This window comes from Trifolium pratense, linkage group LG5 (assembly GCF_020283565.1).
Source record: "Trifolium pratense cultivar HEN17-A07 linkage group LG5, ARS_RC_1.1, whole genome shotgun sequence".
Classification (NCBI taxonomy): Eukaryota; Viridiplantae; Streptophyta; class Magnoliopsida; order Fabales; family Fabaceae; genus Trifolium; species Trifolium pratense.
In genome coordinates this window covers 23804220-23948398 of record NC_060063.1, presented here as the reverse complement: position 1 = coordinate 23948398, position 144179 = coordinate 23804220, and the positions used below count along the sequence as shown (strand labels likewise).

Genomic DNA, 144179 nt, shown 5'->3' with positions numbered 1-144179 from the left:
CCTATGGTACTATGACAATTCAGATTTCAGGAACTTATTAACTTCTACTGAGAAAATTAGGAGTCTCAATATAAATTCTAAACTAATCTAAATTTAAATATTCATCATCACTTGAACTTCGCACAAGGTGGAAAACATTTGAACCATAACCTCCCATCTTTAACTCACTAACTCTTTCACCACAGAGTCTGAAAGTAAATCCAAATGCCGTAAAGCTTCAGCAAATTCACAACCAGCATCTCCAACTAATTAGATAAAACGTCGCTCAAATATTTACACACGTCACCAATTTGTGAATCAGGATGATTGGAGCTGCTAATCAGGAACTTCTTTACGGTTGCACGAAGATCATCAGAACTAAGCATAGTGCTAATTATGTTTACTTTTGCACCATCTAATGGTATACGAAGTTTGGTGCTAGGATCCCACCTAAATTTAGCTTGCAATCCAAGAATACAGTTTGATATATAATTGTTATAACCAACTGCGTCGTTTTTAAAATCGTTATGCTTGAAAAGAATAAGGATACAATAGCCGAAAATTACAAGGATAGATGACCAGTCCAGTTGACTAGCATTTGAAATATGCATCTTGTATTCTTTAGCCTGGCTTGGTAATTTCACGAAACGAGCCCTGACGCCGATTTCATTCAGTGATTTCTCCACAGAGGTTCTCAATCCAGGAACCACTGAGCATAGCATAGATCCCACATAAACGCATAGCGCCTTGTTACTTAGAGAATAATTAGCAACCGAAAAATAAGCCAGCCGGAAAGCAATGCCAGTGTGGTCTCCTTCGTCTGGTATATAGAAATCATAATCAAAAAGGATTCCAATCTTTTTAATTTCAAATTGCATATTTGTAGCTATGGGATTGTTGAGGTTTTGAATTGACAGTTTTGTTTCATCAGTGTCAGTGAGGGTAGTATTGCCTTTGTTGGCGGAATTCATCATTTTGATAGTGACAAATTATTTTTTCTGATACAATAGTGTTAGTGAAGGTTTGATTTAGGTTCTGTTTTAAACTAAACAAATAAGAGAACACATTATATAATAAAAGTGCACTGTAGTGATAGAGCATTCCAATACTTTGTATAAATTCCTTCTTGGAAAGCAACAATTGAGACTTGAGAGCAAAATATTAAATGAAATCTTAGAGTTCCTAAAATTAGCATTTGAATCCCATCAAATATTGGGAAGGAAAAAAGGATACATAAATTCACCTGATCTTCTCTTTCTTGTAACGCGGTTGAAATTGAAAATTAATTGGATATTTAATTTTTCGGTAGGTGTGTGTGGGTGTGCAATAATACTTGAAGCACAAAAATCCTAGTTCAACTATAGAAATGTAAAAACTGATAGTATTAAACGTCTATAAACCAAAAATAATAAGGAGAATGTTAACTTGTGCCCTTAAGGCACATGTTAAGGAAGAAAAATAGAAATTATTAAATGTTAATTTGTGTATTTTGACTTTTGAAGCATTAAATTTCTTGTATTATTAAATGTTGAATTTCTATTTTCGTATATCTTAACATGTGCCCTAAAGGCACATGTTAACAAGACCCAAATAATAATAATAGTTGAACCGACCATATTTAAATATTTTCACCCAAAAGTTGTCGGCCGCAGAACAGGGGTGGATCCAAATATTTTTTTTGAACAAGCGGGCGGATCCAAATATTTAATAATGGTGTGGCCAAATATCGAAGAAATTATACACTAAATTATATTGAAAATAAGAAATAATATTATTTTCGATGAAAGTTGTCTATTATCCATTTCTTGAAAATGAATTAAAATAACATTATTGCTTATTTGTTTCCAGTTGCAGAGGTACATTAACATATTGGGATGGGCCGCAACAATCATAGGGTGCACCATTTTACCACTGAGTCACACGAAATCTTTTGATTAAATTTAACGATAATATGTATATACTCCCTCCGTCCCAAATTATAAGGGAAAATAAAAAAATCACACTTATTAAGAAAAAGTAAAATATGAGAATTTGAAGTATGTTTTTGTGGGTTTTCCTTGGAATAAGTTGCATAGGAAGATGTAAAAACAATTTTTATTAGTTGTTGTTTATTGAGAAAATGAGAGAGAGAAGAAATTAAATGCAATTTGCATTTAATTTTATGAAAATAAGGAAAAAAAACATTCTTGAAAATGATTTTTTCTCTTATAATTTGGGACAAAAAAAATGAGCTTTTTTTCCTTATAATTTGGGACGAAGGGAGTATATCATATTAGAGGAGTGCTAGGGTCACACTCTCTAACAGACTCCTCTAACGCACTCCAATAATATTTAGCCGCGTCATCCATTATTTTAAACATCTTACCTTCTGTTCGGCTGTACAAGTTGTTGGACTACAAATTTTATATTTTTTTAAGAGTCATGCTAACTAGTGTTTTGGGGGCACTAGTGCCTTGGGGGCACTAGTTAAGGATAAAAAAAAAAGCAATTTTTGCATTGAAAATCACATTTTTTATACTTTACAAAGGACACTAGTTAGCATTTTTTTTTTAAATTAAAAAAATTAAACTGCAGATGTCGTTCTCCACAAACTCCATGACTCTTTCTTCTTCTCCTCTGTCAATGTTCATGGCCGATTATGATACACCCCATCTTGTTGTCTCTATTAGCAATGAGTTGAGCTCCACATTTGGTGTTATTCTATATGGATTCCGTATTTTTGTTGAGAGATTTTTCAGATCTCATTTCTTTTTTCTTTTTCTCTTTTATGAATATTTGTGTTTCCATGGAGTATCAACAACTTCAATTATCATGATGCCTTTTGATGCAGATGGTACACGAAGAAGCAATCTTGGGTGGGAATTTGAGTATTGAAGATGAAGGGTTGAAATCCAATTAAATAAATAAATAAATCAAAAATGGTTATAGTGTTACAAAATAGAACTGGCCGGTTACAGGTAAATGAATGAACAAAGTGTATGACATGGCGAACTATTACTGGAGTGTGTTTTTTTTTTTTGAACAAGTATTACTGGAGTGTGTTAGAGAGTGTGACTTTAGCACTCGTCTACCTATTAAAAATGAAAGTTCAACTTTGGCCAAGGCCATAGTCGGCCCTCAATGTAGGTTCGCCCCTACCGCAGACCCTATACATATTTTCAAATTGAAAATTTCAATGGAGTTTATACGAGTTTTAGGTTTTGTGGCTCACAAATCTCGGGTGAAAATATTTAAACATGGTCAGGTGTGATTTTGAAAATTTAAACATGTCGTTAGAGCTAGGAATGAACAGAGCCAACTCGAACATAGTTTGAGACTCAATTCGATAATTAATTCGTTGAACTCGATTCATGAACCCAAATGAGCTGAACTTGAGCTAAAATTAAGGTTCGTAACTAAATGAGTTGAACTTAAACTCTATACAGTTCGAATTGTTTGATACATAAGCTAACTCGATTATATATATATATATATATATATATATATAAAAGCCAACATCTTACAATATTAATAGAGTAAGTAGTACTATGTTGGTGGCTTGAGTGGACTTTATCCATTTTTTGTGGAGCATTTTTTAGAGGCAAGCTCTAGTTACCGAGCCTGCCGGAGTATTGAGTATCATAAGTTGGAACTATCGAGGTCTGGGTAATTTGTGTGTAGTTCCCGTTGGATAATAAAGTACTACTCTGTCCCAAAATATAAGGGAAAATTGGTCAAAGAAAGTTGATGTATTTGGTTAAAAATTTGGACTAGATACATCAACTTTAGTTGACCAATTTTCCCTTATATTTTGGGACGGAGAGAGTATTGGTTTAAGCTATTGAGTCTTTATACTAGTAAGTTAGAGTCTATTAGATTTTATTATACTCCCTCCGTCCCAAATTATAAGGGAAAATAAAAAAATCACACTTATTAAGAAAAAGTAAAACATGAGAATTTGAAGTATGTTTTTGTGGGTTTTCCTTGGAATAAGTTGCATAGGAAGATGTAAAAACAATTTTTATTGGTTGTTGTTTATTGAGAAAATGAGAGAGAGAATAAATTAAATGCAATTTGCATTTAATTTTATGAAAATAAGGAAAAAAACATTCTTGGAAATGATTTTTCTCTTATAATTTGAGACAAAAAAAATGGGCATTTTTCCCTTATAATTTGGGACGGAGGGAGTATATATTTTCTTATAATTTTTTGTAATGTTAATTTGTAGCATTGTTCATTCTATTGAAACGCTAGCCACCTTTTATCTAATACTATGTTTACAAATTTGCTTATTAATGAAATTGATTTTTTTTTTGTTCTTGTAAAAAAAAAAAGGAGATAAGACTCAGAAGAGGCATGGGAGGTATGCAAACATTAATTTTAGAAGATGAATCAACTTCATACGATTTTTCATTGTCTGATGGTTCCTAAGAGTTGAAGACAAACTAATTTTACTATTATTTTAAGGCATAGACTCATAGAGCCAAGTAAAGTAAAAAGCTAGGTTACACGTTTACCAAAAAGAAACACAAAACTTATCATCTTGACCATTCATGTTATCAATTTTCATCAAATTAAATCCAACGGCCAACATTTTTCACAAAAGAAAAAATGTTTTCTCGACTTTAACTATTTTTCCTTTCACATACACCTGCGGCGCTAGATCTACAACAACTCATAAATGTGTATCAATTTCAGGGTGATTCTTCTATAACTTTGGGAGGTTTGATCTCCATTGTATGAGACCATACTTATCACACGTTTACCCCTTAGACCTAGTTTGATTCGTCCAAGTCGGTTCTTTTGCAGTCGATTTATGCAGATTCAAAGAGGTTCATGGGTGCTTGTCCACCTCTAATCAAAAGTACTTTGAAGCCTTGGAGAAGTAGTGATCTTGATCATCATATCATTCTCATGATAGTTTTAAATAGCAGTCACATTAACAATTCAATCAGGTTATGATCCGTGATATATTTTGGAGAATCACATTCAAATGTGGTCTTAATCGATGTTTCATAATTTTGACAAAATAAAAATTGTTTTGTCGTGGAATAGATTGCAATAGCATATAACTCTATTTAAAACATTGATGGATCCATGATATTGTAGAGAATCACAATCAAATGTGGTTTTATTGAATGTCATATGTTGTGTTTTCTGCAACATCAAAGTCATCAACATTACAATTATTTTTGTTACTACTATCTTCTTAATTACTTCTCATATTTTAAACATTAGTTATAGTCTTGATTTTATTTAAGTATTTATGTAAATGTAATAGAATATTTCATGGTTTTGTGCTCAGAGATAAGACAGTGGCGTCTCTTGACATTTATTTGAGTTTAGGCTGGAGCAAGAATCTTCTCTCTTCTTCAATTTGAAGTATTTTGAAGAAAAAATTCTTGTTGGAGATTGGTATGAGTGTGAGAAGTACCTCAATAGTTTTACCAAAAGTACTTTTAAGCCATTGACAAGTAAATACAACTGATGATATTCTTGTGAAGGATTTGAAAGTGTTTTCAACATTCACCGATGATTTCTCAAGCAAATAGCTCATCTTCTAATTGGTTAAAGTTATAGGTAATTATTTACTTTCTACGTTTTCTATGATGTTGTTAATTATGGATTAAAGATTTTAAAAGTTGATTGCATTTTAAATATAGATTTTCTTGGATTATAACCTTAATTAGGCCTCACATCTTAATTAATTTTGTAAACCTTTCAATTAAAATATTCAAAAAGATATGTGAAAAATTAAATCAAACCCGTGTAAAAAGTAAAGCAATTGAGATCATAACGATATGTTTCGCATCTTAATTATATTTGTAAATATCAATTAAAATATCTAGAAAACTTTGTTCTAGCAGGAGATGGTAATCTCTTAGGTGTGAAGAATCAATAAGTCTTCTAGTGCCCCTAACATTCTTCATACTTCAAATTTTGCACATAATCACCATATGCATACTACTACAAAAATTAGCTTTTATAGCGCACATTTAATAGCGCTTATTTAAAAGCGCTATTAAAACCTGAAACGGAGCCCATTTAACAGCGCTTATATGGAAAGCGCTATTAAAACATCAAACGCCGTGACAATATAATAGCGCTTTTCGAGAAAACGCCATTAAAGGTGCGCACGCGGATCACTATAATAGCACTTCTAAGGAAAGCGCTATTAAATCCGATACTATATAATAACGCTTTTGACACAAGCGCTATAGTAGTCAAAATTAATAAAAGAAATTTGTGGTTGCCGGGTGTCGAACCTTTGACCCCTTAGTTGTTGATTAATAAATTAAAAAATATATATAGCAAAAATAGAACAGTCCTTGCTATCCCTTACTTTCCTAATTCGTTTCTCATTATCTGTCGTTCCTCTTTGATCACTCACCGTCGAACCCTTGGTTCTTCTACTTTCCATCTCATCAAACCTCCATCTTTATCCTTATCAAGTTCCTTGGTTTCAACTTAGCACCTCACCTCCATCTCCGTCAATCCTAGTTCTTTCGTTTCGACCCAACACTCCATCATCGAACCCTAAATCTCGTGATTTCTCTCCCGACCCAGCAATTGAACCCTAATCCTCGTGATTATCAAACCCTAAATTCTTGCTTTCAACACCTCACGCCCTTCTTCTACTTATTTTAGGTTATTATAAGAAAGGCATACCTGAAAGGTTTTAGGGAAATACTTGTTGCTTTACAGGAGCTCAAGGTAATTTCAATTTTGCTCTGTATTAATTTCATGTTGCTTTTTTAGGTTTTTTTTTCTTGGTTTTTTTGTAAGATGCATAGTTTTTGTTTTAGACCATCCCACGGGGGCTGTATCTACCATTGGAGAACTTTCTAATGCGCAAAAGCTAAGATACCATTGGTAAGATGCATAGTTTTGTGTTGTTTTTTATGATTATAATATAATAATTGGTCATAAATTATATGTTTTTAAATCTTAATATTATGTGTATCCTTTTCATTGTGACATGCTTTAGGAATAGAGCCATTAGATACATGTGTTAAAAAATTAACGAGTTCTATATCACAATATATGGTTTGGTACTTATTTTTACAATTGAAATTGAATATATTTTGTGCATATGCTCCAGGTCTTGATCTATCATCCCAGTTGAATAATAATTGATTAAATTAATAAGGAATTATTAAGTGTAATCATTACTTGTTTTGGTCATTTTGGTTTTGTCCATCAGGTTCCAAAGCATATGAATCTGTGAGAAATATGCTACTCATGGTAATTACAAATCAAATGCTAAATTCACTTTTGTGGCAATGTTTAGAGTGGTTCAGTCTATTATACTTATCTTAGATAACTGAATTCTGAAGCTCAAATGCTTATCTTATTTGTCTTATGGAGATGCTATCTTTAGGAGTAGAGGGAGGATTTTGCTTCTATCATAGGGAGATAGATTTGTATTGGGGTGAAGTAGTTTTCTTCAAGTTTGCTTTTGTATATTGGGATATTTATTGACTGTGTTCTGGTTTAAGCATTCCATATGCCTTATTATTGAATATAGTTTTCTTTGCTTATTTAGATATTCCTTATACTCTGTGTGTTCTGGTTTAGAAATTCTTTGCTTATTTAATATAGCCGACATTGATCATTGCCTGAACCTTATTTACAAAATGCCTATAAGTGTTTCGTTATGGAACTGAAGTCAGGTATATCCATTTCCTTTCTAATTTTCGTTCGTGTTTCTTTCATTTTAGTTTAACATATTTTTAATCGAAATTGGAGGCCTTGAAGTTGTGATTTTGTGTGTGTGTGCGCGCGCGCGTGCCTGTGTTTGTATCTCATTGAAAATCAATTTTGCTCACCATTGAACTTACACATCTGCAGATTAAGGGAATTACCTATATCAGAGATTGGAAGGCTTGTATATGTAAAAAGAGTGGTAAAGAGGACAATAGTTTCGACCCGAGCTCCTCTAAGGGACTTTCAAGTGCCTAGAATGAGGTGGTGTATTTTATAAAGAATATAGAGAAAATTTACTGATAGGAAAAGGGTGAAAATATAGGAGACTTCCAATGAGATAGATGTGTTGATTCACTTGATCTTTTTTATTTTTTGATCATTTATGCTCATTCAAGCCAAACTATAGTTGTAGAAAGATAGCAAGATTTTAATGGTATCAATTTGTGATTCAGTTTGAGTGACTCATTTCGTATTTTGCTTTACAAATGCTAAATGATTGGTTACCGAAATAGAATTGAGGAGTAGTTGGGTAGGAAGATTCCACATTAGGAAATGTGAGAGATCAATGACTCCTAAAATTATAAAGAACCTTCAGTATATCTAGGGAAAACTTAGTATCTATATTCTACAGATATTTTTGCCAATCCATCTTTATAAGGTTAGACAGGGGCATGACATGTAATTATCATATTTACTTTTTTTTGTTTGTCAAAAAGAATAATAATTTCACTTTGTCAAATTTCTACATGATTTAGATCAAAGGTGCATCACTAGCGAAACTTTGCAGTTTGCTTTGAGTAGTAATGCTGGTTTGGTTTGTTGGTAATATTGTGGTGTGTAGTGGTGGATGATTATTAGGTGTTTGTTTTTGGGTGTAGCTCATGTTGGAAATGTTTGATTGATTTTCCGTTTTCTTCATTTTTTTTTCTCTAAATTCTTACATCTCTTTTTGGTTTTTCCCGTTTTTCATGCAGTTGTGTACATTGCTAGAAGTTGTTGCCACAAAAAGAGATCACTTGCATCCTCGTCGACGTCATCAAGTAAGTTCCCATACTCAATCTGTGCAATATTAAGTTTGTGAATTGTCTATTTGTAATATTCATGAGTTCATATAGTATGCCTATTGTCTTGACTAAGTAATAAAACTACCAATGTTTTGCCTATTGAGGGAAGAAAGAAGATGATGGTAGATCTTCTCTTCCTCGCCTTCCTTCTTTTTTTTTGTGGTATTTATTTACTTCATCTTACTTTTGGCTTATCGAAGAACTAATTGGCAAAGATTATTGTCAATGAGAGTTATTTATCAGTCAAAAACAACTCTTGGTCTAGTGGCTTAGGTATGTGAGTTGTTTATTTCTTTCTTTTACTAGTTGAATGAAACTATAGGCTAAATGTATATGTAACTTTTAATAGTTATTATCTTTCTAGTTTAGCATACTTGTTTTTTTTTTTTTTTTTTTTTTTTTTTTACTGAAAGTTGAATCACATAGGTAGGTTGAAATGGAAGTGTAGTCTGTTATAGGATTATAGGAATAACACTAATTGCACGTTGCAACTTTAGTTTAGAGACAATGTAATTTTGACTAGAGAAATGAATACCAATATGCCATACATAGTTCTGCTGACTATAATTAATTGAAGAACTCAAGTGTTGTTGGATTATTTTTTGTTGCTGAGTTGAGATACTATACTTCTGAACCAAGTTTGTTTAATTTTTTATTGGTGCGTTGCTCAACTGAAATACTACATGCCTTATGCTTCTGTCAAGATTAAATGTGTTTGGAAAAGTACTTTTTATTCTCTACTTTTTATTCTCTATAAAGTATTTGATGTTATGTTAGTTTTTATTCTCTAAGGATAAGTTGCATGAAGTGAAGGAGGAATGGAAAGATTATATGGTCACAAATATTGTTCCTGAGGCAAAAAGTTTAAGGTAGGAAACAAAAGTGGATAAGTTACATGAAGTGTGCAGTTGCTATTTTTATTTTTTAAATTTGTATTGTGTTTGTGCACAAAGCTGCTACAATTGTTTGTGTTGAGGTGAGTGGCTTCCAGCCTTCTCTTCTTTGCTATTGTGTTTGGTCTAGTCGCAGGACCTATTTTTTACTCTTTATATATAGTTTTGAGTGGTTGCTCTTATGGTGGTGTTATAATTGTGAGGTGTGCTTTATGCAAAACATAGGTTGGTGTTTTGTTTTAGTGTTAAACTGGTTGTGCTTTAAGTGAGTTAGGTGTCGTGGTCTTGGTTAACTTTTTCTTGCATCTTGATTTGCATATGATGTTATACTCATTTTCTCTTTAGTATAATATTAATTTGAAACAAAATTTGGATCAATCTCTCATGAACACAACATATTGACTATATTGAGTATATTTTTAATTTTTCAGCGACTTCTTGAAAACATGAGAGAGGAGCTGGCTTGGTTGTAAAATGGCAGAGGAATGCTTAGGTTAAATTTAATTTGTTTGCTGTGGTGTTCTGACGATCATCAACCGGTTGCAGGAAATGGACTGTTGGGAGCTTGTAGTAAATCAATTTTATTGTCTTGTGGTTGGTTGTTTTAATCTGATTAAGGTTGAGGATCATAAGGACCTTTGTATTAGCATAAGTTTGTTTTGTTGGTTAGATGTACTCAAATATTGTTTCAGACCAAATCTATTATATTTTTTCATGTTATATTGAAAAATTACTTTTTATTCTCTATAAATTTAGTTGATGTTATTTACTAGTTTTTAAATTTGAAATTAACTCTAGGTTTACATATTAAAAAATAACTCCAAGTTTACATATTAAAAAAAAAAGCTTCAGGTTGAATAATAAAAAAAAAACCTCCAGGTTTGAATTAAAAAAAAACGTAAGACTTACAATAGCGTTTCTTAATAAACCGCTGTAAAAGGTTTGGAAGAAAACATATTTACAATAGCGCTTTGCACGCGGGCGCTATAGAAGCTTTTGAACTTTATGACATATAATAGCGTTTTATTCACGGGCGCTATTAAAGCTGGAACCTTTAATAGCGCTTCTTCCTTAAACCGATATTAAATAATGTTGCCAAGGCGCCTTAATCACATATATTATAGCGTTTTATTACTTACAATAGCGTTTTCTGAAAGCGCTATAATAGGCAGCAGACATATAATAGCGCCAACATCTATAGCGCTTTTAAACGCTATAAAAGCTCAAAATAAGCGCTATAAAATGCATTTTTTGTAGTAGTGAAATCATGCAATAAAATGATATATCACTATTATCAACATTACTCCATCACCTTCTTCCACTTCTTATTCTTCTCTTTCGATCTATCCCTCCTTTTATTTTCAACCCTCAACCATCCCCAACCCCAACGTCTTCCTGTATCCCTCCTTTTATTTTCTTCCTTCTCAACAATATGGAAGTACCCCAAGACATTACTTTTGAGATATTTTCTTGGCTACCCGCAAAAAGCATTTGCAAGTTCAAATCAACATTTGCAAGTTCGGAAGAAGCGGTTTTCACAACAAAGCAGACTCAAAAATTGTTTTGGAGGGATGACACATGCTTATTCATTCAATCCAATGAAATAAGTCAAAGATACGTCACAAAAAGAGTAGAGTTACATTCTTTAACTAAACACCAACAATTTCCTGGTGTTCCTAACAATGTTTTGAGTTTCCTATCAAATACAATTAGTCTCATAGCTTCAAATAATGGTCTAGTTCTTTGTCACAACATTGATGATCCAGTTAAATTTTTCATATGCAACCCAATAACAAAATCTTGGTCTTCTATCCCAATACCAAAGTCATTTAAATACAAAATAATTTTGCCAATGCAAAATTCATGTTACATTGCTCTTTAGATGACTACAAAGTGTTTCTTTTTGAAATCACAATGGAATGGACGCCAACTTTTTATACATGCAATGTTTACCAAGGAAAGGAAGGGGTGTGGAAAACAATTGAGCGTGGTTTTGTACCCGGAGGAAGGGACATGAAATTTGGTATGCCTGTGGTTTTATACCCGAAGGAAGAGTCATATTTTTAATGCAGGCACATGTATCCTAAATTATAATTACTCCATAAAAATTTCCCCCACGTGCTCCGAGTGCAATAGAGAAAATGAAACCACTCTGCATGTTTTACGTGACTGCCCCAAAGCAATCCAAATTTGGATTAGGTTGGTCCCTTCCAATCAAATTACTAATTTCTTCTCCTTTAATTACAGGGATTGGATCTTCAAGAATATCAACAACCAGCTAAAAGGAATTCAAAAGAGGAAATGGACAACTACCTTTTTAGTGGCTTGTTGGCACATATGGACATGGAGGAACAAATCCATTTTTGAGGATGATTTTCAGCGTCCATCCAATCCAACCTACACTATCCTTAAAATGGTTGATGACATAGACAATTGTAACCACCATTCTATGAATATTAGCCATGGAAACACCGTTTTCATAGGCTGGAAAAAACCTCAAGAAGGGTGGGTTAAACTTAATTGTGACGGAGCATATAAGGATACTCTAGAGCTAGCTGGGTGCGGTGGTCTCTTGCGTGACTCTAATGGAAGATGGCTAACAGGGTACTCTCGCAAAATTGGAACTTGTGATGCTCTTAGTGCTGAGATGTGGGGGATGTACTTGGGTATGCAGCTCGCGTGGAGAAATGGTTTTCACCACCTTCAGGTGGAAAGTGACTCAAAAATCTTGGTAGACATGATAATGGGGAACGTCAAAATCAATGGTAAACCGCCTATTTTGGTGTGTCGCATTCAAGAGCTTTTGAAGTTGAATTGGCAGGTGCAGTTCAAACATACATGGCGGGAGAGAAATAGAAGTGCCGATTGGCTGGCTAATTTTAGCTTTTCTATAAATTCTTTCCAAATTCATGTAATGGAGACTCCTCCTAGTGGGATCTCAAATCTCCTTTTTGATGACATTTCTGAGGCTTGCATGCCTAGGAACATTCGTGTAACCATATAGTTTTATTTTTCTTTTTGGGCTTCGGCCCAAAAAGCCCAAAAAGGCCGGAGAGAGTATATGATATTATTTTGAATTTTTAGACCGAATTTTTTTAGACTTAATTGCATATTTGGTTCTTATCTTTATTTTAGGTTTCAAGTTGGCCATTTATGTTTTCAAAGTTTCAATTTGGTCTCTTTTATATATATATATATATATATATATATATATATATATATATATATATATATATATATATATATATATATATATATATATATTACTGATGTCAACTTAAGTTCGTTCTTTTTATTAAGTTTTGAGTTCTTTTCGTATAACTTTTTGTTAAATTTTGAGTTAATTTCGTCTAAAACATCCACGTAACACCCTACTAAGTTGTCGAGTTATGCAAATTCGTTAGCTACATGGACGATTTAAATCGAAATTTGACTAAAAGGACTAACTTAAATTTTTTTAAACTTAACAGACCAAATTAAAACGTAAAATAATCATAAGGGACCAAAAATGTAATTAAGCCATATTTTTTGTTTTGACTAGAGGTTTGACAAAAATTTGACACCCCTATATATTGAATAGATATTTGCTTAGAATCATACAAGCCTACAACAATCAATTTCACTTTAAGAAAATGAGAAAATTCATTTGTGTTGCTGTTTTTGCTTTTTTCTTAATGTTTTTAAGGTATTTAATCGATTTTCTAATTTTATATACTAGTTGAGTTCAATATATAGGGGTGTCACTTATGTTGACTTTTACTTATAAATAAGGCCGAAGGGAGCTGAGTACTAAATAAATTATTCATGAGACAAAATATTAATTACTACCGATTCATATGAAAGTAACGTTATGTTTTTTTTTTGAAGGAAAAAGTAACGTTATGCTTGGCTATTTAATTTTCGCTTTTCTTAATCTTGGGGGAGATTCGCGTGTTTCCTCCTCCTAAGTATCTCTCTTCCTTTTTATATTATGTTCTTAGAGGTTGACCTCTTTAACTTTTTATTTTAAAAATTAAAATAATAAATAAGTGGTGGATGTATAATAATGATCTAGCCAATATTAATACTCATGAGAAAATTGTTAGTAATGCAAATAAATAAATAACACGCTTATACATTGAACACAAATTTTCAAAAGAAAAAAAAAAGACCATACATGTCATGTTTTCTTTATTTAAATAGAAATATAACGATTTGAAACGGTAAACTCAATGATGTTCAAATTGGTACTGGTTCTACGAGCATAGCTTTAATGAATGATTTCATTTCTCCTTTAGGATCCGTGAAGTTGTCTTTATCTTTATAAACCACATCCATAAAACGTGAGAGATTTATAATACGCGTCAGAATAGGCATTGGAACTTGAGTTGGCCTAACACATTCGTTATTAATATCTTTCCAAGCATCATAAATTCTCCTTTGACCTTCTTGAAGGGCAGTTTCCCTAGAGACATTGTATTGCTTCATATAGCATTCCAAAAACGAGGGAATGTGATCTCTTTCATGTTCAAACTATAAGCAACAAATAATATTTCATGTAAGTATTGACGTCATTTGAATTTTTTAAGAGCAATATACATATTTGAAAATAATTGCTATATATATATCTACCTCGTTCGAAGCAATGTCATCCATTATTCTTGCCAAGACCATAGCCGCATTATCAATTTTTGGCTCATTTGAAATCCATTTGAAGATGTCCTCTGTTGCTATGTCTCCCATACCAATGTAACAAGTCGTTGTCATCAGTACATAGCCACCAGACTCGATTGCTAATCGAAAGTATTCTTCCAAAGTTGGTTGGTATTTTTTGTTTAACCATCTGGCTTCAGTTATATAACCTTGAATGAATTTTTTGAACTGCAACTCGAATACAATGTAATAGTTAATTTTATTTGATTTTAGGTACAAATTTCAGTATAGCTAGAATTTAATTTAATTTTACAAAGAATTTTTTTACTAAACTCAATCTTAAATAGTTTCTCCTTCGTTAAAAACCTTTGTGCTAAATTTTAAGAACATTATTATGAACGTATAAGAGAGAGATGTAAATCACTATTATTTTTTGAAGCATCAAAAAGTTAAATACGTGCAATTATATTTCAAGAAATAAAGAAAATCGAATTTCTAAACTTTTGTGAACTTTTATTCTTAAATTAATAATTGAAACTTAAATTTTATCAAATTAAAATGAAATATTTGTTTAATAATTATGTAATGTAACTCCTACCAATATAAAATAAAAAATATAACTTATTGTTTGTTAATTATAAGAATTTAATGATTAAAACAATTATTAGTAATGAATATTAATAAAAAGCAAAAGTTCTTTGAATCAAAAAAAAAAAGGAAAAGTTCTAAAGGGACTGAAACCACTTGATTCCAGAACTGGCCCCCGAACCAGATTAAAGTGGTGGTGAAAGTAAAAAAAAAATTGTAAAAGTTCTTACTTCTTTCTTGTAGTATTTCACGACATATAATCTTCCATCATTTTTCATTTGTTGCTCAATTCCTTCGTAAAAATCAAAGAATATCTTATAAAGAATCTGCATATAATCTGGAAGTTTATCTAAACAACTCATGTCCCACCTGAAAATCATTTTCATAACAATTAGATCAAAAGAAAACAAAAATATGCGTGTGTGTGTGTGTAAGTGAGTGAGTGAGATATGCTAACTCACCTTTCAATTGCCTCAGTAAAAAGTTCTAATTCATCGATTGTTCCATATGCATCATATGCATCATCAATTGCTGTCATTATCATGATTAATTTTGCCATAAGAACTCTTCCACTAGAATATTGAGGTTCAAAATATACCGCCAAACCCCAAACACAACATTCAACAATCCTATCTCGTACAAACGGTAGTTTATTACACACGTCCAAGTCTTTCCACCATCTATCATAAAGGCCAAAAACAACAGTATTTAATAACAAGGACTCGTCTAATAATGAAATCAAATTTAAAAATGTTTTTCTAGTTAATACAATTAAGAGTCCTTACTTGGAAACGTTGCCAAATTCAATTTGGTGTAGTCGTTGGAGCATATTAAAATCTAATTTTGCCAAGATGAGCAAATTTTCATTGTGTGAAGGATCTTGCTCATATATGGAACTATAACTCCGTGCCTCCAGCCTTGGCATATTCTTGTGAACAGTTTGCCTTAAGCTACGTTTGACTTGTATTGCAAGAGAATGACTCAGTTTGGCAACGGACTCAAGATGAGTGGTAGTGAAGGACAAGGCTTCTTCCAAAATGTCCTCTCCATGAACCATAAGATGTGTGGCTTCATACAAGCTTAACATCCCTTCAACATTTCCTATAAGTAGTCTTTCACTAAAATTTCCTTCTTCATCTTTGAATTTGTTGAATACATCTAGTTTTTTTTAATTTATCAATCAACAACAATTGAACAAATCGTTAATTATAAACCATAAGATTTTTGAAAATTAATTGTTGTAAACAAAAAACGTACAAAAGCGTAAGATATATTATTTAAGTTGTCGATCTCATTATTTTAAATATATAACTACTAATTAATACCGTACGTAACAAATATAAGATGAATTGAAGTAGAATATTATAAGATGAATTGAAGTAGAGCATACATGAAGTATATATTCTTAATTAATTTGATACAATTTGTACACGTTGGCTTGAGCAGGCCATATTAGAAACTCATGTTGGCTTTTCTTTGTTTTATTTTTGGTCAAGCCCACGTTGGCTTTTATACTTGATACTGAAAGTACATGATTATGTGCATACATACAAATTATATCATATAATCTTAATCAATTTGAAATTTCAAGACCATGCACGTTGGCTTGGAGTTGGAGCAGGCTATATTAGAAACTTCAATTCATTACTAATGAGCTATATGAGCACACCCTTAATTTTTATATAAAAATAAATTCAATAATTAGATTAGAAACACGTTAGATAGATGGGAGCAGGTCATATTAGAAACATCAATTCATCGTGAGGGATCTTTTATATTAACTAGAAATTTCGACCCGTGCACGCACGAGTCTGATTAGATGTAATATGTAATAATGGTAGAAAATTTTTAATATTAAACGGTATATGAAAAATTGGAGTAACAGTTCGCCGGATACTGATAGCAAAAATAAAAAAACTAAAAAAAATGTGACAAAAAATACATCATTGGTGTATTTGTCTTGACCGGTTATGATATTTAGATCTAATGGTCCTATTATACCATAAAAGAAACAATTACTAAATGAAGTGAATAAGAAAAAAATATAAGAAATAAAGGATGACAACAGTGCATCTCTCAAACAATGAATATCAAGATTTGTTTCAAAAGCCATAAAGACTCTATAGTCTAAATACAACCCTTTTCCCGTGTCACAATCAGAGCTGAACTTCACCAACGACTCGACATCGAATACCACAAAACCTGTGAATCTGGACCCCCAACGGTCCAGCACATAACACATAAAAGAGAGTTAGACAACATACTCAAAATACACAAGTGTAAGTAAACGATTCTGTCACAAGAGGGTTGAGTAATTGAAGGTTACCTAAGATGACAAAGAGGAAAATCTGGTGAATAAATGTGACCAAATTTAATTGTACTGAGTAGGTTTTCTGAGTCTTTATTAATTTCTACAAGCAACTCCGGATCACATTCTCCATGACAAGTCCAATACCAATAATTAGGTTTGAACCCTCTCTTAAGAATATGAAGTTTAACATCTTTGACGTGTTTGAAAGGGACGTTTTTGCAATTAGAACAAGGACATCTAATATTATCATTAAGTATGCCCTCTCGTTTTAATAATGTCTTTAAATCAGTCATGTGGCTATTGCTAAATATATATTTACCAATGTATTCTAACATGTTTAAATCTATTTCTTTAGAGGTCAACAATAAGTACAAATTAATTTTATAAAACACATGATAAAATTATGATGTAATAACAATTAATATAACAATAAAATATTATTCACATATACATACCTGTGGAGAGTTATGATCTTTTTCCACCTACGGTTAGCGTTTTGATCTTGAAATCAACACCTACAAATCATGATATAAATAACACTATTATTAATTAAAACTATCCTGGTCAGGATGGTGGAAATGCAATAGCCAGTAATATTTGGAGACTGCAACCTAGGTATAGTTTTGTATTAAAATTTAAAATACCTACATTTATCTTTACATACTTCATTACCTAGTAGGTCAGTACCGTTTAAAAACATATAAATTGAATTGTGACCGACAGTTCACAAATTGAAGCGAACTGAAGCGATTCGGTTTGGTTAAGTTTGTGAACTATCCGTCGCAATTCAATTCTTTTTTGTGTGGTTCAATTCAATCAGTTCACAAAGAAGAAGTTTAATTTGAAAAAATACAATTAGGTTTTCTATAAAGGTAGTTTTGGGTTGGAACCACAAAAACCAAACCTTTATATTAGTTCAGTATGGGATAACCGTTAACAAATCAATTCAGTTTTACCCAATTGTTATAACTGTTCATAAACAATAGCAATGAGAAATAGAATTACCTTTAATGGGCTGGCGGAGAATCCACGAGAGAAGAGGCTGATTTGGAACCGAGAGAGATAGAGAGAATCGTTGTGCAGCGGAGAAGAAGAGAAGGTCACGCGAGAGAGGTGAAGTGGTGGAAAAGAAAGGCTGGAACACTTGAAGGGTGTAGCAGAGAAGTGAAGAGTTTAGCAAAAGTTTGAAGGGTCTTGCAGAGAAGAGAAGTGAAGAAAGGCTTATATGCTTAAACGTGTTGTTAGCAAACAAAGTGAAACCTGTAACCTGTTGAGTAATAATATATGATTAATTTTTGGCAAATTCTATGGTACATGTGATAATTCTTAATGTACCGGTACATCAAGTAACTAAATTAATATGTAAATGAATATTTTTTAAAAGAAATCATTATTCTTATCATTTAAATGATTATAGTAACTAAATATTATTCATCAAAATTGTCAAAAATATTAAATTTGATATTTTTTGAATTTTTATTCATCATTATAGTCAATATTGAATTTTTTTTCTAAGAAAATAATAGAAAAATTAGTATCATGCTTATAAACAATATATTGTGTTTTTTCTTGTGATATTATTATTTTTAAAATATAATAATCGGTTATTAGTTTTTTAATTCATAAAAATAATCGTTAATTTATCAATTTATTGACTTGATGTACCGATACATTCAAATTATTCGAATGTACCTTAGAAGCTCCCTTAATTTTTATCTATTTTATAAAAGATAATTTAATTTGGCTTAAATATCTCAACTAAGTTTTGTTAGTTTTATTTCATGTTACCTTATGTTTATCTTTCTTTTTTTTTTTTTTCCATTTTGCATCTGTCAACAAACTATAAATAATTCAATTAAGTGTTTTGTGTCAATTATACTCTTAGTCAATTTGTTTTTTTCTTTTAAAAAAACTTTATTCTTTTTAATAAAACTAATTAATGTTATATATTTAAAAAAACTAAAGTTTGTTTTTTTTTTCTTTTCAAATTCTTTTAAAATAAAACTTTTATCTTTTGTCTCCGTGAGCTTAACTCAGTTCGTAGAGACATCGCACTATATATGTGGGAGCCCGGGTTCGAATCCGACACTCCACTTATTCACATATAAGGTGAATTTTCTAGCTAATAGGCTACTTGACAAAAAAAATCTTTTATCTTTTTTTCACAAAATAATTAATGTTGTATATTTAAAAAACAAAAGTTTGTTATTTTTTACATATAATAATAATTCCATGAAGAGTTAGAAGTCTATAAATAAGATGAGTAGTAATTGTTAAAAATTCGAAGGGCAAAGTAAAAGAAAAAAAATATAAGACTCCATGAACGTTCAAAAGGAAGAAAGAGTTGAAGACTCGTTGGAATTGCTAATGGGAGGTGATGAGGGAGAAATAGTTGAAGACTCGTTTGACAAGATACGCGAACAAGATGACAATGAAGAAGAAGTTTCATCAAGGGTATCCATTAATATTCAAAAGGAAGAAAGAGTAGAAGACTCATTGGAACTGCTGATGGAACAAATAGTTGAAGACTCATTTGACAAGATACAAGAATAAGATGACAATGAAGAAGTATCTTCCAAACATATTGAGATTCAACAAGAGATTAGAGAGTTGTTACATATCTGGCTTCCTAAATTTTATTGAAAATTTTGTTACTTTTTATTTTGAATTAACGTTTGTGTCTAGAACTTCATTAACTTAATTTTTTTATTCCTTTTTCCTCGTAGGCAACTCACTTTGATAGCAAATCTATGAATCACAAAAAAATTGTTATACTAATTATGCGAAAATCCATATTATAGTTAGATATTAAAAATCCTATTCATGTGAATAATTTGGACAAGCATAACTTAGAGGGCAAAAATCATAACCCCGGACTAACAGATTACATGACATATGATTAGGGTGAAAGTGATATCACTATTATCTTTCGCAGTTAATTAAAAACCATATCCTCTCTACATACTAACTAGTAACTACTATATTTCACAAGTAATTAACCAAAAACCAGTAAATCTAAAACCAAAATCCAGAAAGTATAAACAATTATCAACAAATAGAAACCTTACACAAAAAACATCAAAGTGCCTATTCAAATATGACTAAATCTTGTGGTTGAGATTGAGCGAAATATGACAAAATTGCAAGTAAAAATCAGAAAAATTAACATCAATATTAAACTTCTAACTGAGCCAAAAACAGAGGAGAAAATTGGTTTGGGATGAAAGACCAAGTTAGGGTTTTGGCACAATTTAGAAAAATCCCAATCTAAAGTTGAAAGAAAAGACTTACGAAATAAGAAGCTGAGGCTTGTTGGCATGGCTCCATGAGACATTGAGATGCGTGGAGACAAAAAGATGCATAAGGTACTTCCTTCACCGGCCGTTTTGGCCGGAGACAAAGAAAGCAAATTGAAGTTTCCTTTAGTAGTTGCGTTTGCCAGAGATATCGAGAGAACGAGCAGGGAGACTCCGCCGAAGAAAAGGAGTTCGAATGTGTGAGATATTGGTGTCGCGGATAAAGGGGGGTCGTGGAAGGAAGTTAATCGCTTATGGAGGAGCTCGCTGATAGACGTTGTTCACAGAGGGTGGATTTGAGAGTCTAGAACAGTGAGATCAGGGATTTAGGGTTTTTGGAGAAACAGCAATGGTGATTTAGATTTTAGGGATTTGAAGACATTAGAGGTTAGGGTATGGCAAATTTCTTGTAGTGAGATTGTGTATCGAAGGTGAAGAAGGTGTAGTGATGAATTGCAGTGATGAAATGCAGTGAAGAAGAAGAATTACTATTCGTATCGAATTTCCAATCTTTTAGTTGAATTACTATTTGTATTGTTTTTCTTTTAAAAGATTATGATTTTCTCTTAAAATATAAAAAGTTAAAAATTAGGATTTTTTTTTGGTAAAGAGGATTTGTTTTTTATGTTAAGGAGGTGAGTTCGATTCTCATATGCCACATTATAATTCAATTTATTATTAAAAATAAAGATAGTTCTTAGGTCAGTTAAGCGCCACCTGACTTAACAAAAGAGGTTTCTTAAGTCAGCTGACCGACTCCTGACTTAACAAGAAGGTTTTATAAATTAATGAATTTTATTTGAATTTAATATTATTTTTTTAATCTCTATTACGTCGGTTGATGAAAGAACCGACCTAAAAAAGTTTAACGTATTTACGGAGTTGCCACCGCACGTGTTCTTAAGTCAGGTGGCAACGCTAACCGACCTAAGAAGTTTTCTATAAAGTGTTTTTTCCACTAGTGTAAGATGTTTAAAATAATGGATGACGTGGCTAAATATTATTGGAGTGTGTTAGAGGAGTATGTTAGAGGGTGTGACCCTGACACTCTTCATATATACTATTAAGAAGAGTGCTAGGGTCACACTCTCTAACATACTCGTCTAACACACTCCGATAATATTTAGCCACGTCATCCATGGTTTTAAACATCTTACCTGCTAACCGACTGTACAAGTTGTTGAACAACAAATTTTATACTTTTTTAAATTAAAAAAATTAAACTGCAGATGTCGTTCTCCACAAACTCCATGGCTCTTTCTTCTTCTCCTCTGTCAATGTTCATGGCCGATTCTGATACACCCCATCTTGTTGTCTCTATTAGCAATGAGTTGAGCTCCATTTTTGGTGTTATTCTATATGGTTTCCGTATTTTTGTTGAGAGATTTTTTAGATCTCATTTCTTTTTTCTTTTTCTTTATTTCGAGTGGATTTTATGAGATTTTAAATCTGGATACATTTTGGATTGAACATAGTCTAATCTTGTAAAAGGAGAAGGGTTTATATTTTATAGAAGCTTTAATTTTGTTTGAATATTTGTGTTTCCATGGAGTATCAACAACTTCAATTATCATGATGCCTTTTGATGCAGATGGTACACGAAGAAGCAATCTTGGGTGGGAATTTGAGTATTGAAGATGAAGGGTTGAAATCCAATTAAATAAATAAATAAAAAATGGTTGTAGTGTTACAAAATAGAACCGGCCGGTTACAGGTAAATGAATGAACAAAGTGTATGACATGGCTAACTATTATTGTAGTGTGTTAAAGGGGTGTGTTAGAGGTTGTGACTTTAGCACTCCTCATGTATATATATACATATTTTTGTTAACTATTATGATAAATATATACATATTATCGTTAATTTTAATCAAAAGATTTCGTGTGCCTCAGTGGTAAAATGGTGCACCCTATGATTGTTGCGGCCCATCCCAATATGTTAATGTACCTCTGCAACTCGAAACAAATAAGCAATAATGTTATTTTAATTCATTTTCAAGAAATGGATAATAGACAATTTTCATCGAAAATAATATTATTTCTTATTTTCAATATAATTTAGTGTATAATTTCTTCGATATTTGGCCACACCATTATTAAATATCTGGATCTGCCCCTGTTCTGCGGCCGACAACTTTTGGGTGAAAATATTTAAATATGGTCGGTTCAACTATTACTATTATTTTTGGTTCATAGACGCTTAATACTAGCAATTTTGACATTTCTGTCGGTTGAACTAGGATTTTTGTGCTTCAACTGTTATTACTCACCCACACCTACCGAAAAATTAAATATCCAATTAATTTTCAATTTCAACCGCGTTACAAGAAACAGAAGATCAGGTGAATTTATGTATCCTTTTTTCCTTCCCAATATTTGATGGGATTCAAATGCTAATTTTAGGAACTCTAAGATTTCATTTAATATTTAGCTCTCAAGTCTCAATTGTTGCTTTCCAAGAAGGAATTTTTACAAAGTATTGGAATGCTCTATCACTACGGTGTACTTTTATTATATAATAATAGGGAGACTGAAAAGTTGGTTTTTGAAATAGGGGACCAAAACTTCAAAAAATTCAAAATAGAGGGATCAAAACTGCATATAAACCAAAACAAACGGACTACAAAGTGTGCTGCTACCTTTTTTTTTTATGGCAAAACAAATAGTAATGAAAATGAAAGTTTGTCAAAAAAACGAAAAAGAAAATTGCAAGAATTTAAAACGAGTTTACATGAGCAATGGACACTTATAATACATTTATTGTAACCTTATTATTGATTACATGAACCTTTTAATTTGTATTCCTTCCCAATACTATTTGATGGACTCCATACACCCACTTTCCAATGCTCTCCATTCAATTAAGCACAATTACCGGACCTTACACCACACTTATATATATTGGCTAGCATAAACCTAAACCTTTTAATCTTCCTATTATACTCTTGAGTTCAAGAAAATGAGTAACCATTATGATTCTACAAAAAAAAGAAAAATCAGTGACCCTGATGAACCAAATGCATTGATTCAAAGCATTGTCCCTTCAGCTCCTACAAATAATCTCAACCGTATACCAACAAATCATCCAAATATGCATTTTCAAATCAACAAGATGGGAAACATGACTGATTGTAGGTGTTGCGGTCGAAGATGCTATTTATAGTAAAGATAACAAGAACACATGTGCTCATGTTGGATCATTCTTATGCTTGGTGGTTCCTTCTTTCAAAAATTCCGTGGAGGCAGCGTTTAATGGAATCGGCATTAGGACTCGTTTCATAAGTTTACCATCCCAAGCTAATAAAAACAAGGCAAATGCTAAAAATTATATTAGTAAGAGCATACAAGTACAAATTATATATATGTATATTATAATAATGAAGTATATATTCTTAATTAATTTGATACAATTTGTACACGTTGGCTTGAGCAGGCCATATTAGAAACTCATGTTGGCTTTTCTTTGTTTTATTTTTGGTCAAGCCCACGTTGGCTTTTATACTTGATACTGAAAGTACATGATTATGTGCATACATACAAATTATATCATATAATCTTAATCAATTTGAAATTTCAAGACCATGCACGTTGGCTTGGAGTTGGAGCAGGCTATATTAGAAACTTCAATTCATTACTAATGAGCTATATGAGCACACCCTTAATTTTTATATAAAAATAAATTCAATAATTAGATTAGAAACACGTTAGATAGATGGGAGCAGGCCATATTAGAAACATCAATTCATCGTGAGGGATCTTTTATATTAACTAGAAGTTTCGACCCGTGCACGCACGAGTCTGATTAGATGTAATATGTAATAATGGTGGAAAATTTTTAATATTAAACGGTATATGAAAAATTGGAGTAGCAGTTACTGATGGCAAAAATAAAAGAGACCAAATTGAAACTTATTATAATAAGTACTTCTGTGAACAGTGTTTCAGCTTCAAACCCAATATCAGAAGTTATATCCTATAAAACTAATATTGAATGTACTCAAATAAGAATAAAACAAGGCAAGGACGGTGGATTTGTTGTGTGGTCTATCTGGACATCTCGGAATGATATTATCTTTGTCGGTGGGGCTTCAACGATTGATAATCTTGTGGATAGGGTGAAACCCTCATCTTGGAAATGGTTTCTTGGTAAAAACCTGATAGCCCCCAGCTCTTTCTACGAGTGGGAGGTTCAACCTCGCTTGTGCTGGTCCAATAAAGCGAGGTGCGGATGTGGTGCTTGGATGTTTCTGGCTCCTGGTGAGTGGTATCTCTTGGGGTGTTCGCTCTTAGTTGGCTTTTCTCATCACCTCTTTTTGGTGGCTAGTTTGAGTGGTTTTGGTGGTTTGTTGCTCTCCGGAGCCCTTTTTGGATGTTTCTTATGTATATTTCTATTTTATTTTTGAGTATTTTTTGTACTCTTGCTCTGTATTCATATATTAACACGTCACTAATAAATTTTAATATTATAACTATATCATAATCTTACAATGACAAATAATTTTAAAACGAGACTATTAGTCAAAAAAAATAATTAGAACGGGACTAATTTCGCACTATATACAATATTCATCCTATAATAAAAACAATATTGCGACAACGCCACAATCCGTGCATAATGCACGGGTATTATCCTAGTATCTCTTATATTCTAAGCTTACTCTGATACGCTAACTCTAAACCTGTAACGACCCAAATTTATTATTCACTATTAAAGTGTTTAATTATTTGGTGACGTGGTTTTTAAGTAAGATAATAACTTTAAGTTATTTATCGAGAGTTTTAGTTAACGCGCGAGTTAGTGAGAGTTAACGCGAGTTGGACCAAGTTAGTGGGCTTGAGGCCCAATGGGCCTTAGCACAAGGAGAGGGGGGCGCTATATGAAGCCCTTAGAGAGAGAAAGTGTCACATTTGTGACTTTGAAGAGGAGGAAGAGAGAAGGGAGAGCAAGAGGAGAGCTAGGGCAAGAGCTTGGAGGAGAGATTCGAGAAGCAATCGTTGAGCTTTCGTCGGATTAAGGTAAGAGAATAGATTTCATATTCGTGGGTGATACGAGGAAGGGGAGAATGTCGATTTCTCCTCACCCGAACTTCCTCCACCCCATTTTCGTTATAGTTGTGAATGGATTTTCTTAATGGAAATCGATTCTAAGGTTCATAACATGTTTAACATGCTTTTATCATGATGTATGAACGAATTTATTGGATAAAAACGAAGTTTATAGATGATTAAACTCAAGAACTTTGTGTTCTTAAGAGTTTTGAGTAAAAGTGTTAAATCTCTACTTTTTCGTAGTAAAAATGGTAGATCGGTGAAATGAACCATCCTTTTGTGTTTAGATATGTTTGTTGGACTTGAATACAAACTCATTTGGGGTTTATAACATGAAAAATGGGATTTTGGGGTGATTTGGAGTGAAAAACGTGAGTTTTGAACATTCCTGACAGTAGCTGTTCGCTACGTCTCGCTACGGCTCGCCAGGAGCCAGTGTCCCACTGGTGTGGTTCGCTGATGCTCGCTAGGCCTTCGCTCAGCGAACACGTTCGCTACGGCTCGCTACGACTCGCTAAGCCACCGTGACAGCACAACACTTTGCTGTTTTGAAATTTGAATGGCTTTGAGGGTTCTAACATGTTATATTATGTATGTTAATTGTTGTAATAGACACATATGCTTATAATATGGATAATGAACATATTGTATGAGATTAATTGAGTAATCTTAGAGAATAAATATGATTGTGATGATCATGAATATGTGTTACGAATATGACTTAATCTTATGCTTTTGTGATGATGTATGCAATTGGATTATGTGTGTGTATCTTGTTTTGGAAGATGATTATTGATGATGTTTGTTTAAATGTCAAAGAAGTATATTAAGGTGTTAATCAACTTAATAAAGAAGGATATTAGGATTTTGTTATTCTAATAAAGAAGGATATTAAGGTATAGTGTTATCTTAATAAAGAAGTAATGTTGGATAGTGTTCCACATTAGTAAATGAAGAGCTTAATGCTATTTATTGTGAGTGAATTCATGAAATACATACATGCATTCATGAATATATGTGATATTGGATATTCCAATAAAGAAGGATATCAGATTATATTTATCCGATAAAGAAGGATATTAGAGGTGAGATACTCTAATAAAGAAGATGGTACCACATGCATTAGATATGTCTAGGGGACATAGCATGAAGATTGTGGCATTAGATTACATTAGGATATATGTACATTATTTGATATTTGATATGTGACACATTTGTTTGGAATTTGTGATAATTGTCTATGTGTGTTAGACTTGATGTATGTGTTGATTGTCCGATGATTTTAAATGTAATTGGCTTCAATATCTTGTAAATTATGATTGATATTTGATTATAACTTTGTGTAGCTTATAATTAAATGAAGTTAATGATGTATGCTTATAAATGAAGTATGAGTACAATTAGGTTATAACTCCTAATTAGATGTGATTAATGAAGTATATGCATGAGTTAGACTATACATGATTTGTGATGAAGTGTTTAAGTATATCGTTTACTTACACTTGTGTATTTTGAGTATGTTCTCTAACTCTCTTTTATGTGTTATGTGCTGGACCGTTGGGGTCCAGATTCACAGGTTTTGTGGTATTCGATGTCTAGTCGTTGGTGAAGCTCAGCTCTGATTGTGACACGGGAAAATGGTTGTATTTAGACTATAGAGTCTTTATGGCTTTCGATATTTATTTGTAAAACTATACATTTTGATAAAGAGGATTATTTTGTATAAACACTATTTTTACTAATTAATTACATTAGTATCATTTTGAGGAAGAATGTAATACTCGAACCACAACTTTTATAATATCAAACATTACTTTTCTGTTGCGTATTTTGAAAAAGATTTTACTAAAGGTAAAAATATATAAATAATGGGTTTGGGTGTTACAATTGGTATCAGGGCCCCGTTGTCTTCGGACTGTGTGGGTTATGTTTCGATCAGAGCAGGTCTGTGCAGTCAGACCTAGTGAGTATTGTGTGTCAGTCGCATTTGTCTAACAATTTTGTTGTATTTGTTTTGTGAAATCACTTATGTTGTTCATTTAGGAACTATGAGTGGTGTGAATTGATTATTCGATCCATTCTTTTGTTGAGTAATGGTGTGAGTGCTATACTTCTATGTTTATAATAGTTGTATATGCTTAGAGTTTAACCTTTGTGTAGTTTAAACTTGATGGATTGATGCTTATTTGCTAATTGTTGACGATCCGGCATGATATAAAACTGCATGTGACGATCCGGCATGATATAAAACTGCATGTGGTAATGATTTGAAATAATTTTAAAAACTAATATTATTTCTTGAAGATTTTGTTGAAAATATAAAGTTATTTTCTTTTGAGCGAGTAAAAATTTATTTTTCATAAAGTGAGAAGAATAGGATGTTAGTGTATTCTAGTATGTGGTTGATATATGTTTTGTTTATAACATGTACTAGACTAATACTAGGAACTTGACTTACTATAAATTTTATGAGTAAAAACGTGAAGGTCTCACGATTCTATGTTTTGATTGTTGATGCATGATTCTAATTGTACTTTCAAGTATATAATGATGTTATATGCTTGATGTTTTGGATTTTGTGGATCAGTGAGTCGAGAAAACGAGAGTTTAGTGAGCGTAAGTTCAAAACCGTAGCAGAGCACCCAAATTTTTGGATGTGCTCGCTAGGCGAAGGATGAACCTCGCTGAGTCTCGCTAATTCTTGCTAAATTTTGTGAATGTTTTTGACTTGTCTCGCCGGGAGCTCGCTAGCTTTTTCTAAGCGAGGGAGCCATACAAGAATTTTATTTTGTTGATGTCTTATCCTAAGTTGATTGAATGTGAGATTTTTGTCTTCTTGTGTTTGTTAAGACTAGAATAAATGTGAATATGAATTGTTGCTATGCAATATTCATTTTTTTGTGTTGTTTTGATTTCCTAACTTTGAAAAGTGAAGGAAATATAGGTTACTTGGATGCTTGCATGATTTTGTGTAAGTGTTTAGGTATCGTGATTTAGGTTTTGCCCCTGTATGCGACATGCGTGTAAACGATGTCGATACTAGTTTCTTCTTAGAACGAATATGTTTAGAGAAAATAGAACCATTAAGTGCGAGCACCAGAAGTTCTAGTGGAAGAGTGTAGGTGGGTTTGAGATAAGTGGGGGAGAAGATTGCATCCCTCCGAGATGTTTCGAACGTGAGAAGATATGATGAGTAGAGATGTTCTTGAAGCGGAATATTCAGGAATTGGTGACGTTGTTTGAAGTGGAATGAATGGGAGCAACAAGTTGTCAGACCAAGTGTTTCGCCGTAGGGGCGTTAGTGAGATTGGTTAAGTGAGATGAAGAGTATTCGGAACGGTTGGAAATCGTGTGTTGCACTAAAAGTATGAAGGCATTATTTTTGGACCAAGGTTGAAGTACCTGTTTGATCGGAATGAGTCGAATATGTAGAAGAGGAAGTGATTAGGATTCTTGAGAGGTGATGATTTTGAAGTAAGTTGTCATCCAAGTGGATCGGATGTTGTAGCGGATACTTAAGTAAGAAGTTTTACGTGAGTCGTGCATATGGTAGTAGGTTGAATTGGTTGAACAATTCGGATTTCTAAGCCTAGTGTGCGAGGTGATTTTTAGAAGAGATTTGAGAAGCTTAGAGAAATAGACGTGAAGATTAGTGAACCGTTAGTGTTAATTAATCAAGGAAAAAGAAGTCAATTCTCAAATGAGATTAGAATGGAATTAAGAGACAGTGTGATAGGATAAGTATGATTGTTGGATCATTGGAAGTAAGGATTGTATGAATAATCGAGTTTATTCAAAGATGGAAGTAGGATAACGATTCGAAGCCAAAAGATAAGAGTGAGTAAGTATTTGCTAAGGAATTTGGATTTATGGAATAGGAAAGTCAGTAGAGACTAGTTTTGTCAGATGCATCGTGAATGTTGGTGTAGTATGATCATAATTGGTAATAATGAAGTAAAGGATTTTAAATTGTTTCATCATGGATGATGGAACGGTAGTGATTTGGTGTATAACTTAAAATGTATTTTTGGACGAGAATTTTTGGAAATTTTCTAGAGACGTCATATTGGGAGTAGACGAGGAGTCATTAGTAAGAATACTAAGACAAAGGTTGATTAGAATTTAATGGATAGAATTAGATTGAATGACGAGTATTGGAGTTTTTGAGGATTAAATTCATGAGTTTGATTTTGGTATCGAATGTACTAAGGAAGAGTTTAAAGATAGCTATCCATAGAGAGATGATGATTGGTAGAGGTTGGAGGTGAATAAGAAACCGATGGGTGAATAAACAGAGAAGAGTATGCTTGTTGCAATGCAAGATGATGGGGAACATGGATAGATGGATTGTGGGCGAATTGAAGATGTCGTTTTGGAATCAACGAAATGGAAGTTATGATTGTTTGGAGAACCAATTTTAGGCGGTAGCCTAATTTTGAAGTAGCGAATTGCTAAGGGATTAAGGAGAAGTGGTATTGGAAAATGTTGCGTTAAGGAATGCAAATGTTGGTTGAGAGATTACTTGGGAACGAAATAGTCGTGTTGGGATTCGACTCAATGATTGAAGATATGTGAGAAAAGGAATTTGACGGTTAGAAACGATAATTTCTAGGATGTGTCGAGGAAGATTTGAGAATGTTGGTCATCAAGTGATTGTTGGAATTGAATTATCGAGTGATATGTTTGGAATAAGATCCGATATGAATAAGTGATGTAACACGGTTAAGTGATTCATGAGGGAATCAAAGACTTATAGGATTTGGGGAGTTGTGGAGTATTTCACGTCTTTTCGGAGTGTGTTCGATTGGTTGTACCTATTTTAGGGTAACATTGTGAGGCCGTAGAATGTGAGTCTATGGATGTTTCAGACGAAGTGGATGTTTTAGCGGTTTGATAAGAATGGTTTATGTCGATATCATGATTGTTGACTATCTATCGACAAATTGAGGAACTGGCCGTCCTTGATCTCTTGTTGATAAATAGACAAAAATTGTGTTGGATGGGATAAACTAATTTTGTCAAACTTAGTAATGTGTAGCGTTTTGAGCGTTTTGTTGGAGGGTCGGATACAGGAGTTATCCGGAGTTGTTTTAGTTGCGTAATTTTCGAGGCCGAAAATCTTTTAAGTGAGGGAGAGTTGTAACGACCCAAATTTATTATTCACTATTTAAGTGTTTAATTATTTGGCGACGTGGTTTTTAAGTAAGATAATAACTTTAAGTTATTTATCGAGAGTTTTAGTTAACGCGCGAGTTAGTGAGAGTTAACGCGAGTTGGGCCAAGTTAGTGGGCTTGAGGCCCAATGGGCCTTGGCACAAGGAGAGGGGGGCGCTATATGAAGCCCTTAGAGAGAGAAAGTGTCACATTTGTGACTTTGAAGAGGAGGAAGAGAGAAGGGAGAGCAAGAGGAGAGCTAGGGCAAGAGCTTGGAGGAGAGATTCGAGAAGCAATCGTTGAGCTTTCGTCGGATTAAGGTAAGAGAGTAGATTTCATATTCGTGGGTGATACGATGAAGGGGAGAATGTCGATTTCTCCTCACCCGAACTTCCTCCACCCCATTTTCGTTTTAGTTGTGAATGGATTTTCTTAATGGAAATCGATTCTAAGGTTCATAACATGTTTAACATGCTTTTATCATGATGTATGAACGAATTTATTGGATAAAAACGAAGTTTATAGATGATTAAACTCAAGAACTTTGTGTTCTTGAGAGTTTTGAGTAAAAGTGTTAAATCTCTACTTTTTCGTAGTAAAAATGGTAGATCGGTGAAATGAACCGTCCTTTTGTGTTTAGATATGTTTGTTGCACTTGAATACAAACTCATTTGGGGTTTATAACATGAAAAATGGGATTTTGGGGTGATTTGGAGTGAAAAACGTGAGTTTTGAGCATTCCTGACAGTAGTTGTTCGCTACGTCTCGCTATGGCTCGCTAGGAGCCAGTGTCCCACTGTTGTGGTTCGCTGATGCTCGCTAGGCCTTCGCTCAGCGAACACGTTCGCTACGGCTCGCTAAGCCACCGTGACAGCACAACACTTTGCTGTTTTGAAATTTGAATGGCTTTGAGGGTTCTAACATGTTATATTATGTATGTTAATTGTTGTAATAGACACATATGCTTATAATATGGATAATGAACATATTGTATGAGATTAATTGAGTAATCTTAGAGAATAAATATGATTGTGACGATCATGAATATGTGTTACGAATATGACTTAATTAAATGAAGTTAATGATGTATGCTTATAAATGAAGTATGAGTACAATTAGGTTATAACTTCTAATTAGATGTGATTAATGAAGTATATGCATGAGTTAGACTATACATGATTTGTGATGAAGTGTTTAAGTATCGTTTACTTACACTTGTGTATTTTGAGTATGTTGTCTAACTCTCTTTTATGTGTTATGTGCTGGACCGTTGGGGGTCCAGATTCACAGGTTTTGTGGTATTCGATGTCGAGTCGTTGGTGAAGTTCAGCTCTGATTGTGACACGGGAAAAGGGTTGTATTTAGACTATAGAGTCTTTATGGCTTTTGAAACAAATCTTGATATTCATTGTTTGAGAGATGCACTTATGTCATCCTTTATTTCTTATATTTTTTTCTTATTCACTTAATTTAGTAATTGTTTCTTTTATGGTATAATAGGACCATTAGATCTAAATATCATAACCGGTCAAGACAAATACACCAATGATGTATTTTTTGTCACATTTTTTTTAGTTTTTTTATTTTTGCTATCAGTATCCGGCGAACTGTTACTCCAATTTTTCATATACCGTTTAATATTAAAAAATTTCTACCATTATTACATATTACATCTAATCAGACTCGTGCGTGCACGGGTGGAAACTTCTAGTTAATATAAAAGATCCCTCACGATGAATTGATGTTTCTAATATGGCCTGCTCCCATCTATCTAACGTGTTTCTAATCTAATTATTGAATTTATTTTTATATAAAAATTAAGGGTGTGCTCATATAGCTCATTAGTAATGAATTGAAGTTTCTAATATAGCCTGCTCCAACTCCAAGCCAACGTGCATGGTCTTGAAATTTCAAATTGATTAAGATTATATGATATAATTTGTATGTATGCACATAATCATGTACTTTCAGTATCAAGTATAAAAGCCAACGTGGGCTTGACCAAAAATAAAACAAAGAAAAGCCAACATGAGTTTCTAATATGGCCTGCTCAAGCCAACGTGTACAAATTGTATCAAATTAATTAAGAATATATATATACTTCATTATTATAATTTAAAAAAGATTTATCACTGTAGAAAACGTGGATCATGTTTCAAATTAAAAATAGGCTAATATTATAGAGGCAACATCTCTTGGAAGTTTATTATAAATATCTACAAGCAGAAGTGAGCATATATCATTCCCAACTCAAAACCTTAGAGCTGAAGTGATTAATTAATTAATTAATTTGAAGTATGTCTCTCGTAGCAGATTTTCAACCTAGCTTCAATCCTAATACCAAAACTGCTTTGGATAGAAATGTTGCAGATTTTCAACCTAGCTTTTGGAGAGATTATTTCGTTCAATATGCTTCTGAATCTATGGTACGTAAACATTATCAATTTTTCTTTTAAATCAAGTGCATCTACTCTTTTCCTTATTTAAAAAATGGTTTTGTCCAACATCTTCCAGGAACTTGATCAAAATATGCTCGCACAAATTGAGCCACTCAAAAAATATGTGAGGGATATGCTAGTCCTAAAGACAGATAATCTCATGACAAAAGTTCACTTGATTGATTCAATATTCCGCTTAGGTCTGAGCTATCATTTCGAAAATGAGATTGAAGAGGTTTTTCAACATGAGATTCACAACAATTATGTTCAAAACGGAGAAATAATAACTTTTGAAGAAGATGATCTTAACTCTCTTGCTGTGCTATTTAGATTGTTGAGGCAACAAGGATTTCACGTTTCACCAAGTATGTATATATCTTCATCTTATTTACATTGATTTCTTTTTATAATATTCTACTTCAATTCATCTTAAATTTGTTATGGTATTAATTAGTTATATATCTTACGCTAGCTTTTGTACGTTTTTTGTTTACAACAATTAATTTTCAAAAATCTTATGGTTTATAATTAACGATTTGTTCAATTGTTGTTGATTGATAAATTAAAAAAAACTAGATGTATTCAAGAAATTCAAAGATGAAGAAGGAAATTTTAGTGAAAGACTTATAGGAAATGTTGAAGGGATGTTAAGCTTGTATGAAGCCACACATCTTATGGTTCATGGAGAGGACATTTTGGAAGAAGCCTTGTCCTTCACTACCACTCATCTTGAGTCCGTTGCCAAACTGAGTCATTCTCTTGCAATACAAGTCAAACGTAGCTTAAGGCAAACTGTTCACAAGAATATGCCAAGGCTGGAGGCACGGAGTTATATTTCCATATATGAGCAAGATCCTTCACACAATGAAAATTTGCTCATCTTGGCAAAATTAGATTTTAATATGCTCCAACGACTACACCAAATTGAATTTGGCAACGTTTCCAAGTAAGGACTCTTAATTTTATTAACTAGAAAAACATTTTTAAATTTGATTTCATTATTATTAAATATTGTTGTTTTTGGCCTTTATGATATATAGATGGTGGAAAGACTTGGACGTGTGTAATAAACTACCGTTTGTACGAGATAGGATTGTTGAATGTTGTGTTTGGGGTTTGGCGGTATATTTTGAACCTCAATATTCTAGTGGAAGAGTTCTTATGGCAAAATTAATCATGATAATGACAGCAATTGATGATGCATATGATGCATATGGAACAATCGATGAATTAGAACTTTTTACTGAGGCAATTGAAAGGTGAGTTAGCATATCTCACTCACTCACTTACACACACACACACACGCATATTTTTGTTTTCTTTTGATCTAATTGTTATGAAAATGATTTTCAGGTGGGACATGAGTTGTTTAGATAAACTTCCAGATTACATGCAGATTCTTTATAAGATATTCTTTGATTTTTACGAAGGAATTGAGCAACAAATGAAAAATGATGGAAGATTATATGTCATGAAATACTACAAGAAAGAAGTAAGAACTTTTACAATTTTTTTTTTTTACTTTCACCACCACTTTAATCTGGTTCGGGGGGCCAGTTCTGGAATCAAGTGGTTCCGGTCCCTTTAGAACTTTTCCTTTTTTTTTTTTTTTTTAATTCAAAGAACTTTTGCTTTTTATTAATATTCATTACTAATAATTGTTTTAATCATTAAATTCTTATAATTAACAAAGTATAAGTTATATTTTTTATTTTATATTGGTAGGAGTCACATTACATAATTATTGAACAAATATTTCATTTTAATTTGATAAAATTTAAGTTTCAATTATTAATTTAAGAATAAAAGTTCACAAAAGTTTAGAAATTCGATTTTCTTTATTTCTTGAAATATAATTGCACGTATTTAACTTTTTTATGCTTCAAAAAATAATTGTGATTTACATCTCTCTCTTATACGTTCATAATAATGTTCTTAAAATTTAGCACAAAGGTTTTTAACGAAGGAGAAACTATTTAAGATTGAGTTTAGTAAAAAAATTCTTGGTAAAATTAAATTAAATTCTAGCTATACTGAAATTTGTACCTAAAATCAAATAAAATTAACTATTACATTGTATTCGAGTTGCAGTTCAAAAAATTCATTCAAGGTTATATAACTGAAGCCAGATGGTTAAACAAAAAATACCAACCAACTTTGGAAGAATACTTTCGATTAGCAATCGAGTCTGGTGGCTATGTACTGATGACAACGACTTGTTACATTGGTATGGGAGACATAGCAAAAGAGGACATCTTCAAATGGATTTCAAATGAGCCAAAAATTGATAATGCGGCTATGGTCTTGGCAAGAATAATGGATGACATTGCTTCGAACGAGGTAGATATATATATATAGCAATTATTTTCAAATATGTATATTGCTCTTAAAAAATTCAAATGACGTCAATACTTACATGAAATATTATTTGTTGCTTATAGTTTGAACATGAAAGAGATCACATTCCCTCGTTTTTGGAATGCTATATGAAGCAATACAATGTCTCTAGGGAAACTGCCCTTCAAGAAGGTCAAAGGAGAATTTATGATGCTTGGAAAGATATTAATAACGAATGTCTTAGGCCAACTCAAGTTCCAATGCCTATTCTGATGCGTATTATAAATCTCTCACGTTTTATGGATGTGGTTTATAAAGATAAAGACAACTTCACGGATCCTAAAGGAGAAATGAAATCATTCATTAAAGCTATGCTCGTAGAACCAGTACCAATTTGAACATTATTGAGTTTACCGTTTCAAATCGTTATATTTCTATTTAAATAAAGAAAACATGACATGTATGGTGTTTTTTTTTTTTTTCTTTTGAAAGTTTGTGTTCAATGTATAAGCGTGTTATTTATTTATTTGCATTACTAACAATTTTCTCATGAGTATTAATATTGGCTAGATCATTATTATGCATCGACCACTTATTTATTATTTTAATTTTTAAAATAAAAAGTTAAAGAGGTCAACCTCTAAGAACATAATATAAAAAGGAAGAGAGATACATAGGAGCGGGAAACAAGCGAATCTCCCCCAAGATTAAGAAAAGCGAAAATTAAATAGCCAAGCATAACGTTACTTTTTCCTTAAAAAAAAACATAACGTTACTTTCATATGAATCGGTAGTAATTAATATTTTGTCTCATGAATAATTTATTTAGTACTCAGCTCCCTTCGGCCTTATTTATAAGTAAAAGTCAACAAAAAAATTTGATCTTAAATATAAGCAAAAGTAACCATATTCAACCCTATTAAATGTCATTGTTCCAAAAATACCCCTCATTATTTGTACTTTTTAAGGTAACTACATAGTCCCAATGCAAATTTAATGCATTGTAAAGGATAATATAGTAAATGTAACAATTTTCGTAATAGGTGTGAAACGATAGAATTTGGCTTATAAAGAAGGCCGGAGAGAGTATATGATATTATTTTGAATTTTTAGACCGAATGTTTTTAGACTTAATTGCATATTTGGTTCTTATCTTTATTTTAGGTTTTAAGTTGGTCATTTATGTTTTAACAGTTTCAATTTGGTCTCTTATATATATATATATATATATATATATATATATATATTACTGATGTGAACTTAAGTTCGTTCTTTTTATTAAGTTTTGAGTTCTTTTCGTATAACTTTTTGTTAAATTTTGAGTTAATTTCGTCTAAAACATATCCATGTAACACCCTACTAAGTTGTCGAGTTATGCAAATTCGTTAGCTACATGGACGATTTAAATCGAAATTTGACTAAAAGGACTAACTTAAAATTTTTTAAACTTAACGGACCAAATTAAAACGTAAAATAATCATAAGGGACCAATATGTAATTAAGCCATATTTTTTGTTTTGACTAGAGGTTTGACAAAAATTTGACACCCCTATATATTGAATAGATATTTGCTTAGAATCATACAAGCCTACAACTATCAATTTCACTTTGAAGAAAATAGGAAAATTCAACATCATTTGTCTTGCTGTTTTTGCTTTTTTCTTAATGTTTTTAAGGTATTTAATCGATTTTCTAATTTTATATACTAGTTGAGTTTTTTTCCAATTTCAAAAAAAAAAAAACAACAACAACAATAATAAGTACTTCTTTGATCAATATTGTATAATCATGTTTTTCATCTTTATATAATTTTTTAAATTTACTGTAATTTAATTGCTGTAGTACAAATGGTGAGCTTGTAGCGGTTGAGAACATTGTTTCAGCTTCAAACCCAATATCATAAGTTATATCCTGTAAAACTAATATTGAATGTACTCAAATATGTATAAAACATGGCAAGGACGGTGGATTTGTTGTGTGGTCTATCTGGACATCTCGGAATGATATTAACTTTGTCGGTGGGGCTTTAACGATTGATAATCTTGTGGATAGGGTGAAACTCTCATCTTGGAAATGGTTTCTTGGTAAAAACCCGATAGCCCCCAGCTCTTTCTACGAGTGAGAGGTTCAACCTCGCTTGTGTTGGTCCAATAAAGCGAGGTGCGGATGTGGTGCTTGGATGTTTCTGGCTCCTGGTGAGTGGTATCTCTTGGGATGTCCGCTCTTAGTTGGCTTTTCTCATCACCTCTTTTTGGTGGCTAGTTTGAGTGGTTTTGGTGGTTTGTTGCTCTCCGGAGCCCTTTTTGGATGTTTCATATGTATATTTCTATTTTATTTTTGAGTATTTTTTGTACTCTTGCTCTGTATTCATATATTAACACGTCCCTAATCTTTTATATTATAAGCTTGTATATACAAGCAAACCCTAAACCCTAATTTGTTTTTTCTGTTTTCCCTCCATTTTATCTTGCAATTTTTATTAAAAAATAATACAATTTTGTCTTGACAAGATTCGAACCTGTAACCCTTCAGTGCAAGGCAATATTTCCAACCACTATGGCAAGTATACCAATTGTGATTAAAATTATGTGCAATCTTTTATATTATAAGCTTGTATACACAAGCAAACCCTAAACCCTAATTTGTTTTCTCTGTTTTCCCTCCATTTTATAAAAAATAATACAATTTTGTCTTGACAAGGATTCGAACCTGTAACCCTTCAGTGCAAGGCAATATTTCCAACCACTATGGCAAGTATACCAATTGTGATTAAAATTATGTGCAATAATTGATAAGCACAATCAGTTTTAAAAGTATATCATATCAAAATTATTGTTGACTATATTATTCATCACAAAATATTTTTATGTCTTTCCTGATCAAATATTTTTTTTCTATCGGATCATAAATTTAGAGAATAATTATCATGTGTGAGATTTGTAAAGTTATTATCACGTGTGATTTGAAAAGTTATTATCAAACTCAATTATGTTAAATCAATTTTTTTTGCAATACGACCAAACACAATCATAATCATGTCACTAATCACATTCATCATTTTGATTTTAACATTGCAGATTTAATATTAATCGATGATCAATTGATACAATATGCACTAGCAGATATTGAGATGATGTTGCGTAGTTGTGGGAAGAATTTAAAATATTATCCTCCAATGCCTGGAGCAGCCACATCATTAGTTCCTGATATACAAATAGTTTAATACACGACAAATTGAATTATAACAGACAATCATTAGATGAGGAACATGTTAGATTGATGTCAACTATGACTTCAGAGCAACGTAAAGTATATGACACAATCATGACAAGAGTTAACGAAAACAAACCTGGTGTGTTTTTTCTTTATGGTTATGGCGGTACAGGGGAGACATTTATCTTGAGGGCCATGTTAGCCGCATTACGCTCAAAAGGTGAGATAGTTTTAACAGTTGCCTCAAGTGGGAACGCTGCATTGCTTATACCTGGCGGTAGAACAACACATTCAAGGTTTTCTATTCATCTAAATGTTGACGAGTTTTTAACATGTACCATAGTTCCTAAAAGTCCTTTGGTGCTATTAATACAAAAAGCAAAGCTCATTATATGGGATGAAGCACCAATGATGTACAAACACTATTTCGAAGCTGTTGATCGAACTTTAAAAGATATTCTCAAGTCTGTTGATGAAAAAAATAAACACATTCCCTTAGGTGGAAAAGTTGTTGTTTTTGGCTGAGAATTTAGACAAATTTTACCAGTAATATCCAAAGGTACAAGGCCAGAAGTTGTTCATGCTACTATTAATTCTTCAGTTCTTTGGAATTTTTGTGAAGTTTTAACATTTAGTAAAAACATGAGGCTTCTCGGTGGTGCTTCGAGTGTAGACGTTGAACAAAGAAGATTGTTTTCTGAATGGGTTTTGGGTGTTGGCGATGGAGAAAATGGAGATGAAAACGACGATGATTTAGAACTTGACATTCCATTAGATTTATTGATTCCAAATTCAGATGATCCTCTTGCCTCTATCGTTGACAGCACCTATCCTCAACTTTTACAAAACATGAACGATATAACATATTTCCAAAATAGAGCTATACTAGCTCCTAAAAATTCAATAGTCGACACAATAAATGATTATATGTTGGATTTAATTCCTAGTGAAGAAAAAACATATTTGAGTTATGATACTCCACTCACACAAAATGTAGACGGTCAAACAGTGGATGATGTTCATACTCCCGAATTTTTGAACACGATTTCTACGTCGGGACTTCCAAATTACAAGTTGAGACTTAAAGTTGGAGTTCGAGTTATGCTATTAAGGAATTTAAATAAAAAAGGCTTAAATGCAGTTTTGCCCCCCCTGTTTTGATTAAATCGGAATTTTACCCCCCCTGTTTTAAAACGCGGACTTTTACCCCTCCTGTTTTATAATTTGTTGGATTTTGCCCCCCCTAAAATTATGCTTTCGAGTCACAACTTTAAAGCTTCGCACACAACTCAATTTTGATCAATAATTTACCAAAAGGATACCGAAATGACCGTAATCGACTTATCTTTCCACATAATCAAACCCCACTGAATTTGGAGTTACAAAGAGAGATTAATTACCGTTTTAGTGAAGGTATGTCCCCCAAAATTCTGCAAAAAATCTGCTTTCGAGTCACAACTTCAAAGCTTCGCATACAACTCAATTTGGATCCATAATTCACCAAACGGCTACCGAAATGACCGTAATCGAGTTATCTTTCAACATAATCAAACCCCACTGAATTTGGAGTTACAAAGAGAGATTAATTACCGTTTTAGTGAAGGTATGTCCCCAAAATTCTGCAAAAAATCTGCTTTCGAGTCACAACTTCAAAGCTTCGCATAAAACTCAATTTGGATCCATAATTCACCAAATGGATACCGAAATGACCTTAATCGAGTTAGCTTTCCACAGAATCAAACCCCACTAAATTTGGAGTTACAGAGAGAGATTAATTACCGTTTTAGTGAAGGTCTGTCCAATTACTAATTCTGCAGAAATCTACTTGTGATCTTCAAATTCAACATCGTCTACCGAACACATCGTAACTCCAAATTCGACGAAATTGAAATACCAGTAGTAGTTTCATACGATAATTAATTTGAACAGACCTTAACTAAAACAGTAATTAATCTCTCTCTGTAACTCCAAATTTAGTGGAGTTTGATTCTGTGGAAAACTAACTCGATTGCGGTCGTTTCGGTACCAGTTTGGTGAATTATTGATCCAAATTGAGTTATGTGCGTAGCTTTGAACTTGAGGCTCAGAAGCAGATTTTATGCAAAATTTTGGTGGGGGGGCAAAATCCAACAAATTATAAAATAGGGGGGGTAAAATTCCGTATTTTAAAATAGGGGGGGTAAAATTCCGCATTTTTCAAAATAGGGGGGGTAAAACTGCATTTAAGCCAATAAAAAATTAGGATTATGCAATGGAACAAGACTTATTATTACGAGATTGGGAAAACGTGTTCTTGATAGAAAAATTATTTCATGAAGTAATATTGGTGATCAGGTTTTCATACCTAGATTTTCTCTGACACGATCTGACGTGAGAATTCCTTTTAAATTTTAACGGAGACAATTTCCTATAATGATTTCTTTTAAGATGACTATTAATAAGAGTCAGGGACAATCTTTAAAGCATGTTGGGATATATCTTCCGTCGCCAGTGTTTTCGCATGGTCAGCTTTATGGTGAAGATACAACTAAGACTTCGAATGTGGTCTACAAGGAAGTCTTCCGTAATATAACATAATTTTCTTTGTATGAATATTTATCCAAAATTATTGTTGAACTATCGTTTAATGTTACTCAAAAATTTTCATATTATATTATTGCCAATTATCATATCGTAATTTATAATTACATATGTTACAGCTAATTAGACCCGTGCACCGCACGGGTCGATGTTCTAGTAAATTTTAATATTATAACTATATCATAATCTTACAATGGCAAATAATTTTATAACGAGACTATTAGTCAAAAAAAAAATTAGAACGGGACTAATTTCGCACTATATACAATATTCATCCTATAATAAAAACAATATTGCGACAACGCCACAATCCGTGCATAATACACGGGTATTATCCTAGTATCTCTTATATTCTAAGCTTACTCTGATACGCTAATTTAATTCAAATAAAATGTTAAAAAATACCTCAACAAAAGTCGAACTTGTGACCTTTATGAATTATTTGGTGCATTTACCACTAAGCTACATCAATCAATCTGGTATGATTTTGTAACCCACATGTAATAAATATGAAATCAATGCTTAATTTTATTTAAATAGAAATCAACCTCACTTTGTTTTTATAAAACTCCAAAAAAAATTTATGTAATACGTACACATTCAATTTCTTTTTATACAAATCTTTTTTGTTTTAAATAGAAATCAATTAATTTCTTTCCTCTCATTTTCTCTAGCATTTTTTACATTAATTAATTATCCATTAGATTCTGGCAATATTCAGTTCCAAATTAATTTAAATAAGATGCATTATAGATTTGCATTTGAGTTATATATATATATATATATATATATATATATATATATATATATATATATATATATATATATATATATATATATTAATGTCTTCCATTCATTTTATTCATCGTAATCATCTCAAATTCATCTAGTTGCAGTCATACACTTGATTTTTCTTGCAAATTTTGATCATGTCTCGCAATTTATATTGAAGCAAATCTTGATATTCATTGTTTGAGAGATGCACTGTTGTCATCCTTTATTTCTTATTATTTTTTCTTATTCACTTCATTTAGTAATTGTTTCTTTTATGTTATAATAGGACCATTAGATCTAAATATTTTAACCGGACAAATACACCAATGATGTATTTTTTGTCACATTTTTTTTAGTTTTTTTATTTTTGCCATCAGTATCCGACGAATTGTTACTCCAATTTTTCATATACCGTTTAATATTAAAAAATTTCTCCCATTATTACATATTACATCTAATCAGACTCGTGCGTGCAGGGGTCAAAACTTCTAGTCAATATAAAAGATCCCTCACGTACGATGAATTGATGTTTCTAATATGGCCTGCTCCCATCTAACGTGTTTCTAATCTAATTATTGAATTTATTTTTATATAAAAATTAAGGGTGTGCTCATATAGCTCATTAGTAATGAATTGAAGTTTCTAATATAGCCTGCTCCAACTCCAAGCCAACGTGCATGGTCTTGAAATTTCAAATTGATTAAGATTATATGATATAATTTGTATGTATGCACATAATCATGTACTTTCAGTATCAAGTATAAAAGCCAACGTGGGCTTGACCAAAAATAAAACAAAGAAAAGCATACATGAGTTTCTAATATGGCCTGCTCAAGCCAACGTGTACAAATTGTATCAAATTAATTAAGAATATATACTTCATTATTATAATATACATATAATTTGTACTTGTATGCTCTTACTAATATAATTTTTAGCATTTGCCTTGTTTTAATAAAATGATTTATTGAATAAAATAAACAATAATGTCACGTGTAATTGTAGTTTCGATGTGTCATCTGCAACATCATGAAAATTGACTCAAAATGAAGTGGGGGACCAAAAATAAAAAAAAAATCTAAAATAGGGGGATTAAAAAGTTGGTTTTTGAAATAGGGGGACCAAAACTTCAAAAAATTCAAAATAGGGGGATCAAAACTGCATTTAAGCCGTTTGTTTTTTATTCGAGTATAATTATCTTACTATAACATTAAAAATAAAAGCACACTAGTAGAAAAATGACTTTTGGCTAAGAGATTCCACTACCGGTATGTGAATACCAGTAGTTAAAACTATTTGACCAAAGGATTCCACTACTGATATTTGAATACCAGTAGTGAAAAGTTCATAGACAAGGGATTTCACTACTGGTTTTATTAAATCAGTAGTGAAAAGTAGACACGGTGGCAATGTTGTAATTACGTTGAAATTTGTTTTAATTGTATTTTACTACCGATTTGGGATTCACCCGTAGTGGAATCCCTATTAGTGTTCATTAATTTGTTCATTCCTCATTCTTCATTCCCAATCCTACGCGAAGCCAAACGATCGAGAACTACACGTACGTTTTCATTCCCAATCCCAAATCGCCAAATCCCTAAAAATCCCAAAGCGCCATCTTCATCATCGTCCCAAGTTCTTCAATCATTCTCCAATCTCTTCGTTTTCATTCGTTTTGATTCGGTTTCATTCTCCAAACCCTAGACGGCCCATCGCCTCATCGTCTCATCGTCTCATCGCCTCCAAATTTGCTTCAATCTGCATTCAATCTCTATTCTTTCCGGTAACAATCCCTTTTTCTCTCTATTCTTCATTTTTTTATAACCTAAATTCAATTCATATTTTAAATTTTTTTCTTCAATTTGGTTTATTAGGTTACCAGTGGAGTTGGGTTGCTTAGAATCAATGTTGCCATTTGTATAGTGCCGTTGCTTCTGCTCGATTAGTTTCAAGCTTGTCTATTCAATCTCTTGGTTGGTGTTTAGTTCCTCAAGGTGCGTTTTTTCACACTTTTTGTCTTTTATTTTCATTCAAATTCGATTCTTTATGCTACATTTATCTTAGATATAGATTCTTGTTCATTCGTTTTCATTCTTCTTCCTCCAAATTTCATTTTGTAAAAACAGTGTGAACTGGGAAGTGAGGGTTGGATTGAGCTAACAAATTTTTCATTCTTCTTCCTCCAAATTTCATTTTGTAAAAACAGTGTGAACTGGGAAGTGAGGGTTGGATTGAGCTAACAAATTTTTTAATTTGAACCTTTTGTAACAAGTGAAGTTTCATTACTAACAGTTCGATTTGGTTAACCACATTTCAGTTTTGGATAGAGAAGTAACCTAAACAATAGGCTCATTTCAGAAACTGCTATAATGGTTAAGTTACTTTCAATTCGGTTCAGCTATGGTTCAGTCCACGTTTATTTTTGAACGCTCATATTTAGTATGGTATGCGTTTCTTGATGCTATTTGGAAGATGGAATGTTAATATTGTAGGTGCCCTGATCTTTATTTTTAGCATAAGTTCGTTACAAAATTATAAAACCCATTCTAGTTGAGTGATATTTTGCTCCTTATGTTATCAGAGTCTTTTGTACCATTTTTTAAACAAGTCTTTTGGAGATTTTATTACCATGATGGAGAGTTGATCAAAGTGAGATTTGATATTTGGATTTGATCAGAATACATAATCTCAATCAAGTATGGCCTTGTGAGTTTCAATTGACCCTTTTTGAACTTGTCCCACCAAATGGATCCTTTTTGAATTCAAGGATTTTTGCCTATGAAATTTAATCTATTTGATCTGTTTTCAACTTCAAAGCTGCATATTACATTTCTATCATACCATCTTAAGTACGTAGTTATTATCTTAAACAAGTCCTTTATCTTAAAAGCTTAAAATTTGGGTGTCTAAGATGTAGAAGCACTTATGTGTAATGCTACTAAAGAAGCATAGTCACCACCCTTATGGAGCAATGCTTCATGTTTTCCTTTTTCTGCTATGACACCATTCTTAACTACTGCAATTAAATCTGCACCCTTAATAGTTGATAACCTATGAGCTACTATTATTGTTGTCCGCTCTACCATAACACGGTCAAGTGCATCTTGAACCACCTTCTCATCTTGTGAGCATTTGCTAATTCTGCTGCAGCTATAATCTCTGCTTCTGATGCATCTGCAGAGAGATAAGTACGTTGTAGGACAATTCAGAAAAGGTGTATTGAAAGCATCTTACGATAGAATCAGAACTTAATAGTTTTGGAGTGGTTGTTAATAGCTTTTATGAACTTGAAAAGTGTTTATGCAGATTATCATATTGTGTGCAGTTTAGAATTCATATTATGTGCAGTTTAGAATTCATAATAGCCGTTTTACATAGTTTATAAGAATCATTTTTATAAACAAATTAATCACTTTTGGAATTCATATTATGTGCAGTTTAGAAGTTTGGGTTGATAGTTCGTTGGTTGTTCGTGTTCTGTTCGAAGTTAGAAGGTTCAATCACGGTCTCATCTACAGGTACCGATTCTATTTCAAAACATAGAAGCTATAAACTTAGATGCAATGCAAATTACTATGTAAAAATTCTGCTATATGCAAATTCTGTTATAGGCTATGAATTTTTATTAAAATAGGGCGAGAGAATGTTTCGCAATATTAACAACCTAGTCATTCCTTTAACATAGAATGCATTAATTTCGAAACGTAGGTATGGACCGTAGTTGGATGAGAGCTAATCGATTAAGTACTGAGTACAGAACAGGAGTGATGGAATTTATACAGTTTGCTGAAAGTAATGCTGAACTAGAACGTCCTCCTCCTGAGTTTCCTCCACTTTTTCTATGTCCGTGTATTTTTTGTGCAAATAAAGAACCAAAACGTACTAAGAAAGAAATCATGAATCATCTAATTTGTGACGGGATTTGTCAAAATTATACACAATGGATATGGCACGGTGAAGTAGTAGCAACGCCAAGTGTGTCCCATAGAGAAAGTGGTAGTGTGGATATCGATGATCGACTGGAAGACATGATGCGTGATATTGGAGAAGATTCGTTTAAGAGGGCGCATGTGTATGAAACTTTATGCAGTGACAAGGATGAACCATTGTATCCGGGATGCACAAATTTTACCCGTTTGTCTGCGGTGTTAAAATTGTTTAATCTGAAAGCAAAAAATGGGTGGACCGACAAAAGTTTCACTGAATTGCTTGAATTGTTGATACAAATGCTTCCAGAAGGTAATGTAATGCCAAATCGTTATTACGAGGCGAAGAAAGTATTGTGTCCAATGGGTTTGGAGTATGAAAAGATACATGCATGCCCTAATGATTGCATATTATACAGAAAAGAGTTTGTAAACTATAATCATTGTCCGACATGTAAGTCGTCTCGCTAGAAAAAGAAAGATGGTGATTCTAGTGATGATGAGGTGACCAAAACGGGTCCTCCCGTGAAAGTGGTATGGTACCTACCAATAATTTCAAGGTTCAAGAGATTGTTTGCTAATGCAAATGACGCGAAGAATCTTAGATGGCATGCAGAAGAGAGAAAATGTGATGGCCAAATTCGCCATGTAGCTGATTCTTTGCAATGGAAGAAAATCGACTCTTTGTTTCCAAATTTTGGCAAAGAGTCGAGAAACCTTAGATTTGGACTTGCTACTGATGGAATGAATCCGTTTGGTAATCAAAGTACTAACCATAGTTCATGGCCTGTTCTCCTGATGATTTACAACCTATCTCCTTGGTTGTGCATGAAGCGTAAATATATTATGTTATCGATGATGATTTCAGGCCCAAGACAACCAGGAAATGACATAGATGTTTATCTAAGTCCACTAATTGATGATTTGAAAGTGTTGTGGGAGGAAGGAGTGGATGTTTTTTATGCGTATTCTGGTGAACAGTTCAACATGCGTGCCATGTTTTTGGTTATGTAGCACTTGTTACTCGAGAAAGATGTAGCATTGCGAAAGATGAGTGGAAACATATACCTAAAACCGTAAAAGATGCTATTTGGACAAATATTAAGGTATTTGAAATTTTATATGATTTTGTTATATTTTATTATCATATACTAACAAATACATCTTATGCTAACACCAAATTTTTTAATGTAAATATTATAGGCTGTTTTTGTTATACCCGAGTTTGATGATGAAAAAAAGAATGATCATTTGAAGAAAATATGGTGTAACTATGCGGGGGAGCGATGGAAAGATTTTAAATCACGGTTGACTAGAACTTATATCACAGACCCCAAACCAGATGACGTTCCTCCATACGTCAAGTATAAATACATCAAAAAAGATATATGGGAAGAGTTTGTAAAGTTTCGACAGACCGCTGAATTTAAGGTTAGTGTAATTTAGGATTTTAGAAGCAAAAATAATGAAATTGATCACTGCTGTGCCTAAATATTGATACATTGCTGTGATACATTGTTGTGATACAATTTAGCAGCAGAATTACAGAATTACAGAATCACAGCAGCAGAATTACAATTTAGCAGCAGCAGTACATAAATTGATCATGCTGTGATACATTGCTGTGATACATTGCAGCAGCAGCAGAATTCCAATTCTTGTTCATGTTAAATATACAAATTTTGCTACTGCTGATACATTGCTGTGCTTAAACTGTGATACTGTGTATGTCATGCTGTGCTTAAATTGTGAGATATGAGTTAGAATACATTGCTGTGCTTAAATTGTGTATGTCATACATTGCTGTGCTTAAATTCTAATGTCATACTGTGATGTTGTGCTTAAAAAGGAATGGTCAAAATCAAATTGGTTTAAATTGTCTTGACAAGTAGCTTACATTTGCTACTGATGTGCTTAAACTAATTATCTGAGTTTATAATAGGAAAAAAGTCAAAAGGGTAGGGAGAATCATGCAAAGAATGTTTACCCACATGTATTATCCCGTGGAGGGTATAAGAGGCTCGAGGAGGAGATGATGAATGAAAAGCGATTGTTGATGTCGAAAGATAGTTCTGGCTTAACTGATGATGATCGTAATCCATATCCACCGGAACGCTATGAGTCATGGACGAGAGCACGACTAAAGAAAGGGGGAGAATTCACATCTGAGCCTGCAAAAAAAGTTGCTGAGAAAATTGTAAGTAACATTTGGAAAATTAATTGAAATTATATTATTGATCGAAATTTATATTATTGAGATTAATTGCATTTTTTTTGCATGTTGTAGGTTTCTCTTGTTGAAGACACAAAAAAGGGTGACTTTGTTCCAAAGGGACGTCACGATGTCCTAACAGAAGCCATTGGAACACCTGAGCATGGTGGTAGTGTTCGTGGTGTTGGAAAAAAACATAATATTTCCACTTACTGGGGAAGATCGAAGGTTTCACGTCAAAGACAAGATATAGATGTCAAAGAGCAACTAGCAGCATTTAAAGCTGATATGGAAGCTAAGTTTGAGGAAAAGTTGGCGCAAGAGCGTAAGATGTTGGCGCAAGAGCGTAAGATGATGCAAGATTCTCTTATGGAGACACTAAAGTCCATGGGTTTATCCCAAACCTCTGATACAAATAATAAAGTCATGGTACCTGAAGCGCAAACTGATAAACTTGTTGTCACCGGAAGCGCAAAAGGGAGTTGTTCTCCTGCACCGGTCAAGACGCAAAATGAACTCAAGGAGGTTGTTGTCACTGAAAGCGCAAAAGGAAGTTGTTCTCCTGCACCGGTACCAGAGGCTCAAAATAACATGGATGATGTTCAGAAATTGTTAATCATGGTTCTGAAAAAGGGTGAAGAGCATTTGCATGTAAAATTAAATCATTGTTCAGTTTGTGTTAATTTTCTCATGTCTTGCAAGTGTATAAGAGAGTTGTTGGTGGGTTCTATTTGGCTCGACATGACTACTCTAAGTGTTTGGTGCTCGTAAGTGTACTTTCTTATTTACTACTATCTCAATATCTGTTAATATGTTATATATCTTTCCTAACTTTAAAATTATATTCAGGTACATTCATCGTTTATGCATTGAAAACAACACCACAAATGTATATGGAATTTTGGAACCTGCTGAGTTGAATATTGTTGGTGATGGGAGAAAAAGTAATCAGAAAATGTCTCAAAGTAAATGCAAAAAATACATCCAGCATAAGTTACAAAATGAAAAGAAAGAGTGTCAATTATTACCATTTAACCATGGGTAAGTTTGTATGAATTTGTGTATTTTTTTAATACTTATTTATTTTTTATAACTCATAGTTATTAACAATATAATACTGTTCTTCCACGCACGCGTACAGAGGACATTGGCAGTTGATAATACTTTGTCCAAAGATAAATACTGTGGTTGTTCTTTGTTCACTACATTGGAAACTTAATTCAATAATGGAGAAAATTGTTTCAAGGTAATTAAGTTTATACTTTATGGGTTTTTGTTATATACTATAAACATAAATTATTACAAAAGGAAGTTTATATTTTATATGATTTTATGCGGCTTTTTTTTCTTATGAATTAGTGTTTTTACGGTTGATCAAATGGCGAATGGCAATAGAAAGAACAATACCGTATGGCTTTATCCCAAAGTAAGTGTGGTATTCTAACTTTATATATATTTACTTTTTTGATAAGTAATTAAGTATGGCTATATATATTTACTGTATGACTTTTTGATAAGTAAGTGTGGTATTTTTTGATCAAATGTTACTATATATAATTATGTCATCCATTTGTAGGGGAGGAAACAATATAATACAAATGACTGTGGATACTATGTAATGAAAAATATGTTGGACATTGTCACTGCTAAGATAACTGAGTCTTGGATGGAGGTAATAATTTTTATTTTTTATAACATCAATAATTTTTTATAACCGAGTCAAGAATAGTTTTATATTATTATTTACTTATTGTAGATATTTAATGACCCAAAAGAGTTAACAGCTGACGAGATGTATGAATTGCGACTACGTTGGTCAACATATTTTTTGGAGTTATTGGAGGGTTAAGATTTATCTGGTGAGTTATAGAATAGTTAATTATTTAATAATGCATCTGATTTATTTAATTTTATTTTGGACTGTTTTGAACTTGGTTGCCAATACTTTGCAATGTTTTGCCTTTTCACCTCTTTGAAAATTTAGTTTTTTGTCTCTAAAAGTAAGCAATGGTCTGTTGATGCTATTGGCTTATTATTAAGTGTCTTTGTTTTTGCAGATAATCACAATGCTTTGACAATTGTTAGCATATGGTTCCCAGTGGTTTTCGTATGTGCATCACTGTTTTGGACTGTTTATTTTGGACTGTTTTAGGATGGTTTTATGAAGATCGAGGTGTTCGTTGATTTTGCAATGTTGTTCGAGGTGTTCGAGATGAAGATCCTAAAGGGAAAGAAATGGAGAGAGCATTGATGAGGTTACTTGGAAATTCAACATCACTAGCTTCCTGCCGTTTTCTTTAGTGGTAAATTAGTTGGTTCTATGGATAGAGTTTTGACTTTTTATATTAATGGGCTGTCTGCTTGGAATTAGACTAGATAATTAGTGATAATGTTAAGCATTGACTTTTAATGTGTTGAATGTAACTTGTTAGGAATTGACAATGACTTGTGGAAAATAATATTCGGAATTATGTCAATTTTCTTGTGCGTTATTAGCTACTAGTAATTTCTAGGTTGTACGTATAATTTCTGCGCCGGAAAAGTGTAGGCCATATAATTAATATGCAGGCACAGGAAGCTACAAAAAAACGAAAAAAAAAATAAAATAAAACTAACATACCACTACTGATATTTATAACAATCAGTAGTGAAAACTACACATACCACTACGGGTAAAAGTAATGACCCGTAGTGGAATTCCCAATTCTTAAAAAAAAAAACTGGAAACCATACATACCACTACGGATATGCGTAAATACCCGTAGTGGAATCCCCAATTCTTTAAAAAAAAAACTGGAAAACCATACATACCACTACGGATATGTGTAAATACCCGTAGTGGAATCCCCATGATTTATATTAAAAAAATTTGAAACCATACATACCACTACTGGTATTCATTATAACCGACGTGGAATCTCATACATACCACTAAGGGTATTTGTAAAAACCGACGTGGAATCCCCATAATTTTAAATAATAATTACAGAAGAAATTAGGATACCACGACGGGTATTAAAAGACCCGACGTGGAAAGTGTGGACTTACAACGTCGACCGCGTTTACTACTGGCCACGGCCAGTAGTGGAAAGTCTGTTTGGCCAGTAGTTGAATCTCCTTTCTGCACTAGTGGCAAAATCAAAATTATTTGAAGACGGTTGATATTTTAACACAAAGAAACTGACATAGTAGTCGTACCGTATCACTATTTGTAATTGGAAGAACATGATGACACACAACTAGGTTGAAAAGAAATATTAAAAGGATCATGCTAACTAGTGTTCTGGGCACACTCAAAAGACATGGACAGATTGTATATAATATGGTTCGTGTCATCTCTATGTTGCATTTTTGTGTGATCCTTTACTAACTTATTGGATCGAGTTGTAAATTTTGGCCTGGCCCAATAGATCATTTCTCTTATGACGAATCTTTCGAGTTTAAATTATAATAAAAATAATTATTGATCAGATTTTACTTATTTCGCGGTCGAACTATGAATTATAAAGGTTTCTTTCTCTTAGAGTGTGTTGGTTGGGAAAAGAAAGTGAGAAGAGTTGGACCAAAAAAAAAAGTGAGAAGAGAGAAAGAGATGAGAAAGAATATGAAAAGAGAGAATAATGTGAGAAATAAAATAAATTTGATGTATTGTTTGGAATAAGAAAAAGAAAAAAGAAATAGAAGAGAGAGAAGTTAATGTACATTTTAAAGAGACAAAAATATCCTTGAACTGATTTTATTTATTTTAGTGGTGTTAATTAATTACTTCCTCCGTACCACAATATAAGTCACTTTAGCACTTATGGGCCGCCTTTTCACTAAAGACAGATTATCTCGCATCGGAGTAATAACCGATGGTATGAGTAGCTTCTGTAATAATGTAGAATCTTTGGAACATATTTTCTTTGAATGCAACACTACCCAAATTATTTGGAGGGAGATCTTATCATGGGTTGGTTTTATAAGATCCCCTACAAGTTGGAGTGGAGAAAAACTTGGTTGATTCAAGAAACAAAAAAGAAAGGATGGAGAAGGCAAATCTTGAAGATAGCTGCAGCCGAAACTATATATGTCATATGGAGGATATGGAATGAGATGACATTCTCTCAACATTGCATATATCCTTGTTTGAATGATACCATAATATATATAGCATAGTTATGAGATGAACTTTGCATAGGAAACTCGGTATACATGTGAATATCACTACCTTGCCTAGAGTAGCATAGTTGAATTTGGATTTTATAACAGTTGGGCTATAGGTTATTTGAGACTTATCTAGATCCTATGGATCGGTTGTACTTATTGTTTTTGGAAATAAAAAGTAATGCTTTGATTCCAAAAAAAAATGTAATTAATGTAGTATTGAAAAAAAGAAATTATTAGTTGATTTAGAAAATTATCATTCATTTATGATATGGAAAAAATAAATTGAAGAATTGAAAGTATATAGAGTAATAAATACTTAATGGTATAACAAGAAAAATAACATTAAACCCTTAGCTCAACTAGCTTAACCAGTTGAGCTACTCATCCCACCCATATATAGTACTCCCTCTAGTCTTATGTGTAAGCAAATATATAAAAAATAAGAAAAAAAGAAACTTGCTTACGTGTGGGTTGTATGGACCGAAAAAAACCATAGACTATTCAGAGGCTCAGCAAACTCAGTACATCTTATGTTGGACAAGATCAAAACTTTTTCTTTTAGGTGGTTGAAAGCGACGAGTAGTACTTTAACTTTGAACTGCCATAATTGGTGGTCTAGTCCTATGCTTTGCTTATGCCTTGTATAGTTTCTTTCTGATTTCTGTATTTTGACTCTATTGTAACCTTGATTGGTCTCTCTTAGCACGTCTTGTGCTGCGAACACTTTTATATTTATATATATCTCATTTTGCTTTATTCAAAAAAAAAATAAAAAACACACTTTAAGAAAGTAGGTTAAGTGCATTAATTGAGGAGAAAAAATACCTCATTTTCAATTATACCCTTCTCGAAAAATGTATCATTGCATTTATTGGTTTAATCAATATTTAATTTAAGGATAAAATTGGTATAATGACATGTACATAATAATAGAGGTTGACTTTTGTTTATATTTGAGACTTTTAATTTTTTTATTTTGTTGCTTACATTTGAGACCGGAGGGAATATCTGTATAATAGGAATTGTGCTTGATTAAATATTCAGTGTACAGAGACGTGATATGATATGCATAAAAAATAATTTTGAATGCATGTTGAATAAAGGAGGGTAAAGCTGTAAAAGAAAAATAAACAGTGTCTTAACTGGACTTTCTGTGAAATGCAGCGAAGAAATAAAAAGGTGCTGGATACTAGCAGAATCACTTTTTCGCTGCTATTTCTTTTGTCAACCAATCAAGATGATTTTGCCATTTTTCACTACTTTCTCTTTTCCCTAAATAATGCATACCAAATACTCCCTCTAATCCTTATTATAAGTGGAAGTTTACTTTTCAAATTCATAGAATGTTGAATGTATCTGGTCAACAATATGGACCGGATACATCCAACATTCTATGAATCTAAAAAATAAATTTCTTCTTAATAAGGACCGGAGGGAGTAGACCATTAAGAACCAGAATGTTAATAAAAAAAATCATTCATTTCTGTTTTTTAATAAACTTTCATTTTCATTATTTGACAAGGACTACTATTTTAACACAAAGAAAAATAGCATTAAATATAATAAATTAACATAAATTGTTTTTTAATAAACTTTCTCTTTTGCTTAGATAACTTTTGGTTAGATAACTGGTGTGGTCAGCCTTTAGTGCATTCTTAAGTATCCCTGATTGGATTCACCCTCATCTCAAGTTTACTGTGAAGGCTTTTATTGTTAACCATCATAGTGGTCTATTCCACAGGCTTTGCAATTAGCTTTTCCTAATCTCTCCAATATTGTCCAGAATATTACTATACCTTTAGGAGAGGCGGAGGACAAAATTGTTTGGAAAATTAATTTGGAATATTTCTATACCTCCTTCAAAGTCTCTTCTTTTGGAGGGTTATTCATAACAAAATTCTCACTGATGATAACTTAATTGCAAGAGGTCACATTTGCCATCCATATGCAATTTACTCTCTTCGTATCAAAATATATGTCACTTTAAGGAAAAAATTTGTACCACAATATATGTCACTTTATATTACCAACGAAGCATTTAATGCTATTTTTCCTATTATACCCTTAACTATTTATTACTCTATCTTCTTTCAATTCTTAAATTTATTTTTTTCATACCATAAATGAAGGACAATTTTGTAAATCAACTCATTATCTTTCTTTTCCATACAATATTAACTATCTTTCTTAATATGTGTAAAAGTGACAAAGCGACATATATTGTGGTATGGAGGGAGTATCTCTCAAGCATTCTGAGTCTAGCCACCACCTTCTGTTTGATAGTTACTTTGCTTATAACATTTGGAGATGTGGCTTTCTTTCCCTCTCAATGTTCCTGTCATTTCAAAGGTTGATGATTGTTGGGCTTTATTAAATAAGTCTTGGTCCCCTCAATGCAAGATTACTATTTTGTCTGCTATTATTAATTCTGTGAATGCTATCTGGTTTGCATGGAACCAAGCAAGGATCAACAATAACACCATCCATTGGAAATCTTCCATTTCTTCGATTATTGCTGATGTTGCTTTTTCTGGAAATGCTACTTTAAAGACCGCTTCTTTCTCTATGTTTGATTTCTCAATTCTAAAGGAGTTTAACATTAAAGTTCATCCTCCCAAAGCTCCTGTTAGTCAAAGAATTTTTATGCACCCTCCAATCTTCAATTGGATCAAATGCAACACTGATGATGCTTCAATTGGTGTTTGACTTTGGCAGCATGTGGTGACATTTTCAGAAACTCCAGTTCTGATCACTTAGGGAATTTTGCTTTTAATATTGGTGACGGAAATGCTTTCCTTGCTGAGCTAACTGGCGCTATGATAGCTATTGAGATTGCTGCTTCCAAAAATTGGGTTAATTTATGGCTTGAGCATGGCTCAAGACTTGTTATTTTGGCTTTTAGCAAACCTTCCATGGTTCCTTGGAGAATTAGAAACAGGTGGATGAATGCTTTGCTCCTTACTAAATCCATGAGGTTTATGGCTATTCACATTTATAAAGAAGGAAATCACTGTGCGGATAAGCTTGCTAACTGTTCAAGTTTTTACTTGGTGGGATGATGTGCATAGGGCCCTTTCTATGGATTTTGACACTTGTTGTTACAAAAAAAACATGCTAATATATTTTTTTTTTTAAAAAAACAAACAAATTTGTGAGAAAAAACTAGCTTATGAGACAAAATCATCAAGAAAGTATACTATAACTCATCGAGGAAGTATTTGGCTATGTGTTTAAGGTAATGAATCGGGAAAAAATGTAAATCACACTTATGTTGATTCAAATAATGGAATAAAAAAAATAAGTTACACTTGAAATCCGATGAAGAAGAAGAACGAGTGTGAAGAGGCAAAAAGGAGCAAGAATGAGCAATGCAATATGAGAGTAAAACGACATTAATTAATCCTAAATTTGGCACCGGTTGTATGAATGAATAGAATATATATATATATATAAATTTACTTTATATAAGTGTTATATTTTATTGGGTTGAGCCTTCTTATAATATTCCTTACTAAAAAAGTACATATTTTATATTCTTACGTAAATCGCGGGCCAGCCCGCCCTGTGTTCGTCCCGCTTTTTAAGCGAATTTGGCGGGACGGGCCAACTAAAGGGTTCGAGCTCAAAACTTAGGCTCAGCCCGCAAAAGTTGGCGGGATAAACGATCCGGCCCGGTGGGTTGGGCCCGTTTTGCCACCCCGAATTACCAATGAAACATTTAATATTATTTTTCCTATTATACCATTAACTATTTATTACTCTCTTCTTTCCACACCGTATTACTAAACTCAAATGAAATGTGTGCAAACCATATAATATGGTTTTTGTGTAAGGTGAGGTTTACTGTACCCATTCATAATTTGAGGATATTTACCCATCAACCAATAAAATCAAACCACATAAGTGGATTTGCAGTTGGTACCCACAACTAACTTGTAACAAACTTTTGAATTTGCATATGATTTGTTCTTATTAGTTGATAGGTAAATATCCTCAAATTATGAAAGGGTAGAATAGTAAAAACTTTTGTGTTAAAAATCATTTCTCTTGTTTGACCCTTTACTAACTTACTGGATTGAGTTGTAAATTTTGGGTAGGCCTGATAGAAATTTTAAGTTGGCTTTTGTGAATTTTTTCCCGACCCCCTATAATTAACCCTTTACCCCTACATTTTTTATGATATTCGAATTTTACCCTTAATTATACTCCCTCCGTTTTTTATAAGTGTCTAGTTAGAATGATAACACCAAATTAAGAAAGTAAATTTTTGCACCTTATCTTCCTATTATACCTTCATCTTAATTCACCAATAAATTCCTTTTTTTTTTGCACTCTTACAAATAAATTTATTATTATACAAAAAAAAATTGTTTCTCTCGTAACAATCTGAATATAACAAGGTAGGAACAAACTTTCCTATCGTAAAAAAAAAAGGAACAAACTTTCCTATCGTAAAAAAAAAGAACAAACTTTAATTTTTTTTTTTAAAAAAATTAGTTTTCCAAATATATATATAAAAACTTATTGAAAATGATAAGAATAATTGACAAAGGGCATAATTGACAAATTGCATCCTTAAAATACAAATTGGATAGTTAATTAGAAACGCTAAATCTGATGAAACTGAACACTTATAAAAAAACAGAAGGAGTATTATTTTTAATTTTTTTTACTTTATTATATTCAACTTTTTCGCGATCTCTGTGCACTCCATCCACTGAAGTGTTCCGGTACGCTTAAATTGTTCTGGTTTGATACATTTTGCTGGAACAACAAATCCTACAATCTTGTCCTCGGATAATCGCCACTGATAAATATAAAAATATAAAAAATTATATTGGAACCTGATATGAATATTCATACCTAAACACTTCGATCCGGTATGAATATTCATAACTACACAGTAGTGTTCCGGTATGAATATTCATACCTACACACTTCGTTCTGGTATGAATATTCATACATACACACTTTGTATAAGTGTTCCGGTATGAAAATTCATACATAAACACTTCGTTCTGGTATGGTATGAATATTCATACCTAAACACTTTGTTAATATTCATATCTAAACACTAGTCAAATTTGTTCTCGTATAATTTTTTTAATTCATTTATTTATCAAGGACGATTATTAGAGGACGAGATGGTAGGATTCGACGATCCGGTTAAATGTATCAAACCAGAACAATTTAAGCGTACCGGAACACTGTAGTGGAGGGGGTACGCAGAGATCCCAAAAAGTTAAATAGAATAAAGTAAAAAAAATAATAATTAAGGGTAAAATTGGAATATCATAAAAAATGTAGAGGTAAATGGTTAATTGTAGGGGAAAAAAAATCCTGGCTTTTTTTTTTTTACTAAAATAAAAGATATTCATTCATTCAAATTGGTAGAGTACATCAGATTCAAGTACAAATTTCATACCGCTAAAAACGAAAAGGATGAATCTGCGAACAAACTCACAGCATCGATCCAAGTTAATAGCATAAAACAGCATACTCATGCCTACAAATAATGTGATAAAATTAAAGTAACCGGAATACATATGCCTCCGGTTCTGCATCGTTGACGAACTTAATCACGGTGTGAATTAGTAGTTGACCGAGGTTGATCTGCCAATTCAATCAAACGAACACCGCAACAAGACGGGAATACAAAAACCGCACAAAGACGGGACGACGAAATCATAAAAAAACACACAAAAGAAAATTTTAATATATGTGAAAACCACTTATTTAGATTAAAACAAACAGAAAAAAATCCTGGCTTTTGTTAGGCATTTTTTTGGAAATTTAAGAAACCTTTTTTTTCCATCTTAATTACCCATTCTTAATTACAAAAAAAAAGGCTTAAATGCAGTTTTATCCCCCTGTTTTGATTAAATCGGAATTTTACCCCCTGTTTTAAAATGCGGATTTTTACCCCTGTTTTATAATTTTTTGGATTTTACCCCCTAAAATTCTGCTTTCAAGTCTAAACTTCAAAGCTTCACACAGAACTTAATTTAGAACAATAATACACCAAACTGATATCGAAATGACCGTAATCGAGATAAATTTCCACAGAATCAAACCCCACTAAATTTGGAGTTACAGAGATATATTAATTGCCGTTTTAGTGAAGGTATGTCTCCCAAAATTCTGCACAAAATCTGCTTTTGAGTAACAACTTCAAAGCTTCGCACACAACTCAATTTGGATCAATAATTCACCAAAAGGATACCGAAATGACCGTAATAAAGTTATCTTTACACAGAATCAAACCACACTAAATTTGGAGTTACAAAGAGAGACTAAATACTGTTTTAGTGAAGGTATGTCACCCAAAATTCTGCACAAAATTTGCTTTCGAGTCACAACTTCAAAGCTTCTCACACAACTCAATTTGGATCAATAATTCACCAAACGGATACCGAAATGACCGTAATCGAGTTAGATTTCCACAGAATCAAACCCTACTAAATTTGAAGTTACAAAGAGAGATTAATTACCGTTTTAATGAAGGTCTGTCCAATTACTAATTTTGCAGAAATCTACTTCTGACCTTCAAATTCAACATCGTCTACCAAACAGATGGTAACTCCAAATTCGACGAAATTGAAATGACAACCAAGGATAATTTTGTTATAATCTTAATTCATTCTAAAAAGAGCAAAAATAATTTTTTTCTCTATTTGGATCGGTAAATTCATTTGAATGTCCTTTTCAAGAAATGTATTAACAGTTACAAGTAGCTCTCAAATCATAATATTTGTCTAGTCGTTAAAAATTTGGAGTTGGTCTACTTAATCTCGCCTGATTTGATTTAAAATAGATTGTGTGCCACCAAATTTGTGGCCTAAACAAATTGTAACTCATTCTTCTATGTCATGTTAGACTTTTTAAGACGTATATTTTCAGCCAACACATTTAAAGATTTGAAGCTCATTTTTTAATTAAATAAATTAATCCAAATTGTTGCACATAATTATAGCTCTATTTCCTTAGCTTTTTCAAGGACAAAAAGATTACGAAAAGGGAACTTCTACGGTAGATTCGAATCCAGTACATTAAATGTTCCATACAATATACTTTGCATAAGACACCCAGACGAATTTGAGTAAACATCCGAAAATTTACACTAAATGAAGCCCAATAGTGCAAAACTGAGCTTAAACATGAATAAGGATTAGCAAAGGCGATATGGTTAATTATGGTTATAATCTATTGCAGACATGCAAATATTCTCAGAATTGGGCACTGGGTCACTAGAAATAGCATACATAAGAGAATAAAAGGGTAAGTAAAAGAAAGGCATCACATCCTTCTCTTTTCCAGTACAAGAGTTGCTATTTTGTGCCCGACGCGAAGGATTGATTGTCCGACTATCGGCAAGAGTTGACTGACTTCCAGGAACTCCTGCAAAGTTCAGCACCATTTTCTTTCTAAGTTCTTAATACATTTTTGGCCACTTTCTTTGCGCAAGTAACCTGATTTTGCTTCCAGCACAATTCACAAGAATACAGTTGGAGATATAATTGTTATAAACCAACTGTGTCGTTTTTAAAATCTTTATCGTTGAAAAGAATAAGGATACAATGTTGGATTTATTTCATTTTATTTATTTATTAATTTAAATAAGGGATAATCTATAATCTATAATATGTAAAAAGCCAGACTTATTTCCCTTTCTCTCTCCTCTCCTCATTCAACCTCATGCATTGACATTTAATGTGGTTATTACAATTAATGACTCTACTAATTCTAATTATATATATAAAAAACTTAATATTATTGTTCAAATATTATTTTTTTAACTTTATGTAGATTCTTCATGTTTTAATTTATTTATTTTGTTATTAATAAAATAATAGTGAATTATTGACAAAATAAATTGTAATTATTATTATTTTATAATAAAATGGAATATGCCTTATATTCTTTTTTTAAAACAGTAATATTCTAATATGCCTTATTTCAAAAAGGAATGAAATATGCCTTACCGTAAACATTATGGAAGAGGCTTATTTTTAGGTATGAAATATGCCTACTACTTATTTTTCCTATTTATATATAATGTTCTGGTTGGATGCAGTGTAAATATGCCTTATTTTTAGGAATGAAATATGTCTTACCGTATAACGAACCGGAAATCCCTTCTGCTGCTGTTTCTTTTTCTTAGCCTTGGACACTACCGTAAAAGGCTCTTCCATAGCAATTTGATCACTTTCATAATTTCCATAACCGTCCATTTTACTTTGGTTTAACAAATTCATACCAGACTTTATTTTCTCGGTCTTAGGGTCAATTAATTTTAATTCTTTTAAATTTTTATATTATTATTGTTTCAAATTTAATTATTTTTAAAGCCAACTATATATTTATTTCGTACACAACAATTTTATTTTAAAAAAAAGTTTTTATTTTTTAAACAACAAAAATTATTATAATCCACATATATAAATTACAATGATTAAAAGTTAAATATAATAAGTTCCTAATCCTATAGGGTCACGTAGAAAAATATAATTGCCTCATATGCCGGTTATAATTTTATATATAGTAACCTTAAAAAAAAAAAAAGGTCTCTTTATGTCTTATATTTTAGAATGAAATATACCTTATTTAATAACATGTTTTTAAAAATAAAAACGGAATTAATATATTTGTCTTTAATGAGTATAATTGCATATTAAAGATAAAATTACTCATATGTCCATTTTTTCTCTCTCAATATATATCATCTTTGTGTGAACATTATAACTCATAGTTTTTCGACTCTTTTCCCTTTAGTTATTTTCGTTTTATGTGATTTTTTCTCCAACTTCTTATTCTTTATTTTGTTCTTCTTTTATCATTTAATGATTTTCTCTACTTTATTTTTTCAGGAATGTAATTGAAAGAAAGCTTTGGAGAGAAGATTTAAATGTGTCTTTTTGATCTCAAGAATGCTTTGAGATGTGTCACGGAATCGAAAAAATCAATTATTGATGAATAATTTTGTAATGACATATGTAGACTTTTAAAATTGATATGTATTATCTAATTGTACTCTATCAATTTGTTTCACATTTTTTTATTCATTAATATCATGTGTAATAGATCAATATTATTTATTTGTAGAAGAAAGTGTAGATTTGTTACATTAACTTGATTATTTTTGGTTTCAACAATTAGTGATTACTATATATTTTGATCAACACATTATCTTAAGTGGGTTTGTTTTATGTGGATTATCTTAAGTGGGTTTGCATTTGAACAATCAACTCATTAACAATGATTTATCACTCTTATGTTTTGATCGCTTTTTTTATGATTTATCACTCTTATGCTTGATTCAAGATAAAGTCTGAATAGCTTCCATATATCTTTTTTGGTTACAGCTTTCATATAGTATTTTAATAGTCATACAACATCAACGTAGTTATTTGATTTTTATTTTTTTATTAATGATAAAATTGAACTACAAGTTTTAAATTAAAAACACAATATAAATAATGAATTTTATAAAAACAAATTCGTATATATTATTTTTATGTCAAGTTTCTAAATTTATTTTGGTATAATAGAAAGTATGATTTATAAAATATAATAATTTTGTATAAATTATTTCTATTTTAATTAAAAGAAAATCTATTTTTTATATTATTTGGGACTTTTTTTCAAAGAAACTTACATTGCATTATGAAAACAATTATCTTCTCATGTGATTTTGGCAATTAATTCTCATATATCTCATATTCACTAACAACATTCTTGGCTATTCATACTCACGATGAGTTGACATTTCATCACTAACATTTCTTTCTGACATTGATTACCTCATATTAGTCACTTTACTCATTAATTACCTCACAATTAGTACCACAATATCTCATATCATTATTTGTAATTATTTACAATTATTACTTTATATTTCCTGGATGTACATTACATTCTATATATACGTGTATTCCATGTCAATGAAAATCATCAAAGTCTATTTCTTTATATTTGGTTGGTATTTTCTACATCTTTTACTCAAGTTATTCTGTAATCATTTTTTCATTTTTTTGTTTTTGTTTTTTTCTTTCAGCTAACATTCAAAGGTACTTTCTTCATCTCTTTTGTGTGAATAGTATATATGATGTTCATTTTCATCGGCTTCTTTGTTGGCTTATTTGTACCACTGTTTTTAAAATTATTTTGATGGTCCTTAGAATATTCAATTCAATGATTTAAAAATTGAAGGAGCTAGCATGTTAGCAACTGACCCAATGATGACCCAGGATGGTGACTATGGCCGCTTCTATGTTGCGCGGGTACTTCGTTTTAGACAGAGTACCGGTACCGGTTACCGGTACGCGTATGGTACTCCCATGGTACGCATCTTCATTCAAACATATAATGAGAAATACATGGCAATAAATAAAAATGGTGAAAAGTTCATAAATATGACGAGAAATATATAATGAAAAATATAATAATTAATTTTTATTATTATACATATTAGGATCCATTTTATAGAAAACAAATAAAATATGACTTGAGAACAAAACAAATAAAAATTGTGTAATATATAGAATAATATGAAATATCATCAAATTAACATCCAACTACAAGAAGAAAAAAAATCTTTTATGCACTATTGTTGAAGAAACGAAATTAAATGAAAACTTATTAAATGAAAATATTTAAAATATTTATTCCTTAAAATTAGCATCAGTTACTAATCAATTTTAATCTCATCTCATTCATAAATAAAATTAAATATGTCAGATCACATAGTTGTACTACAAAAAAATTTATTTAATATTGTGATGCATCTCTAAAACCATCTTTCATATATCTATCTATATAAAGGCATATCAATCAATTATTTTTCTACAACAACCACAATTTTTACCATCTCATTGTTGTTATACTTTTTTATCGTACTTTTTTATATGTATATTGTTTTACTCTTATATTTAATAATATTTTTCTAACACTTTTTATTCCTAATATTTTTACATGGGGATCATGCTATTGATAAATGTGATTATCTTTCAAGGTAACAAAGTTTGGCAAAGGTTATAAAACGTTTTGTTGTTCCAAACCATATGGCCATGTTGTTATATCCTATTTATTTTAATGTAAGATGATCTATGTATGTAGCAACTATTCACTAATATCATGTTTTTTACTAATGAAATAGTAAAACCAAATTATATCAAATTATATTGTGAAGACTAATATGTAAGTATGGTCTAATATCACTACAAGAAAACATAATATTACTGACCAAACTTATTGAGGGCTTTTAGCCCTCAGTAATGCATTTGTGGGTTATTGAAGGCTGGGAGCCGTCAGTAATGCTTCTTGAGGAACGAAAAAATTTAAAACGGTAATATTAAGCATTAGTGACGGTGTCAGGCCGTCAGTAATGCATGCTCAATTAAGACGGTTCCAGGCCGTCAGTAATGACAAAGCCGTTGAGCAATTATGACGGTCCTGGGCCGTCAGTAATGCAGAGGCAATTACGACGGTTCCAGGCCGTCAGTAATGACAAAGCCGTTATGCATTTACGACGGTGCCAGGCCGTCAGTAATGCATATTTCAAATTTAAATTCCAACGGTCTTGTACGTATATTACTCCTATATATTTTCCTCTTCAACAAATCTATTACACCTTCACTTCATTTTTACATTTTCATTCTCTCTCTAAATTTTCTCTAACTTCTCTCTTAAATTTCATACTTTCAACTTAATCTCCATACAAAAAGTGGTAAGTGTTTGTGTTTTACTTTTACGAATTTAAAATTTTTGCTTTGTTATTTAAATGTATATGTTCTAATATTTGTTGTTTACCATTTTTAATAGCAAGTCTTATTCTCGTGGTCGTCGGAGGTTGTGGGTTAGGAGCGGAGTTCGTGGGCTAGGAGCGCGCCAAGTAAGAATCTACTCGGCACCCAAGTAAGTAACGTAATTTTAATTTATAATACTTAGTGATAATTTTTTTTTACCGTATGCTTAGTAATAGTTATTAATTAGTATTTTGTAATTTGTTACTAATATTTTCTTATCACTTTGTATAAAAATTATTGTTTTTGAAAAAAAAATAAAACAAATATTTAAATTTGATTTTTTCGAAAAAAGTAAAAATAAAATTAAAAAAAGTTTTTTTTTTTAAAAAACAGTATATTAATATTCTTTTTTCTAAAACCGAAATTTTAAAAAAATTCCTTTTTAAAAAGATAAATTTTAACAGTTTGTGTATTTTTAATATAGTTATCCGCGTTGTAATAATATTAATCGTTGTACTTGAATATTTGTTTTTGGTTGCATTTGTTTATCGTTTAATGATGATGAATTATAAAACAATATATATATATATATATATATATATATATATATATATATATATATATATATATATATATATATATATATATATATATATATATATGTCATGTATTTCTTAATTAATTATATATATATATATTTGTCATGTATTTCTTAATTATTTAAATATATTTGTCATATATTTTTTTATTATAGATGAATCCAGATGAAGAAAATTTCGATGATGACAATGTCGATGATGACATTGATGATATTCCACCACCACCGGGTGTCGGACGCGGAGGACGCGGACGCGGTGGACGTAGACGTGCTTTATCCCGCCGCGTTGTTCGGAATCGATGGTTGGAGGGTATGCCCATCATCATGCCATATACCGCCACAGAGTAAGTTAATTATTATTAAGAATTTGTGTTTAATAAATTAATTGGATATATATGATTATTATTCTTAACTAATATATATATATATATATATATATATATATATATATATATATATATATATATATATATATATATATATATATATTGTGCAGTTTGCAACCCCAAAATCCGGCGAATAAGGCAATCAATAATGCATTGAAATCCAAATTCCAGACTCCATATCTCAACTGGACGGAGGTCAGGGCAGATGAGCGTGGATATCAACAATTTTGGAATGGCTTCAGGGTACGTTTTTATTTATAATTACTTTTTTATCCAATCAATTTTGTTACTAAACATATATTTACTAATTTATTAACAATTTTTCTTTATTTTTCGTAGTCGCAAGTAACTTGGCTAAATCACCACACAGCGGCTATTGAGGCTATATTCAACAAAAAAAGCCACCAAGCGTCTGTCGACCTTACTTTTTGAAGCGCGGAAAAAGATTAAAAAGGATCTTCAAAACCACCACTTTGGCTCGCTGGTAATTCATACCCTATGTTGTGCCTCAGATGGGAAGAGGAAGAGTATAAGGCAAAGTGTATAAAGAACAAAGCCAACAGAAATACCGATGAAGCCAATCGTGCGTGCGTACACTCTGGAGGGTCGAAATCTGCCGGAACGCTTCGTCTTGAGTTCATTCAACAATTTGGTCGTCCACCCACCTTTATGGAAATGAATGACATGATGCACAAGTATGCAGATTCCGGTGAATGGACGGGGGCAAGGGCGCAAGAAGTTTCGGTAAGTATTTATATATATTATTTATTATTTATTTCTTATAACATTATTTTTTAAACATTATAATTATATTTAAACATTTTAATTAATTAATTATAATTATTTTTTAATTTATTGTAGAGGTTGACGCAAATTTGGGCTGAAGAATATAATGCAAACCAACTACGACTACCACCTCATAGGCGAGATAATGAGGAGGTTCGTCGAAACAAGATGTCGTTGGCTTTTGTTAAGAATGCTGGTGGTGCGACTCGAGGTCGCAAATTCGCTGCTGGGTGTACATCTTCTTTATATGCAAGTGACCCAACTGATTTGAGAGATGTCACTTACACATCTTCATCTTCATCTAGTACAGGACGCTCTCGTCCAGCTCAAAGACAGGAAACCGATGATGAGTATGAAGCGCGAATGAGGGCCACGTATCGAGAAGAATTCCGCGATGAGTACGAAGCAACATTTGATCAGCGGGTGGACCAACGGGTCCAACATGTATTGCAGGAATTCTTTGCGCAGCAGAGGGCGCCGGCGCCGGCGGGGGTTGGATCATCATCTCAGGGATCGGCAGGACAAAATCAAAATGCCGGTGAACAAGAATATCGACCGGATTTGAATAGCATGGTCAATTTGAATCAGCTGCCGGAGTACCGAGAGGGTGATCCAGTACTGAGTATGAGCATAGAGGATATGAGTCAAATGCTTAATGAACCAATTCATTTACAATTTTTTGATCCTGTTGGGCAAACAAGTGGAAGCAGTAGTGGCGGAAGCGGTAGAAATAATCAACAAACTGCTTTCACCGAATACCATCGACAGAGATCATCAAATCCATATCAACAAGACTTCATAATCCCACATGACAACCCCAATCAACCCCAAGACAACTTCTTCCCGAATCAAGCCAGCTTTGATCCCAATCAAGCCCCAATTAACTTCGTTCATAGGCCTGTGGTGTTGGAACAAAATTGATTTGAAAATGTTTGCCCCTAAATCTATAAAGGTTTTGATGATAACAAAGTATTAATAAACAATTGGAAGGACTAAAAATTTATTTTAAGTGCGCAGATATAAGCATCAGACAAGCTCTGAGTGAAGCTCAGAGGATGTGAATTCAGAAGTTCATAAGTGCTCAGAAGATGTTGGACTTCAGAAGTTACAACATTCAGAGGATGAAGACTTCAGAACCTCTTAAGTGACTACTAGCTTCATCAAACTCTGAAGAGCTTCTTGAAATCTGTGAAGATTCCCTTTGTTAGTCAACTCTTCTACCAATGAAGAAAAGGACCTTTCAAGCCTGATCAGTTCAGCTACTCTCGCTTTGTCTGACCTAACTTGAGAACGTGGGTCTTCAGTTTTGTTAGCTGAATAAGGAAAGTCCACTCTGCAGTAGTCAAAGTACCTGAAACTCTTTCTTAGTTTTGGATACAACCAAACTGCATCAAGACTGACTGGTTGAAGACAAAAGATTATCAACTCCAACGGTTCTTTTTGCAACGACTCTTTTCTGGTGGTATATATACTAGAAGAATCAGCTACAACACATATGATATTATCAAGAATTGATCGTACGCTAAACAAACTCTGAATTCTGTGTATACAAGCTCTGAACCTCTTATCAAGTGTTTTTGCACTTTAGTCAAATACTCTGTACTATTTGTATTTGCTCTCTTTAGGTTCATCTAAGAGCATTTGTATATCTCCATATACTTTACTATTACTTGAGGAAACTTAAGCTTGTGTGCTTAAGTGTGAAGTCTTAAGCTTGTGTGCTTGAGCATTGTTGAGAAGTCTCTTGCTTGTGTGCTTGAGCAGGTGTAATCTTGTGTGATTATAGTGAAATCCCTTGGAAGTGCAAGGGGACTGGACTACTCTCGTTTTGTGAGAGGAACCAGTATAAATTGCTTGTGTGTTTTCTCTCTCTCTCTTGTTATTATTTGTGTTATTTATCCGCTGCTAACGTAGTTGAGTTAAGAACTTGAAAAAGTTTTAACTTAGCGAAAACACAATTCAACCCCCCCCCTTCTTGTGTTTTCACACCTTCAATTGGTATCTAGAGCTCTGGTCTGTTACTTTCACTTAACAGTGAGACAGTAAAGATCTTGTGAGAACACTATGTCTGGAGGAGACGATAGTAGCACTAGAACAACCGGTGAAGAGGCCAGTGGAGCTGGTGGTGGTCCTAGAAATGCTTTTGGTTATGACTACTTGAGTAATGAATCACATGAACATAGTGGCAACAAAAAAGCCCCTATATTCAATGGTGATGCTTCATTATTTGAGTGGTGGAAAGAGAGATTGTATAGCAATATTACTGCTATTGATCATGAGTTGTGGGATTTGGTTGAGTTGGGAGTAACTTTTGAAAACTTAAATGAACATGGAAGGTTGTCCATTGAGCATAGAAAGTTACTCACACCAGCTAACTTAAAAACCTACACTAAGCATCATAGAGTAAAGGACATTGTTGTTGGTGCTATTAGACATGAGGATTATGTCAGAATAGAGAACAAGTCTACTGCTAAATCTATCTTTGATTCTATGTGTGCTACCTATGATGGTAATGAAAAGGTTCAAGAGGCTAAAGCTAGTCTTTTGATAAGGCAATATGAACTATTCACTATGCAACAAGATGAAAACATTGAGACTATGTTTACAAGGTTTCAAATCCTTGTATCTGGTCTTAAAGCTCTTAAGAGAAGTTATTCCACCTATGACCATGTTCAGAAGATTCTGAGAAGTCTTCCTATTGCTTGGAGACCCAAGGTCACTGCAATAGAGGAAGCTCAAAATCTCAAGACTCTGAGTCTTGAAGCTCTGATAAGCAATCTCAGAAGCCATGAGATGGTTCTGGATGCTGACTCAGAAACTAAGAAGAAGTCCAAGTCAGTGGCTTTACAGTCAACAAGGACTACTTCTAAGGCTCTTAAGACTCAGCTTCTTGATATTGAAGAAGAATCTTCTGCTGATGGTCAAGAGGATGAGATGAATGAGGATGAGTTTGCTTTATTCACCAAGTTTCAGCAATGGAACAGATTTAACAAAAGAAATTTCAGAGGTAACAGCTCCAGAAATTTTGTCAGCAAAAAGGATGATCAGAAGAACTGCTTCAACTGTAAGAAGCCAGGACACTTTATTGCTGATTGTCCAGAAATGTCTGCTAAAGACAAAAGCAAAAGATACAGCTCAAAGAAGCAACAATTCAAGAGTAAATTGAGAAAGAGTCTGATGGCTACCTTTGAAGAGATATCATCTGAGGAAGAAGTTGAGGAAGAAGAAGAGGCAAATCTAGCCCTGATGGCTTCAGCTGACTCAGATGCAGACTCAGACGATGAATCAGAATCAGAATCAGATTCTGAAGTAACTGATGAGGTATTTTCTGACTGCTCTAAATCTCAACTTATAACTGCACTTAACAAGGTCATTGAGAAACATCTCAGAGTGTTAAGTAAACAAAAAGTTTTACAAGAAAAGCTTAACACTCTGACTGAACAAGCAGAACACTTTCAAGGCCTGTATCAAGAAACTCTGAATAGAGTAAATGACTTTGAAAAGGGTTGTGCTGTTTGTCACAAACCTATTGATGAGCAGGAAATAGCTCTTCAACAGTTTGTGCATCTCAACCTTGGTAAGAGCAAAGCTGCTAATCTTGTTTATAATGTCATGAGACATAGAGGAGAGGGACTTGGCTATGAATATGGTAGAACATATTCAAAGCTGAAGACCTCTGCCAAAAAGGTTGGAAAATCTTGGGTTTATTATGTTGTTCCACAAAGTGAAGAGGAAAAGAATCTTGGTAATGTTGAAAATAACAAAAATGATCTGAGTGATTTAGAAGCTGACAGCTCAGAGGAACCTAGTTTCTCAGGATCTGGAAAGAAAAGTTCAGAAGATAGAAGTTGTTCAGAACCTGAGAACATCAGTTCAGAAGTTCTGAAAGCTTCAACATCTGAAACTTCAAATTCTGAATCCAAAGGAACATCAGTACCTGAAGCTAGTCAATCTAAAAGATCAGAAGTTTTTAAAAGAAAAAATTCAAACTCCAAATCTCAGATGAAGTACAAGACTCAGATTATTTATGATTCTAGAGTAAGTAGATATAATCAATCAGAACATGGGATTGATGATAAATACAAACCCTGGAATCATAAACAATCCAAATCTTGGAACAATAACAGATTTCAAACAAAGAAAAGATTTCAAAAAGGTTATTATTCCAAACCAAGATCTTTCTCTAACACTAGACAACATAGTAAGCATGTATGGACTAACAAGCGTGGACCCAGAAGATGGGTACCAAAAGCTGAAATAATGTATCATTCAGATTTACCAACTAGGAAAGGATATGTCCTACCTAGAATGTGGAAACAAGTCTTATGCAAAGGAAGAAGGGCTTATGTCCTAGACCAATGGCTGACAAGTTCTCAAGTTAACAATCAGAACTTGATAAATGAAGAGGAAGAATATTGGGATGACTTTATCATTAACCTTGATGAAGAGTTCTATCGCAATGATTAAAGTTGTTTCTCATACAGCCTGCCACTCAAAGAAATATCATGAAACACTCATGGTATCTGGATAGTGGATGTTCAAGGCATATGACTGGTGACAAACAACTATTTTCTAAGCTGATTATGAAAGAAGGAGGATCTGTTGGCTTTGGAGGAAATCAAAAAGGAAAGATAATAGGTACAGGTACAGTAGGTAATTCTTCCCTATCTATTAATGATGTTTGGTTAGTTGATGGACTCAAACATAACCTATTGAGCATAAGTCAATTTTGCGACAATGGTTATGTAGTTGTCTTTAATAAGGAATCATGTACTGTGTCTAAACAATCTGATAACTCCATTATATTCAAAGGTCTGAGAAAGAACAATGTTTATAAAATTAATCTTTCTGATTTGAATGAACAAAAAGTGATGTGTCTTTTGACCTTGAGTGAAGAAAAATGGATCTGGCATAAGAGGTTAGGCCATGCTAACTGGAGGTTAATCTCTAAGCTTAGCAAGCTTGACCTTGTCAGAGGTTTACCTTAAATCAAATATCACTCAAACACACTTTGTGGTTCATGTCAAAAAGGAAAGATTACAAAATCTTCTTTTCAACCTAAGAACATTGTCTCTACCTCAAGACCATTGGAACTTCTTCACATTGATCTTTTTGGGCCAGTTCAAACTGCCTCCATCAATGGAAAGAAGTATGGGTTAGTAATTGTTGATGATTACAGTAGATGGACTTGGGTAAAATTCCTAAGAACAAAAGATGAAGCTTATGATGAGTTTAGCATCTTCTGCAAACAAATTCAAAATGAAAAAGGCTACACTATTTTAAAAGTTAGAAGTGATCATGGTGGAGAATTTGAAAATGAACCTTTTGAAAACTTTTGTGAAAAATATGGCATTCTGCATGAATTCTCTTCTCCTAGAACTCCTCAACAAAATGGGGTTGTAGAAAGGAAGAATAGAACTCTGCAAGAAATGGCCAGAACCATGATGCATGAAACAAATGTAGCAAAGTTTTTATGGGCAGAAGCTGTAAACACAGCATGTTACGTTCAAAATAGAATCTATATCAGATCTAAGTTGAACAAAACTTCTTATGAGTTGTTCAAAGGAAGAAAACCTGATATTTCTTATTTTCATCAGTTTGGATGTACATGTTATATCTTAAACAATAAAGTCCATCTAAAGAAATTTGATGCTAGAGGTTATAAGGGTATCTTTATAGGATACTCTGAACGCTCAAAAGCATACAGACTGTATATTTCTGAAACACACACTGTGGAAGAAAGTATGCATGTCAAATTTGATGACAAAGAGCCTGACCAAGTGTCAGAGCTTGTGGAAGGTTTGTCTAGATTTCAGGTATCAGAGGATCAATATTCAGATATTCCAAACTACTCAGAACATCCATTCTCTGAAGAACCTCTGAATGAAATAGTTCCTACAGACTCTGAACAACAAAGAGCTGAAGCAACTGCTGAACCTGATGTTGATGAGTCTGAAGATGATGAGCCCCCAAGAAATACTTTCAAATACAAATCATCACATCCAGAGGAACTGATCTTAGGCAACAAGGATAGTCCAAGGAAGACAAGATCTCAACTAAGAAATGAGGAATCTTTAGTTGGTCTTATCTCAATGATGGAACCTTCAAAGATTGATGAAGCTCTGAAAGATGATGCTTGGATTGTAGCAATGCAAGAAGAGCTGAATCAATTTCAAAGGAATGATGTGTGGACTCTAGTGCCTAAACCTTCACACAAGAACATTATTGGAACAAAATGGGTATTCAGAAACAAGCTGAATGAGCAAGGTGAAGTGGTAAGAAACAAGGCTAGATTGGTTGCACAAGGTTATAGTCAACAAGAGGGGATTGACTATACTGAAACCTTTGCACCAGTTGCTAGACTTGAAGCAATCAGGTTACTTCTATCTTATGCTGTTAATCATGGAATAACCTTGTATCAGATGGATGTTAAAAGTGCCTTCTTAAATGGTTTCATTTCTGAAGAAGTGTATGTTAAGCAACCTCCTGGTTTTGAAGATGTCTCAAACCCAGAACATGTTTTTAAACTGAAGAAATCACTGTATGGTCTGAAACAAGCTCCAAGAGCTTGGTATGATAGACTCAGTAATTTCCTTCTTGAAAAAGGTTTTGAGAAAGGAAAGGTTGACTGCACACTCTTTAGAAAAACAACCAAAGAAGACATTTTAATCATTCAAATTTATGTTGATGATATTATTTTTGGTTCAACTAATGCTGCTTTGTGCAAGAATTTTTCTAAGATAATGCAGGATGAATTTGAAATGAGCATGATGGGAGAGTTGAAGTTCTTTCTTGGAATTCAAATTAATCAGAAGAAGGAAGGAACTTATGTTCATCAATCAAAATACACCAAGGAACTTCTGAAGAAATTCAATCTAGATGACTGCAAGATAATGAACACTCCTATGCATTCAACTACCAACATGAGCAAGTCAGATGATGAAGGAAAAGTAGATCAAAAAGTCTACAGAGGTATGATTGGTTCCTTACTCTATCTGACAGCCTCTAGACCAGATATTTTATTCAGTGTATGCTTATGTGCAAGATTCCAGTCAGATCCCAGAGAATCTCATCTTACTGCTGTAAAGAGAATCTTTAGGTATCTGAAAGGAACAACTAATCTTGGACTTCTCTATAATAAATCCAATGATTATGTGCTAAATGGATTCTGTGATGCTGACTATGCTGGAGATAAAATTGAAAGAAAATCCACAAGTGGCAATTGTCAATTTGTTGGTGAAAACCTTATCTCCTGGGCTAGTAAGAGACAAACTACTATAGCTTTGTCTACAGCAGAAGCAGAATACATTTCAGCAGCTAAGTGTTGTACACAACTACTCTGGCTAAAATATCAGTTAGAAGATTATCAGGTAAGCAGTAACAATATTCCTTTATATTGTGACAATACTGCAGCTATTCATTTATCTAAAAATCCTATCCTACACTCTAGAGCCAAACATATTGAAATTAAACACCATTTTATCAGAGATTATGTTCAGAGAGGCATTATAGATATTAAGTTTGTTGATACTGAAAATCAATGGGCTGACATATTTACTAAAGCCTTACCTGTTGAAAGATTTGATTTTATTAAGAAACATCTGAACATGTTTTCAATCTCTGAATGAAAATTTTTTTTGGGCTTTTAAAGTGTAAGAGGTTAAGTATATCAGAACTTATGACTCAGAACATCTGAAACACAAGCTCTGAAGTACTTAACTCTGATAGAGAATTTTAAATATCTCAGAGGCTCTGAACTATTTAAGTGGGAAACGATTAGTATTCACTGCTGAACAGTTGTCCATTAAAATAGCAGTTACCGAGTAAATTTCTGCACGTGGTCTACGTGTGTCAGGTAGTGGGTGGTTAATGATGATTTTTGGTATTCAACTTTCTGTCAATTAGCGTAACTTCCCAAATTTGCCATTTTTGTGTTAACTGTATTCATTTAAATAAACTTACACAATACACTTGCACACTATTCACTTTCACAACCTACACTTTCATATTCTCTCTAAACCTCCAACACACTTTCTTTCTCTCTCGTTAGTTTCCAAACCCTACCCTAATCTTCAACAATGGCTGGACCTTCGTCATCTTCTTCAACAAAGATTCCACCTTTTATGTTCAAGAACCTTCAGATTGTTGGGAACGAGATGGAATTCCCAGAATCTGAACTCACGTTTCTGTCAGAGAAGATAGTTGATTTCGACAGTTTGAAAGCGAATGGTTTCGACGTTAAGCCGTACTTTATCACTCAAGGTTGGGATAAGTACTTCGACATGCTTAACGGTCCTATCTACCCAGATTTGTTGAAGAAATTCTGGATGAAGGCAAAGGTGTTTGACAAGCATGAAGCTAAGAAGGAAGAGCTTGCTGCAATAGAAAGGGATCCTAGTCTGAAGGGTAAAACTAGGAAGGAAATGGGTCTTCTGGAATATACAGGTGTTCAGATTAGGTCTAACATCTGTGGAATGAATATGAGTCTCTCGCCCATTCATTTCAATGCTCTTCTAGGTCTGCCTAACTCTGGGATAGAGTTAGATGTTTTCGAAAAGGATACAAGATACAGAGATGATCTTCTGCATCTCATCTGCACAGACTTCTCCTTAAAAGGGAAAGTAAAGGGATTGACTGATGAATGTAGAGTTCTCTTCAAAATAATCTTAGCAACTATCAGTCCAAGGGTTGGTGGGACTGATACAATCTCCTGGACTCATCGTCATCTGCTGTATTTCCTTTTAACAGAAAAGAAGGTAAATCTTGGAGATTATTTCTTTGAAAGGATATGTGAAGCTGTTTTTGCAAGTAAATCTCAGAGGAAAACTACTATAGTTTATCCTAGGTTGTTGTCAGATCTTCTGCATCAGGGTCATGTTGTTCAGAACTTAAAGAAATTTCACCCAGAACTTGTAGAGAAGAAGTTCACTCCTGAAATTCTACATGCTGGTTTTCTTACTAAGATGCGTCTTATTGCATCTAAGCCTATTGCACCTCCACAAGAGCTTTCTGCTAAACTTGAAGATCGTCTATATGTGGATGGATATCCAGTAATTTCAGAAGCTGATGCTGAGCACATCATTCAGGATTATTTGGAAGTGCTCAAACAAGAGGGATTCGTTGTTGATAGGAGTATGGTCCCTCCAGCTCCTGTAAACATGTATAATCCTACAAGGAGACCTAAGAGAAAGGTTGTTTCTCAAGCTGATCAACCTAAGCCAGATCTTTTGGCTCAGAAGAAGATTAAGGTGGAGAAAGCTGATGCTGAACAGAGAACAAAGAAGAAGCATGAAGAAACTGCAAACAAGGCTGCTGAAGGTGCTTCCAAAAAGCCTATTGTTGTTGAGGTAGACAGTTCATCTGAAGAATCTACGTCTGAAGATGAAACTGAATCAGATGAAGAGACTATTGCTGCCAAACTTCGTAGAAGACCTGTTCCTGTTCCTAAAGGCAAAGGTAAGTCTTCTAAGTTTGTCTTTAATGAAACTGAGATTGGAATAGGTTATACCAAACCTCTTAAAACTATACTTCCTGAACCCACTATCATTCTAACCTCTGATAACCCTCTGTCTGAACTAGAAAAACATCTTAGTCCAGACCCTCTGAATAATCAAACCTTCACCCAGAAATCTTCATCATCCCCTAAACCACAATCACCTCAACCCCAATCACAAAAAGAAACTCCTACCCTTCCATCATCTGAACCACAATCACATATTCCAATCACTGAACCAACCTCTCCCACAAAACAATCCTCTCCACATAAATCTCCTGAACCAACAATTGAACATATTTATCCTGAATCAACCTCTAACATCTCATCATCTGAATCAACCCCTGCACCAAATCCTAACCCAAATGCTGAACACGCTTCTCCTGAGCGTATTCATACTTGTGCCCCCAAGTCTTCAGAGGCAGAAGTTGTTATTATTGACAACCCTGTTACTGAAACACCCAACCTCTCTACCATTCCCTATCCTTCACCCTCATCATCTAACCCCTTTAGCAATCTATCCACTCAGTTTCATGATGACTTGCTTAGATTATCTCAGATAAAGGACAGGTTCTTAGTTTGTCCCTCTGATGTGGATATAGAGGTGTCAAGAATTAAGGCAAGGATTTGCAATGCCTTGGATGATGCTGCTGAAGAGATTAAGGCTGTTGTTGGTAAGAGGGATCTAGATGTGATAAGCTTCATGAAGGACAGTTTGGCTAGGGCTGAGTTGAAAAGGTTGACGTGCTTCAATCATGAAGAATCTGAACGTGCTAAGCTGGATGCACTTGCTGCTGCTGAACAACGTCTGAACGCTTTCAAAGTCATCTGGATAGACTCCAAGCTGTTTCAGAGTCTTGAAGCTCAGAGGTCTGAGTCTGAAAGGTTAGAAGAAGCTGCTGCAAGAGTTGCCCAGTTGGCAAATGAGTTGCAACTAGAGGACATTTCAGAAGATGATGTGCTGGCTTCTCAGAACCAAGAGGATGTGCTGATGATTGACTATCCAAAGGAAGGTGAACCCTCTGATAAAGGCAAGGCACCTTTGGTTGAAGAACAAGTGCCTATGGTTGAAGATCAAGCTCCTGTGGTGGTTAATCAGTTGCAGATCTTTCAAGAAGCCCTGAGGGAACAGCAGGAAGGTTTGGAAAGGCAAAGAGCTGCTCACCAGACATTGGAAACCAAGGTGGATGGTTTAGTTTCCAATGTGGGATCCTTGAATGACAAATTTGACCAACTCTTAGCTTTCCTTAAGAAACCCTAGGATTCTATGCACATTTTCTTTATGTTTTTGCTTATGTTTTGCTTGATTGTTTTCTTTTGTTTTCTGAACTTGTTATTTTTGTCTAAACAACTTCTTTTGTCAGTTATGTGATCTGTTATAATTTTTTTTTTTGTGCAAACTTTCTCTGTTAAATAAGACCATAAGAACACAAGATGCTTTTAAAACGAAATTTTTATTAATGCTCTAACCATGTTGAGTACATTGGTAAAAAGAAAAGGAAAAAGACAACCTAATCCTAATCAGATGGATAATACTCAGAAGAAATCTCAGATTTCTCCTCAGCATCCTCTGATGAAATTTATATGGGATCTGGGTTTTGTTCTTCTTCTTCTTCTTCTTGTTCCTCTTCTGGAACATAGCTAGCCAAGAACTCAACATAGTCAGCATCATCTTCATTCTCTTCAGCTTCAGAATCTGATGAGATGATTATTATCTCAGCTTCTTGTGGTTTCTTGTTGTCTTCTTTATTTTTTCTCATCTTCTTCGCGTTTTTCGTCTTCTTTCTTTCTCCGAAACTCTGCAATGCGTGTACTGAACCTTCTCATTCTTCCTAATCTTTCTTGATTAACTCGTTTATTCTTATTTTTACTTGAAGAAGGCATGTTAACTCGATTACCTTTTTATAAACTCTTTAGCGCGTTGTTTTTTGTTTTGAAATAAATTCACCTTTGTAACAACCACTATTCTTCTTTGACTATCTTGGTTATATAACTTTGTTTTAACTTTTTGATAATGACAAAAGGGGGAGTAGTTACGCATTAATTGATAAGTGATAAGTTCAAAAACTGAAACCACGCTTTTATGCTTTTATCTCGCTTTTATCCGTTAAGTTAAAAGTTGTTACTTTTAAAGTTGTTTTACGTATTTCAATGCGGAGACTAAGTTAGTTGAAACTAAAATAAATTTCATAAGTAAGGATAAGTTAAGAGTGCAATTTTAACTTAGCCTTATGAGACTTAGGGGGAGAGCTTGCAAACCTCTCACTCTGAAGAAAGATATGAAACTTGTTTTATTTCAAATTATCTTAATCTTATACTAAATTAAATATCATGGATAGAACTTAAAGTTTTGGCTTTAAGGAGTATCAATCTTAGGGGGAGCTTGCAAACCTCATAAACCTAAGAGAATTTAACAACAATTGTCAATTAATACTTATGTTTGTCATCATCAAAAAGGGGGAGATTGTGTTGGAACAAAATTGATTTAAAAATGTTTGCCCCTAAATATATAAAGGTTTTGATGATAACAAAGTATTAATTAACAATTGGAAGGACTAAAAATTTATTTTAAGTGTGCAGATATAAGCATCATATAAGCTCTGAGTGAAGTTCAGAGGATGTGAATTCAGAAGTTCACAAGCGCTCAGAAGATGTTAGACTTCAGAAGGTTACAACGTTCAGAGGATGAAGACTTCAGAACTTCTTGTCTGTCTACAAGCTTCATCAAACTCTGAAGATCTCTTTGAAAGCTGTGAAGATTCCCTTTGCTAGTCAACTCTTCTACCAATGAAGAAAAGGACCTTTCAAGCCTGATCAGTTCAGCTACCTCTGTTCTGTCTGTCCTAACTTGAGAACGTGGGTCTTCAGTTTTGTTAGCTGAATAAGGAAAGTCTTCTCTGCAGTAGTCAAAGTACCTGAAACTCTTTCTTAGTTTTGGATACAACCAAACTGCATCAAGACAGACTGCTTGAAGACAAAAGGTTATCAACTCCAACGGTTCTTTTTGCAACGACTCTTTTCTAGTGGTATATATACTAGAAGATTCAGCTACAACCAATATATAGACAATTATCAAGAATTGAACGTGCGCTGAACAAACTCTGAACTCTGTGATATACAAGCTCTGAACCTCTATCAAGTGTTTTTGCACTTCAGCCAAATACTCTGTACTATTTGTATTTGCTCTCTTTAGGTTCATCTAAGAGCATTTGTATATTTTTATATACTTTACTATTTACTTGAGGAAACTTAAGCTTGTGTGCTTAAGTGTGAAACTTAAGCTTGTGTGCTTAAGTGTGAAGTCTTAAGCTTGTGTGCTTGAGCATTGTTGAGAAGTCTCTTGCTTGTGTGCTTGAGCAGGTGTAATCTTGTGTGATTATAGTGAACTCCCTTGGAAGTGCAAGGGGACTGGACTACTCTCGTTTTGTGAGAGGAACCAGTATAAATTGCTTGTTTGATCTCTCTCTCTCTATCTTGCGATTTATTGTGTTATTTTTCCGCTGCTAACATAGTTGAGTTAAAGAACTTGAAAAAGTTTTAACTTACCTAAAACACAATTCAACCCCCCCCTTCTTGTGTTTTCACACCTTCAATTGGCATCAGAGCACCTGGTCTGTTACTTTCACTTAACAGTGAGACAGTAAAGATCTTGTGAGAACACTATGTCTGGAGGAGATGATAGTAGTACTAGAACAACCGGTGAAGCCGGTAATGCCAGTGGTGCTGGTGGTGGTCCTAGAAATGCTTTTGGTTTTGACTACTTAAGTAATGAATCACATGAACATAGTGGCAACAGAAAAGCCCCTATATTCAATGGTGATGCTTCATTATTTGAGTGGTGGAAAGAGAGACTGTATAGCAATATTACTGCTATTGATCATGAGTTGTGGGATTTGGTTGAGTTGGGAGTAACTTTTGAAAACTTAAATGAACATGGAAGGTTGTCCATTGAGCATAGAAAGTTACTCACACCAGCTAACTTAAAAATCTACACTAAGCATCATAGAGTAAAGGACATTGTTGTTGGTGCTATTAGACATGAAGATTATGTCAGAATAGAGGACAAGTCTACTGCTAAATCTATCTTTGATTCTATGTGTGCTACCTATGATGGAAATGAAAAGGTTCAAGAGGCTAAGGCTAGTCTTTTGATAAGGCAATATGAACTTTTCACTATGCAACAAGATGAAAACATTGAGACTATGTTTACAAGGTTTCAAATCCTTGTATCTGGTCTTAAAGCTCTTAAGAGAAGTTATTCTACCTATGATCATGTTCAGAAGATTCTGAGAAGTCTTCCTATTGCTTGGAGACCCAAGGTCACTGCAATAGAGGAAGCTCAAAATCTCAAGACTCTGAGTCTTGAAGCTCTGATAAGCAATCTCAGAAGCCATGAGATGGTTCTGGATGCTGACTCAGAAACTAAGAAGAAGTCTAAGTCAGTGGCTTTACAGTCAACTAAGACTACTTCTAAGGCTCTTAAGACTCAGCTTCTTGATATTGAAGAAGAATCTTCTGCTGATGGTCAAGAGGATGAGATGAATGAGGATGAGTTTGCTTTGTTCACCAAGTTTCAGCAATGGAACAGATTTAACAAAAGAAATTTCAGAGGTAATAGCTCCAGAAATTTTGTCAGCAAAAAGGATGATCAGAAGAACTGCTTCAACTGTAAGAAGCCAGGACACTTTATTGCTGATTGTCCAGAAATGTCTGCTAAAGACAAAAGCAAAAGATATAGCTCAAAGAAGCAACAATTCAAGAGCAAATTGAGAAAGAGTCTGATGGCTACCTTTGAAGAGCTATCATCTGAGGAAGAAGTTGAGGAAGAAGAAGAAGCAAATCTAGCCCTGATGGCTTCAACTGACTCAGATGTAGACTCAGACGATGAATCAGAATCAGATTCAGAAGTAACTGATGAGGTATTTTCTGACTGTTCTAAATCTCAACTTATAACTGCACTTAACAAGGTCATTGAGAAACATCTCAGAGTGTTAAGTAAACAAAAAGTTTTACAAGATAACCTTAACACTCTGACTGAACAAGCAGAACATTTTCAAGGTCTATATCAAGAAACTCTGAATAGAGTAAATGATCTTGAAAAGGGTTGTGCTGTGTGTCACAAACCTACTGATGAGCAAGAAATGGCTCTTCAACAGTTTGTGCATCTCAACCTTGGTAAGAGCAAAGCTGCTAATCTTGTTTATAATGTCATGAGACATAGAGGAGAGGGAGTTGGCTATGAATATGGTAGAACATATTCAAAGCTAAAGACCTATCCCAAAAAGGTTGGAAAATCTTGGGTTTACTATGTTGTACCTCAGAGTGAAGAAGGAAAGAAATTTGGTACTCTGGAAGATGAGGATAATAATCTGAGAGATTTGGGAAATGACAACTCAGAGGAACCAAGTTCCTCAGGATCTGGGAAGAAAAGCTCAGAAGATAAAAGCTATTCAGAACTTGACAGTATTAGTTCAGATGTTCTGAAAGTTTCAAAATCTGAGGCTTCAACTTCTAGAACCAGAGGAATTCTAGTTCATGAGAAAAGTCAACCTAAAGGCTCAGAAGTTTTTAAAAGAAAGTCAAACCTCAAACCTCAGAGGCAACATAGGACTAAGGTTATTTATGATTCTAGAGTCAGTAAATATAACCAGTCAAATCAATGGACTGGTGATAAATACAAACTCTGGGAGCATAAACAATCCAAGTCCTGGAATAATAACAGAACTCAAACTAAGAACCATTTTCAAAAGAGTTATTATTCCAAACCAAAATCTTTCTCTCACACTCAACAACACAGTAAGCATTTGTGGACTAACAAGTGTGGACCCAGAAGATGGGTACCAAAAGCTGAAATTATGTATCATTCAGATTTACCAACTAGGAAAGGATATGTCCTACCTAGAGTATGGAAACAAGTCCTATGCAAAGGAAGAAGGGCTTATGTCCTTGACCAATGGCTGACAAATTCTCAAGTTAACAATCAGAACTTGATAAATGAAGAGGAAGAATATTGGGATGACTTTATCATTAACTGTTATAAAGAGTTCCACCGTAGTGATTAAAGTTGTTTCTCATACAGCCTATCACTCAAAGAAGTATCATGAATCATTCATGGTATCTGGATAGTGGGTGTTCAAGGCACATGACTGGTGACAAACAACTGTTTTCCAAGCTAACCATGAAGGAAGGAGGTTCTGTTGGCTTTGGAGGTAATCAGAAAGGAAAGATAATAGGTACAGGTACAGTAGGTAATTCTTCCCTATCTATTAATGATGTTTGGTTAGTTGATGGACTTAAACATAATCTATTGAGCATAAGTCAATTTTGCGACAATGGTTATGTAGTTGTCTTTAATAAGGAATCATGTACTGTATCTAAACAATCTGATAACTCCATTATATTCAAAGGTCTGAGAAAGAACAATGTTTATAAAGTTAATCTTTCTGATTTGAATGAACAAAAAGTGATGTGTCTTTTAACCTTGAGTGAAGAAAAATGGATCTGGCATAAGAGGTTAGGCCATGCTAACTGGAGGTTAATCTCTAAGCTTAGCAAGCTTGACCTTGTCAGAGGTTTACCTAAAATCAAGTATCACTCAAACACACTTTGTGGTTCATGTCAAAAAGGAAAGATTACAAAATCTTCTTTTAAACCTAAGAACATTGTCTCTACCTCAAGACCATTGGAACTTCTTCACATTGATCTTTTTGGACCAGTTAACACTGCTTCAATCAATGGAAAGAAGTATGGATTAGTAATTGTTGATGATTACAGTAGATGGACTTGGGTAAAATTCCTTAGAACAAAGGATGAAGCTTATGATGAGTTTAGCATCTTCTGCAAACAAATTCAAAATGAAAAAGGCTACACTATTTTAAAAGTTAGAAGTGATCATGGTGGAGAATTTGAAAATGAACCTTTTGAAAACTTTTGTGAAAAATATGGCATTCTGCATGAATTCTCTTCTCCTAGAACTCCTCAACAAAATGGGGTTGTGGAAAGGAAGAATAGAACTCTGCAAGAAATGGCCAGAACCATGATGCATGAAACTAATGTAGCAAAGTTTTTATGGGCAGAAGCTGTAAACACAGCATGTTATGTTCAAAATAGAATCTATATCAGATCTAAGTTGAACAAAACTGCTTATGAATTGTTCAATGGAAGGAAGCCTGATATTTCTTATTTTCATCAGTTTGGATGTACATGTTATATCTTAAACAACAAAGTCCATCTAAAGAAATTTGATGCTAGAGGTTATAAGGGTATCTTTATAGGATACTCTGAACGCTCAAAAGCATACAGACTGTATATTTCTGAAACACACACTGTGGAAGAAAGTATGCATGTCAAATTTGATGACAAAGAGCCTGACCAAGTGTCAGAGCTTGTGGAAGGTTTGTCTAGATTTCAGGTATCAGAGGATCAATATTCAGATATTCCAAACTACTCAGAACATCCATTCTCTGAAGAACCCCTGAATACAACAGTTCCTACAGACTCTGAACAACCAAGATCTGAAGCATCTGCTGAACCTGATGTTGTTGAGTCTGAAGATGATGAGCCCCCAAGAAATACCTTCAAATACAAATCATCACATCCAGAGGAACTGATATTAGGCAACAAGGACAGTCCAAGAAAGACAAGATCTCAACTGAGAAATGAGGAATCTTTAGTTGGTCTTATTTCAATGATGGAACCTTCAAAGATTGATGAAGCTCTGAAGGATGATGCTTGGATTGTAGCAATGCAAGAAGAGCTGAATCAATTCCAAAGGAATGATGTATGGACTCTAGTGCCTAAACCTTCACACAAGAACATTATTGGAACAAAATGGGTATTCAGAAACAAGCTGAATGAACAAGGTGAAGTGGTAAGGAACAAGGCTAGATTGGTTGCACAAGGTTATAGTCAACAAGAGGGGATTGACTATACTGAAACCTTTGCACCAGTTGCTAGACTTGAAGCAATCAGGTTACTTCTATCTTATGCTGTTAATCATGGAATAACCTTATATCAGATGGATGTTAAAAGTGCCTTCTTAAATGGTTTTATTTCTGAAGAAGTGTATGTCAAGCAACCTCCTGGTTTTGAAGATGTCTCAAATCCAGAACATGTTTTCAAACTGAAGAAATCACTGTATGGTCTGAAACAAGCTCCCAGAGCTTGGTATGATAGACTCAGTAATTTCCTTCTTGAAAAGGGTTTTGAAAAAGGAAAGGTTGACTGCACACTCTTTAGAAAAACAACCAAAGAAGACATTTTAATTATTCAAATTTATGTTGATGATATTATTTTTGGTTCAACTAATGCTGCTTTGTGCAAGAATTTTTCTAAGATAATGCAGGATGAATTTGAAATGAGCATGATGGGAGAGTTGAAGTTCTTTCTTGGAATTCAAATCAATCAGAAGAAGGAAGGAACTTATGTTCATCAATCAAAATACACTAAAGAACTTCTGAAGAAATTCAATCTAGATGACTGCAAGATTATGAATACTCCTATGCATCCAACTACCAACATGGGCAAGTCAGATGATGAAGGAAAGGTAGATCAAAAGGTCTACAGAGGTATGATTGGTTCCTTACTCTATCTGACAGCCTCTAGACCAGATATTTTATTCAGTGTTTGCTTATGTGCAAGATTCCAGTCAGATCCCAGAGAATCTCATCTTACTGCTGTAAAGAGAATCTTTAGGTATCTGAAAGGAACAACTAATCTTGGACTTCTCTATAAGAAATCCAATGATTATGTGCTAAATGGATTCTGTGATGCTGACTATGCTGGAGATAAAATTGAAAGAAAATCCACAAGTGGCAATTGTCAATTTGTTGGTGAAAACCTTATCTCCTGGGCTAGTAAAAGACAAACTACTATAGCTTTGTCTACAGCAGAAGCAGAATACATTTCAGCAGCTAAGTGTTGCACACAACTACTCTGGCTAAAATATCAGTTAGAAGATTATCAGGTAAGCAGTAACAATATTCCTTTATATTGTGATAATACTGCAGCCATTCATTTATCTAAAAATCCTATTCTACACTCTAGAGCCAAACATATTGAAATTAAACACCATTTTATCAGAGATTATGTTCAGAGAGGCATTATAGATATTAAGTTTGTTGATACTGAAAATCAATGGGCTGATATATTTACTAAAGCTTTATCTGTTGAAAGATTTGATTTTATAAAGAAACATCTGAACATGTTTTCAATCTCTGAATGAAAAATTGTTTTTGGCAATTAAAGTGTAAGAGGTTATGTATATCAGAACTTATGATTCAGAACATCTGAAACACAAGCTCTGAAGTACTTAACTCTGATAGAGAATTTTAAATAACTCAGAGGCTCTGAACTATTTAAGTGGGAAACGTTTAGTATTCACTGCTGAACAGTTGTCCATTAAAATAGCAGTTACCGAGTAAATTTCTGCACGTGGTCTACGTGTGTCAGGTAGTGGGTGGTTAATGATGATTTTTGGTATTCAACTTTCTGTCAATTAGCGTAACTTCCCAAATTTGCTATTTTCATGTTAACTGTACTCATTTAAATAAACTTACACAATACACTTGCACACTATTCACTTTCACAACCTACACTTTCATATTCTCTCTAAACCTCCAACACAATTTCTTTCTCTCTCGCTAGTTTTCCAAACCCTACCCTAATCTCCAACATGGCTGGACCTTCGTCATCTTCTTCAACCAAGATTCCTCCGTTTATGTTCAAAAATCTTCAGATTGTTGGGAACGAAATGGAGTTTCCAGAATCTGAACTCACGTATCTGTCTGAGAAGATTGTGGACTTTGGTAGTCTTTCTGCAAACGGCTTTGAAGTTAAACAGTACTTTACATCACAAGGATGGGATAAGTACTTCGACATGCTTAACGGTCCTATCTACCCAGACTTGCTTAAGAAATTTTGGATGAAAGCAAGAGTGTTTGATAAACATGAAGCAAAGAAGGAAGAAATTGCTGCTATTGAGAGGAATCCTAGTCTGAAGGGTAAAACTAGGAAGGAAATGGGCTTGCTGGAATTTACAGGTGTTCAGATTAGGTCTAACATCTGTGGGATGAATATGGCCTTCTCACCCATTCATTTCAATGCTCTCCTTGGTCTACCTAACTCTGGGATAGAGTTAGATGTTTTTGAAAAGGATACCAGATATAGAGATGATCTTCTGCATCTCATCTGCACTGACTTTAAGCTGAAAGGGAAAGTCAAAGGATTGACTGACGAGTGCAGAGTTTTGTTCAAGATAATCCTTGCTTCTATCAGTCCAAGAGTTGGAGGGACTGATACAATCTCCTGGACGCATCGTCACTTGTTATATTTCCTTCTGACAAGGAAGAAAGTTAATCTTGGTGATTACTTTTTTGAACGAATCTGTGAAGCAATTTTCGCCAGTAAATCTCAGAGGAAAACTACTATAGTTTATCCCAGGCTGTTGTCAGATCTTCTATATCAAGGTCACGTGATTCAGAATCTGCAGAAGTTCCACCCAGAACTAGTTCAGAAGAAGTTTTATCCAGAGATTCTGAATGCTAGTTTTCTATCCAAGATGCGTTTGATTGCATCTAAGCCTGTTGCTCCTCCTAAAGAATTGTCTGTTAGGCTTGAAAATCGTCTGTATGTTGAAGGCTACCCTGTTATTTCTGAAGCTGATGCTGAGCATGTAATTCAGGACTATTTAGAAGTGCTCAGACAAGAAGGTTTTGTTGTTGATAGGAGTATGGTTCCTCCTGCTCCTGTAAATCTGTATAATCCTAAGAGGAAACCAAAGAGAAAGGCTGAAGCTCAAGATGATCTACCCAAGCCAGATCTTTTGGCTCAAAAGAAGGTTAAGGTTGAACAATCTATGGCTGAGCAAAGGACTAAGAGGAAGCATGAAGAAACTGCAAACAAGGCTGCTGAAGGAGCTTCCAAAAAGCCTATTGTTGTTGAGGAAGACAGTTCATCTGAAGGATCTACGTCAGAAGATGAGACTGAGTCTGATGAAGAGACACTTGCTGAAAGACTTCGTAGAAGACCTGCTCCTATTTCCAAAGATAAAGGTAAGTCTACTAAGTATGTCTTTAATGAAAATGAGATTGGAATAGGTTACACTAAACCTCTCAGAACTATTTTACCAACCTCTGATATTCCAACCTCTGATAACCCCCTATCTGAACTGGAAAAACATCTGAGCCCTGACCCTCTAAATAATCACCCTCCTTCTCATGAAACTCAACACAAATCTAGCTCACCTCCTAAACCTACATCACCTCAACCTGAACCTCAACCTGACATTCCATCTTCTGAACCTCAACCAGATATTCCTGTCACTAAACCAATCTCTCCCACAAAACAATCCTCTCCACATCCTGAACCATCTCCTGAACATAAATCTCCTGAACCATCTCCTGAACATATTTACCCTGAATCAACTTCTGACATATCATCACCTGAACCAACCCCTGAGCCCCATCCTAACCCAAGTGCTGAACATGCTTCCCCTGAGCGTATTCACACTTGTGCTCCCAAGCCTTCAGAGGTAGAAGTTGTGATTATTGACAACCCTACTCCTGAAATACCTACTCTCTCTACCATTCCCAATCCTTCACCCTCATCATCCAACATTTTTAGTAATCTATCCACTCAATTTCATGAAGACTTGCTTAGATTATCTACAATAAAGGACAGGTTCTTAGTTTGTCCTTCTGATGTGGATCTCGAAGTATCAAGCATTAAGGCAAGGATTTGCAATGCTTTGGATGTTGCTGCTGCAAAGGTTAAGGCTGTCATTGGTAAGCGGGATCTGGAAGGTATAAGCTTCATGAGGAACAGTTTGGCTAGGGCTGAGTTGAAAAGATTAACGCCGTTCAATCATGAAGAGCATGAGCGTGCTAAGCTTGTTGCTATAGCTGCTGCAGTAAGGCGTATGTCTGAATTCAAAGATTGCTGGGTTGATTCTACACTTCTGCAACGTCTTGAGGATCAACGGATTGAGAATGAACGTCTGGAAGAAGCTGCTGCTAGAGTTGCTGAGTTGGCAAATGAGCTACAGAATGAAGATGCTACAGAAGAGGATGTACTGGTTGTGCTTGCTTCTCAGAATCAAGAGGATGTGCTGATGATAGATTATCCAGAGGAAGGAGAACCCTCTGATAAAGGCAAGGCACCTATGATTGAAGAACCAGAACCTGTGATTGAAGATCAAGCTCCTGCTATGGCGGATCAGTTGCAGATTTTTCAAGAAGCCCTGAGGGAACAGCAAGAAGGTCTAGAACGTCAAAGAGTTGCTCAAGAGACATTGGAAACCAAGGTGGATGGTTTAGTTTCCAATGTGGGATCTTTGAATGATAAATTCGACCAACTCTTAGCCTTTCTTAAGAAACCCTAGGATTCTCTGCACATGTTTTATGCTTTCTTTCTTTATTCTCTGTTTATCCTCTGAACAATTTTCTTTTTAAGCTATGTTTGTTTTATTAATTATGTGGTTTGTTTTATATTCTGTTTGTTTTGCTTGTGATTATTTTCCTTGTTAAATTAGAACATAAGAACACAAGATGCTTTCTAAAAACAAATTCTTTTTATTAATGATCTGATAACATTGAGTACATTGGTAAAAAGAAAAAGAAAAAGACAACCTAATCCTAATCAGATGGATAAAACTCAGAAGAAATCTCTGATTTCTCCTCAGCATCCTCTGATGATATCTCTATGGGATCTGGGTTTTGCTCTTGTTCTTCCTCTTCTTGTTCCTCTTCTGGAACATAGCTAGCCAAGAACTCAACATAGTCAGCATCATCTTCATTCTCCTCAGCCTCAGAATCTGATGAGATGATTATTATTTCAGCATCTTGTGGTATCTTGTTATCTTCTTTATCCTTCTCATCGTCTTCGCGTTTCTCTTCGTTCTTCTTTCTCTTAAACTCTGCGATGCGTAAACTAAATCTTTTCATTATTCCCAATCTCTCTTGCTTCACTTGTTTCTTCTTGTTTTTACGTGAAGCAGGCATGTTATTCGTTCACCTTTTATAAACCCTTGAGCGCGTTGGTTTTTGTTTTTGATATTAATTCACCTTCGTAACAACCACTCTTCTTTCTTTGACTGTCTTGGTTATATAACTTTGTTTTACTTTTTGATAATGACAAAAGGGGGAGTAGTTACGCATTAATTGATATGCTCCAAAACTGAAACCACGCCTTTTATCTCGCTTTTATCTGTTAAGTTAAAAGTTGTTACTGTTAAGTTGTTTTACGTATTTCAAGGTGGAGACTAAGTTAGTTGAAACTAAAATAAATTTCATAAGTAAGGATAAGTTAAGAGTGCAATTTTAACTTAGCCTTATGAGACTTAGGGGGAGAGCTTGCAAACCTCTCACTCTGAAGAAAGATATGAAATTTGTTTTATTTCAAACCATCTTAATCTTATACTAAATTAAAATATCATGGATAAAACATAAAGTTCAGACTTTATGAAGTATCAATCTTAGGGGGAGCTTGCAAACCTCATAAACCTAAGAGAAACATGATAAGTTAATTTAACAACAATTGTCAATTAATACTTATGTTTGTCATCATCAAAAAGGGGGAGATTGTTGGAACAAAATTGATTTAAAAATGTTTGCCCCTAAATATATAAAGGTTTTGATGATAACAAAGTATTAATTAACAATTGGAAGGACTAAAAATTTATTTTAAGTGCGCAGATATAAGCATCAGACAAGCTCTGAGTGAAGCTCAGAGGATGTGAATTCAGAAGTTCATAAGTGCTCAGAAGATGTTGGACTTCAGAAGTTACAACATTCAGAGGATGAAGACTTCAGAACCTCTTAAGTGACTACTAGCTTCATCAAACTCTGAAGAGCTTCTTGAAATCTGTGAAGATTCCCTTTGTTAGTCAACTCTTCTACCAATGAAGAAAAGGACCTTTCAAGCCTGATCAGTTCAGCTACTCTCGCTTTGTCTGACCTAACTTGAGAACGTGGGTCTTCAGTTTTGTTAGCTGAATAAGGAAAGTCCACTCTGCAGTAGTCAAAGTACCTGAAACTCTTTCTTAGTTTTGGATACAACCAAACTGCATCAAGACTGACTGCTTGAAGACAAAAGGTTATCAACTCCAACGGTTCTTTTTGCAACGACTCTTTTCTGGTGGTATATATACTAGAAGAATCAGCTACAACACATATGATATTATCAAGAATTGATCGTACGCTAAACAAACTCTGAATTCTGTGTATACAAGCTCTGAACCTCTTATCAAGTGTTTTTGCACTTTAGTCAAATACTCTGTACTATTTGTATTTGCTCTCTTTAGGTTCATCTAAGAGCATTTGTATATCTCCATATACTTTACTATTACTTGAGGAAACTTAAGCTTGTGTGCTTAAGTGTGAAGTCTTAAGCTTGTGTGCTTGAGCATTGTTGAGAAGTCTCTTGCTTGTGTGCTTGAGCAGGTGTAATCTTGTGTGATTATAGTGAAATCCCTTGGAAGTGCAAGGGGACTGGACTACTCTCGTTTTGTGAGAGGAACCAGTATAAATTGCTTGTGTGTTTTCTCTCTCTCTCTTGTTATTATTTGTGTTATTTATCCGCTGCTAACGTAGTTGAGTTAAGAACTTGAAAAAGTTTTAACTTAGCGAAAACACAATTCAACCCCCCCCCTTCTTGTGTTTTCACACCTTCATGTGGCACGACCTCCGCGAACGTCACTCCCCGCAGTCATAATAAATGAGGGAGGTAGAGGCCGAGGAAGGTCGCGTCAGCCAACATACAGTGGCAAGGGGAAGCGACCACTATATCAGCCGCCTGACCAACCTTGATGTGTAATTTTAATTATCTGTTGTTGATTTAATTATTTGTATAACATAACGACAATTTATATTATGTTTAATTGTTTTCTTTTTGTAATGACAATATTATTATTATGTTTAATTATGCTTATGTTAAGTATTTTTATTATGCTTTTTATTAAATTTTAATATTTTTTTGTAAAAATAAAATTATATTTAATATTTTTTAATTATTTATTATGCAGTATATTTTTTTAAAAAAATTAAATTATTAAAACTAGAATTTTAAAAAAAAAAATTAATAATTTAATTATTTAAAAATCAATATTAATATTGATTTTTAAATAATTAAATTATTAATTTTTTTTTAATTCGTAAAACATTACTGACGGCTGCAGGCCGCCAGGAATTCTCCCTCGAATTCCGTTATTGGCGGCTGCAGGCCGTCACTAAGGAGGAACACTTTTTGAATTTGTAGAGGACATTATTGACGGCTCCAGGCCGTCAGTAACGTTATTGACGGTCCTGGGCCGTCAGTAAACATTACTGGCGAGCTAATTGCAGAGGGCCCAAGGCCGTCAGTAATGCATGCATTTTAGACGAAATTTGTGCATTACTGAGGGCTTTTGGCCGCCAGTAAATGCTTGTTTTCTTGTAGTGTATTGATTACCGGACATATAACACCACTAATTTTTCCTTTGGAAACTCTTTGGACATCGGTGCATTTTATAATCTGTGCGATACGAAAGTGGTTTTTCTTTTATAATGTGAATGTGGTTTATTAGCTTTGCTTCTATGTGACATTAATGTGTCCTTTGAATGGATGCGATTGTTTCCCATTGGATTATATTTTTTATTTGAATTTTTGTTTTGAGTTCGGTTTTAATGTTATTTTTATTTTTATATGGTTGTAGAAGAATGACCACAACAAGGAGATTAAAATGGATGAAAAACTTTGGAGGCATGTTAGAGGAAAATATAGATAAATTAATGCAGATAAATCTTTTGTTAGAAAATAAAAATTTGTTTTTATTCTTCTCTAAGATGATTAACTTAGAATGAATCACTCTTTTGTTTGTAAAAAAATAAAATCAGAATGTTTTATTTCTTTTGTCACAAGATTTACTCTACCGAATAATTAAACAAAGAGTAAAATTGAGACCAATTTTGTAATTCAAATACATGTGAATTTTGAATATGATTATAAATTAAAAACACTTAATTATGTCCGAGAATTTTGACTTGACTTCTCTTACCATAACTTTTTCAACTTAATAATGGACATTTATTAAAAATTGAACTACAATAAATGTCACAATTCTCAATTAATTATTCAGAATCATGAATTAAAGAAACGAAAATCAGATCTTCTCAATTTCTTTTTTTTTTTTGTTTCAAATTGTCAGTTTTTCTATATATAATCAAAATAATCAATGATTTTTTTTTACTTCTAATGCAAAAAAATTTAACACTCTGTCAACGTACTAATCATATACTTCTACATGTCAAACTCTACATGATTCTTAAAAAAAAACACCACACGATTCTTCTGATTTTTTTTAAGGAAAAAACTATTCATATGCTATAAGAATATAATAGTGAAATATCCTAGACTTAATGAGTCACGAATAGTTTTTAATTAGTCAATTCAATTTCAAATTTTAAATGACTTTTAGTAAAAAAGAAATGTAAATGTGTTTTCTAGAAAAAAAAATTCAAATGTTATTATACTCCTAAATAATTACTTTGATCCTAAATAATTCCCTTAAAAAATATATTCAAATTCATTTCTATATTAACTTTTATTAAAAAGAATTTAAGGTAGACGGGATGATACTTACTCTAAGACATGAAACACCTTAGAGTTCAAAGAATAGTTGCAATTTTTTTTTTAAATTATGAAATTAAATGTTTCATTAATTCATATAAATTCATATTTTCAATTTTTGTCAAAAAAGAAATCATATATTCAATTAAATGTGGCAAAAATAGTAGTTTTTTAGGTTTCATTTCATGTTGCTAAGTGTTGTAAAAAAAAAAATCATGTTGCTAAGTGTTGATTATGCATCTTTTTCAATAAAAAGTGGTTAGTATACTTAAGTAAGCAGAAATATTTGGACAAAATCGATGAACCCAAAAAATCAAATCAAAGTGAAAATTACTCGATCTTATTTTGCTTTAAGTAAAAAAATTAACTAAACCAAAAAAAACTAAACTGAATTTGTTTGTTTTTTGTATTTGATTTTAATTAACCAAGGAAATGCAGCAATAAATTTATTAAGCTTACGAATTCCACTTTGACTTTGCCTACGAGGTAACACTCAAACAATACGAGTCAACAACCTAAAATTTATCATTCTCTTTATCATTAAGTTCAACAAAATCATCGTTATTCTCTTCATGCTTCAAATTTTGTGTTTCAAGTTCTCTTGAATAGTTTTCTATCTGTGTTTTCATTTCTTTAAATTCATTGCATGCATCAAGTTCTCTCGGGGACAAGGGCGGATCCAAACCTGACATATTAGTGTGGCAAAAAAAAACACGTTCACAAATTTCATAGTTGAAAAAACATGTTTGATGCTTGCAGTTGCTATCGGTAAGACCAAAGCCAACTTCAGAAGCTTATAAACCATATCAAATGTGTTGCACTTATTTGTTTTCACAAGTTTTGCACAAAGATCTTATGTTCTGTTAACTTTGCAAATTTTGAGTCATATCGAACATAATTCTGAAGCTGATGTCAGGATTATAGCTTGAAATTTGAGACCTAATTTCTAGATGTGTTTCCAACAATTCATAATCAACAACTTTAACACTTTCATTGTTTGAGTTGGGTAGAATTTCAGCATAGTATTAGTGCAGCCCGCAGGATATGAAGTAAGCAAATTATACAATTACAATTTATGCAAAATCAGAATTTACATAATTCGTTTGGAGCTTAAATATGCAAAAGGTTCATGTACTTACGGGTCATTTGAGTTTTAGTCCCTGTATTTTAAAAACCTTTCCTTTTGTCACTGCACTTTCATTTTATTTTAAAAAAATAGTTCATAAGCTGACTTTTGTGCTAATATCAACAAGTATCCAGATTTTAAATTCTATTTTTTTCATGTCGTCCTTGAGTCAAAGAGACCATTGGTGATTTGATTTCAACAATGATGTGATTTCTAAATCGGTGGAATATGTACTTTTAAAAGTGAAGTTGTTGTAAAGAAATGTTTAAGATGTATTTCAGCTCTTGCGCAACATTATGCTAGCAACATGTTATTACCCAAAGAGATGAATGTAATTCATGTGGATATGTTCTGGTGAATAACTGAGTGGAAATAAGAACAAAATAAATGTCAAGCTTTGGAAGGTATTGAAATATCAAATATTTATTAGAAATCACCTCACTAATAAGATTGACATAGGAAAATGTCAAGCTTTGGAATGGAATTCATGTGGATATGTTCTTGGTGTTGTTGTGTTTGTATATTTTATTATTGTTGTTATAAGAAAATGTCATGTTGTTCCATTTGCTTTGTACATTGTGGTGAATCGGTCGTGGTTTCATATATGTGTCATTTAATTGCCTTTAGTTATGGCAATTCTTAATCTCTTGCCTTTAGTTAACATTTTATATGTGTCATAAGCCATTCATATAAATTCCGTCAAAAAAAAAAAACCATTAATTTAAATGACAATAGCTCGAAGATTTTTATCCAAACTCTACTACCAAGACCAATGTTTAATCTTACCACCGAATCGGTTTCATTTGATCTGTTTCATGATTTTAAATTTCGCGTTATAATCACTATAACAAGCTTTATCTTGAATTTTATTTCTTTTGTAATATTATACTTATATTGAATATTAACATTCAATATTTGATGTAGAGTAATAAGTCAGAGTAGCAAACAAGTTTTTCAATAGCCAAGTTTTTGGCCAATGTAAGACCTCTATAAACAACATAAAGTTTCGCAAGCATCATGTCAGACGACTCACGAATGAAGCCCGAAAAGTCTGGTAAGTAAAAATATAAATTGTATTTGATAAGACCCTCATAACTAGCTCTAATCGGGGAACCTAAATAACTACCATCAACGTTGAGGACCACACAAGAGAAGTTTTCATTGTTTCATTTGATGAACCTGTACCAACGTGATTAGAGGAGAAAAAAGACGTGAAAATCTCGACCAAGCTCTGGATGTTGAAGGATAGCTGATTTAAGGACAAGACTCATTGTTTAAATAAATTAAATTATGATATCTCCATACACCAAACACCAGCCGAGAAGGAATTAGCTTGGGGACACATGGAGCCAACCTTGAGCCAATCATGTGCGTCAATTATAGAGAAGAAAGTTCAATCATTGAATTCAATGTGGTGCCAAAGGTTTCTAGAGAATGTATAGTCCTGAACACAATGAAGGAAAGTCGTTTCCTGGAGGCCACATCGAGTAAAAATAGAGGAAGTGTCCAACTTCCGATGATTGAGTAAGGATAAAGCAGGAACCGAATTATGTCAGGCTAACCGTAAGAAAAATATGATATTCGCATGTAACGATTTTACTTTAAATAAAATGCAGAAAGTCAAAAGTTTAGAAATAAAAAGATGATCTTCGAATGTAACTACTCTACTTTATTTTATGTGCGCAGCAAATTTGAATTGTGTTAAATTGTTTTTGTAATAAAAATAAATTTAAATGTATATTGGTCTTCATATTTTCATAAAAGTAAAATTTAGATCCCTTATTAAAAAAATGATTTTTTGGGCTTATTTTTTTTTTTCCAAAATTTTAGTCATTATTTAATTATTGGCATTTTAATTTTTGAAGTAGCAAAATTTGTTACATAGATTTTTAAAGACAAAAAAATTTGGTGACTTATTAAACATATATATTAGTGTAATTTATCATTTTTTGTGTTAGATAATTATGAAATTTGAAATATTAAAATCTTAATTTTTATAGTCACTTTTTAACCCGTGCTTGGCACGGGTCCGGATACTAGTTACTATCAAGTGCACATTGTGGTAATTATCCATTAAGCCTAAAGTGTGGTATTTATTCTTTCCCTCAAATATAGTAACCGCCCATAAAGATAGTGTGGCAATTATGATTGCACGTAAAATATTTTTGCCATGGACAAAAGTTATAAATAGAGTGCAATCCCTTTGTTTTGGTTCCCTGAGTCTCATATCTCTATTCAGTAACTTACACCATCTAAAGGAGATTGTGGAAGGTTTAGAAGAGCTTGAACATCCTCAAACAATGAAGAACAATCCTCAGACAAGGTTTAAGCAGCAACAATGGCTGGAGGTATTTCGGCTATTTAATTCCAATTTAGTTTCAGCTGTTTAAGGTTGAATTTGGTTTATAAAAGTATAGAAATTCTAACATACAATACAATAGCCGAAAGTTACAAGGATCGATGACCAGTCCAATTGACTAGCCTGGTATGGTAATTTCACGAAACGAGGCCCGATGCCGATTTCATTCAGTGATTTCTCCACAGAGCTTATTAATCCAGGAACCACTGAACATAGCATAGATCCAACATAAACGCATAGCGCCTTGGTACTAAGAGAACGATAAAAAACCATAGCATGAAGAAAAAGAAGATGAAGTGAATCAGTAGATAAGAGACATGGGAGGTGCTTGCAAACATTGCTTATGTCTTTCTTTCTCATAAATATTCATGGTCTGATGCGTCCTAAGAGTTGGAGGCAAATTAATTTGATTATTTTAAATCATAGTCCGAAAGAGCCAAGTAAAGTTACGCGTTTACCAAAAAGAAACAAAAAACTGATCATCTTGACCATTCATGTCATCAATCTCCATCAAAATAAATTCAACGGCTAACATTTATCACAAAAGAATATATATTTTCTCAGCTTTGACTAATCATTTCACTATTTTCTCACCTGCGGCGCCGGATCTGCAAAAACTCATAAATGTGTAACAATTTCAGAGTGATTCTTCTATCATATGTTTACCCATTAGACCTAGTTTGATCCGTCCAGATCGGTTCTTTTGCAGTCAAGTTATATGCGGATTCAGGCGATTTACGGGTGCTTGTCCACCTCTATGCAAAAGTACTTTGAAGCCTTGGACAGGTAGTGATCTTGATCATCATCTCGTCACCATCATTTCATTCTCATCATAATTTTAAATTGTAGTCACTTTAAAATTCAATCGGGTTATGAGTCGTAGCAGTTTTGACAAAATAAAAATTGTTGTGTCGTGGCCTAGATCACAGTAGCAGAACTCTATTTAAAACCATAATGGATCTATGATATTGTGAAGAATCGCAATCAGATGTGGTTTTAATCGATGTCATGTTGTGTTTTCTGCAACATCAAAACCATTATTTTGTGGCCCAGATCTCGATTGCAAACCTCTATTTAAAACCCTAATCACAATCATCATTATTACAATTATTTTTGTTACTACTATCATCTTAATTACTTCTCATATCTAAAACATTAGTTAGTCTTGCTTTTATTTAAGTATTTGTGAAAATGTATTAGAATATTTCATGGTTGTTTGTTTTTCTATAATGTTTAAATGATCTCATTTTTGTCCTGAGATAAGAAAGTGGCGAGTATTGACTTAAATTTGTGTTTAGGCTAGAGCAAGATCGAATCTGCTCTCTTCTTCAATTTGAAGTTGGATATTGGGATGAGTGTGCAGAGTACCTCTCAATGGCTTTATCAAAATCAATAAAAATTAATACTCCGTAAAGATGTTCTTTGAGATGAGGAAGCAAAAGTACTTTGAAGTCTTGGGCAGGTAGGTACAACTAATATTCTTGTGAAAGATTTGAAAGTGTTTTTAAGATTCACCAAAGATTTGTTAAAAGAAATAGCACATCTTCTAATTGGTTAAAGTTATAGGTAATTATTTACTTTCAACGTTTTCTATGATGTTGTTGACTATGGATTGAAGAGATGATGAAAGTTGTTGGTTGCATTTTAAATATAGATCTTCTTAAACTATAACCTTAGGCATCTTAGTTATTTTTGTAAAATGTTCAATTAAAATATTCAAAAAGATATGTGAAGAATAAGCCATGTCAAACTATTGAGATCATAACTTTATATCGCACATCTTAATTATATGGATTTAATTGATATGCACCGACGGTGTAAAATAATTTTACACAGTCAACCAATACCAACCATGTTTTCCGCCACATCACCCCACTTCACCCCACTTTCTTGACATGACATGGTAAAATGATGGTTATTTATTGGACGATCGTGTAAAACTATTTTACACCGTCAGTGCATATCAATTAAACTCTAATTATATATATGAAAAATAACAGACTAGCTAGTGATAAATACCATACACCAAGTTTTTCTTTAGAAACTTAAAAAAAGTGATTTTTATAGCTCATAATGCTAGATGGAAATTAGTCACGCATACACCAAATATCATACAAATTGACCAAACATATTAAATTAGTCTATATATATGGAAAATAACAAAAACAATATTCACAACAATCAACTTTTCTTTCTTAAATTTTATTTTACTTTTATTCTAGTCACTATACCATGACTAGACAAAAGATGAAAAATAGTGATAATTATCACTATTTTTCATCTTTTGTCTAGTCAGGAACTACAATAAAAGCAAAAGAAAATTCAAAGAAAAAAAGTTGATTGTTGTGAATAATGTCTTTGTTATTTTCCATATTTTGATATGCTTGGTTGATGATATTTGGCATATGTGTGACTAATTTTTATCTGGCATTATGAGATGTGAAATATCACTTTTTTGAGTTTCTAAAAAGAAACTTTGGGAAACCATTCAAAAAAGAAAAAAACTTGGGAATCTAAAAATGACAAGCACTAGCTAGTTGATATAACATCTCTAGAGTGTGATAAATGATCATTCTCCATGTGTTTAACTTTAAACCAAATCCACATTTAAAATGCAACCAACTTTGAACATGTCTTCGATCCATAGTCAACAACATCATAGAAAAAGTATAGAAAGAATTATACTCCTTCCGATCTTTCTTATAAGAAACACTTAAAAAAAATCAAACAGATCAAAGAATTTAATTTTTTTCATTAATAAATCTAAAATTCCAAAACTAGCTCTGGACTAACATGGGGAATAAGTCTCTTAGTTCCATTTTTCCACATAGTATCAGTAGCAATTGTTTCTTTTGCTTAATTTTGTTTTGTTGCCAAACTATGGAAGAAAACCGTTTTCCTAGTTTTTCATCTTGGCTATCTAAAGACCAACTAGAGTGATCATGGATTCTAAATTCCATGGATCCACCTGTTGCTGTGATTTTCAGTTATTCAGATTCTGTTGTGCAGCTATGGTGGACCTCAGTTCATCATATGTATGTCAACAAAATAATTTTGTTCGCATTTTCGAACTCCAACAAAGACATCGTGAACTTGCAACAATCTGGTAAGCAATTTGTTCAATATTTGAAGAGAAAATCTTTGTTTGGAGATTGGGAAGAGTGTGAGAATTGTACCTCAATAGCTTTACCAAAAGTTTTTTTAAGCCATGGACAGATAGATACAACTGATGATATTATTGTGAAGGATTTGAATTTTTTTTTCATCATTCACCGAAGATTTCTCAAGCAAATAGCTCATCTTCTAATTGGTTAAAGTTATAGGTAATTATTTACTTTCTACGTTTTCTATGATGTTGTTGACTATGGATTAAAGAAATTTTAAAAGTTGATTGCATTTTAAACAGATTTTCTTGGACAATAACCTTAGGCCTCACATCTTAATTACTTTTGTAAAATGTTGAATTAAAATATTCAAAAAGATATGTGAAAAATTAAATCAAACCCGTGTAAAAAGTAAAGCAATTGAGATCATAACATTATGTATCACATCTTAGTTATATTTTTAAATATCAATTCAAATATCTATAAAACTTTGTCGGAAGATGGTAATCTCTTAGGTGTGAAGAATCAATTAGTCCTCCGGTGACCCTAACAATGTTTTGCATTCTTCCTACTTCAAATTTTGCACATAATCACCATATGCAACTCTGCCTAAATTATGCATTAAAATTATATATCACTTCTATCAACATTACTCCATCACCTTCTTCCACTTCTTGTTCTTCTTCTCTTACGATCTATCCCTCCTTTTATTTCAACCCTCAACCGCTTCTCAAACCTCTTCTTGAATATCTCCTTTTATTTTCTTCCTTCTTAGCAATATGAAAGTATCTCAAGACGTTAGTTTTGAGATATTTTTTTGGCTACCTGCAAAAATCATTTGCAAGTTCAAATCAACTTGCAACCCAATTTCCAAATTTTCGGAAGAAACGGTTTTCAGAACAAAGCAGACTCAAAATTTGTTTGGGAGGGATGATACATGCTTATTCATTCAACATGATGAAATAAATCAAAGATACGTCACAAAAAGGGTAGATTTGCATTCTTTACCTAAACACCAACAGTCTTTTAGTGTCACTAACAATGTTTTGAGTTTCCTATGAAATACGGTTAGTCTCATAGCTTCAAGTAATGGTCTAGTTCTTTGTCACAACATTAATGATCCGGTTAAAGTTTTCATATGCAACCCAATAACAAAATCTTGGCCTTTTATTCCAATCTCAAAGTCATTTCAAATACAAAATAATTTTGCTAATGCAAAATTCTTTTTACATTGCTCTTTAGAAGACTCCAAAGTGTTTCTTTTTTAAAACATAGTGGAATGGACGCCAACTTGTTATACATGCAATGTTTATCACGGAAAGGAAGGGGTGTGGGAAACAATGGAGCGTGGTTTTTTACTAGGAGGAAGGGACACAAAATTTGACATGCCTGTGGTTTTTTGCCTGGAGGAAGCTCACTACAAGAAAACTGCTTTGGAGCGTCCGCCAAAAACAGACGCTAAATACCAAAAAACGGACGCTACAAGGGTTTAGCGTCTACCTAGAGTCTGTGTCATGGCGGACGCTTAAATGCCTGAAGCTAGCAGTTGCGTCCAGCAGACGCTACTTTAGCGTCTGTCTTTTTAAACGCAAAGCTGAAGCTAGTGACTTGAATATATGGCGGACGCTATTGGCTAATATTAGCGTCTGCTTTTGTTAGATGCAATGAATTAGTTTTTGAATAATATAGTGTCAACTAAAAGCAGACGCTAAGCTTAGCGTCTGCTTTTTTTAGATGCTATAAATTAGTTTTTGAATAATATAGTGTCAACTAAAAGCAGACGCAAACTTTTTTTTTTTTTTTTTTTCAAATATAGCTTTGTTGCTGATGGAAAATCAACAAACAATTAGTATTAGTACATCTAAAATACAAATTAAGTAGTTCTTTATTAGACCTTCTATTTCTAATATATAACCATATATAATGTCAACAAAAAATGTCTACATCCACCAAAATATCCCGCAAAATATATAATCCATTAAAATAGTCCTAACTTACCATCAATCAAAATATAACTCACTAATATATAACCCACCAAACCTGTGGTGCCAATGATAGATATTTGTATTTATCCAAAGCATATCGAACTAATGCTTCATTCTCATTAGGATTTATCGTACAACTATTCAAGATAAGAATCAACAGATTAGTTTTAAAGAAATCTCACTCACAAAAGAAGGCAAACGAAACTTATAACCAACACATCGGTTTGGCTGCAGCATATTGACACAACAAAACCCGAGATAATTCAAAAAACTAATCTGGCTGCAAGCCTTGAAAAGATTCCAAACATTAAGTTTTAACTTCAATTTAAATTTCTATTTATATCAGAAAAAAAATACAAATTTAACCATCCAAACAAAGATGATTGATACACATTACACTGACCAAACTAAGTTTTAACTTCTAACATATTGATCCATTACTTCTAGATCCTATAAAAAAAATTCCGGTGTATGTAAAGATGTAAAAGTCATAGAACAGGAATTAGCTGTTAACAATTATATGTGCTATAAATTCAGAAGTGAAAAATGAGGAGTCAACTACTTGAAGATATGTAGGTCCCTGTTTGCTATCTATATTTGCACCAGTGCATGCAAATTGGTGCGAGTGTGCGGGTATAAATTCAAGTAAATGCAGACCAATTTTCAATTAACGGATCTTTTACCTATCCAGCAAATAACCGAGGCCTTAAACCAAGGGCAGAACATGGAGCATCAAGAAGAACTCTATCAAAACTGTCAGGATTGAAACCTTTTAAACTGTCAACCCTGCCACCCCCGCTCTGATTTCTACCAGGTCCATTTCGTGCTCTTCGCATGCTCTTTCTGATCTCGGCTTTGCTAGGATAAGCTCCTCCATGTACCTTTTCACCTTTACCTATTGTTAATAGAAAGAAGATAGAAACACTCAAGTCTATATAAAGGGCATCTTTAACTCCTGACAGATGAGCGTCTGAATATTCAGATCGTTATCATCAACTATAGCTGCCCACTTTCCATATCCATGCCTTAACATAAAAGAACTATGTTAGAGGATAAATGGAGGATAAGATAAGTAGACGTGCGCGCACACACACAAATTGTGGAAATGCAATGTAATTGCCTATGGCTATGATGATAGAGAATTATCTATTAAAAGACATACTTCAAAACTGTGCGCAGTAAGACTAAATCATGCTCCTCCTTCCATGTCTTTCTTACTTTGAAGCCTCCTGCATAGCGTAACAAGATGTCATCCGAAAAAGGTGGAGTGCCGGGATTTTCTGATGCAAACTTCACCTGTCATTCCATATTTAAAGATAAGGGAAACATATTCATCAACTAGAGGAAATAATAACAATAAGAAGTAATGTAAATAGGATAGCTTGGTGCATAAGAAAGTAAAATGACACAATAATATACAAAAACAAGCAACTAATATACAGTGAAATATATTTCCAAGAACTTACTTTTTCCCTTATCGATAACAGAACTGTAAGTACATCTTCTATTTGAAGTCCTTCTTTCGGAACACCATCTACAGATACGTTTCGACAGAGAGGGAAAAGAAGTTAGCTGAAAGTATAGAAGAGATGATAATGAGAAATATGACAAGAATAAGGGATCTATAACCTGAGAATGTAGGGGAATCATTTATATCTTCAGCAATATGAGACATGAAAGATACTTTAAGTGAGTTTCCTTCGCCTTCCATTAAAGGAAGTGGATTTGTGTTATCTGCAACTAATATATATAAATTAATGTCACAGTCAAAGACATAAATGACATTTGACCTCATTAGGCGTCTTCAAGTCCATATATAATAGTTTGGCAGAAAACCAAATTGGTACAAGTGACAATATTTGACCTCATTAGGCGTCTACAAGTCAATGCACTTGCACTTTACACAAGGACATCTTATCTCTCCGTGGTTTAAAAATTGTGGTTGTTCCATAGCCTTGTTAACAAACTCTCCAACTCCACTAAAAAAAGTATCTTTCAAACCAAACCTATTAGGATTTACTCTATCATACATCCAACTACGATCCATTTTCTACATGAAAAACATGAAATTATCAACCACTAGGGACGTTGGACATTTTAGAGGAAACTCATTCCTTACATGGTACTGTTAATAATTTCTTAAGAGTTATTGATTGTGAGGTACATGAAGCTCACAGTTAGAGACAAAAACTATATAAGTCTATTTTATCACTCTAATTGAAGCTCACATTTAGAGACAAAATCTACATAAATACTAGTTTGAAGTTAGAATCAATTCTAATCACTATTTTTGTTTTTATGGTAAACACTACATTTCATTGAAATTGAAAATCATGGTTATAGTGAGCAGCTTGGAACAAAACATGGTTACAGTGAGCAGCTTGAAGTTAGAATGGATTATAATCACTATTAGAAACCACTCCTTCATATATCACTAATAGGAATATATCACTATTTTTTTTATCACTAATTGAAAAACATGGTTACAGTGACGCAAGCTACTTCACAATTTTAGGTCTTAAAATTCCCTTTTGGCTAGTGAATCCCTAAAACATCTCAAAAATCAATTTTAGGTCTTAAAAAATCCCTTTTGGCTAGTGAATCCAACCAAGCACAAACTCAAAATTAAAAGAACAAGAGATTAAGAAAAACAAACTACAAAGAACATGAAGTGCAGAAATTTGTGAAGAGATGAAGTTACTTACTTGGAATCGTGAAAACGATGGTAAACAACCGAGTAATTTTGAGGTTCTTCGACGGCAACGGAGAGGAGAGACGCGTGACAAGAGATTGAAGAGAGTTGCGAGCTTCATCGACGGAAACGAGAGATTGAAGGAGAGTTAGGAACGGCGGAGGATTAGGAGAGATTGAAGAGATTAGGAACGGCGGAGGACTTCTTCGACGGCGGAGGATTAGGAATGGCGGAGGATTAGGAGAGATTGAAGAAGAGTTTGAGCTTCTTCGACATCTCAGTTTCCATTATTGTGAAATTTTTTATCGCTTATCAAAAAGTTTTTTTCTTATTTAATTTAATTTAATTATCATTAGAGTCCGCCTAAGCAGACTCAATGAACTAAAAAAAACAATTAGTTATTTATTTTTTCAAAGAGTCTCCTTAGCGTTTCTAAAAGCAGACGCTAACTTTAAATATTAAATTAAAAAAATAAATATACAGTATCGTCTGTCAAGTAGACTCAAACGAGACGCTAGTAGCGTCCGTGTCGTGGCGGACGCTAAAAAATTTGAAGCTAAAACACATTTTTCTTGTAGTGAAGAGTCATATTTTTAATACAGACATATATCCTAAAATACAGGCATATCAAATTTCATGTCATTTTCTCCGGATAAAAAACCACGCTGCATTGTTTTCCAAACCCCTTCCCTTTCCATCATAAACATTGCATTTATAACAAGTTGGCGTCCATTCCACTATGTTTTCAAAAAGAAATACTTTGTAGTCGTCTAAAGAGTAAGGTAAAAAGAATTTTGCATTAGCAAAATTATTTTGTATTTGAAATGACTTTGGGATTGGAATAGAAGACCAAGATTTCACTACAACATTTATTGCCTCTGACAACAGGTGAAAAGGATGCCAGAACCTTTAAAAGTGTTTCCTAAAAGAATAGGGGACGCTTTTCAAGTGTCTCAAGTGTCTTCTACGCAAGCGTTGCCTATTGTCTTTGGCGGCGTTTTTTGTAAATTAAATTACAAGTTAACTTTTATACAATACTTTATTAATGTAGCCTTTTGTTTAAAATACAGCAACCTTTGAAAATTGTTTCCAAAGATAGCTTAGGGGATGTTTACTAGCTATTGGCAAGGTATATATGAGGTTACCAGTGAAAATCGTTCCCTAGTATATTTTAGGGTATGCTTTTATGGCGTTGCAATGAAATACACAGCAACAATCATAAAGTATTGCCTATATCAGTTTTAGGCAACAATTCTCACATGTTGCTTATAAAAGTGTTGCCAGAGGCTATAAATGTTGTAAAATTTTGTTATTGGGTTGCATATGAAAATTTTAGAACAATATTTGAAGCTATGAGACTAACTAACTATATTTGATAGGAAACTCAAGACATTGTTAGTGGCACCAGAAGAATGTTGGTATTTAGGTAAATAATGTAACTCTACCCTTTTTGTGACGTATATTTGACGGGTTGCATTAATAAGCATGTGTCATCCTTCTTAAACAAATTTTGAGTCTGCTTTGTTCCAAAGATTGTTTCTTCAAAAATTTGGAAATTGAATTGCAAGTTGATTTGAACTTGCAAATGCTTTTTACATGTAGCCAAGAAAATATCTCAAATCAAAAGTAACGTCTTGGGGTACTTCCATATTTGTTGGGAAGGAAGAAAATAAAAGGAGGGATACACGAAGAGGTTGGAGAAGGTTGAGGGTTGAAAATAAAAGGAGGGATAGATCGATAGAGAAGAAGAACAAGACTCAAGTTGATATAGCATCTCTATAATGTGATAAATGATCATTCTCCATGCCGTTTAAACCAAATCCATATTTAAAATGCAACCAACTTTGAACATGTCTCCATAGTCAACATCATAGAAAAAGAATAATATTGTATAAATTAGTGCTAGCTATACTCTAATACTCCCTCCGGTCCTTATTATAAGGAACACTTTGGAAAAAACACACGTACCAAGAAACATTATCTTTCTTAATAAAAATTCTAAAATTTTACAATCTATTCCAAAACTAACCTTGGTGTATTAATTTATCCTTAGAGAATATATCACTCTAATTAATGCATAACTTTGGAATGGATACAATTTAATAAGGGTAAAAATGGAATTGTAAGAATAAATTTAATGATTGTTTCTTATAAAAAGGACAAAAAATTTTTTCCAAATTGTTCCTTATAAAAAGGACCGGAGGGAGTAGTTGTGTATAGCTAATTTCTCCTAATTGTTAGGCTAGATTTCATTCCTTGTAACTATAATTTCCTCTCTCTCTCTCTCTATATATATATATATATATATATATATATATATATATATATATATATATATATCTTAGTTCCATTTTTCCACATGGTATGAGTAGAAATTGTTTCTTTTGCTTTATTTTTTCTTTTTTATTTTTATTTTTGCCAAACTATGAAGGAAACCGTTCTACTAATTTTTCATCTTATGCAGGGTCTTGGTTAACTCCCAAAAGTATTATTATGTCTTCTTCTATAAGGATGGAACTGGAATAGAATCCCAATCAACATTAAATGAGTTCAACTACCACCGTTGATTAAGAGAATCGTGGATATCTATTTTTAGAGCATCGGTACCTAATAGGTACCTTATAGGCGCAAAACATAAATTAGTATTTAATAGGTATTGATTTTACAATAAGCAACGATACATATACTATTTTTGTGTAGGGATGACAATGGGTGCTCATGAGTGCGGGTTTGATACTACCCAAACTCACACCCATATATTTGGGTGCCACCTAAACTCAAATGTTGTTCGGGTGGAAAAACGAAACCCACACCCGTTGGGTTCAGGTTTTTTCACCCAAACCCGAAACTCATAACAAGAAGACACAAAATTTATTATCTACTCAAACCCGACCCGAACTATATTTAATAAAATACAAAATGTAGCATAATTTGGTAATATAGTTTGTAAATTTCAAGATAGTTTTTTTTTTACTAAACAATTCATCAAATGTTATCATCACTACAACATATGCACCAGTAGAACATTCAAAAACTTAAAAGGGAGCAAAATACGTAGTGGTAAATAGGTAATTTAATATATAAACGGGTGAGTGAATATGTTTCGGGTGTGAGTTTGATACTACCCAAACCCACACCCATATATCTAGTGTCACCCAAACCCAAACCCAAACCCAGTCAACTCGGGTTTCGCCCGTTGACTTGGGTTTGGGTTCGAGTGGGTCTGTCGGGTATGGGTTTTCCTGTCATCCCTATTTTTGTGAGATTCATTTATAATAATGTAGAGTTATTGGTGATATGTGTTATTAGTGGAACCCAGTTAGAACTTTTAAGTGTTGGGTTTGATTGAATAATTATTAGATACTATTATTAAAAAATTTAACGAGTGGTAGTATAAATGAATAATGTGTACATGTGAAACCCAATTATAAGTACTCGAGACTCGGTTAAGTACCTAAAAGAGGGAGCTTCATTAGATGCTCTAACGGTTGCTTTAGGTGGAAGATCTAAGCTCAAATTTATTGAGAAAATATCCATTCTCCGGATAAGAAATCTCCATATTATGCATCTTGATTCTTGGCTATCTAAAGACCAACTAGAGTACTGATCATGGATTCTAAATTCCAGGGATCCACCTCTTGCTGAGAAATGAGTGTAATTTTCAAATTTGTCAAAAAAAAAAAGTTTTAATTTTCAATTAAAAAATATTATAGCATCTGAGGAGAGCATCAAAATTAGTAACTCAGAAAACTCTACCATTCCAAAATTTATCGAACCAAAATACATTGGAAAAAACAAAAAAAAAAGGGGGAAAAAAAGATGAAGATGAAGTGAATAAGAATATATAGCTAATAAGCTAGCTTATAATGGATGAACTTATAAACTAGCTTTTAGATTATAGCGGATAAACTAACTGACAGGGACGGATGCAAGTGGAACTAAATGTGGGCAGCTGACCCCACTCACTTCTTATTTTTTTAACCAATAATATGTAATTTTGACATATGGCCCCCACATGAAATACACAAATGTCCCCACACCACATATTAACTTCATGTACTATAGTCTATTTGAGAACATAAATGACCTTTTAATTTTATTGTTTTTTTTTTCTTTTAGAAAAAGAAAAGAAAATGAAAAGGCATTGTGTTGTGTAGCGTATCTCTCTCTTCCAAAGTTCCAATTGTGTCAGTAAAAGCAAGTAAGAAACCCTTCTTTTCTTTCTTGTTCATTTACACACACAAACACAATCAAGAATAGAAAATTAATAATAATTTAACCCTTTGTGTCCTACTCCTTCTTTCTTCGTCGTGACCGCAAGTGTGTTCCTTTTCTAAATCTTAGTTCTTCTTGTCCTTTATTACAATTAGGTTAAGAGACAATAATCCAAATAAGTCTTTTTTCCCTTCATTCTTATTTTTGTCTTACTCTTATATACTATGGTTGTTATTTGACATTTCTTGCCTCAATTTTTATTTTATTTTTAACATTTTACTTGTATTAGAGATAAAAAAATGTTTATCAAGTTATTGATTAGGTTATATTTTTTAATAGGTTAGAAATGGAGAAATATTTCAAAAGAAAATCAACATCAGAATCTCAACAAGTTAATGAAATGGAAAATACATCAACACAACAAATAGGGCCATCCTTTAAAAAATTATTCTTAGATGTTGATTTGGAAAATCTTCCTGCTGATCCTGGAGAGAGAAATCAAATATGTTGTGTTATCATCCAAACGATCGAGATGAAATTCGAAGAGCTTATCTACAAAAAGGGTCTTGCCAACCAAAGGAGCATAATTTTCCGCAAAGACAATTTGGGTCGTCTTTACGTAAGTTTAATCCTGATTGGTTTCGGGAATTTGGTAATTGGTTGGAATATAGTGTATCAAAAGATGTTGTGTTTTGTTTATGTTGTTATCTTATGAGATATGAGATAGGAGAAAACAAAGGTTGGGATGCATTTGTGACCGAAGGATTTTCAAACTGGAAAAAGAAAGAGAGGCTCAACATCCATCTTGGAGGCCCTAATAGTGCTCACAATCATGCTTGGAGAAAATGTAATGCACTGATGAATCAAAAACAGCATATTGAGGTTGCTATTAAGTATTAACAAACAATCTGACTTGATCAAGAGGGAATATCGAATTCATTTAACTGCAACAGTTGATTGTATTCGACTTATTTTGAAGTTGGGGATAGCATTTCGCGGTGATGATGAATCAGTGAACTCAAAGAGAAAAGGTAATTTTCTCGAGATTCTACATTTTCTTACTAGTCACAATGAAGAGATTGATAAAGTATTGAGACAATGTCGTGGGAATCTCAAATTAGTGGCACCTGACATTCAAAAAGATATTGTGAAAGCCGTTGCTCGTGAGACCTCAAAAGCTATTATTTGTGATATTAATGGTTATTTGTTCTCCATTTTAATTGATGAATCTCGAGACAGTTCGGTTAAGGAGCAAATGTCTCTTGTTTTACGTTATGTAGACAAGAAAGGGCATGTCATTGAGAGGTTTTTTGGTGTTGTCCATGTTGCAAATACAAGTGCTATATCTTTAAAGTTATCATTAGAGTCACTATTTGCAAAGTACAATTTAAGCTTGTCAAGAGTTCGTGGACAAGGATATGATGGAGCTAGTAATATGCAAGGCGAATTTAATGGCCTGAAAAGTTTGATCTTAAAAGAACATAAGTGTGCATTCTATGTTCATTGTTTTGCTCACCAACTCCAATTGGCACTTGTGGCGGTTGCTAAAAAGGATGATGATATTGCTTGGTTTTTCATTCAAATTAACAATTTATCTAATATTGTTGGAGCATCGTGCAAGCGCCGAGATATTTTTAGAGAAAGTCAATCTCTTAATGTAAATGAAAGGATTAGAAAGTGGAGAAATTTCTAGTGGTCATGGCTTGAATCAAGAAAGCACACTAACAAGAGCTGGAGATACTAGATGGGGTTCACATTATGGTACATTATTGAGGTTAGTTTCTTTGTTTCCTTCTGTGTGTGATGTGCTTGATACAATTGTGAAAGAAGGCTCAAAAGCAGAACAAAGAGTTGAAGCCCATCTATTGAAGAATACTTTGCAATCTTTTGAGTTTATTTTTAAATTGCTTTTGATGAGAAATATATTGGGAATTACTAATGATTTGTCTCAAGCATTGCAAAGAAAAGATCAAGATATTGTAAATGCTATGACATTTGTTAAAGTGTCAAAGGCAAGATTGCAAAACATGAGAGAAGATGGTTGGTGTAATTTACTTGCTGAAGTGACATTGTTTTGTAAGAAGAAAGATATTGAAATTGTAAATATGGATGATGTATTCACATTACATGGGAAACCAAAGCGTAATGTTGAAATAGTTTCAAACTTGCATCACTTTCAAGTTGAAGTATTTTATAAAGTGATTGATAGACAACTTCAAGAGCTTAATAACAGATTTACAGAGGTGAATAGTGAATTGCTTATTTGTGTCGCAAGCTTAAATCCACAAGATTCATTTTTTGCATTTGACAAGGAAAAATTGATTAATATGGCTCGATTTTATCCGTCGGAATTTTCTTCTGTGGAGCTTATTGGACTCGACAATCAACTTGAAAATTATATCATGGATGTTCGTTCTAGTGAACAATTTTCTAATTTACATGGAATTAGTGATCTTTCAGGAATGATGGTGGAAACTAAAAAACACATTGCTTATCCAATGGTTTATTTACTTCTAAAGTTGGCATTACTTTTGCCTGTGGCAACTGCAACAGTTGAAAAGAGTTTCTCAGCAATGAATTTTGTGAAGAACCAATTGCGCAACCGTATGGGGATGACTTTCTGAATAATTGTTTAGTCACATACATAGAGAGTGAGGTATTTGATAGTGTTGAAAATGAAAATATCATGCAATACTTTCAAAATATGCAGTCCCGTAGAGGGCAATTGTAATTCTTGAATTCATATTGGTGCACTTTTTGTTATCGATCTTTGTGTTGTAGTACTTTGGTGCCCTACTAGTTCTCTGGTTGTTTTTTAAGAGTTTGGTGTTTATTAGAGAACTTTAATTGGTGTATTTTTTGTTATCTTTTTGTTAAGTTTTATTCCTTTTTACCTATTCGTATAAGATTTATAATATTTTCCTCTCATCTGAGAACGTCCTGTGCTTGGATTTTAGTTTTTAATATTTTTTTTCCAATTACAAAAATAATAATAATAATTTTGACCCCACATAATTCCTGGATCCGTGCTAGCTGATTGAATTTATAGTGTTAAGTAAAATTAGCGGTTGAACTAGCTTATAAGTGTGAAATGACATAAAAAATTAATATTTAACTTTTTTTCAAGTAAGATGCTAGGGGTAAAATTGAAAGAAAATATGATAAGCTATAAGTTCATAAGCTACTTGAAATAACGTTCGAAAAATAAGCTATAAGCTATTAAAATAAGCTATAAGGTCTTTTTTAAAAACTGTTACCAAACAGAGCTTTTAGCATATAAGCTAAAATTTCTAAGCTATAAACTAGTTTATTGACCTTCCCAAACAGAGTCATTGACTCATAGAGCCAAATAAAGTAAAAAGCTATGTTACACGTTTACCAAAAAGCAACACTAAATTTATCATCTTGACCATCATGTCATCAATCTTCAACGAATTAAGTCCAACGACCAACATTTATCATAAAAGAAAAAATGTTTTCTCAACTTTGACTACTCATTTCACTAATTTCTCTTCCAGTTACACCTGCGGCGCTAGATCTGAAACAACTCATAAATGTATAACAATTTCAAGGTGATTCTTCTATAACTTTGGCGGTTTGGTCTCCGCATGAGACCATACTTGTGACCATGATTACCCCTTAGACCCGGTTAGATACACCTAGGTTGGTTCTTTTGCGGTCGAGTTAGGCAGAATTCAGGCGGTTTGTGGGTGCTTGTCCACCTCTAAGCAAAAGTACTTTGAAGCCTTGGATAGGTAGTGATCTTGATCATCATCATCATCATATTATTCTCACCATAATTTTAAATAGTAGTCACATTAACAATTCAATCGGGTTATGATCCTTCATATATTCTGGAGAATCACATTCAAATGTGGTCTTAATCGATCTTTGATAACATTTTTGACAAAATAAAAATTGTTGTGTCATGGCCTAGATCGCATTTGCAAGAATCTATTTAAATCCTTAATGGATCTATTATATTGTGGAGAATCACAATCAAATGTGGTTTTAATCGGATGTTGTGTTCTGTTTTCTGCAACATCAAAACCATTATGTCCTGGCTCATATATCGATTGCAAAACCCTATTTAAATTAAACCCTAATCATAATCATCATTATTACAATTATTTTTGTTACTACTGTCTTCTTAATTACTTCTCATATCTTAAACATTAGTTAAAGTCTTGGTATTATTGACTATATGGATTGAAGAAATGTTAAAAGTTGATTGCTTTTTAAATATAGATTTGGTTTAAACAAATGGAGAATAACATTTATCACACTATGGAGATGATAGATCAACTAGAGTCATGTTAAACTTTAATTTCTTGTTGAGTATGCATATTCTTGCATCGGCTTCTTTGAAGGGTAGGAAGGAAAGAATTTCCAGAAGAAGTTATATATCCTGGTAACAAAGAAAACAAGTACATGTTACCTCTTACCATGATTAAGAATATAAATCACGAATTCACGATAGTAATGTGTGATTGGTTATTGTGTTGAATAACAATGGTGGATTATATAGAATTGAAAGGGTGCGCTCAATTCTATATAATCCACCTGTGTTATTCAACACAATAACCATACACACATCAGTATCATAATTCATATTCTTAACCATGGCAAGAGATAACATGCACTTATTCTCTTTGTTATACCAGAATCACTTCTTCTTGCAATTTTTTATTTCCTACCCTTCAAAGAAGCTGCTACAAGAACCTGCACACTCAACAAGAAGTTAATTGACATAAAAGGTATAGTTCTTCAACTCAGACATTAACATGACTAGTTTGAGCTAATTTGGAATGGTCTGACTCCTCCTAATGTGCTTTCTTTTTTGTGGCAACATTTACACAATCAAATCCCAACCAAATTTAATCATGCTATGTAGGACATACCTTCGTTACTACAAGCCTATGCATATTTTTTTCCTCGGTCCTTTATGAAGTTTCGAATTTATGAATAACTTTCTTTAACCCTTCCTTTGATCCCCCAAGTTTATACCGACTATTTCCTCACAATTAGCTTCTTATCCACGTTTTCCATTGTTTTCCTCCTGCGCGACTTTTATTACCTAGAGAAGTTCACTTGGAGTAGTAGTTGGGTCCAAAACCCTGCAACCTTTTGGAGCATTATAGCGGCTTCCTCGCCAGTAAGTAAGTATGAAGGTACCTGATGAGAGAACCGAAGCATCTCCTTCCTCGGAATGATTTTGATCTCTTTCTGATCAAAGTGATGATGAAATACTGCCTTGAACCCAGCCACCTTGACCAAAGGAATAATAATTACATCGTGTTCTTCAACAAAATCCTCGAGTACTTCATCCATATTTATCGCATCACTTGAAGCTTGCTCATCTTCGATACTTGGTAGCAACCTTCAAGTGATGTAATACACAAATTTGATATGGCTGAAGTACTTGAGGATTTTGTCGAAGAACACGGCGTAACTGTTATTTATTTGGTCAAGGTGGCTGGGTTCAATGCAGTATTTCACCATCACTTTGATGAGTAAGAGATCAAAATCATTCTGAGGTAGGAGGTGCTTAGATTCTCTCATCAGGTACCTTCATACTTACTTACTAGCAAAGAATCCGCTAATGCTCCAAAAGGTTGCAGAGTGCTGGAACTAGCTGCTACTACAAGTGAACTTCTCGAGGTAAGAAATGTCGTGCAAGAGGAAAACATAGTGGACAACGTAGATAGTATCTCCAAAGAAGCTAATTGTGAGGAAATGGTCAGTGATATGGGACAAATTGGGGGAGCAAAGGGTTGCTTCCTGAGAAAATTATGGACAAAGATCAAATTTATTCCTCCTCCATGCAGCGAAGATGGACATGAGCTTCGTTATTGGACAGGTGACACTAAAGGAAATTTTACGATATCTACCACATTACAGATGATTAGTGGATTTCACAATTTGGAAGTTGATTCGCTGTGGAAGGTGATCCGGAAACTTGAGAGTACCAGAGAGAGTTTGTTGTTTTGAATGGCAGGTGGCTCATGGCAGCTGGTTCGTTGCATTTTCTAATTTTTATTAGGGTCATGCTAAACAGTGCCCTCGGGGCACTTTTTAGAAAATAAAAAATAAAATTTATATTAAAAAGACAACTTTTTGTACTTTTGAGGCATTGAATACACACATTTCAAGACAAACTTTCTATTTTAACATGCTTAACCAGTGCCCCGGAGGCACTGTTTAGCATTTTCCTTTTTATTAAGTAAAATACTAACAGGAAAAAATATATATTTATCAAGGAACTTTGCCGATCAATAATATTAGAGTTTTAAAATATATAATAATAATAATAATAATAATAATAATAATAATAATAATAATAATAATAATAATAGAAGCTCCTAACATTGTAGAATGAAATACATAATGCAATTAAAATTGAAATCTACGACAGCGAAACAACAGGAAACGTACCAACAATGAATATAACAATAAAACTTTTGAAATGCGGATCAACATGACAAGCAGATAACCAAAATAACTCAACAATGATAATAAAAACTTCAAAAGTTAAGACATAACATAATTTCACTCTTCAAACATCCAGCTACAGCTAGGTTCCAATCCAGATAGTAATAGATAGATAAGCCAAACTATATCCAGCTCTAATGCAATTCAGATCTCAACAATTGGTTCAATACGTGTGACAGTTGAGACTCGGTTTTGTGCCATAGCTGCTCGATGAAGTTTCACCAATTCTACCACGGTATTTTTGTTCATCCCTGAAATTTCATAAAACAAGGATGCCATACAATCATCTCCCTTCTCCAGCACTTTGGCCACGGCAAATAGATTTGGAAATCTTGAAACAACCAAATAGAAAAGTTCTGAAGTTATACACAAATGATTGAAATACTGAGGATAAGTGTGTGATGCAATTGCTTTAATGAGTTCTTCTAAATTTTCCGCCTCAGCAACAACTCGTGAGTCGGAAAGATCAGGAGATTTAGTCTTAACCAGCCTCTCATTCATAAGAGTGAATACACACAAATCACCCGACCAGGATAATACATAGCTCAAATATTGACACAAACTACTAATCTGTTGATTTGAATGATTGAAGTTATCCATGAGGAATGTAATAATAGAATTGCGAAGAGCATGAGTACCAAGCATAGTCCTAACTGAAAGTTCTGTCTCTTGTTGAAATGGTATACGGGAATGATGGTAATGAGGGCATCCAACTTTTGTGCGTAGTTCATCAATCTGTTTGGTGCGGAGCCTGTGGCCTACGACTGCAAAGCCTGAGGTCCTATGAATGTTGAAAAGAATAAGGATGCAATAGCCAAAAATAACAAGAATGGAAGTCCAATCAAGTGCAGGAACCTTGGAAATCTCTATGTTGTTTTGACGAGCCTGGGAAGGTAAACTCACGAAACGAGGCCTAATGCCTATTCCGTTGAGTGCAGCCTCCACATTGTTTCTGAATGCAGGAACCACTGAGCATAGCATAGATCCCACACAAACAGATAACTCCTTAGTATCCTTATACTCAGCATTATAGGCAACACGGAAAGCCATACCAGTGGTGTCTCCTGCAGCATCTGGGATGTAGAAATTACAATCTGTCATGTTTCCCATCATGTTGATTTCAAATTGCATATTCGGCTGATTGGTTGGTGGAGGACTGGAAATCCTAGGATGGTTGAGGAGGTTACTTGCACCTGCACGAGTACGAGAAAACGTTGCATTGCTTTGAATCATTGCATTTGATGATCCCTGTTGATTTCCACCTGATGCTGAGCTGAAATTGTTTCTCATTTTCTTTCTTTTTTTTTTCTATAATGCTAATAACTTGGATTGAAATTTTAGCTTTTGGTTGAAACTGAACTAAGATAACTCACTATATATAAGTGTGGGCTAAGTGTGGTGGATAATGTGCTTAATTTAATGGAGAGCATTGGAAAAGATTAGGAATACAAAAAGTATTGATAAAATAGTAATAGAGCACTAACGATTCAATTTTCATTGTTGGTTTCTACTAACAGCATCTCCGATGAATGTCTTTTCGATCAATTCCAAATGGGAGTAACATTGATTATGGTTTTGAAAATAGAAATAATGAATTTTATTTCGAAGATACAAAAAGAATCAATTAATTAATACTGTATTTTTTGAAACAATGGTTTTGGATTTTCAATTCTTTTTAAACATTGATTATAAACGTTCTTTCTTCTTCTTAAACCTAATATTAGAGTTGTTTGGTATAAATAGCGGATGTTTGTTTATAGCTGATAAGGTTTTTTTTTTTTTTCTTAACTACATATTTGGTCTCTTACGTTTATTTTAGGTTTCAATTTGGTCTCTTACGTTTAAAAAGTATCAATTTGGTCCCTTACGTTTATTTTAGGTTTCAAGTTAGTCCTTTCCGTCAATTTTGTCACTAACAGTGTTTGAATAGTACACGTGTCAGCGTGTCCAAGTGTCACGTGTCAGTCCACATATGCAAATTGGTTGTCACATGTAACAAAATTGACGGAAAAGACTAACTTGAAACCTAAAATAAACGTAAGGGACCAAATTGATACTTTTTAAACGTAAGGGACCAAATTGAAACCTAAAATAAACGTAAGGGACCAAATGTATAGTTAAGCCTTTTTTTTTTGTCAAATAGCCTAGTGGCTAGAAATTCTACATTTAAGGTGAATAAGTATGGTGTTCGAGGTTCGGACCACGGCTCTCGCATATAAAATATGATGTTTATTACCAATTGAGCTAAGGTTATGGTACTTGCCATACTAACAGGTTGCCAATTGCCAATTAAAAACAAAATCAAGTTAAGTTTGTTCAATTACACTATTACAATAAATTTGCTGGTAAGAGAAATAAAATAAAATAACATTGCCAGTAAGATGTCCCTCTAGAAGGTATGATCCACAAATCTCTCATCTTCTTTTTGTTGATGATCTTCTTCTTTTTGTAGAGGCTTCAATTGAACAAGCGCATTGTGTTATGCACTGCCTTGATCTTTTCTGTCAAGCGTCTGGCCAGAAGATTAACACTCAAAAAATTAAGATATTCTTTTCCAATAATGTGGACGAACAACTTCGGGATGATATTTTGCAACATACTGGTTTCTCTCAAGTTAATAGCTTGGGAAAATATTTAGGGGCTAATTTATCTTCGGGAAGAACTAATAGATATCATTTCAATCATATTGTTCAAAAAATTCAAAAAAGACAAAGTGGTTGGAAGCAACAGTGCTTAAGTTTGGCTGGTAGAGTGACTCTCTCTGACTCTGTGCTTAGCACTATTCTGTATTATCATATGCAGTATGCGAGCATTCCAAAATCTATTTGTGATTAGATTGAGAAAATCCAACGAAGTTTTGTGTTGGGAGATACCGAGCAAGGTCGCAAGGCCCACCTTATTGGTTGGGATATGTGCTACCAACAAAAGATACATGGTGGATTAGGAATAAAGAAACCCCATATTATGAATGAGGCCTTTTTTCATGAAAATTCTTTGGAATCTTATTCACAATCCAGATGATCTTTAGTGCAAAGTGCTTCTTATCAAATATGGGAGGAATAATGACATCGTTTCATCTTGTAGCTCGCAACCCTATGACTCTCAGTTATGGAAAGCTCTTTCGAAGGTGTGGCATAGCTTTCAGCGACATGTGGTCAGACAAATTGGAAATGGTAGAAATACAAATTTTTGGTTGGATAAATGGGTTCTGAATAATGTGGAGCTTCTCCACTCAGCTTAAGGGGATCACATTGACACTACTCTTTCTGTTAGAGATGTTTTGAACCAAGATGGAGATTGGGATGTGAGATTTCTTAGTGAGAACCTTTCGAATGACATTGTGAGTCAAGTGATGGTCGTTCTGGCCCCTACCGACGTTAACGGTCTTGATACTTTAGGGTGGGCTGGAACCAACACACACCAGTTTACTATTCGAAATGCTTACACATTGCAACATGTTATTGCTATGCTGCTTGTGGCTGAGGGTGATTGGAAAAATTTATGGGGTTTGAAAGGACCACACTGTATCCAAACTTTTATGTGGTTAGCTGCCCATGAGCGTATTCTCACCAATGCTCACAGAAGCATGTGGGGAGTGGGAATTTCTCCTACATGCGCTAGTTGTATGAGGGAAGATGAAACTACCCTCCATGTGTCCCGAGTTTGGATTCGGCTTGTTCCATATAATTATATTACTAATTTTTTCTCTTTTAATTGTAGGGAATGGATTTTTGACAACATCAACAAGAAGGGATTTGGAGCGTCCAAGGATGGATGACAAACTACCTTCATGACTACATGTTGGCTACTTTGGACATCGAGAAATAAATCAATTTTTGAGGACCATTTTCAGCGGCCTCACGACCCGATTCGCGTCATTCAGAAATACTCTATGGACATTGATTAGTGTACATGGAGATAAAAAATGACAGAATCACGGGGTTATAAAAGACTTCTGGGCGGAGTTGCGGGTCGACATTTTGCGTTTTCTATCGGAATTTCATCGTAACGGGAAGTTGTCTAAGGGTATTAATTCCACTTTCATAGCTTTGATTCCAAAGATAGATAGCCCACAAAGGTTGAATGACTTTCGCCCTATTTCGCTTGTGGGATGCCTTTATAAAATTCTTGCTAAAGTTTTAGCGAATAGGGTGCGTCTAGTGATTGGGAGTGTGATTTCTGAGTCTCAGTCTGCGTTTGTGAAGAATAGGCAAATCCTTGATGGTATTCTTATTGCTAATGAGGCTGTGGATGAGGCGCGGCGATCTAAGAAGGAACTCATGCTGTTCAAGGTTGATTTCGAGAAAGCCTATGACTCAGTGGATTGGGGCTACTTGGATGATGTCATGGGGAGAATGGCTTTTCCAAATTTGTGGAAGAAGTGGATTAGAGAGTGTGTTTGTACGGCTACGGCGTCTGTGTTAGTCAATGGTAGCCCGACTGATGAATTCTCTCTGAGGCGTGGTCTTCGGCAAGGCGATCCGTTGTCTCCTTTTCTTTTTCTCCTTGCTGCTGAGGGCCTTAATGTGCTTATGGAGGCTATGGTATCGCGTAACTTGTTCACAGGGTATAGTATTGGCGAGCATAATCCGATATCGGTGTCTCACCTTCAGTTTGCGGATGACACTCTCCTGTTGGGGGTCAAAAGTTGGGCAAACGTTAGGGCCCTGCGAGCTGTTCTTGTGCTGTTCGAAACTATGTCGGGTCTGAAAGTTAATTTTAATAAAAGCATGTTGGTTGGTGTTAATATTTCTGATTCTTGGTTAGGTGAAGCTGCGTCTGCTCTGTGTTGTAAAGTGGGAAAGATCCCTTTTCTTTATCTGGGTCTTCAGATTGGGGGCGATCCGAGGCGTCTAAGTTTTTGGGATTCGGTGTTGACTCGTATAAAGAATAGATTATCTGGGTGGAAGAGTCGCTTCTTGTCTTTTGGTGGTCGTCTGGTTTTGTTAAAGTCTGTCTTGACCTCTTTGCCTGTCTATGCTCTTTCCTTCTTCAAAGCTCCCTCAGGTATTATTTCCTCTATTGAATCTCTTTTTAATAAATTTTTTTGGGGGGGTTGTGAGGAATCTAGGAAAATTTCTTGGGTTAGTTGGAAGACTATTTGTTTACCTAAGGAGAGTGGAGGTTTGGGGGTGAGGCGGTTGCGGGAGTTTAACCAGGCTCTTCTAGGCAAGTGGTGTTGGAGGTTGTTGGTGGACCGAGAGGGGTTGTGGTTTAGAGTGCTGGCAGCTCGGTATGGAGTTGAGGGAGGTAGACTTCGGGATGTCGGGCGGAGAGGGTCGTTGTGGTGGAGGGAGATAGTGTGTATTAGGGAGGGAAGTGGTGAGCCAAGGGGCGGGTGGTTTAGGGAGCATGTTGTGAGGAGGGTGGGGGACGGGTCAGAGACTTTTTTCTGGACCGATCCCTGGGTGGATGGGACTCCTTTGTGTGAGCGGTTTGGGCGGCTGTTTGAGTTGACAGCGACCAAATCACGCACGGTGGCTGAGATGTTTGCTTTAGGGTGGGGTGCAGATGGTGCGGCGTGGGAGTGGCGGAGACAGTTGAGGGCGTGGGAGGAGGAGATGTTAGGAGAGTGTCAGTCTTTACTTCTTACCATTTCCTTGCAGGCTCTATCTTTAGACAGGTGGCAGTGGCGCCTTGATCCTGATGCAGGTTATACGGTTAGGGGAGCTTATCAAGTGTTGATATCTCATGCTATGGTTACTATGGACGTTGCGGATAATCTGGTCTGGCATCCTCAGGTACCTTTGAAGGTCTCCATCTTCGCGTGGCGTTTATTGCGCGACAGGTTGCCCACGAGGGTAAATTTGGTTACTCGACGGGTTTTATCTTCTACAGCATGCACTTGCGCTTTTGGATGTCACGAGGCTGAGTCGGCATTTCACTTATTCATCTCCTGCAGGATTGTGAGCTCTCTTTGGGATTTAGTGCGAGCATGGATTGACATTCCTTTGGTGGACTTTACTACACTACGGAGTCACTTTATCCAGTTTACATGTTCAGCAGGTGTTTCACGAGCGCGCCGATCATTTTTACAGCTCATTTGGCTTGTGTGTGTGTGGGTAGTTTGGACGGAGAGAAATCATCGATTGTTTACAGGCTCAGCAGAGACGCCCCTCATTTTGTTGGACAAGGTCAAGCTGTTCTCCTTTAGGTGGTTGAAGTCGACGAGTATTACGTTAGCTTTAAACTACCATAGCTGGTGGTCTAGTCCTATGCTTTGTCTGGGCTTTGTATGATTTGCTTATGTTTCTGGTTTCTCTAACTCTTTGTAAACTTTTGTAGCCTACCTCGGTACGTCTTGTGCTGGGGAGGCTGATTATGTTAATATATTTCATTTTGGCTTGTTCAAAAAAAAAAAAAAATGACAATAATGTTGATATTTATATTTTAGGCTTTATTTTAATTGTTGGGCTTTTAGCCCTTTGGCCCATTTAAGTTATTATCCACTATTAGCACTATATATATATTTGTACCCCTTTGTCACATTTAATCAATCAATCAATGAAATATGAAAAATTATCTTTTATTTTCTTTTATTTCTTAGAGTAATTTTTAATGTCTTTTACTTAGTTTAGTGTAGAACCCTAGTTTCTTAGCTTGATAGGATTATCTTTCTATAAAAAAAAACCTTTTTTAAAATAAATAAAAGTTACCCCAGAGACTTAAATCATGTGGAGAAATAGGATTACGTGCTTCTAAGTTCTACCGTTTGATTTTAATCGATACCTATTACCTACCCTTCATTGTCTACTATTTCATATAGTATATGTGTGGAAAATGTGTTTTAAAGTACATATTGACATTTTGTTTCTGTTCCTTTACTTATCTTCTTTCCGCGGCAAGCTTATGGAGATTAATTGCCACCAAATGCAAATCGCTTAACTTTTGAATAATGTTTGAGGATTGATTTATTTTTTTAAAATTAAATATTCTCTGCGCAAAGTTGCGGATATTAATTGTTCAAATTAATTTCTCGAGTCTTATGGGAGGTAAATGAATACAGACTCCTTTCTAAGAGTTTTATTGCTATTGCATGTCCTAAGTCAATGATCGAACTTGGAATTTTACTTAAACTAGAAGAAATTTACAATATTTCATCTAAATGCTCTTGATTAATTAATTGTATTTGTTTTTTACTTTTGTGGCATTATGTCATGAGGTAAAAGAAAATTAAATGCATCGACAATATGAGTAAAAAAAAATATTCCATATGTGCAACAAAATAATATATATTATCAATTGTACGATTGAAATATATCAAAAGTTAAGATAAATAATTGAATAAAATAATTATTTTATTTTTTTAATACGTGTGACACGGTTAAATAACGACGAATAAACATTACATAAAGTATAAGAAGAATGAGAGATATATCACGAGGGAGTCCCAACAATCAGTCTCAACTCTGGAAGAGACTGAAGCCCCATAAATTAGTTAAATAATTTGCTGTAAGATTTTCTTGATCATGAAGTATGTGGATCAAATCGACATTCCAATCAAGAAAAATAAGATGCTTGATAGCTGAGACTATTATAACGATGATGCACATTTATATTACTCTTAACAAGATCAATCATGTGAACTGCATTTTTTTAGGAGAATTTAAGGGACTATTTTGTAAGTACATACATCTAATTTTCAATAATAATTAATAATAAAAAATTACATTTTTTTTATAAAATGATAGACTATTTAACAAATCATTTTTAAAACGTGTTAAATAGTCAAATGAAACTTATAATAGATTATCATAAAAAACAAAAATTATTAATATAGATTGATGGTACATACAACTCGTCTATTTTCCTTTCACATGAGAGACGCATGCAATTTCTTCATGCCTTCCTATATTTGTTGCTTACTAAACAAAGGAAGTTTCCATTTTAATTCAAAAAAATTGTATTATAACTAAGGTGCCAATTCTAAGAAGTGTATATTGAGAAGTAGAATGCAAGTTTTTGTCCTATCCTCCTCCTAGAAGTGTGGACAATACATATAAGTATATAACATACTATACCAAAATATATCGGTTTTTTACTCGTGCAAAGGAACTATTTCTTGGCAATTTGGACAACTTATAATGAAGTTTGTCCGGCATATCACTAGGAAGATCAAAATCTTTAAAGAAAAATATTCTTCAAAACTTAGTGTAGGCACAAGTCCCACATTACACTATATAGATATAGATCCGTCCTTGATCTCAATTTCCCATCTATCACTAAAATAAGTCTTATTTATATAGCTTTAAGACTTAGTGTCGGCCGCAACTAGAGTTGAAAATGAGTTGAGTTGAGTCGAACTGATCTTATCACTCGTAAAGAATTAGTTCAAACTCAAATATTTTGGGGCATAAAATGCTTATTTGAATTGTTTGACCCTTAGAGCGCCCTATATCATGGTACTACATTTATAGGATTGTTCTTAAAATATAACTTCAAATATTTACATTTTTTTCTAGAGCACTTCAAATATTTATGTATGTCTAAAATAATTTTATATTATCGAGATATATAAATAAAGGGGGCTGCTAATTTAGACCCAGTTGGGTCTAAATTAGCAAGGTGCACCTTTTGAGTTGGACAAAAATACCCTTTCTTTTTTTAAAAAAAAAAAAAAAAAAACATATTGGCGCTGATCCAGTGTCGCGCGCCTACCGCAGGACCATCGTTACAGACCGTTGATTTCCATCAGACGGCCAAGAGATGATCTCATCATGGCTGTCGGATCAATCAGACAGTCCAGATCATCCATCTCCATGATAAGCCAGCGCGTGCACCACACTAGATCTGCGCCTGGAGAGAGAAAATTTCATTTTAAAAAAGCAGGACACGTGTCAACTGCTGGGTGGTTGGCGTGTTTTTTTTTTCATTTAATACTTTAAACTCAATTATTTCGTTGTAAATTAATTTTTTATTTTTTTATTTTTATACCAAAATTCATAATTTTTTTTTGTCTACAAATAGAGACTTGGTTCGTTTGATTTGGACACAAAAAAAAAACTCAATTTTTCACTACCTTTAATTATCTTTATATAATACTGTGAAACCATTTAGCTGGTAGAATGGTTTCACAGTATAACTCTCTGAAACCATTTTACTGGTAGAATGGTTTCAGTGAGTAATTTCTTAATTGTTTGCTTCTGAAACCATTCTGAAACCATTTAGCTGGTACAATGGTTTCAGAGCGTTGTACTTTGAAACCATTTCACTGATAGAATGGTTTCAGGGGAGTTGATTTTTAATTGTTTGCTTCTGAAACCATTTTACTGCTAGAATGGTTTCACAGTATAACTCTCTGAAACCATTCTTCCAGCTAAATGGTTTCAGAAGCAAACAATAGTTTTTAATTACCGTTTTATCTCATTTAATTAACGAAAAATAGTTTCAGGTCTCAAAAAATTTCATAAAATATACCAAAAGTTCCAGAATATTATCTAATATTTTATTAGAAACAAGTAAAAAAACAATTGGTTTCAGAGTACAAATCTATGAAATTATTATTATTATTTGTTAAATGGTTTTAAATAATCAGCGGAATTTGTGAAAATAATTTCATGACTTGAACTAGGGAGAGTGAGGTACACAAGAGGGTTCTAAATAATTCATAGTACTTTACATAAAATTTTGGAAATTTTTTATGGAATTATAATATTTTTAATTACCTTTTTACTCATTTAATTAACTAAAAATAGTTTCGGGTCTCCAAAAATTTCATACAATATACCAAAATTTCCAGAATATTATCTACTATTTTATTATGAAAAAATACAAAAAAAAATAGAGCCTCCCTGAGGCCGCACGCGCCCCCACGCGCCGCCGGTGAGAGTGGGCGTGGGCGACGCGCACTGTTCATCGTCCCTCCCACCCGTTTTATGCAGAAACGGGTCGTGCGACCCGGTTTTTGACCCGGTTCGATCTCCCTTAATACTCAACGAAACTCGACGTTCCTTATATGGATTTTGTTCGTTTTTCAATTTTACAAAGGTTTCCGGTATTAGTTTTTGAAATCGGCGTTCGATTCGCACGTAAAATGAGGTCGAAATTTGGAAGAAATTTAAAAAATGTAATAGTTGTTCTATTGTTTCAAAAAAAAAAAAGGGTATTTTTATGATGCAAATTACATACATGCCCCAGTTGCTCTATTGTTTCAAAAAAAAAAAAAAAAGGTATTTTTGTCCAACTCAAAAGGTGCACCTTGCTAACTTAGACCTAACTAGGGTCTAAATTAGAAAACCCCATAAATAAAATCCTTTTTTACTCTTATTTATTATCTATCAACCATTGGGTTACAATTACTTGTTGTGTACGTAACATTAAGCAACCAAACCCAACGTGAGGGAAAGGAGATGTGTGTTTCTTGGATTCTCTATTTAAAATCCACAATCACACGCATGCAGTGCCACGTCTTAACAAAAACAAGATTCTTTATCATTACTAGCGACAGTGCATTCTGCGCCTATTTTTGTCTATTATGTAAAGTTGAGTAAAAAAAAAAACATATATTTTATATTATGGTGAATTTGTTATTAAAAAATTTTTGCTGCTAAAAAAACATGCATTATGTTATGTTGAGTTTGTTAATAAAAGATTTTTGTTGCTCAAAAGAAGAAAAAAAAGGTTAACTTCACTAAAATCTTTTTTCTTTTAACAAGATTGTTCATTTATTTAAAAAAAATAAAAAATTGGTCATCATTTATTTAAATAATTATGCTAATAATAATAACTAACAGGCAAAACCCACCTTGTGTGGCCCACAAATTTTTCGACGGAGATTAATCATCGCTAATGATGGTTGAAACTTCACCAATGGTAAAAAAAAATAACATGACAATATCTTATGCATAACTTTTGTCTCATACTTTGACAAAAAAAAAATTGTTTGATAGTAATAAATTGAAGCATAGTTTTTTTTTTTTTTTTGATAAATGAAGCATGGTTATTTTAACAATATGGTTATTTATTCAATGTAAATATAAGTTGAGCATGGTTTTTCTTTCGTTCTTCTTATTTAAATAGAGTATTTTTCATTCTTCAAACGATATTGACACCTTCCTTATTATAATTTTTGTGTATTGATTTTTACTTTTCTTATAGATAAATTTTAATAGTTAATTCTTTACTAAAAATAAAATTTAATATTACTTTTAAAATAAAATAAAAACTTAATATTTAATTTATTTGATGTCTCTAACCACTTTGTTGTAACAAAAAAAAAACCACTTTGTTACTCTTTTGAAGATGTATAAATTATCTAATATAAATAATTAATATTATCAATTTAACAACATGTTTATTTAACCAAATCGTTGAATTCAAGTGATAAATAATGAGTTTCACTTTCTATCAAAATATAAAAGGCTTAAATGCAGTTTTACCCCCTCTTCCCCCTCCTTGTTTTGAAAAAATCGAAATTTTACCCCTCATATTTTAAAATCCGGAATTTTACCCCCTATTTTATAATTTCTTGTATTTTGCCACCCACCAAAATTCTGCACAAAATCTGCTTCTGAGCCTCAAGTTCAAAGTTTCGCACAAAACTCAATTTGGATTCGTAATTCACCAAAATGGTATCGAAATGACCGCAATCGAGTTAGTTTTCCGCAGAACCAAACTCCACTAAATTTGGAGTTACAGAGATTTATTACCGTTTTAGTGAAGGTATGTCCAAATTAACTATTGTATGGAACTACTACTGGTATTTTTCTCATGTCTCTCACCTGTAGCTCATTTTTTAATAGTATTTATATGTCTGGAAAGTAACAAAATTACCCTTGTTGGCATTTTAATTTCGTCGAATTTGGAGTTACGATGCGTTCGGTAGACGATGTTGAATTTGAAGGTTAGAAGTAGATTTATGCATAATTAGTGTAATTGGACAGACCTTCACTAAAACGGTAATTAATCTCTCTCTGTAACTCCAAATTTAGTGAGGTTTGATTCTGTTGAAATCTAACTCGATTACAGTTATTTCGATATTCTTTTGATGAATTATTGATCCAAATTCAGTTCTGTGCGAAGCTTTGAAGTTGAGACTCGAAAGCAGATTTTTTGCAGAACTTGGGTGACAGACCTTCACTAAAACGGTAGTTAATCTCTCTCTATAAATCGAAATTTAGTGGAGTTTGATTCTGCGGAAAGATAACTTGATTACGGTCATTTCGGTATCCATTTGGTGAATTATTGATCTAAATTGAGTTCTATGCGATGCTTTGAAGTTGAGAATCGAAAACAAATTTTGTGCCGAATTTTGGGGGTGCAAAATCCAAAAAAATTTAAAATTGGGGGTAAAATTCCGAATTTTAAAATAGGGGAGATAAAATTCTGATTTTTTCAAAACAGGAGGGGTAAAACTGCATTTAAGCCAATAAAAAATAATGAGTTTAATTATTCAGGAGAATTTCTTAACCAAACTTTAATTACTTCATAGCCGAACTCCAAATGATTAGGGCCCCTTTCCCAAAAAATTGTTGGGTTAACACACAAAAAACATGTTTATTTACTTCATTTAATCATTCTAAAACTACAATAGTCAACATCTCCATTTTATTTGAAAAATTGCGAGTATTCTTACACTCAAATTTTTTCCAAAGTTTAATTTGTATTAAAAAAAATTACAATATCAACAAATCACATTAACAACATAAAAAAATTCACCTTTAAGGTAAATATTTTAATCACTAGGCTACTTGATAAAAAAAAAAAACAACATAAAAAAATTACAAATAAAATCAAACATTTTTAATTACACAACAATTATGATTGATCAATAGTTTTTCCTCCCGTTCCTTTTTAAGCGTCATTTTAGAATAGTAACATCAAATTAATGAAATGTATTTTTGCACATTATATTTCTGTTATACCCTCATTTTAATTCACAAATATATTCATATTTTTTTCACACATTTTTTCTTTCGAATAAATTTAACATATTATGTAAAAAAAAATTATTTAATATGTTATGTACAAAAAAAAACAAACTTATAGCATTAATTAGTTTTATTGAAAAGTATAACGGTAATTGACAGATCATATCCTTAAAATATCAAAACGACAATTAAATATAGACGATAGATCTGACATCAAAAGACAATTAAAAAGAAATTGAGGTAGTATAATTTTTTTTTTACTAAAATGTAAAAAAAAATAAAAAATTTGGTACAATGTATAAAAATATCTTTATATACTAGTATTATATAATCAAAACTCTAATTTTTTTTTTCTTTCAAAAATCTAATTTATCTTATCTTTCAAAATAAAAATCTTATCAGTAATTAATACCAACCTGACAGCTGTAAGATTCGATTGAAAGATCATATCTTGTGTTATTCTCATCACACATTAAGATACGCCACCGTTGCAAATCCAAGGGCAATATAGTATTTTCAACTCAGCTCCACTGTGAAAGTAAAAAAAGTAAAATCGCGTTGTATATAAATAATCACACGCATTAATTTGTGGCCAAAAAAAACGTTAAAACGCAAACGCGAATCGTAGTTTCATTCTCTCACTGAAGAAAACCCTAATTTCTTCACACCGCTATTTCAAACCCCCAAATTGAAATCCCAATCGAAGAATTTCATAAACCTAGTTAATCAATTTTGTGTTGGAAGATTGAATCAAGCACGAATCGTGAAGAAGTAGTTGAAAAATATGGTTTTGGAAACGGAAATCATCTATCAACAAAGCATGTTAGATGTGAAGTATCACCTTCGCGTTTCTCAAGAGAATGGTGTCAAGGTTGAGGTTTCACCTGCTTCTAATGTTGTTCCGATTTTTAGCCATGTTAGGGTTTCGTCTGAATCGATTTCAACCGAAACGTCTATTTTTGAATCGGTATGTTGTTTATCAAGTTATGATTTTTATTTTATTTTTTGGATTGAGTTATTGGGTTTTTGTTTAAATCCTGATTGGTTTTTCTATTATTGATTTTTGATCGGTGAAGGAATTGGTAACTGGGTTGATTTTTTTGTTGGGGTTTTGTTAATCGGTGATTTTGATTTTTTGTATTGATCGGTTTGGATTCAAATGTGGAATCGAATTTTATGAGTTACGCGTGTTCCATGATTTGTTTGTCTGATTCGATGAAGATAAAATTTTACCTTTTTATAGCTAGAATTTGGAATTGGGTGTTCTTATGATTTGTGCATCTGGGTATCAATCATAGGAAAAGGGATATAGTAAAAAAGAGATCTTGCATAAACGTATTACTCTCTATGAATCGTTTGATCTAGCTGGCTTAATATTATGTTTTAATTTGTATGAATAAGTTGATCTAGCTGACAATGATATTAGTAAAATCCAGATTACAATTGCTTCATGAATCATGATGATAGGCCTTCTTAGGACCCGTTTGGATTAGCTTATTTTTGAGCTTATGAAAAAATAACTTAAGCAAATACATAAGCTTTTGTGTTAATTCATAATTTCTCACTAGCGAAAATTGTATCTTCATAAGTTGTTCTTCATAAACTATCTTGACAAGCTTATGAATAATACATGAAAGCTTATCTATTTGCATAACCTGTTTTGCTTAGTGAATGTAGCTTAGTAGTCAAGCTTTTATTTTGTTGGTTAATGTCTTTCTTAAATCCCTTTATGATTTTTGGTTGGATTGTTTTTGTGCTGATCTGTGTTTGTTTCTTTATTTTAGACTGTGAGTTGCTCAGAGATGATTACAGATTCTATTTTAGAGGATGCTGTTGCAAGGTTTAAACCAAATGTTCGTTCTGGTAGCTGTGCTGATATTGGACCGAGGGGATCAATGGATGATGAACACATTCAAATTGATGATCTAGCTGCCCACCTTGGATTTGTCTTTAATTACCCTACACCGAGTGCTTTTTATGCAGTCTTTGATGGGCATGGAGGGCCTGATGCAGCTGTGTTTGTTAAGAACAATGCTATGAAATTATTTTTTGAAGATACTACTATGCTGCAAACGTATGATACTGATGCACTTCTGCTGAAGAAGTTGGAAGCTTCTCATCGGAAAGCCTTTCTAGGCGCCGACCTTGCTTTGGCTGATGAACAGAGTGTCAGTAGTTCTTGTGGGACAACAGCACTGACTGCTCTTATACTCGGAAGGCATTTGATGGTTGCTAATGCCGGCGATTGTCGAGCTGTTCTTTGTAAGCGTGGAGTGGCTGTTAACATGTCTCAAGACCACAGACCAAGTTATCTACCAGAGCGCAAGAGAGTGGAAGAGTTGGGCGGTTATATTGATGACGGATATCTCAATGGTTATCTTTCTGTCACTCGTGCCCTTGGCGATTGGGACTTAAAATTACCACTTGGTTCTGCATCACCTCTTACTGCTGAACCAGATGTTCAGGTAGTCACACTGACTGAGGAAGACGAGTTCTTGATCATTGGCTGTGATGGCATTTGGGATGTAATGTCAAGCCAGGAGGCAGTTAGTCTTGTTCGTCGTGGATTACGAAGGCACGATGACCCACAACAATGTGCAAGAGAGCTAGTCAAAGAAGCATTGCGCCTCCACACAACAGATAATCTTACTGTTATTGTTATTTGTTTGTCTCCTGTCGAAACCATTGTTGAATCATGTCCACCCCAGAGACGAAGATTCAGAGCCTGCTCTCTGTCTGAAGAAGCTCGGAACAAATTGAGGAGCTTGCTTGAAAGTAACTGAATGTAAATACAGTTGTCATGATTCAGCAGAAATTGATTAATGTTTTGTAGGCTGTTGTAGTAGAGTTAGAGCAGCCATCAGTTTTGTAGGGATGGAAGAGGATAGTTGGAGATGGTTGATGGGTGAGTGAGGCATATTTAACTTGCTGAGGCATTTTCTAGTTTATTTTGGCATTTGTAGAGACAGATCACAAATGTAGCAAAAACTAGTTTTGGCGGATTAGATTACACATTATTGTTACATGTGTAAATAAGAAATGATTTAGACTTATGAGGGTAGAATTTGCAACCATAATATTTGTTTTTTGTGTTGGATGAGAAAGTTGAATGAACGTATTAACCAATGTGATATTTTTTATTCGTATTAAGCATTCATTAATCCTTTTTTTAAGCAACCTTCATTAATCTTAACATGAACTTCAATGACCAAAGATTAAATTTAAAATGTTTAGTTTTGTTGTTTATGGTTGTACTTTTCTAGTTAACTGATTTTGGGGTGTTAAATTGTGTACTTCGAACATGCCTTTGTATGTCTTTCCTGCATTGATAAGATGTGGAAAGCCCATCATTTTGTTATCCATATTGGTCTTATTGCATGTGTTTCTGTCAAAATACTGAAAAATCTGTATTTGTCAATGGTTGTAATAATTAAAATTTCATTTCATCACACGTGTTGAATTACTTACTCTCCCGGAGGGTGTACTTGCTAGCAAGCCAACCAAGTACAGTATAAGTAGTGTCGTTGATAAGTCGTTGATAGTACTAGGTGAGAGTAATAAATATTAAATACTTAAAAAAAAGTCTTCCTAAATACAGTATAAGGGCCCGTTTGGTGCACAGGATAAGAGACAGAATAGGATAACTATATCATATCCTGTTTCAATCCAGTGTTTGGTGACACAACATGATATGATAAGTTAATCCTGAAGCTTATCCTATCCTGTTTCTCTAGTTAAAATCCTTATCCTGAATTTGAGCTGGGTTACCAGCAGGATAGGATAAGAAAAAAAAAATCGTTGATTTATTCTATAAAATATATTTTAAAATAAAAAATTAAAAATTAATAAAATAATTTGATAGTAAATTAATAATAAAATAATTAATTTTTAAATATATATGTAATTTTGTAATTTATATAATCTAAAAAATCAAAATTCTCCTAAAATTACAATATTTTAAATTAAAATAATTATTAAAATATTGCAAAATAAGAATATTAATTTAAATTTAATAACAACTTAAATATAATTATTTTGCAATGGTAGTTTTATTATTTACATATATCATATATTTATTTAGCTTATCTAACATATATAATTGAGTTATTTATTTGATCATGATTCATATAAAAAACTTAATTTGTTTATTTTCTCATGATTTGTATTTAAAATTTAAAGTTATTTGATTACTTTTTCTTTTTGTACAATTACTTATTTATATTTTTATTTATAAAATTCAAAGTATTACAATATAAATTTTAACAAATAACAATTGTTTTACGAGGGTAATTTTGTCATTTAAATATGTTATGTATCTTATCATATTGGTATGAACAAATATGTATTAAAAATATGATATAATAGTTATCATGTTTGTTATCCTGTGTGCACCAAACACAGGATGTGATAACTGTTATCCTGCTGATATCCTATCCTATCACTATCCTGTTGTATATCCTATCCTGTAACTATCCTATCCTGCGCACCAAACGGGCCCTAAGAGTATAAGAGTATCCACGATGGAGCTTCTCATTTTTTAGTATTTAAGTGGCTCTCACATATACACATCACTCATTTATAATTTTTTAATCATAGTACTTAATAAACACTCAACCCCTCCAACACAACACTTCTTAAAAAGTTCTAAATTGGTCCCACCAATAACACATCTCACCAATAACTCTACATCATTATAAACGGATCCCACAAAAATCATATAGGTACTATTGCTTACTGTAGAACCAGTACTATTGCTCATTCTTAAGAAATAGGTACTCACAATTGGATATAGTCTAAGAGACTCTTTATAAAATTTTAGATATATTTATTATTTTTTCCAAAATATACTTTTTATCGACGAATACATTAATGCATAAAGAGTATTTTAGAAAAATTTATTGGAGTATTTTTAACAACTTTTTTTTTTTTTTGATAAGATAAGGAATATAAAAAACACCTTTTTTTTTTTATAAGTGTTTGTTTTAAAGAGATTGTTAAAGCAAGAATGTTTTTTGAAGACTAGTTTTGATCACATACCTAACAAAAATACAACCTGCCTATTTTTTTTTTTTTGTCATTTTTTAATATTGGGTCATGTTAAACATGTGCCCTGCACATGATAAGATAACTAAATATAGAAATATATCATTTAATGTTATAAGATATTTAATGTTTAAAAAGTTGAATACACAATTTTCAAAAGAATATTTTCATATTTATCTCCTTAATATGTGCTCTTATGGCATACAGTAAGTTAACATTTTTCTTTAATATTTTCTCACATGTCTCGGATTGTTTACATAGGCGGGTGAGGTGGGCGGTGTTTATACGGTGTTTGGAAAAACTTTGTTCGGATAGCGGCTATCGTGTTAAAGAGAGTAAAAAAAGGACATTGTTACCGAGTTTAAAAAAATTCTTGGAAATAGAAGACAAACATTTATCAAATTAATGTGTTCTTTCAATGAGTTTAATGCCGACTTATGTGAAAAAATAAAACGAGTCTAACATTGAAGAACTTCAAATTTGAAGATAGGGTTGAACATCCGGATCATAAAGATAAAATTGTTACTATTTGAACTTATGTAAGACTTAAAGGTTAATTTTCACAAAAAATTATGCGTATTTTTTAATCAAAACAAAACAAAAAAACAAAAATACCCGAATGTTGGTTTGATGAGGTGGGCAAATATTTTAAATTGTAAAATCGGCGCTATCCCTTTCAAGTATTTTGGCCTTGCAATTTGTGTAAACCCGAGGAAGAAATCATCATGGCAATGGGTGATTAAAGTGGTGAAATATAAATTACTAGTATCAAATTGGAAGAATAAAAAGTTGGAAAATGACACTGTTTAAGGAACCAAATATGGTAATATCATGTTGATGTTTGTGCAGTCAACTCCTCAAAAGTTTAAAAAGTGTTATTTTCAATTTTAAAATTTACTTTTTTGATTTCCTTAACCGGTGCCCCGGGGCACTAGTTAGCATAACCCTAAAAAGTTATTCATGGTTAGGTGATCATAATAAAATCAGTTTTGTTAGCTCTTCGGTCTAACTACATCTCTTTCTTCAAGGCTCCGTCAAATAGCATTTTTAAACTAGAATCTCTTTTCAAACAATTTTTATGAGGAGGGCGTGAGAAATTGAGGAAAATTAATTGGATAAATTGGGAAAAAGTGTGTAGATCCCTTGAAGAAGAGGGTGGTTGGGAATTAGATATTTGAGGGTCATTTTAGAAAAATAGGAGTGGAAGATAAGAATAGTGAGAAATGGCCTTTGGTATATAATAATTATAATTATGATGATGATAAATAGATATGAGATTAGAGATTTGAGACATTAGAGCATGAGATTGAGGTATTTCATGATGGTGGAATGAAATTTGTCAATTAGATTTAGGTGATTGGAAGTTAGCAAACAGTTACTCGGTTAGAGAAACCTATATATATATATATATATATATATATATATATACACGCAACTTATATACTCCCTCCATTTTTTTTATTGTCCAGTTTCGTCAGATTTAGCGTTTCTAAATATCTGTTCGTTTGATGTTTTAAGGATACTATTTGTCAATTATACCATTTGTCAATTACTCTTATCTTTTTCGATAAAATTAATTAATGTTATATATTTGGAAAACTAATGATGATGGTATTTGGGGATTGCCTGCAGTTATTCGTGATGCAGACGGATGTGTTGTCGCAGCAGCTTGTTGGTATTTGCCGGTATTACCACAATCTGATGTGGCTGAAGGTCTAGCAAGACTGACATTGCTTAAAGGAATGGAATTTGCAAAGGCTTTGTTGTCTCGTAAGTTAACTGTAGAATCGGATTCCTCAAATGTCGTCAATGCTATCAATGAGTCTCAATATCAACGATCTTATTTGGGAGCAATAGTTGAAGATTGCAGAAGTTTATTTTCATGTTTCAATAATTTAAATTTTTTTCATGTTCGCAGAGTAGCAAATCAAGCTGCCCATTACCTAACTAAATTTGCTATTTTTTCTTGTTCTGATTTTATTTGGATTGAAGAAACTCCTTGTATTTTCGTAGATGTGTGACTCTAGATTTATTGTCTCTAGTTGATTAATAAAATCAGACACTTCAAAAAAAAAAAAAAAAAATTTTTTATAATTTTTTCTGGCACATAACATATTATTTTTTTTTTGTACATAATATATTGATTTTATTGGAAAGAGAAAGTGCATGCAAAAAAATAAGAATTTATTGGTGGATTAACATTAGTGTATAATAGAAAAATAAGGTATAAAAATACATTTTCTTAATTTGGTGTTACGGAAGGGTAGTTATTAATGTATTCTGTCTAAAATTTTGAGTGCATCTAAAGTATCATATTATTTGGTGTGGAGAATGGTTTAGAATAAAATAAAATACATACAAACTATCATTTATTTGAGCATAATAGCTTTTGTTCACTAGTTTGCTTGTATGCCTCTGAGATGTCTAGGAGTGAGGCATTTTTGTTATATGCACAAGACTTAGACAGTAGACACACGTATCAATTAAAAATTAAAAAATAAATAAAATATTTACACCAATTAATATAATTTTAATAATTTAATTTTTTTAATTTTTCTTTGCTTATGTGTGCCTAATACTTCTAATTTGTGTTTGTGAAGTACGTATTTTCTATCTAGAAGTTATGTCGAACCTTCTCAATTAATCGGAAATTGTATCATTTGTTTGTTTTTCTTGTCGTCCTCCGGTTCTTTAAACTCTTATAAATTTATGAAGTTATTTAAATTCTTATATATAAATCTATTGAAATTAAAATTACAAAATCTTGATTATAAATATCTTTTAAAACACACTTGAGCTTTGTCTAGAAACATCAAGGTGTCGAGTTCGAATCTCATTAGAAAAAATTGTAAAATGACCATTAATACCACTTGAATTTATAAAAAAATTCCCCACGCTAATTAAAAAAAATATATAAAGAAAAAATAACCTTATATATGGGTCATTTCAATCGTACACATTATTTTTCTTTTAAAGACTTTATTTATTTATTTTTATAAATTAAGAGCATTTAAATATTAGGGTAAAGATAGACACCCCAACTATATTGACGCCCCATCCTTCTCCATCATCTATCTATATCTCATATTATTAAATGAGTTTAATTGCTGTGCACCGTCGGTGTAATTTTTTTTTACACATACATCCAATGACGCGTTGCCACATCATTTAATGAATGTGACACATCATGTGTTTTTAATGACCATACATGATGTGTCTGTATATTATTGGACGCATGTGCAAAATATCTTTACACCGACGGTGCATATAAATTAAATTCTTATGAGTTTAATTGCTGTGCACCGTCAGTGTAACATTTTTTTACACATGCATCCAATAACACGTTGCAACATCATTTAATGAATGTGACACATCATGTGTTTTTAATTACCATACATGATGTGTCGGTATATTATTGGATGCATGTGCAAAATAACTTTACACCGACGGTGCATATAAATTAAATTCTTTCTAAAATCACCGTTAGTCATACAAATAATTATGATTTGTCAAACTCAGACCTTAGAATTTATAGGCTTAAATGCAGTTTTACCCCTCCTGTTTTGAAAAATGCGGAATTTTACCCCCCCTATTTTAAAATGCGGAATTTTACCCCTCCAATTTTATAATTTGTTGGATTTTGCCCCCCCACCAAAATTTTGCACAAAATCTGCTTCTGAGCCTCAAGTTCAAAGCTTCGCGCAGAACTCAATTTGGATCAATAATTCACCAAACTGGTACCGAAACGACCGCAATCGAGTTAGTTTTCTACATAATCAAACTCCACTAAATTTGGAGTTACAGAGAGAGATTAATTACCGTTTTAGTGAAGGTCTGTTCAAATTAATTATCGTATGAAACTACTACTGGTATTTTCGTCATGTCTCTCACCCTATAGCTCATTTTTTAATATTATTTACATTTATGGAAAGCTAACGAAATTACCCTTGTTGGCATTTCAATTTCGTCGAATTTGGAGTTACGATACGTTCGGTAGACGATGTTGAATTTGAAGATCACAAGTAGATTTCTGCAGAATTAGTAATTGGACAGACCTTCACTAAAACGGTACTTAATCTCTCTCTGTAACTCCAAATTTAGTGGGGTTTGATTCTGTGGAAAGACAACTCGATTACGGTCGTTTCGGTATCCGTTTTGTGAATTATTGATCCAAATTGAGTTCTGTGCGAAGCTTTGAACTTTAGGCTCAGAAGCAGATTTTGTGCAGAATTTTGGTGGAGGGCAAAATCCAACAAATTATAAAATAGGGGGGGTAAAATTCCGCATTTTAAAATAGGAGGGGTAAAATTCCGCATTTTTCAAAACATGGGGGGTAAAACTGCATTTAAGCCTTTTTTAAATTTCTTCTTGTTACTAGGATATAGGTATGAAATTTTCATCGATAATAACTAATTTCTATCAGAAAATTTGTATTGTCGGAAAATTTGTGGAAACACAAGATAAGTTCTCTCTTTGAACCAAATTTTTCTAGAAATTATGAATCGAACTTCTGACCACCTATTTAAGAGGCTTAAAATACTTACCACTTAAACCAATTTATTGTTTATTAGGGCTTGTTTGTTTCAGCTTTAAAAAAATAGATTTTTTCTTTGTATTTTTGAAAATAGATTTTATAAAACTGTTTCTCAAAACATTACAAGTTTTTTTATATTCGTTTTTTCTAAATTCAAACACTAATTTTGACATCATATAACATAGACGAACATTATTGAAGAACAAAAATTTGTCAAAATCTCAATTTTTATAAAAAGTTGTAATTCAAAAATGATTTTTATGAAAATCTATTTGAAATAGCTTCAAAAAAAAATGATTTTTTTTTGAAATTTTGATATCCAAAATAAGTTTCAATAAATTGATGAAATACCTAAAATAAGATTTTAAGAATAACTATTCAAACCAAATTTTCATGCTTTTATAAAAAAAAAATTGTGTTTACACAAAATTATATTAAACTATAAGAATCTATTTTCAAAAAATCTATAACAAACATCTCTTTTTTAAAATGTACAAGATTTTTTTTTTTTTTAAGATCTCAATCTAAATTTTTCATTTATTTTAACAAGACAGTAAATCTTGTAGAAAAAAACACAAATTCTAGTCCAAAATTTACTTCACATAAAAAATACAAAATACAGATAAATAAATAAATAAAAAACAAATAAAATCTCCATTTGACATATCATCACACCTTATCTATCATCATCATCATCATCTTCTTCTTCTATCTGCTAAAATAAAAAACAGAGAGTGAGAGAGAGAAACACTCTCATAGTCTCATGGCCATGGCGTCTCTAACTCAGCAACTTACTGGTGGTCTCAAGTGGACCCCATTCCTATCCAAACCAACAACATATCTGCAGAAACAAAAGCGCGGTGTTCTTCCTATTGTATGTTCCATTGCAATTTCAAGCACACAGAACAAAGAGAGAGCATTACTTGCAGAGATTTTTGCAGAAGCTTATGAGAATTGTCGTAATGCTCCATTGCAAGGTGTTTCATTCACTCTCGACCAACTCACTGAAACTGTTGATAAATATGATTTTGCGTCTGAAATTGGAAACAAGGTATTTTTTTTCCCCCTCTTTTTGTTATAAAGATTTTAACTTTATTACTTTTTGTGATTGTTTTTGTTGAGTTTTCATGTGGGGTTGTTGTGAATTTCTGTTTCAGTGTTTTTTTTTTATTGAATTTTGGATTTTTCTAGTTTTTGATGAAAATGGGTACTGTTGAATTCTATGAAGTATAGACACTCCTCAGATTAGGTGTGTCCCGTGTTTGTCGATTATGTCATTTTCTCAAATTATTATTGGTGTTAACATGTCGGTGTCCGTGTGGTTTCTGGTGTCTGTGTTTGTGTCTGTGCTTCATAGGTTGAATTGACATTTGTTTTGGGTGTGTGGATAACCTAATTTTTGTGTGGAAATTGTTTGTTGTTTGTGTATGAATAAACAAGGGTACTTGTAAGGTGTACTACGATCAAAATGAATATCCATTTCGATGTGTTTCGTGTGTTGATGTTGGACTGAATTTCCGGAGAGATAGATGGCACTGACATTGACAACTCCACGGTATTCGGCTCGACACTAGAGCGAGATAATGTATTATATTGTTGGAAGATGCTACACTTGACATTAATTGGATTAATTCCCTATACATTGGAGTTTTTTGTATTGAATAAAGGATTTGATTCTTAACTAAAAAAAGTCCCTTTATATAATTATATTGTTGGTTATGGCTGCAAAATAATTTTTGGTGTAGACAGTCATTTTTGGTACTTCAATATGAGACCCTATCACAATATTCTTTCTTCTTTTTTTTTTTCGTTAGTAATCCAGAATTCGGCCGCGAGATAAGTAAAGTTTGACCAAGAATTGTTCCCACCAGGAATCGAACTCGGGTTCTCCCGAACAATTCGTCCTAGGGGAGCTCATTAACCACTTGAGCCCAATGTCTTGGTTAATATTCTTTGAATGTATCAAAATTACAAAAACATTCCTAAACGTGTCTTTCGTTAGTTAGTTAGTTAGTTAGTTAGTCTTCGTATGTTTCTTTCGTTAGTTAGTTTAGTCAGAGAATGTGTCTTCCATTAGTCAAGTTGGTCCATAGAATGTGTTTGTGATTTAGATATATTTGGAGACTATTATAGTGAGAGTGGTTCACACATTTAGAGATCAAAATCACAGTTTACTCTAATTTTCTAATTTATGGAGGAAAGGAAACTATTTTTAAAAGACTTAATGTATTTTAACTTTTATTTCTTAAAATGATTGTTGAAAAGATTATTCAAGTTGATTCTTAGGGGGGATAATTCTTTGATGTAATCTGAAATAGATTGGTGATTCTTGCTGGTTTGGTTTCAGGTTACTGGCACTGTGTTTGGCTCTGATGCCAGTGGAGCTTTTGTTGACGTTACCTCAAAATCTACAGCATACTTGCCACTATTTGAGGCATCTATCCGCAAAATTAGGCATGTAGAAGATATAGGCTTAATTCCTGGCGCGACAGAGGAGTTTGTAATCATTGATGAAAATGAAGATGATGGTTTGCTCTTAAGTTTAAGATCTATCCAGTTTGACCTTGCATGGGAACGATGTAGGCAACTTCAGTCAGAAGATGTTGTTGTCAAGGGTAAGGTGAGTTTTGCATACTCAAAATTTCAATATCAATCAATGTTTAGCATATATTTGTGTTTATTACTAATGCAAATATTTACGATATCAATTTTTAGTAATCTTGATTAAGGTAAGTTTACAAAATGAAGCAAAAGAAAACTGTTCTTATCCATTTATGTATACTTTGTGTGGCAGCTTATTGATTCAAATAAAGGTGGTCTGGTGGCTGAAGTTGAAGGCCTTAAGGGGTTTGTTCCATTCTCACAGTTGTCAACGGTTAGCTCTTTACCTACTTTGACATTTATGGACTTGCTTGCATTGAATCAAAACTTGTTATTTGGCGAGTAAAAGAGGTATAACTATAAGGGATTTTTTTATATAAAATAAAGAATATATATATATATATATATATATATATATATATATATATATATATATATATATATATATATATATATCTTGTATTATTTACAAGTGAAAAAGTTTCAATTAACAACCTAGGCTACAAAGATATTAAATCTCAAAGCGTTGACGCAATTTACCTTAGTATGGACAATGATAAAGACATAATAATTTTACTAGTGTTTGTGGCACAAACTTGTATATATCAATCTTTCTATATTCTTATCTATGTTAAGATTGAGTCATGCAATTTTATCGATGGAACTTGTATGCTTCAACAAGTTATGATGCCGGTTATTCTGCGTAAACAGAAACATCCTTTTATTGCTCATTACATCATTTATATCTTTTATTTTGCCCCCTTCTAAAATTTAGAAGTTTAGCCACCAACTCAAACTTTTCCCTTTTGCCTATTTTATTCTTAGAAACTGCCGGGAGAAGAGATTATTGAGATGGAGCTTCCTTTAAAGTTTGTGGAGGTTGACGAGGAAGAGTCCAGACTTATCCTTAGCCACCGCAAAGCTGTCGCTGGCATCCAGGCACAACTAGGAATTGGATCGGTAGTCACCGGGACCGTGCAAAGCCTAAAGCCATATGGTGCCTTTATTGACATCGGTGGAATTAGTGGCCTCCTTCATGTCAGCCAAATCAGTCATGATCGTATATCTGATATTGAAACTGTTCTTCAACCTGGAGATATTCTGAAGGTAAACCTATAATAAGCTACATCCATATTTGAATCGAGTTAAAGGTGTTGTGTTGATATAAAATCTTGTTCTTTCTATGATTAGGTGATGATATTGAGTCATGATCGTGAGAGAGGCCGTGTAAGTCTTTCCACAAAGAAGTTGGAACCTACACCTGGAGACATGATTCGTAATCCAACGCTTGTCTTCGACAAGGTATAATTCAAAGAAAGGATCTCAAGCTTTTTTCTTTGTGCATTCGTAAACTACAATTATAGAATATCATGTCGGTAGTCATGATTTATTTCCACTTCCTGATTTTTCTGCTATCTAGAGTACTATCCTACATGAAGCAAAAATACCGAGTTCCTTTGCTCTCTGTTATACTTATTTTCAGCAGTAACCCTTTTCATTGGCAATATCAATTTTGAAAGAGAATGTTCAATTGTAACTTTTAATCTGTTCTTATAGGCCGAGGAGATGGCTCAGACATTCAGACAGAGAATAGCGCAAGCAGAAGCCATGGCTCGTGCTGATATGCTTAGGTTCCAGCCAGAGGTATTTGCTTGTTCAATTGTTTAGCATTTACGCTCGTTGAGGCACATGTTAGTTGTTCATTTAACGAACCTATTGAACCTGAATCGTTTGTTTTACAGAGTGGATTAACTCTCAGCAGTGATGGGATCTTAGGACCACTTGGTTCAGATTTGCCTCTAGAGGGACTGGATCTGAGTGAGATACCCAAAGCTGAAGATTAAGGATGGACGAAACTCGGAGGCCTTTACCTTTTATTACACATTGCACTGTTTATTGTTGTAGAATGATAAACCTAATGTGATCTTTCTTTTGTTTTAATGTACTCATCTTTCCTTGGCAATGTAAAATTGAAAAAAGAATAATCTATTAACTATGTATCTATTTGAGGAAACTGTTAAATATCAGAGTTGAAAATTGAAGCAATGCTAGATAAGTACATAAATGAGAATGTTTATTTATAAGCTTATAGTCAACCTGAAATATAAATATGCTAAAATATTCCCTGCTATACTATCAGATTTTATTGGCTTACATTAGCTAATTACCACAAAAGGTAGAGCAGAAAGTGCAACATCAGTAGAAACTTAGAGCATGTTTGGTTTCAATTCTAAAAGAGGCATAATTGATTCTAGACGTCTAAAATTGATTTTGACATGTTTGATTTCTCTAGAGTAAAATTGATTTTGCTGTCAGATTGAAATTAGAAATTATAGCTTGTAATTCTATAATTAATTTTTACACTCAAATTTATTATTTAACTCACTTTTATATTTTATATGAATGTATCTAAATATGAACCACTTTGCCTTCAACCCAACTTTAGTCATAATTAATTTTACATAATCAATTAACTCGATTAATTTTTCTCACTGCAGAACCACATTTGTTTAAAATAAGTTTATTCAAACTTTAAAGCATGTCTCTTAGCTGCACACACATTTTCTTAGCCAAAAACTCTTCTATGAGAATGGCCAGAAACTTCAATCTTTGATTTAGCAAGTGCTTTGATCATTATGTTACATTGTTAGTAAAATGAACACCAGTTGACCAACATGAAACTTAGGAAGTGGATTTTATAAGTTCCTTTATGGGACTGAAATTTTACATTCATGTGCTTTGGTCATTCCATGTTAAACAAAATTCTGAGCAATGATAATGGTTGACTTGCCAAATTTTTTTGTATTAACCCTATAGTTCCCAGAGGAAGGGGTCCCGACTATGTTGTCAAAGCGAAAAATTGACGCGACGCGGACAACCCAAAATTGACGGGACGCAGTAATGCGGGGACTCGCGGGCGCTATTTAAGTGACGCGATGCGGACAATAAAAATAAAAATTACATAATAAATATCAAACTATCAATCAATCATCAAAATACATATACTAATAAAAGTAGCATAGGTCCCTTACATAATTAAAATACCAATCATCCAAATACTTACTACACACAGTAGTAGTATTCCAAAATACCAATAAAAGACAAGTCTTAAACAAAATAAAAAATTCAAGGAAAGTAATAAACAAATAAAAGACTTAAGTACTTAGTTCTAAACATCAAATATAAATTCAAGCATCATTAAAATGAAACAGAGAAGCACAGAAAGAAGAACGATGAAATTTTACGCGTCTTTGTTTGTCTCCAAACACAAAACGACGTTAAGGAATGGAGAGAAAGAGGCGTAACAACAAGATAAAGAATTAGGGTTTAACGAAATTTCACAATTATTCTCTAAAATGTTTAAAAATTAAGGGCAAAATCGTTGTTTTGTTGTTCAATTAAAAGCGGTGCTACGAAACTGCTACTCCTGCAACTCGCGACGGGCAATAGCGCCCGCTTCACATAAATATCGGCTGCTACACCCTGGATGGCCGTAGCGCCTTGGGCTGACTCGGTGACCTCCATTTTGTCGCGTCGCGCTACTATAGCGGTTGTCGCGGCCGCTATTGACAACAGAGGGTCCCGGAAATTCAGAGTTCGGCCGCGAGGTAAATAAACTCTTTCCAAGAATTGTTCCAACTAGAAATCGAACTCGGGTTCTCCCGGACGATTCGTCCTAGAGGGAGCTCATTAATCACTTGAATCCAATGACTCGGTTACTTGCCACTTGTTTTGTAGCTGCTGAATCAATCAATAAATTTCTTAAGGATAGTACTTGATTTGTAGCTGCTATTTAGTATTTAAGAAACAATCATTTCCCTTCTACTTTTTTTTGAAAATGAATGATGTTTTATTAGTTGCTTTCCTTTTTTCCTTTGTCATTTACATTGTTCACCATAGTTTAAAACAGGAGGAATGGTCCTAAAAGAATTATATTTTCACTTCAAAATATGCTAAAGAAAAGTTTCATATTTGCTCATAGAAAGAATTAGAGACCCATGAGATTGTTTATAAATGTGGCTTGGATACCAAATAAATTGATGGTTCCATATTTGAGGGACTATAGTAACACTTGCCCATATACTAATCAAGTCTTGTGACTCACGATTGGATAGACATGTACTAGTTAAAATTGTGGTTTAAGAGCCAAACCTGTCAAGTTTTTATTTCCCAGGATTAATCATTTAATTCTCAAGAAGTTTGGCTGAGAGATAAGTAAAGTCTGATAAATAATTATTCTCATTAGTAATCGAACTTAGACTCTCTCAAACAATTTGTCCTATGAAGAACTCATTAACCACTTGAGCTCAAATATGTTAAGGGGTTGGTCTAGTGGTATTGGTTTGGAACCTGAGAGTGTGTTCCTCCTTAAGATCTCAAGTTCGATTCTCTCTAGTGCCAATTTGAGTGGGCTAATTTAGCTTATTAAAAAAATAAATTAGAAAGGGGTTATATGTTGGAAAAATAATTAGGAGAGGTAAATCTGAAAACTAGAGGGGGTGAGTGTGTTTAAAAGGACCTCAGGGAAATTCATTGCAATTTTCACTATATAATAACATCAATCAACCAACATAAAATACTAAAAGTTTGATTTAATCCAATTAAAAATAATATAGAAAACCATAAAAAAAATTAAAAATAATATAATTATCAATACTTATATAAACAAAAGAACAATATGAAACATCTACCTAGAATAATATCTTTTTCTCTACCCAAAAAAAAAAGAATAATATCTATTAACCAGTGTTCAAATTCAACGTGGAATAATATTTTGTCAAACTTAATTTTTTGTCAAACTTTATCGACCGAACTTCAAATATCTAAGTACCACAAAGGAAGCTTATTTTCATCTTAATTTATACATAAGATAAACGCATAGATGGACAATTTATTGCCTGGCTTAGTGTGTCTTGTATATATAAATATGTACTAACATCTTTCTTTTGTTTCTGGTACTTTAGTAGTTAGAAATTTCACTTTTAACCGAGTTAAGCTCACGGGAGCACGAACATTTACTTTAATTGGTTTAAAATATTTTCAATTTAATCGGTTTAGCTTAGGAATTTCATGTATAAATTTCATATATTTGTTGAGAAAATCAAATATTTAAGTATTCTTTAAGGACTAATATAATGATATAAATTACTAATGTAGTTATAATACTATAAATATATATTATACTAATTATGAGAATGAAGAGAATGGTGAAGTTTGTATGAGAATACTTATTGCTCTCAAAGTGTGTCTTTTACATGATCCAAAGGGT

The 144179-nt window shown here is 33.2% G+C and overlaps 8 protein-coding genes and 3 long non-coding RNA genes across 17 annotated transcripts; 9 read left to right on the top strand and 2 right to left on the bottom strand.

Annotated features, from left to right (window-relative positions):
• The first annotated feature begins 6297 nt into the window (after positions 1 to 6297).
• Positions 6298 to 10385, top strand: LOC123887158. Of its 4 annotated transcripts, none has more exons than XR_006801374.1 (6): positions 6314 to 6672; positions 6765 to 6831; positions 7810 to 7926; positions 8640 to 8705; positions 9522 to 9598; positions 10054 to 10385. It is a non-coding gene; the product is annotated as an uncharacterized LOC123887158 (long non-coding RNA). The 4 variants fall into 4 exon arrangements; XR_006801375.1 differs by having other exon boundaries at positions 7810 to 7975; positions 10054 to 10317; XR_006801373.1 differs by having other exon boundaries at positions 6298 to 6672; positions 6765 to 7926; positions 10054 to 10352.
• Positions 10386 to 13712: 3327 nt separating this feature from the next.
• LOC123882931 (probable terpene synthase 2) lies at positions 13713 to 15995 on the bottom strand (the record flags this gene model as incomplete). Its single annotated transcript, XM_045931582.1, has 5 exons — positions 13713 to 14134; positions 14234 to 14482; positions 15073 to 15211; positions 15304 to 15522; positions 15628 to 15995. Coding segments are annotated over 5 exons (1269 nt in total), but the record flags the coding sequence as incomplete, so codon positions are not given.
• A 16500-nt stretch (positions 15996 to 32495) lies between these two features.
• On the top strand, positions 32496 to 36022 carry LOC123884929 ((-)-germacrene D synthase-like). The gene is made up of 7 exons (XM_045934154.1): positions 32496 to 33078; positions 33167 to 33455; positions 33667 to 34036; positions 34131 to 34349; positions 34444 to 34582; positions 35182 to 35430; positions 35532 to 36022. Exons 1-7 carry the CDS (start codon positions 32950 to 32952, stop codon positions 35823 to 35825), a joined length of 1689 nt encoding a protein of 562 aa, XP_045790110.1. The 5' UTR covers positions 32496 to 32949; the 3' UTR covers positions 35826 to 36022.
• Positions 36023 to 43918: 7896 nt separating this feature from the next.
• On the top strand, positions 43919 to 45752 carry LOC123887228. Its single transcript, XR_006801413.1, has 3 exons — positions 43919 to 43988; positions 45432 to 45512; positions 45703 to 45752. It is a non-coding gene; the product is annotated as an uncharacterized LOC123887228 (long non-coding RNA).
• A 9-nt stretch (positions 45753 to 45761) lies between these two features.
• Positions 45762 to 50609, top strand: LOC123886292. The gene is made up of 13 exons (XM_045935624.1): positions 45762 to 46271; positions 46392 to 46677; positions 46789 to 46893; positions 46935 to 47026; positions 47124 to 47351; positions 47863 to 48117; positions 48208 to 48899; positions 48982 to 49173; positions 49274 to 49378; positions 49492 to 49558; positions 49709 to 49804; positions 49917 to 49991; positions 50285 to 50609. Exons 1-13 carry the CDS (start codon positions 45762 to 45764, stop codon positions 50381 to 50383), a joined length of 2802 nt encoding a protein of 933 aa, XP_045791580.1. The 3' UTR covers positions 50384 to 50609.
• A 13362-nt stretch (positions 50610 to 63971) lies between these two features.
• Positions 63972 to 64878, top strand: LOC123883126. Its single transcript, XR_006800115.1, has 3 exons — positions 63972 to 64006; positions 64102 to 64194; positions 64780 to 64878. It is a non-coding gene; the product is annotated as an uncharacterized LOC123883126 (long non-coding RNA).
• Positions 64879 to 65963: 1085 nt separating this feature from the next.
• Positions 65964 to 82093, top strand: LOC123886291 (the record flags this gene model as incomplete). The annotated part of the gene is made up of 4 exons (XM_045935623.1): positions 65964 to 66482; positions 74666 to 74845; positions 79092 to 80210; positions 81404 to 82093. Coding segments are annotated over exons 1-4 (2508 nt in total), but the record flags the coding sequence as incomplete, so codon positions are not given.
• An 18425-nt stretch (positions 82094 to 100518) lies between these two features.
• On the bottom strand, positions 100519 to 103504 carry LOC123884435 (CHD3-type chromatin-remodeling factor PICKLE-like). Of its 4 annotated transcripts, none has more exons than XM_045933528.1 (6): positions 103170 to 103504; positions 102094 to 102198; positions 101931 to 101998; positions 101627 to 101760; positions 101148 to 101489; positions 100519 to 100601 (listed from the first exon to the last, which is right to left on the bottom strand). In XM_045933528.1, exons 2-5 carry the CDS (start codon positions 102173 to 102175, stop codon positions 101396 to 101398), a joined length of 378 nt encoding a protein of 125 aa, XP_045789484.1. In that variant the 5' UTR covers positions 102176 to 102198; positions 103170 to 103504; the 3' UTR covers positions 100519 to 100601; positions 101148 to 101395. The 4 variants fall into 4 exon arrangements, with proteins under 4 accessions (XP_045789484.1, XP_045789486.1, XP_045789483.1 ...); XM_045933530.1 differs by having other exon boundaries at positions 101148 to 101359; positions 103170 to 103467; XM_045933527.1 differs by having other exon boundaries at positions 102094 to 102204; positions 103170 to 103461.
• Positions 103505 to 107717: 4213 nt separating this feature from the next.
• Positions 107718 to 109995, top strand: LOC123886290 (zinc finger MYM-type protein 1-like). The gene is made up of 4 exons (XM_045935622.1): positions 107718 to 107990; positions 108095 to 108253; positions 108351 to 108834; positions 109040 to 109995. Exons 1-4 carry the CDS (start codon positions 107718 to 107720, stop codon positions 109993 to 109995), a joined length of 1872 nt encoding a protein of 623 aa, XP_045791578.1.
• A 17327-nt stretch (positions 109996 to 127322) lies between these two features.
• On the top strand, positions 127323 to 129858 carry LOC123884434 (probable protein phosphatase 2C 13). The gene is made up of 2 exons (XM_045933526.1): positions 127323 to 127699; positions 128517 to 129858. The coding sequence occupies exons 1-2, from the start codon at positions 127517 to 127519 to the stop codon at positions 129513 to 129515; spliced, it is 1182 nt and encodes a 393-aa protein (XP_045789482.1). The 5' UTR covers positions 127323 to 127516; the 3' UTR covers positions 129516 to 129858.
• A 7096-nt stretch (positions 129859 to 136954) lies between these two features.
• LOC123884433 (30S ribosomal protein S1, chloroplastic) lies at positions 136955 to 140961 on the top strand. Its single transcript, XM_045933525.1, has 7 exons — positions 136955 to 137360; positions 138657 to 138929; positions 139104 to 139184; positions 139736 to 140017; positions 140102 to 140212; positions 140468 to 140554; positions 140653 to 140961. The coding sequence occupies exons 1-7, from the start codon at positions 137073 to 137075 to the stop codon at positions 140752 to 140754; spliced, it is 1224 nt and encodes a 407-aa protein (XP_045789481.1). The 5' UTR covers positions 136955 to 137072; the 3' UTR covers positions 140755 to 140961.
• Positions 140962 to 144179: the final 3218 nt, after the last annotated feature.

What these genes read in the sequence shown, in the direction of transcription:
- LOC123884433 (XM_045933525.1), top strand. Translation starts at nt 137,073, where the DNA reads ATGGCCATGGCGTCTCTAACTCAGCAACTTACTGGTGGTCTCAAGTGG. An exon ending in ATGTTGTTGTCAAGGGTAAG is followed by an intron (nt 138,930 to 139,103) that starts GTGAGTTTTGCA and finishes TTTGTGTGGCAG; the next exon opens with CTTATTGATTCAAATAAAGG. An exon ending in CAACGCTTGTCTTCGACAAG is followed by an intron (nt 140,213 to 140,467) that starts GTATAATTCAAA and finishes CTGTTCTTATAG; the next exon opens with GCCGAGGAGATGGCTCAGAC.
- LOC123884435 (XM_045933528.1), bottom strand. Translation starts at nt 102,175, where the DNA reads ATGGAAGGCGAAGGAAACTCACTTAAAGTATCTTTCATGTCTCATATT. An exon ending in TGATTCCCCTACATTCTCAG is followed by an intron (nt 101,999 to 102,093) that starts GTTATAGATCCC and finishes ACGTATCTGTAG; the next exon opens with ATGGTGTTCCGAAAGAAGGA. An exon ending in TGTTATCGATAAGGGAAAAA is followed by an intron (nt 101,761 to 101,930) that starts GTAAGTTCTTGG and finishes ATGGAATGACAG; the next exon opens with GTGAAGTTTGCATCAGAAAA.
- LOC123884434 (XM_045933526.1), top strand. Translation starts at nt 127,517, where the DNA reads ATGGTTTTGGAAACGGAAATCATCTATCAACAAAGCATGTTAGATGTG. An exon ending in AAACGTCTATTTTTGAATCG is followed by an intron (nt 127,700 to 128,516) that starts GTATGTTGTTTA and finishes TCTTTATTTTAG; the next exon opens with ACTGTGAGTTGCTCAGAGAT.
- LOC123886290 (XM_045935622.1), top strand. Translation starts at nt 107,718, where the DNA reads ATGGAGAAATATTTCAAAAGAAAATCAACATCAGAATCTCAACAAGTT. An exon ending in ACAATTTGGGTCGTCTTTAC is followed by an intron (nt 107,991 to 108,094) that starts GTAAGTTTAATC and finishes ATGAGATATGAG; the next exon opens with ATAGGAGAAAACAAAGGTTG. An exon ending in ATCAAAAACAGCATATTGAG is followed by an intron (nt 108,254 to 108,350) that starts GTTGCTATTAAG and finishes CTTATTTTGAAG; the next exon opens with TTGGGGATAGCATTTCGCGG.
- LOC123884929 (XM_045934154.1), top strand. Translation starts at nt 32,950, where the DNA reads ATGTCTCTCGTAGCAGATTTTCAACCTAGCTTCAATCCTAATACCAAA. An exon ending in TTTACTGAGGCAATTGAAAG is followed by an intron (nt 34,350 to 34,443) that starts GTGAGTTAGCAT and finishes AATGATTTTCAG; the next exon opens with GTGGGACATGAGTTGTTTAG. An exon ending in TGAAATACTACAAGAAAGAA is followed by an intron (nt 34,583 to 35,181) that starts GTAAGAACTTTT and finishes TTCGAGTTGCAG; the next exon opens with TTCAAAAAATTCATTCAAGG.
- LOC123886292 (XM_045935624.1), top strand. Translation starts at nt 45,762, where the DNA reads ATGGAATTTATACAGTTTGCTGAAAGTAATGCTGAACTAGAACGTCCT. An exon ending in TGATGGAATGAATCCGTTTG is followed by an intron (nt 46,678 to 46,788) that starts GTAATCAAAGTA and finishes TGATGATTTCAG; the next exon opens with GCCCAAGACAACCAGGAAAT. An exon ending in GGAGGGTTAAGATTTATCTG is followed by an intron (nt 49,992 to 50,284) that starts GTGAGTTATAGA and finishes GGACTGTTTTAG; the next exon opens with GATGGTTTTATGAAGATCGA.